The sequence below is a fragment of the Ceratosolen solmsi genome, unplaced genomic scaffold (assembly GCF_000503995.2).
Source record: "Ceratosolen solmsi marchali unplaced genomic scaffold, CerSol_1.0 scaffold93, whole genome shotgun sequence".
In the NCBI taxonomy this organism is placed as follows: Eukaryota; Metazoa; Arthropoda; class Insecta; order Hymenoptera; family Agaonidae; genus Ceratosolen; species Ceratosolen solmsi.
Window position 1 is genome coordinate 192167 of NW_011948453.1, and position 144179 is coordinate 336345.

The 144179-nt window shown below is 20.9% G+C and overlaps 9 protein-coding genes across 11 annotated transcripts in view; 7 read left to right on the plus strand and 2 right to left on the minus strand.

Moving 5' to 3' along the window:
- Positions 1 to 305, minus strand: part of Chd1 (chromodomain-helicase-DNA-binding protein 1) — a 14048-nt gene extending 13743 nt beyond the window's left edge. Inside the window, exon 1 of the mRNA XM_011505199.1 lies at positions 1 to 305. This exon is cut by the window's left edge and continues 185 nt beyond it. The gene's annotated coding sequence lies outside the window, so the exon portion shown is untranslated.
- Positions 306 to 5201: 4896 nt separating this feature from the next.
- Positions 5202 to 7861, minus strand: Cdc37 (cell division cycle protein 37). Its single transcript, XM_011505201.1, has 5 exons — positions 7680 to 7861; positions 7267 to 7400; positions 6729 to 7173; positions 6355 to 6660; positions 5202 to 5604 (listed from the first exon to the last, which is right to left on the minus strand). The coding sequence occupies exons 1-5, from the start codon at positions 7710 to 7712 to the stop codon at positions 5404 to 5406; spliced, it is 1119 nt and encodes a 372-aa protein (XP_011503503.1). The 5' UTR covers positions 7713 to 7861; the 3' UTR covers positions 5202 to 5403.
- A 3350-nt stretch (positions 7862 to 11211) lies between these two features.
- Positions 11212 to 13573, plus strand: Pgant35A (polypeptide N-acetylgalactosaminyltransferase 35A). 2 transcript variants are annotated; one of them, XM_011505203.1, is made up of 7 exons: positions 11212 to 11548; positions 11614 to 11754; positions 12067 to 12295; positions 12372 to 12489; positions 12580 to 13068; positions 13145 to 13276; positions 13361 to 13573. In XM_011505203.1, the coding sequence occupies exons 1-7, from the start codon at positions 11212 to 11214 to the stop codon at positions 13520 to 13522; spliced, it is 1608 nt and encodes a 535-aa protein (XP_011503505.1). In that variant the 3' UTR covers positions 13523 to 13573. The 2 variants fall into 2 exon arrangements, with proteins under 2 accessions (XP_011503505.1, XP_011503504.1); XM_011505202.1 differs by having other exon boundaries at positions 11614 to 12295.
- A 2349-nt stretch (positions 13574 to 15922) lies between these two features.
- On the plus strand, positions 15923 to 38064 carry LOC105366704 (spindle assembly checkpoint component MAD1-like). The gene is made up of 7 exons (XM_011505236.1): positions 15923 to 16315; positions 16398 to 16643; positions 16732 to 17109; positions 17181 to 17993; positions 18075 to 18236; positions 29023 to 29069; positions 37909 to 38064. The coding sequence occupies exons 1-5, from the start codon at positions 16016 to 16018 to the stop codon at positions 18216 to 18218; spliced, it is 1881 nt and encodes a 626-aa protein (XP_011503538.1). The 5' UTR covers positions 15923 to 16015; the 3' UTR covers positions 18219 to 18236; positions 29023 to 29069; positions 37909 to 38064.
- On the plus strand, positions 24692 to 25515 carry LOC105366683 (uncharacterized). Its single transcript, XM_011505204.1, has 2 exons — positions 24692 to 24709; positions 25088 to 25515. The coding sequence occupies exons 1-2, from the start codon at positions 24707 to 24709 to the stop codon at positions 25466 to 25468; spliced, it is 384 nt and encodes a 127-aa protein (XP_011503506.1). The 5' UTR covers positions 24692 to 24706; the 3' UTR covers positions 25469 to 25515.
- A 6744-nt stretch (positions 38065 to 44808) lies between the features above and the next one.
- LOC105366684 (glycine-rich RNA-binding protein 2-like) lies at positions 44809 to 45964 on the plus strand. 2 transcript variants are annotated; one of them, XM_011505205.1, is made up of 3 exons: positions 44809 to 44885; positions 45436 to 45559; positions 45614 to 45964. In XM_011505205.1, the coding sequence occupies exons 1-3, from the start codon at positions 44871 to 44873 to the stop codon at positions 45817 to 45819; spliced, it is 345 nt and encodes a 114-aa protein (XP_011503507.1). In that variant the 5' UTR covers positions 44809 to 44870; the 3' UTR covers positions 45820 to 45964. The 2 variants fall into 2 exon arrangements, with proteins under 2 accessions (XP_011503507.1, XP_011503508.1); XM_011505206.1 differs by having other exon boundaries at positions 45436 to 45538.
- Positions 45965 to 48047: 2083 nt separating this feature from the next.
- LOC105366685 (uncharacterized) lies at positions 48048 to 49769 on the plus strand. Its single transcript, XM_011505207.1, has 3 exons — positions 48048 to 48420; positions 49409 to 49583; positions 49664 to 49769. Exons 1-3 carry the CDS (start codon positions 48157 to 48159, stop codon positions 49747 to 49749), a joined length of 525 nt encoding a protein of 174 aa, XP_011503509.1. The 5' UTR covers positions 48048 to 48156; the 3' UTR covers positions 49750 to 49769.
- A 10891-nt stretch (positions 49770 to 60660) lies between these two features.
- Positions 60661 to 65767, plus strand: LOC105366705 (regulation of nuclear pre-mRNA domain-containing protein 2). Its single transcript, XM_011505237.1, has 10 exons — positions 60661 to 60855; positions 61163 to 61370; positions 61489 to 62081; positions 62233 to 62541; positions 62616 to 62678; positions 62826 to 63375; positions 63465 to 63735; positions 63812 to 63991; positions 64384 to 64618; positions 65507 to 65767. The coding sequence occupies exons 1-10, from the start codon at positions 60805 to 60807 to the stop codon at positions 65765 to 65767; spliced, it is 2721 nt and encodes a 906-aa protein (XP_011503539.1). The 5' UTR covers positions 60661 to 60804.
- Positions 65768 to 80186: 14419 nt separating this feature from the next.
- On the plus strand, positions 80187 to 115297 carry Mctp (multiple C2 domain and transmembrane region protein). The gene is made up of 13 exons (XM_011505208.1): positions 80187 to 80328; positions 88946 to 89356; positions 95214 to 95522; positions 99556 to 99698; positions 101701 to 101892; positions 107832 to 107980; positions 108756 to 109161; positions 109991 to 110133; positions 110575 to 110934; positions 113228 to 113357; positions 114150 to 114281; positions 114344 to 114669; positions 115134 to 115297. Exons 1-13 carry the CDS (start codon positions 80283 to 80285, stop codon positions 115279 to 115281), a joined length of 2895 nt encoding a protein of 964 aa, XP_011503510.1. The 5' UTR covers positions 80187 to 80282; the 3' UTR covers positions 115282 to 115297.
- The last annotated feature ends 28882 nt before the right edge of the window (positions 115298 to 144179 follow it).

Here is a 144179-nt window from a genome sequence, read left to right on the forward strand (position 1 = left end):
TATATGCTCACGAGCGCGAGCTTGGCCGCCATTTTGTGCCAGTCGACTTGTTCTCGTCTTCTCGTTCTTTCTCTCTTTCTCACTCACTCCTTCTCCTTCCTACAGCCGCGTTCGCCACGCACTCTACGAGAAGTTATCGTTATCCCATCATGCAATGCGCTAGGCCGTATGTTCCTATTCTCGCACTCATTTCCCTTGTCGAAGGAAAGCTGACGATCATTGACAGCCTCTTACATTCTCATAATTCATTCTTTTACAAGGCTAATCACACATTTTTTTCTTAACAAATGAATTGGTAAATAAACAATTTGAAACCTTTATCAATGTACATTTTAAGGATGCGATTTACATTTTTTTCTAATATTTTTTACGTTTTACTTTATAAGCAATAATCTATAAAAATAAACTTACAAAAACCTTTAAGCTTAATGATCGGCGATATTGGAAATTAAGAAAATATAGATTATGAACTAAGTTTAAATAACGCATAAATTATAACGTATTCCATGTCTGACGGTCAGAAACTAACCAATGACCTTACACCCGGGAAAGGTATATAATTTCGTGATGCTCCGATGCGGTCTTTTCTCGAATAACAACGCGCCTTCTCGACACCCATTGTTAATTCATGATATTCTTATTTTAAATTTATTTAAATCCCATTATTATTTATTTAAATGAGTGAATGAACTTTTTAATATTTAGAAAAATTATACCAGTAATGACATTAGTTTTGAAAAATTGAGTATTGAATATACAAAGGCAATGAATGTGTCAATTCTGATTCCGGTTAGCAATTACCCGGAAATAATTATTCGGGGACATTTCGTTTGGCAACGTTGTGTAGTACTTTCTCTATGTCCTCAAAGATTAGAAACCAGTGTTAATACGAATTCAACGATAATTTGAAGGTAAAATAAGTACGTTCAAATGCAAAATAATTTTATGAAAATAAATATGTTGACAATTAGCAAAATATTTTAAACGAAGTTATAGATATTAGGTAATTGATTTTTTCATTAATCCGATGCATATAATAGATCGTCATTCTACCAATATTAGCAATATGTTACAAAGGTGAGTTTACTTTAAAATTTAAAAATTGAACCTGAAATTATAAGTATTACTGACTATTCAAATACTAGTTGATTTTAAATATTTATCACAAAAAATGGTTGAATACAAAAAAGTTCGAATAATTATTTGTTTTACAGATATGAAAATAATATAAATATATCGGTTGTGATTCCACGTAAATAAAGAATTACACGACCACACTGATTATTAAAAATTATAATCCATCATAATTATGATATTATATTCTATTAAAAACAATAATTTGACACTAATAATATAGTAAATAAATAATGGAATTAATTTAAAATTAAAAAATGAAGCATATATTCTATTTAGATATTAACAGTATTACATGATGCTATATAAATAGTTACAGTAAAAATAATAAAATCCGATTTAACAAGAATTTTATGTGAAGCATAGCTCATTTAAAAATGTAATGGTATTTTACAAATTATTAAAAAATTATTAAAAATTATTGTACTTTATTGTTAATTATTTATAAAACTAATTAAGTAGGAAATGTATATTTTTAGAATATTTATTATTGATAAAAAAAGCGTCAGTTTATTATTAAAAATTGATTTTTAATATATCATAAATATTTTAAAGCAAAATATCAAACTTAAAACAATATGATTTAATCATCATTTCAACTAATGTTCATAGATAAGTTTTCCATACAATATATTTATAAGACAATAATACAACCTAAAGTGCAAAACAATTAATGATCATAAAATAATTAATTTAATTCCACCGAATGAAATGGGTGAGAATATATAAAAACAAAAAATTAAAAATTCCAATTTGGTATGACTTAATAAGAGAATACAAAGTTGACTGAATATGAAGCAAACATCCTCTCGAACGAATATTTCTAAAATAACTTGTTCCGTTGTAAATTAAACTTTTACAACGAATTTACATATTCTTCGAGATTAAATATGTGTAACTTAGTATGTTATTAATTTAATGTTATATGACAACTTCAAATGAGTTGCAAATACCAGTGAACATCATAACTACAATCAATTTTTGATATTTTCAAATAGCAAAAAGAAAATTTGCTATCATGGATGGTCTATCGAGAAATTAAACACGAGTATATAACATAATATTGCTGATATGGCACAAATAATTTCTAACAATTATATCAAAAGAGCAATCTTACAGCAGAATTAGCATTCGATTTAGACTAAATTTTAAAGGTAAATAGAATGGTGCGGTCGGAAAACGTCGTCGAAAGAATTTACCTCCCCGACAGGCTTGTTGAACTAGGATAGTGTGTGGGTGTGGCTTCTTTCTTCTTTGTGCTACGTTCGTCGCAGCAGCGTAAGACGAAACAGCGCAATGGAAAATCGTATGTACGATGATCCGAGCTGTCGGTCGGAGACTGGTCTTTCGAATAAGTGAGTCTCCAGGCCGGCGAGGTCGGCTGATTTTGTTGCTTTGTAGTGCAGAATGAATAGCCATTGCGTAGAAAGGCTTTCCGTACCCTCAGCACCGCTACGAACTAGCACAATCGGGACGTGAATGATAGATGAAAAATATTACCCTAAGAAGCCGTGGCAGATCCGTACCGGAAGAGGAAGAGTGGCGCTACGTTCAGCTCTACTATACGTTACTTCACTAACATCGATTATCGAAATTCGAGATTAACTAATTCGCAATCATATCCGGTACTTAGGCGCCCTCTTTACAATAATCATTTTTTATAATTCATGAATTTTAAATATTATCGTTTAGAATAAGTTAATACTTTCTTAATTCTTTTGAACTTAATTTAAGTAAATTTATTCATAATAAAGATTTGCTAAAAACAAAAAAGCAGAACTGTGAATTATATTTTTATTCAAATAGCAATTTGCAAATATTAACTTTTGAAAATAGTTATATTTTATGTATATAGTAAATAAGTAATAATTTGGGATTTATCAATTCTTAAAATATTTGAAATTCTTTATTTATATATAAATTCATAAATATATTATATATATTTATTTACTTACAAATTATATATTATTTTAAACACTTAAATAGTTTAAAATAAAATATATTTATTTACCAATAGTTTGTTCCTAGCATTAAAAAAAAGTATTAAAATATTTACATATATTTTGACAAATCCTAAAAAATAATTAATTTTAATGTAATACTAAAAATTTTATAACATGTTATATCATATTGAAGAAAGGCAATCTTAAAAACTTTATAACATTTTATATAAATTAAAACATAATTGAAGTGTTTGTTAATTTTTTCATGAGAAAAATATTTAAATATTTAATGTGAATTACATAGTATTAAAATGTTTTGAAAATTCTATTCATTTTATTTTTAATATTACATCAAATAATATTTTTATGTAAAATGCAATAAAGGTTAACTATTAGTACCACTGTAATCGAAAAGGAACATATAAAAATAATCATATTGTAATCTATGTATTTTTTAGAATGATTTGTATGAAAATTTGTTTATCAATATTATATTAAAATTTAGAATATAACAAAATTATCCAAAAATATATTATTATTATTAATTGTGTTATTGTACATTTTTATAAAATGTTAAATAATATTAATTTTTAGAGTATACTTTATAGAGACCCTTTGAATGATAAATTCTAAAGATATCTATTATTATTTATATTAGAATTGTTAGTTATTTTTATTATTACACTACTTACAATTTTGATAAAAAATATTCTATAAAACTGGTATTCAAAATTCTTAAAATATTAAGCTTTATTCTTATTTAATGAATGTTAAGCAATGTTAATACAGATATAACATACAAAATTATATATATATATATATATATATATATAATACTTTATATCATTTATTTATAAATTCAAATAAATATTTGAATATGGAATTGTATTATTTTGAAATTGTTAATGTATCAATAAAATATGTCTAATTTAAAATGTTAATCGATTTTAATAAAATCTAATATATTTATTTTGCTTAATTAGTAAATATAAATTAAATTCATTTTTAAACTTATAAATTTATACTGTTGTATTCATTTAAATATTGCAATTTCCTATTTCAATATTTTATTATTTATTTTTATAAAACTAAAAGTGTTTAATATATAAAGTTAACTGTTCTAATATAACAAAATTTATTAAATATAAAATTTTCTTAAAATTTATTCAGGCTTGGAATAAGTAAAAAACCTAACTACGCTTTATGTTTTTTATTTAATTTTATAAATTACAATTATTATTGAATTTAAAAATTATAGAAACTAAAAATATATGGATCTTAATTAAAACTATTCGATTTAAAGTATAACTTAAATTCGTATTACTTTTTATTTGAGTTTTATATGAAATAATTGCTGATATCAAGTCCAAATACAAAAATGAATTACACAATTTAAATCATTAAATTTGTTTAAAAATAATTTCTGTTTAATGATTTAAAGTTTCCTGCAACATTAATATTATTGTAATATTAAAATGAAATAATATTTTTATCACCAATTTTACAGTATTTTATTAAAATTAATTAGTAATTGTTGAATACACAAACAAAATAAAAAATTTTAATCTATTTTTCTTAAATAAATTATTAAAAAATAAGTGCTTTTATTTACTCAATTAAATTAAAACTGAACATGCAATTATTCTTCACGAAATAACCTTAACCATTATAAAATGTTTTTTGGGAATTATTATTTTGTAACTAGAGTAATTAATTAAATAATTAATGAATCAGAAAAGGTAAATATTAAAAAAATATATTTACATTCAAAATTATTTAGCATTAAACAGTGATGAAATTTTAGTATGTATGTACAATTTTAATATTAATATTAATATTAATTTTAAAAACATTGACACAAGTAGTATAAGCAAAATACTACAACTAGAGTTTAAAAAAGAAAGATATCTAGAATAATTTTTATATTTTTAAGACTTTTCAAAAATAACATTCTATAAAATAAATAGATCCAGCCTATTCAAATTTTATACGATTTATTATAGTAAAATAATTCAAATAGTAAATAACTTTAGATAGTATTTGCTTAATATCAACTATAAATTGGTGTCGTTTTTAATTTTAAGTATTTAAATGACAAATACTTGTTTATGAAGCATAAGCATGTGTGCTTTCAGTCTTGATATTTATTTACGCATAAACAACAGTTACGAACTGTAAAGTTTCATGTAACAAATAATAATGCAGAATTTAGAAAACGCAAGCACAGTTATTTCATTTTAATATAATTTGTTACAAGTTAACTGAAAAAATATTTTATAAATTACTTATGTCTGAGACTGAAGTCATTTAATATATTTAATCAAAACTATTCAGGATTAGGAGTGTCAGATAGTTTTTCTTCAGTTACATCTAACATTGTATCTTTTTCTTTGGTTTTAGCATCAGGTACCCAAAGGCCACTATCAATGCATCTCTTAATATGATATCGTGCTTCCTCTTCCGGCATTACTGCAATTGTTTCTTGCAATAAAGGTATATCCTGAGCTTCAAAACATTTTTGCAAAGGCTAAAAAATTAGAATATATAATGAAATATTTGTTCAGTAAATATAGTGTAGATATTGTATAATTTTAATATTAGTTTAAGTAAATTAAAGAATATAGAATTTAAATATCAACACTAGGTAATGCTAAATTAATTCTAGATCAATTATACACAATTGAACATAAAATCATAATACAATTTTTGTTATTTGTTATGAACTACATTAATATGTAATATAAATATTATTTGTAATATAATGCATTAAATATTAATATAATATACATTAAAAAAGGATAATTTTGAAAAATATTTTTAATAATATAAAAAATATAAATATTTAATAAATTTAATAAATATTTTTAATAATTGTGTGCCATAACATTTTAGGTATAATAAAGCAATAAAATCAATATTTTGTTAAATAGTAACAGTAATATGAATATTATCTTTCCTGTAAGAAATTATTTAATTAAATCACCAAAAAAGTAATTGATTTATTAATTATAATCTTATAGATTAATCTATCAGTAGATTAATTTTTAGAAAATTATCTACAAAATTATAAAACTAAGGAAATAATCTCAATTATATATTTGTACAAAAACATTCCAATTACTTCAACAAGAAATATAATTTTAGTTAGAAAATAGTTTTCAATTTGTTAAACGGAATCTATATCTTTTATATTTAATTTGTAAAGATTTATTTTTCAAATATTAGTGTGATTATATATAATAGGATGAAAACAACAAAATATGATTTATTAATGTACCTCTGGGAGACTATCAAACACCTCAACTGGATCTAGACCTCCTGGTCCTAAACGAGCTTTTTTTTCTTCTTCTTCCACCTCTTTAATAGCTTCTGCAATTTTTTCAGCTGCTCTTTTACGAATTCGTTCTTTAAATGATCTTAATTCATCATCAAATGAATTTTTATATTCAACATCAGCTATTTGAATGCGACTAAAGAATGAACCTACACATGCTCGTGGGTCAACATCAAATTGTTTTGAAAGTTCTAAAATATATTGCATACATATGCATTGATGAGCTACATGTTCCATGAAATTGTGTTTCTAAAAAAATTATTATTTAATAAAAAAGATAGATAAATATTAGCATATTATTAAATAAAATTAATTACTTCTTCCATTTCTAGATTTATACACCAAATAACTAAATAATTCGCTGTATTTTCGCAAACTAAATCTAAATTTTCTTGTAAATACACATTACTATCATCATATCTTCTTAACATTCCATATTTTTTTATTTTCTTCTCATTGTCCTTTACAAATTGTTTCATTCGTTTTTCCTTTTCATCATCTGGTAAAGAAGAATCATCTTCTCTCCTTGCTAGTTTTGTATTTATAATAGTTTTTGTAAAACCATCTTGAGCAATGGTATCAACATTCCAAGGTGTAAGCTTATCTTTTTTCTTGAGATCTTCTTCTTCCTTTTTTATGTTTTCCTCTTGTTTTTCTAGATCATACAATGCTTTCTGTAATGTTTCTAAATCCGGTGTACTTATATTTTTACTTTCTAATTCAGCAACTTTTTCCTTGGTCTCTTTCAATTTTCTTGCAGTTCTATAAATATAACAGAATAATTATAATTATATAAGTTTATATTATTATAGAACTATAAGTTATAATTTAAAATTATTATTTAAATTTTATTACTCTTGTTTTTTTCTAATATGTTCTTGTTTTTCCTTTTCTCTTTCTTCCATTCTTTCAAGCCTTGCTTGATGTCGCCATCGAAATAATGATGGTGTATCAATATTGGGATGAGTATCATCTTCATCATCTGAAATCTATTTAAAATTAAATAAGTGAATTATATTATGATGAAATGATTATGTGTATCAAGCTATATATATTTTTAGAAAACCATTTTCATAAATATTTTATATTATTCTTATTTTATATAATATGTACAGATTTTAAGTTTCCGAGAAAATAGATGTAGTTACAGATATTAATATTTTAAAAACTTTGGATGAATGAATATACGATAAAGGCATTGGCACATTTTGTTTTTTTTTCTAGAAGTTTCTATACATTGTTATAGCATTGTTGTAGAAAACACTTACTTCGATATCTTTCCATTTACTGTAATCAACCATCTTTATTCAGTTAAAAATATTGGCTCGTTTATGTAGAATAGAAATAAAAAAATACCGGCTATATTTTCCAAAAGTCTTTTATTCAGACTACTTTATATATAATCACCTATGTATGCACTCCGTAAAATTATTTTATTTGTTAGCTATAGAACTTTATGAGTTTATTTAATTTTATAAAATGAATCTTACTATTCTAACTTAGAAATTTAATTAATTTAAACTGGATGGACGAATGAGATTGAAAATTTCAATAATTGATAACCCTCTAGTCGGCAATCTGTATTTTAGAATATGTATTATACACTATATATTGTGTATTAAAAAAGTAAAAGCAAAGTACTCCGATTAAAGTCATGCGCATTAAAAGTTTAAGCTTATTGGTTGTCGATGATGAGTTCAATATGAATTTTAAATTTCACATATAGGTAATGGAAATACTTTGTTTTTATAAATTTTATATTTATAAAAAATTCAACTTGTATATATTCGAAAAAATCAATAAATAGGCTCTCACTTTATAGTTTATTGAATAAAACAGTACATTATTTTTTCACATACTATATCAATTTAAATTTAATAAATCAGCACATTCAAATACCATATTCATTTTGTTATAATCAAGTCTAATAAAAAATAAATAGATATTGAATGATATTTTATTTATAATTGTAACAAACAATCAATAATTACAAATACATAATGTTAAGATGCAGTTAGACAAATGTTTGATTGCTGATTATACGCATCAATTTTATTATTTCAATCATAATAATATTTATATTTCCTACTACAGTTTATTGTTCAAAATATTCAATATTTTTTATTTAATGTAAAATATTTTTATAAATGAAAATATATTATGAATTATTATAATTATGTTGATGTATCAGTATTTACTTTCAATGATATTTACTAGCTATACTAGTAAGTGTTTTCATATAAATATATCAACAACTGAAATATTGAACACAGTGACTAAGAACTTGTTTCTACTTGAATCTTATGATCAATTAGTACTCAAAATTTCATTTTATAATATTCGACCAAAATTTATTTTATTCAAAATGATTCGTTAAAATAATTTTTCAAATGTCTTTTGAAGCTAATTTTTAAGTGAATGTTTTCGTGACTATTGAAAATAAATAAAATATCATGCATGACGATTAATTAATTGGATTAACATATGTTTATATAAAAATGAAACCATTTTTCGAGAACATTATCTTTTATAAAATACATATATCATAAAATTTGTTTTTAATTAATTAATTAATAAATTAATTAATTAAAGAATGAACATTGAATAAATGATTTCAAATTTATTGTACTGAAAATTATTTTGATGTATATTTTTTATATGATACAAATAAAATGTTTTTATGCTTGATGATAAATTTTTAAAATATTGGTTTTTATATTAGTATAATAAATTGTAGAGTGAAACGTTCTATTACAAATTTAAGAATATGTAACGTAATACTAAGCATGATTTTGCATACAATCATCTCCTTCTATACATAACAAAAAGCATATTTAGGCCCATCTTCTTGCGTATAATAAAACTTATTTGGTGAAATAAAGTTTATTTTTTGTGATGTTTCAAAGATAATAGGACTTTTATTGTTCATCTATTTAATTTTTTTTTTTATAATTTTTTAATTCTCAGAAGTTTTGTTGCACTTCATAAAATGCTTAATTCGACATTTCTATAGAATTCTATGTCGATATTTATAATGTATAGAAGTTAAACTAAAATTTAGAATTGTATTTTCATTTAAGCAACATTACTTTTGAATATATGCAATTAACACAAATATTACATCAACATCAGTTGGTTAAATTAAAAAAAAATTATATGATTCTCTATATAATTTATTATTACAAAATTTATTTCGTAATTAAAAATACAGAATTTTCTCTTTCATATAATTTTTCTTATAAATCATAGTAATACAATACGATCATGTTGAAACAATAATAAAATAATAAAATCTGTTGTTTGAATGCATTATTCATTTAATTTTTAATACTTTTATTATTGTTACAAAAACATTATCTAAACATTAATGTCTTATCGTTTTTCAGTCCCTGATTTCTTTATTTTTTTATTGTGACTTCCCTCCTTTTTTACTTATGTCGTTCATTTACAATACTTATTTTCAAAAAATTAATTTCAAATATAGAATTCAGTAAATAATATGTGAATGTTTTGATTTAAAAAATAATTAATTTGTTGCGTCAAGTCGGTTTTAGTGCTATTTTTATACCTTTGTAGTTCATATCTATATATACATTGATGTGATATAATTTATTAAATCAATAATTTAATATATTGACGAATATAAACAATATAAATTAATAATCCCATAAAGTGGTATCAGTATTTAGATTTAGTCATGTTGATTGACCAAGTTCGATATATTTTCTGAGAAATGTTTGTGCTTATAACAGAATTACAAAAATATAATTGTCAGGATATGATCGAACAGTGAGAAAGTGGTGAATTAGATTTATTTATGCTATTAGAGTGCAGGTTGTTTAATTTTATAGTCGGGTAAGTTTTGTACATCAAGTTTAAAAATAAATAATTGCATAAAATATGTGCTTGAAAATTCTATAAAAATTTTCTTGATTTTCTGTTTTTTTTTCATTACAAACAATTGCAATAGGGTGAATTAAATTAAAATTGTTAAATTTAATAAATAACACATATTTAAAACCATATTTGTGTTCTAAATTCAATATTTAATGATTGAATAAAATGCACAAGTGTCAAAATATTCATTAATATTATACATTATATTAGATATCTGAATTAGTGTTTATTATTGATCGCACCTTATATGCAGGCCTATTATCAATATGTAAATTTATAGACTATCAAACTATTAACGGAAAAGCATTGATTACTGTATCCCATTCTTAATATTTTTTATTTTAGTTCCTCAATTTACAGTTCTTTAAAAATGTATTAATTATCATTATTAATTTTTTTTGCTCCTGTATGAGTCCTAGATTATTCGATACATATACATATCTATCGTACGCACATTATTCTTGAAATGCTAAACCAAATTCGTAAAGTATACGAAATTAGTTGAATCTTTTCAGCTTAATATGAATCTTGTATGAATGTATTAAGGCGCAAGCGTTAAATAGTGTTCAAATTTCGAAATCGCATTGTTGTCTAAATTAGTTAAAATTAGAGAAACAGCTGTCTTCAGTGTTATTACCTGATCCAAATTATTCATCCATGATAACAAAAAAATGTATTTTATTAAATCAGCAATTGTGTAATATAAATATATTAAACATTATATGTATTTATTTTCTAGTAAATATTTATAAAGTATATATATATATATATTATGTATAAACATTATTTTACAGCTATAATATTTTGGACAACAAAAATGCTATTAAACCATTAAAGTAAGTTTTATTATATATTGTATTTACATACATTCAAATTAAAAATATTTTATTTTTTCATATGTAGATGATATCAACAAAATATTTATCATTCTTTTATGGAATGGTTATAGCATCTATTACATGGATTTTTAGTTTGTACCTTTACTTAAGATTGTCTCAAAATGTTAATATTAATCCTACAAACCTTATATCTGATTTATCAAATCCTCTTAAAGATATAACCTTTGATCAAAATCTCAAACAGGAACATAAAAATAATAATTATATTTTTAAAATTAATAATGAATTAAGTAATAATAAAGAGCAATATAGTTTTGTATTAAAAAGATATAAAAACAGTAAAAAATTATTGCAACAGTTGAATCCATTTCCAATTAAGCCAGCAATTAACATAGGCCAAGGTATTTTTGAAAAATATACAATATTGTATTTAATGTTTTAATAATTGTTATAAAATATTGTTTAGGGCTTGATGAATTGGGAATGGTAAAAAATGTAGAAGAACAAAAGAAACGAGAAGAAGGATATAAAAATTTTGCATTTAATATACTTGTTTCTGATAATCTTGATTTGCAAAGAGAAATCCCTGATACAAGACATATATTATGTAAAAATCAAACATATAATATTCATCTTCCAAACGCTAGTATTGTAATATGTTTTTATAATGAACACTATAATACTTTATTGAGATCTTTGTATTCTATTCTTAGTAAAACTCCAAATAATTTATTACATGAAATTATTTTAATTAATGATTATAGTGATAGTGAAAGTTTGCATGAGAAAATAAAAATGTATGTCAAAGAAAACTTTAATAATAGTATTAAATACTACAAGACTGAGAAAAGAGAAGGGCTTATAAGAGCAAGAATATTTGGAGCAAAGAAAGCTACTGGAAATGTTTTGATTTTTTTAGACAGTCACATTGAAGTTAATAATATGTGGATAGAGCCTCTGTTAACAAGAATAGCTTATTCAAAAGTAATTGTTCCAGTACCTGTAATTGATATTATAAATGCTGATACCTTCCAATATATTTCAAGTCCATTAGTGAGAGGTGGCTTTAATTGGGGTTTACATTTTAAGTGGGACAGTTTACCAGTGCATACATTATCAAAAGAAGAGGATTTTATAAAACCTATTAAGTATGTTATATAAAGTCCTAAATATAAATTTATTATGTAAAGATAATATTTTAATAAAATTAAATTTATAAAATAGATCACCAACTATGGCTGGAGGATTATTTGCAATGGACCGTGAATATTTTTTTGAACTTGGAGAATATGATTCTGGCATGGATATATGGGGTGGAGAAAATTTAGAAATATCATTCAGAGTAATAGATTAATTATTAAATAATATTTCTGATATAATTTATCATATAATTAATAGTTGATTCAATTATAAATTAATTAAATATTTGTAGATTTGGATGTGTGGTGGAAATATAGAATTGATTCCATGTTCTAGAGTGGGTCATATTTTTAGAAGACGAAGACCTTATGGAGGAAATGATCAGCAGGATACTATGTTAAAAAATTCCTTAAGAGTAGCTCATGTTTGGATGGACAAATATAAAAATTACTTTCTTAAAAATGTTAAAAAAGTAGATTATGGTGACATTTCAGAAAGGCAAGCGCTTCGTAAAAAACTTAATTGTAAAGATTTTGATTGGTATCTCAAATTTGTTTATCCAGAATTAACGTTACCTGATGATAATGCACAACGTTTGAAAAATAAATGGAGTAAACTTGATAAAAAAATAATACAACCTTGGCATTCACGGAAAAGAAATTACACAAATGAATATCAAATAAGACTTAGCAACTCAACATTATGTATTCAAAGTGAAAAAGATGTAAAAACTAAAGGATCAAAGTTAATTTTGGCACCCTGTATGCGAATTAAAACTCAGGTAATAAATATTGAAATTAAAAAATCACTTAAATTTGGTTATATATTATTTTCTTGAAACAAATCTCTATTTTTAGATATGGTATGAAACAGACAAACATGAATTAGTACTTGGTCAAATGCTTTGTTTAGAGGGAAATGAAAAATTACCAAAACTTGGTAAATGTCATGAAATGGGTGGTGCACAAGAATGGAAACATACTGGATTAGTAAATATAAATCATTTAAAAATTTTCAATTATTAACACACTTTAATTAAATTAATTTATTAATATTTCATTATATAATTTTAGAGTCGTATACCAATTTATAATTTGGCAACAGGCACATGTTTAGGTGTTTCAAATCCAAAAAGAAATATGTACATAACAATGGATTTGTGCTATAAAAATGGTAAAGCTACTTTAATGTGGGATATCATAAAATCAAAGTTACCATTTAGAAACATAATATGATATAAATAGAAATATTATTTTAATTTAAGTAAATAAAAATGTTCACAGATATAAAAGAATTTGTTTAAAGATATTAATTTAAAATTTTTATATTAAATTATATACACTAAATTTATAATAAATAACGTATGATATATATTTACTTTTCATCTGTATATTTATAGTTATCCTCAACTTAATTGAAACTAAAAATTACTTTAAAATTTAAATATCAGTTTTTTAAAGTATTCTTTTATATCGTTTTAACCATTTCACAAATAAGTAACATACTTTGTCATGAAATACATTTTTGGAAAAATTAAATGGTGTTTTAAATTATAATAAATAAATTAATTAATTGGAACAATTAAATTAAAAGAACTATAGAGTAATACGCAGTTGCATATTCATATGTTATAATAATCATACTCTTGGATATTTTATGATTATTTTTTATGTTTATTATAAAGTGTTTAATTTAATTTATTATGTATGAACAAGTGAAAAACATTTGAACTACTTGGATAATAGTTACAAATTATTTTTAAAAATGAGCAAATATAAATTTAAAATAGCATTAAAAATTAGTTAATATTAATAGTTTTGCATAAATATATTTTATGTTAAATTTTTTTTATTTTTTATATATTTTATAGAATTCATATTATGTAAAATTGTTTTAACAAAATATATTTATATTCAGTTATGAAAAAATATTGACTGTATATATTACTAACAACTGTAGCAACTACTATTTTGAATGCTCTTCATCTTTTATGGATTATAATTCTGTATTTAAAATGGTATATAAATTTTAAAAAAATTATTTATTTTACATAGTCCAGACATTGATTAGATAATATATTATTAGTGTTAATGTGCAAGGTTTGCACAAAGATGTCTTCAAACTACATTAATCATTTAAATTATATTAAATTTCACTATTTTTATTCATTTACAGTTTCAAAGAATATAAACTATAGTAGAAATTGAATACAAATTATAATTAAAAACTATATTTAAAAAATGAACCCACGTATTAAAATTTTTTGCCCTAAAATATGAATAAGAATAAAATTATCAATTATTAATAAAAATATAATTTTATCTAAAAGGCATTGTTTGTTACTTATTAATTGAAAAAGCAGATAAGTAAATTGTTTAAAAATAGTAAATAAGAAAAATACATAGATACTTATTAATAATAATATATATTAATAATATAGATATTTAATATTTTTGATTAATAATTGTTAAAGATTGTTATCAATTTAAATATTTCTTTATATTTGATCGTTATTTTATAGGTTTATGTATAATTTTCTTTAAGTGTTTGCTAATACTGAGATTCGAGGTTATTAATTTTTAAAAATTAGTTCTTTAACTTATTAGATACAAATTTTTGTATAAATGTAATAGAAAATTAATTAACATATATTTAAATAATTTTTACTCAATGACTGAAATACAAATACACATACAATATAGATTTTATTAATATTATTGGTGGATATGATTATTTTAAAATACATGTACAGTGTACAAGTTTTATTTTTCTTTATATAATTTTTATGTATAATTTAAAAAATATTTGAAAGACAAAATAAAACATTTATATTTTGATTTTATATTACATTTTTCATTTGTATTTTATTTTTTGTGTTTGTTTTAAATCGATGCGGCATATAATTAAACAAAAATATAGTAACCGATATCTAATTATAGGATGCATGTTTTTATATTAATTTTTACCTTTTTAATTAGATTGAATTTAGTTTTAAATAAAATAATACTGTATTCTTTGTAATTGATTATTTTGGTTTTTCAATTTTCATAGACGTATATCTGACAACCAATCAAACTTGAGCTAGAATGTGCAAGTTCAAGAAAGGTGATATTGCACAGCTGTGGACACAGTTTGGCATTATTTATTGACAAATGATACGCTATAAAAGACGATTATTAAATACTAAAAGACGTCATAGTCACAGTTCTATAATATTGCGATTTGGTAATGTGGTTATTTAGTATTTTTACTCAAATATGTATTACTTAAGAAACAATAGGGTAATTAATCATAACTGTATTATATAAAGTTACGTATTTGATTTATATAAGAAATAATAAAAAACATGTATTCTTTTATTTCCAGAGTAGTATTTTAAACATTTATCATTAGTATATTTAATTAAAAACATAAAATTGTGGTTTAAAAAGAAATTTAAATAAAATATCTACTTATTTAATTATATTATACTTTATTAGATTATATTTAATTGTATTATATTTATTAGAATTAGTTATTAATGTAAAAAATGAATGTATTTCATTAAATAGATACATAGATTATTAATATTTTTTATTTTATAATAATATAATTGACGCAAAATTATTTTCTATTGATATTAGGTAAAAGATAATCTAAGCAATTGAAAACATAAAAAAGAAGAGAATCCATATAATTTATTGTATAAATCTATTTTATGAACTAAAAAAGTATAACACTAATTGACAATGTCAACTTCAATATTAACCGCTGAATGTCTTGATAAATTTGTAACTATTTCAAAGCCAAATATAGTTTCTGATGATCATATACAAAGCTTAGACCTAGATATAAATGATTGTTTGCCAAAATTTAAACTTAATGAACCTGGTCCTACTGCTCTTGCAAGTAGTGTATTTCAGCAAAATAATATAGTTCAAGATGAATCTGATCAATCATTTGTTGTTTTGGGTAAAACATCAATAGAATCTGTTAGAGAAGCTTCTTTAACAAAATTTATAGAAATACAAAAAACATGTACTAGCACAGTAAGTATTTATAATTAACTAAATTATTCATTAATAATAATAACTTTGTTATATTGCTTTTATTATTCAAACTGTTTTATAGGATAAAAATTTTTTAATATCATCTAAGAGTCCTTTAGATATAGAAGAAAATTTTAAAAAAGTATTAAAAGAAAATATAAAATTAAAAGAAATTGTAAAAGAAAATAACAATGCTATAAAACAACAATTTAATGCAATAACAATGTGGCAAAAAGAAGTTATGACAGTTTGTGATAATCACAAACAAAAATTTTTAGAAACTAAGGACTTAATAAGTCATTTGAAAAAAGAAAATGATGAGTTACGTGTAAGAAGAATTTTAATATATTATATTTTGTTTCCATTTTTCTTATAATATGTAATTATTTTTATAAAATGTGAACTAATTCTTGTAGGAACAAGTTGCCGACAAGATTTCTCTAAATAGTATTCCATCAGATTTGAGTTTAAATATTGCATATTTTGTTGAAAAAGATATACAAAAGGCTCAAACAAATTTATCAAAAGAAGATCAGCTTTTGAAAAAATCAACTATTTTATCACAAGAACTAAGTAAGGAATTTGAAGATTTTTATGCCATAAATATAGATTTATTTAATCAATCGCTCCAGAATGTTAATAAAAAAGCAATTTCTAAACAAAAATCTGGTTCATCTGATCCCCTAGAATTGCAGAAACATGTTGATGAATGTTGTGACAAAGATCTAGAATTAAAGTATCATAAAGAAATAATTACATCATTAGAACAACAGATTAAAAAAATGACTGAAAATGTAAGCAATAATATATGTATTTTTTTCTTTAATTTATAATTAATTACATGTTAATTAATTTTTCTACTTAGGTTTTCCCAGTATTTGATCTAGTAGTTGATACATCTATACCAAATTCCAAAGATAAATATATATTGCAGGAAAATATTGAATTTTACAATAAAAAATTAGCACAGCTTGGCAAATGTTTTGCTTCACAATGTTCTAGGTATCTTCAAATACAAAATATATTAAAAGAAAGTGATAGTATTATTAATATTTTTGAAAATTCTGAGATTTCAGTTAATAATGATAAAGCGAAAAATTATAAAGATAAATTATGTCTTTATCGTAAAAGATTAATTGATGAACAATTAGAAATCATTAATGACAGGCAAATAACTATACAAGTACAAAAACAATTTCAAAAAATATTATCAGATTATAATTCTATTATTTATAAATTAGAAATTTTAAAAGATGAAAATTCAAAACTATTAATAATGCAAAACAAATTAACAGAAGAAAATTCTCAAAAATTAGTAGAAATTGAAAAATATATTAATCAAGAAAAAAAAAAATTAGATAATGAAAAAACTAATTTATTAGAAGAACGATTAATTCTTCAAATTGACAAGAAATTGATTATTGAAGGAAAAGAAAAAAATTCAGCAGAATATAATATTATATTATTAGAAAAAGAAAAACTTATTGAAGAAAGAGAAAATTTATTACAAGAAAAAACTTCACTTGCTTCTCAAAGTAGAATATCTGATGTTGAAATAACATTACAAAACGAAAAGAAAATTTTAGAAAAAAAATGTAAAGACTTGTCTAACAAAGTTAATTATTTGAATGAAGAGTTGAATAAAAGTAATGAAATTGTGCATCGGTTAAAGGGAAGCGTAAGTTATAATTTTTTTCATTGAATTAATACAAATTAAATTATTTTTCGTATAATAATTTATAATATTATATTGATTTAGGAAGAGACAGTTGTGGCTTATAGTATACAAATGGAAATGTATGAAAAAGAATTTAAAGAAATGTGCATTACACATAAAAATTTACAAGATCAGTTTCAAGTACTTTCAATGACAAATCTACAATTACAATCAAATAATGTTTAAAAAATTCATTAAAAAGTTGTAAGTTTTATTATCTCATCTATTAATTAGTATGCTCTTTATTATTTTATTATTTACATAATTAATTGAATTTAAGTATATAGTTTTATCTGTATTTTGTGCAGAACTTATTTATTAATTTTTACTTAATTTAATTTTTTTTCCATTCTACTTTAAATCTATTAAATTTCTACATCAATATAGGACTAAATAATTCAATTACTATAATTAATTATTTTTAATATCGGTAGAGAAAAAAGAAGTTTTGTATATTTATAATAAAGTTATGAAATTTTTTTTTATTCCAAAAATAAGTTAATATTCTCATATTCTATGTAGATAGTAATAAGATTTTTATCTTATTTAATAAATTGGTTCAGCTTTATTAAAAATAATAGTCAACAATGCATCTTTATTATATTTTAAATATTAGTTATTGTTTTACATAATTTTCTAATTATGTCTAAAGTATCATTTAATATAATGTAATTTATAAGAAAGTTGCATGTAAAGTATAATAATTATTAAGTACTAGTAAAAGTTTAGTAAAAATTAAGTTAAAGTAAAATGAATTATAATTTTTGATGAAGAAAATAAAATTTTTTAGAAATTGTTGGATAATTTTTAGATTTAATGAATTAAAAATTATGCTTGTTTCTGAAATTAGAGTATATTTTTACAGTACTATATTTAATTGAGTTTTGCAATAATTGTGAAGTGAATTCAAGTTAAGTAAAATTCACTTCACTTGGTATAGATTATATTATCATTTGTTTACTTTTCTGTTTTATTATAGAAAATTTTAATTAGCTTCTTTTTTAATGGAAAGTTAGTACCCAATTTAATACATGCATAGATATTTTTTTTTGCTGCAAATACAAAGTCTATATGAAATAGTATGTTTTGAAGATGAAAAAAGGAACTTCATTGGATTAATGTAAAATACAAACTTGATTCAATAAATTTAGAAACTAATTCGAATGTACAATATTTGTAAAGTGAATAATATACTTGGAATTCATATGAAAATTCTTATTAAAATTATTCTTAGAATTCTTATTAAAGTTACATTTATAGAATTCATATCAAATCAAGTAATTAAGATGATCATTGCATTTTGTTGATAATTTAAAAATTTTTTCATAAATGGCAAATTTGTCACTTATGAAACTCATAAAAATTAATTATTATTTATAGTAAAATAAAATTTTAATTATATATTTTTTTTATAAAGACCAAAAACGATTAAATTAAATAGACCTTTAATTTATTTTTAAAATAATTTTTTAATTTTATAAAGGAATTCAATGTGTAAATACTTTTTTTAATTAAAATATTAACTGCAGATTAATTATTCAGATTCATTTACAATAGTATGTAAATTAATATTATAAATATATTTGCCATGATTATTGAAATAAAAGTAAATATAAAGAAAAGTTTGAATATTATTAACCAAATTAAGATCAATTTGCGTTATCAAGAGTTAAATTGTTCGTATGTAACCATAAAAAAGGCAGAAGTCAGTGTATTTATGGCTCCAGTATATCGCCCAGTGCCAAGGAAAATATAAAAATGAACAAATCTAATAGTAGACACATTTTTGCAAACTCAGGGTGAATTTTGTTTTTACACATGATACTTTCATGTCATTTACAGTTAAATAGATATAAGTAGGCTTATGGGTTACAATTCCTTAAATACATAAAACCATTATAGTATACTTTTTTATAGACACTTTCAACACCCTTATCCTCAGCATGTCACTTTTTGAGTCGATCTCCTAATTTCAATTAGATGCTTTAATATCTTATTATCATATGACGCTATATCCTTATCATGGTAATCATTTTACAGACAATGTTCTAAAGCACTCCAGTTTTAAATAATTATTTTTTTATCATTCTTCGACTGTAGTAAACGATAAATAGAAGATAATCATTATACAAGAATCTTGATTGGATTTATGTATGTCTCTGGACTTATGTAAATCATTAATTAAATACTTTAGCCGTCGGTATTGTATTTCTGCAAATAATATTCATAATCCACAAATTTATGATTCTAACAAAAACTAGAACCTTATCTATGTGTTTCTGATTTATATATATATATATATATAATTTGGTTCATTGTATTGCGTATAATAGAGTTCACCTAATTTGATTATTTTTAAACCACTTATAAAATATAAAATAAACAATAACTATTTTTAATTCCAATATTTAATCTACTTATTGTATTTTTAGAAATAAAAAAAACTATAAATAAATATCTTTATTATAATTCTTTTTATGAGTTATTATTTATTATTCAATTTATGGTTTTTATATATTGTTAAATTTGAGAAATTATTCATCTAATTGAAAATTTATCTTATAGATAACTATTTTATTAGAATACAAATAAAATTATTGCTTATTTTCACGATATTAATAGCTAATAATTAAGTTAATTCATCAAAACAATCAATTTTTCAGTAACTTGTATATTCAAAATTAAATAAGAAAGTAATATTTATATTTTTTATTTTATATTTAATACTATTCTTATTATACGTAATACTTACATTTTAATTTGTTTATACAATTTTTTCACATGTTTTATATTTCATGTACTGTACCTAATAAATTTGTAACGAATCATACTTGTTGTAACAAGTTTAGTATGTACTTTACTTGGATTTCATTATGGATGTATAGAACAAAAATTGATTTACTCTGAGAAGTGTTAGTAATTATGATAAATAACTGTTGTGTATAGTAATTAGCATAAAGTGAGTCAAATCACTCAAGGTGCAATCTTACGAAAATATAAAAATTATATGTATTCAATGAAGTTTAATCATCCACCCAAATCGTTTCACTGATATAATCTCTTTTCTTTACAGGAATTTTTAGATAATTGGACTATTTTGAAAAGTAATATTTTCTTCATTTTGAGAATTATTAAACTGTGGTATACCGTCAAAGTGAATTTGATTTAATAATCTTATGTATTAATAGTTCTTATATTCAATAAAATTAATTCTAAGTAGAGCTTAATTATTTTATTATTATTTGTGTACCGATTTAAATATATTGAATACTCTTTTTTGTATTATATTGTTTTTATTAAGTAAATTTAGTAATTGGAACCAAATCGTTAGTCTTGTTATACTAGTCATTTGAAATATGCACAATGGAGATCTAAGCCTATTCGCCATTACCAATACAAAGTTTAATTATGTAGACAAATCCTAATAATAAAGGTATATTATTTAACAAAAAATTATGAAATAATTTTTTATTTAAAAATAATAATTTATCTAAAATGATTTACTTATTCTTTCAAGTTTTATATTTAAAACAATATTCAAAAATATATGTTTTTTTAAATATTTGTTAGAGCTTTATTAATATATTTGTATATATTTTATTCAAATTCTTATATAATCCATATTTAAATTTAATCGTATTTTATATTTAATAAGTATAAAAAAATATTGTACGTTAAGTGCATTCTTTAAGTTATACGTACTAAATTTATGTTGTCATAATATACATATATATATACACACACACACACATATATATATGCATATATATATACTGAGAATACATGGAATACTGAAAATATAATTTAACATTGCTAGTTCTGTCAAGTTTGAAATTTAAAATAAAATATATTTTTCTTTATATGTTAGTTTAAATAAGGTATAATATATATTCATTATTTAAGCGTATTTTGTAACTTCGCATATATGCTTTTACGTTTTTTTTAAATATTTTTTCATAATTTATTAATTATTTATTTGAATGAAATATAAATATATCATTATTCCTTTATTTTTTAAATCAGTAACTTTTACTTACCTTATTTATGTTTAACACATGAAATATATAATTTCAAATACTTATATAATTTAATAAAAAAATTTCAAACTATAAATATCTTAATTAAGATTTTATATAGCCTTATTATTAGATAGAGTTAAGAAATAAAGGTGTTTTTATTAAGATTTTAAGAATTTTATAGTTCTTATATTTGTTTTAACTAGTTTAAGTAAAATGATTGCTTGGTTTGTAAAAGCATCACAATTTACATATTTAAAGAAGTGTCACTATTTTTCAATATAATTTTTTTAATTTAATTACTACGAAAAATAGTTTTTAACAGTTTATATAAGCAGTAACAGTTTACATAACAGTTTATATTATTTTAACAGTTTCAATAACCGACATCGAAATATTAATTTACAATTTTTTTTTTTAATTTATAATATTTATTACTGTATATTTTTATTATTAGTAATTTACAATATTATTAGTAATTTACAGTATTATTATTAATTTACAATGTTATTAATTTTTATTCAATAATAATGAAATGATAAATCAGTATTAATTTCAACCTAATATATTGATTAGTAAAAACAATGTTTTCTTGATACTTATTTTTTATATAGATATTGTAATAAGTAGCTCTATTAAGATAAGAAAGTTTTCATTTAGTACAATATCTTTAAGATTGTATTAGACAAACGCATTTATTAAGATTTTCAATTGCTTAAAACAGAGGTTGTGATGGATTTTATATTTTCTAATGAGAAAAATTTAGTCAACTGTATCGTATATTTTTGAATATGTAATTATTTTTAATTAATAATAAGATTCATTTTTTATACTACAATTACTCTCTATTCTACTATTATACTACTACTACTATTGTAATGATTAAATCTAGGATACATTTCCATCAAATCCAAACTAATGATTATAAATAGAAATAACATTCAATAACATTCAATCATCTTTTGGAGATGATCCATGATACATTTAGAAGAGTATTTTTCCATTTAGAGAAGTATTGTTGAATCATTTATATTTATCGCTAGTTTAGTTAAATTAAATATGTATTTCTGAAATTTGAATTTGAAAAATTCATTAATGTATCATAAATTAATGACTGGATAATAAATATGCAAAATCTGTAATTTTATAAATATAATAATTGTATAAATAATATTAGAAATAAAAGTGAAAATTTATAAATTAGGAATAATTTCAGCTATTATATGAAATGTATTAAATTATTCATGGTAAATAAAAAGTTACCTTTTTAATAAATTTTAAGAAATTTCTTATTATTATAATATAAAGTTTTTTATTGATTTCTAAAGTGTGAAGAATGCTATTGAATACATAATAATTTTTGTGCTTTTCTCTTGTTATTATATGTTTTCTGTCAATCCACTTCTGAACGAAGTTTAGAATTAACAAGTTATCAAACATTTTTCAAGTTCTTAAAAATAATCATGAATTCATATAATTATATTTCAAAGGAAATTAAAAAATTTTTAAATTTACTTCTATTTTTATATTTAAATGAATTAATCAACGGATATCTAAGGTGTTTTGAATGAACTATTTACAATATATTGAAATGATTTTAAAATTTTCTAGAAATGTAAAAAATGAAATAATGTTAAGTACTACAATATAAATATAATCGATTTAATAGTTTAATCTAACATTAATAAGGAAAGAGTTGTTATATTAAATGAATTAGCTATTTATGAACTAATTATCAAACATTTATTATTATATTATTTAAAAAATGATATTATTATTGGAGTCTAATTCAAAAGTCTTGAATAATTTACGATGACAATGTAACATATGTGTGTGTAAAATGTGGATTTAAAAAGTTCTAATAATGTATTAATGTATATTATTAAATATATTGTTTTGTTAAATATATAAATTAAATGTATTAAAAATAAAAATTGTAATTATTACATATAAAAATGAATAAATTTAATTAATATTTAATAGGTCAATTAAATAAGCTCATTTATATTCTTTTTTCGTACTGGAGTTTGGTAGTTTTAGTACTTTGGTTAATTAAAAATTTATGGAAGTTAATATGTTTCAGTTATAAAGCTATACTTAAGTATAATTGTTTAATTATATTTTATGAGATTTTAATTAGTGACAATACAACCATTATTTACTATGTAAATTTATTTAATATTTATTTATAATATTATTTTCAATACTACCCCCATTGATCTTAATATATATTTATATATTCCAATGCGAAATTGAGCAACATTCTTCGTATTCATTTATTTAATATTATGTATGTAATATCTACATGATGTTGAATATTAAAAAGTGTATTTTCCTATAATTGAAAGTAAATAAATTCAAAATTTATAACTTAAGCACTGTAATAATATAAAATTAATAATATTGATATAAATAATTACATTTTTCGACAAATTGTATAAAAGTTCATATAATTTAAGTTTACCAGGTCATTTATCGCTTCTATTGGAACGTCATTGAACATTTAGCATACTCTCATTTGACGTCAATCTTTTGTATAAATACTTGTAGCGATTATCTGGCAATACACTTATAAAAAACTAACCCTAAGGAGTGCGCTCTATTATTTTTCTAGTCTAAATATAAAAATAATATCATTATAAATTTCATCATAGTCAAATGGTAACATTAATAAATTATCAATTATATATACATATACAATCTACTGAATTGCGATTTTTTTTTATAAATTACTTTTCACTTATATATATATATATATATATATATTGTTTTTTTGTGTTGAATATTATATGTAAATTATTTTTTATTAATATACTGTAAAATTAATATACAAATATAGTAATCTGAAAAGATCTATTTAAATATAAATTTGCTAAACATATTTAAATTATAGGTAGTTTTAAGCAATATTAAAAATATTAATAATATATTATATATAAATTAAATCAGTAAATCAAATATTTGTAGATTTAACCTTAATCGCTTTATTTATGTAATTTTAATAAAAAATGTTTTAAAAAAAAAGTCTTTTTTGTTTAGGAAATTTTGAATAAAATCATCATAATAGCTTTTCTTTCGATGTCAACTGTTGACACTATGTCAACTACTTTGATCCCAAATTACGAATCATTGACCGCTATTAGAAGATTGCAAAATCAAGATTTGTACTTAGCTATCAACAAATTTAAAAATTATTATGAGAATGAGTTTCATAATAATGCAATGAATTCAATGATCCCATCTGTTGATGATACTGACAATGGTGTAAGAAAAAGTAGCGTTCAAGAAATCCACGATCTTGATACCGCAGCAGGAACTAACGTTCTTCGTCCTCTGTTTGTATATCGACAACAGTTGGCATATCGTGATCGCGTTAAGAAAGGAGTAGCTAGACGTTTTGGTATTAGACCCAGATTTTAATTTCTAAGAAACAATTTTAATTTTATGCATTTATAGAATTTTAGGATAAAACGTAATATGCAATATTACATCAAAGGTAACACCATGAAAAATAAATATAAAATCAGTTTTATTAAAAACAATGGATTATTTTAAATTTGTAGAATATAGTTAAAAATGGTAGGCTACAAATGTATATCTGAGGTTAAGGAGTATAAAGAGCTGATAATTTTAAATTCTTTTCAGTTTTGAATAAGAACATTTTCAGTTTATTAAAATTTTGTGAAGAATGAATTTCAAATCAAATTTACTAATTGTGTATAAATTAAATATACTATTTTTTATATTATACATTAACATCAATATTTTTCACATTTATTCAGATAATATTTTGTTAATAACATTAAGAAAATTTTAAATTATCTAATGTTTTTTAAAAATTTTATTATGCAGAAATTATGAAGTAAGATTTCAGTTAATTTAAGTATATTTCAAACAAAATCAATTTAAATATTAATTCTTATATTATTGGTTATATTTTTTTAAATGAGTAAAAATATTGTGTAGTAGTCTTACCAAAAAACGATTAAGACTGATATTCACGTAATTTTTCATATTTTTATTTAATGTAGGGTTGTAACACATCGGATATGCGAATAAAAAGGTATTTTAAAAAATTAATAAATTCAGTCAATAATTACAAAATGATAAGCAACTAAATAGACAATTAATTAAATAACATTCGAGATTTATTTTATATTTTGTTATATTTTTTATATCTTATACGGCGTTATGCTAATAATATTTTGTATCTGATCTCATTTTTCAACTTTATTTTAATGTCATTATAATCACTAATAGTTTTGTTATAGATATGCAAATGAGAAATAATTATTTACCAAAGTATTGTGACTATTGAAGGTATAGATCCTATATTACACGTTTTAATTATTACAAATCTTTTAAGTATAATATATAATTAGATGCAAAATTATATTTAATAAAAATTATGGAAAATTTTCTGTAAATAAACAGTATTATTATCTTAAAAATAAAACAGAGAAAGTAACATTAATGTTGATATTTTATAATAAATAATTTTTTAATTTGTTGTAATTTATTATTGACTATATTTTCGAATAAGAATAAATAATTATTGCAAGGAATTTAAATAATTACCAGAACAAGTGTTATAAAGAAATATATTAGTCAGTATTTTATAAGAAATTGAAGCTATTTTATAATTATTAGTATTTATTCAATTTCATAGCAGTTAAATTAATTTATATTAATATTTATTAATATATAATGTATAATTTATTATATATTTAATAATTAATTATATAGTTCTACGTTTTGTTAAGATTATAAAAATTTTATACATGTATATATAAATATAAAATATGAGTACATATATTATGTTACATGTAGCTATACATTTCGAAAAAATGCGAATAACTATATCTAAATTGCAAGCGTAGTTGCCAGTAACGTATATAGAGTTAGTATGTTAATATATATAATGAGAGAAAAAAAATTTTCGGGTATGAAACTGCATGGAACATATTATCACCGTTTAAGCACTGGAAGCAGAGAAAAAATCTGGGATTATGTACACGTCAAGACATTTTAATATGCAACCATAATTTGTTATATATTATGCAACATACCTCGCCTATTAAATCGATTTCAGAAGTAGTGCTTATGATTACCATATAAGCCGAAGGGAGTACCACAGTTTTTAATTCTAGTTATAAAAAATGGTATAATTATAATTTCAAAATGTTATAATTATAGTTTTTCAAAATATTATAGTTTTACCCTAAATTTCCTTAATAGGTTAGAGTATGAATTATTATATGTAATCTATAAAATATAATTAAATAGAATCCTAATTTTTAGAAAACAATATTTTAGGTTAATTCTACACTATTATAATAGTCTTTAGATATCAACATTGTAATAATTTTAAACATGAAAATTATAAGGAGCAAATTTTGTAATCATGATTTCTTACCTTATGCATGTCCACTTTTGATATGTATACATAAGTGTTCAATATTATTCTTATTTTTTTCATTATATCACCTGACCTACCTTTCTATAATACGCACAATATTTATTGTAAAAACCAGTAGATATTGTCACGTATACTCTAATTGTTTTTAACAAATATTGAAATTGAAATTGAAATTTTTTTATATTGATAAAAATTTTAGTAATTAAACTGTATATATTCTGAGTTAAAGATTTAATATAAAATCACTAAGCAGTTTCATCATTTAGAAGATATGAATTTTAAATATATAAAAAGGATATCATTGATATCATTGACAATTTGGCTACATAAATAATTAATAAAGTACGTATCTCCAATCATAATTAAATTATGAATAGTTGATACGTCAAATAATAATTAAAGTAATTATATTACAATGGTTTTTATAAATATCACAGAATATAATATAATCAGAATACAAATAAATAAATGCCGGCTATACTAATGTGAAGATCAATAAAATTACATAATACAATTATGTAATTGAAACATGAATTTAATTATATATTTAAAAATAAATAAATTATTGATTATTTGAAGAATTTGTATATTTGTTTAATAAGTCATTATGGTAATTGTTATAAATTAAAATATTAATCTTATATTAAAGTAGCTTTAATCTCTGAAAAATTAATTAGAAAATATTTTAACAAACTATTATAATATTCTATTTTAACTATAAAATATTAAATGAACTGTAAGATTTATATTCATTAATATATATTATATATATATATTATATATATACAATAAATAATATAATTCTTTAAGGGATTTAGTACATAACCGAACTTATTAACCGAAAATTATTAGTTAAAAATGTTTAAAATTAGTTCTGCATTGTAGTTTTATATATTTATTTATAAATTGTAATAAACTGTAATGCATATTATTATATTATTTTATATAATAATCAGAAATTAATATAATTTATACGAGAATAATACTATATTTTTTACGTTAATGGATTACAATAAGCAACCTTTTTATAAAGTAATACTTATTCATTAAGCTCAAAAAAGACAATTCTTTTTTTCTTTACTAGGTTTTGTCTCTGTCAAATTTATTGTACATTTTAAATAATTAAAATACCAAAATGTAGTACTAATTTAGTTCCTTAATAAAAGAACAAAATAATGAAATTATTTTTCTGATTCAGAAAGTCAGAATTTTTTAATCATATATTTATTTTAAATTTGATAAATACAATGTTTTTATTTCATATTAATTTTAATTTTTTATCTTAGGAATTGAATTATGAAATTATCATGAAAATTATGAAGCAAATATTACTTTTTTATGTTTTTTTTAAAGAATAATACATTCATGACAGGAAATAGCACATTCATGATAATAAAACTCTGGAATCTTAATTCTGTTTTAATTTAATGGATTTTTATTTTTAAGCAATAGTATATGAATTTATATTTTATTATAATATAATTTGTTTGAATAAGTTATAGGTAATACTAATATCTGTTAATAATAATAATATAATCTGTTTTATCTTTTGCAGCTATGATTGATGGAGTCGAAGAGATTATTACCATCGGTGGATCGAATGTATGTACAGAAATAGTAGCTTCAGTTTTTATGGTTGTAGTTAAGATCTTAAATGGTTTTATAATTCAATACAAAAAAACAAATTAGATATATTTTCATCAAGGAATTTATTGTAATTTTATAATTAGATTTTTTCTTTTCTTTTATATACTTATTTTAAAAACTTATTTAAAAATTTTCTCTAGTTGAATAAATGATAAGAATTAATGTTGATATTAATCAAATAATGAAATAAATTTTTTCAGAAATTGCAATCGAATCTTTGAAAACTAAAATATTATAAATTTGAACGTTGAAGTTAAAAGGTCGAATGATGTATATAACTTTTTGAGGTCTATTATTGAGGTCTATACTGAGGTTGTTAAATGATCATAATTACTGTTAAATCAAGTGTTAATCATTTAACAAGCAATACATTCACTAAAGTACTTATGTTTTTTTAATTTTTAGTGTTTCTATTTATGTTTGAAGTAAAATATTTTGTTATATGAACTTAAGAATAGAACTGATGCACTTTGTTCAGAACACATGAATTTATTTATATATGATAAATTTACAGCATCGAAAAGATATGCTAAATAATTTTTTTCTTAAAATATTGCTATGATTCTATAGTTTACTAAACAGTAAATGCTAAATTAAATTTCAACATGTTTTAAGTTTCATAAAGTATATATCATAAAAATAGTCTATTTTGTATTATAAATGTTGAATTTAACTGCATATTCTTAAGATATATTATATATTTAACATAGAAATTTACGTTATAAAAATATCCTATATACGATATTTGTATAAATTTTGGTAAGTGCATATAATTGCAAAAAACATTGTTTCTCTCTATTTATTATATTCAACGCACATACATATATAATCGTTTTAATATTCTTATCTCGTCCTTTAATATATATACAGTATACTGAGAGTAAGAGAATAAGTCAAATCAAAATAATTTTTCATAAAACATTAATTTCTCTAAATAAATCTAAGTTTATATTATGACAGAAATTGTTATAATATTATTATAATTAGTCATTATAATATATATATATATATATATATATATAAATTTAAAATATTATTATATAGTATACATGAATATATTTATAATTAATAACAATAAACCATAATTTATATTGTTATTTACATATGTCTAAATAAATAAATAAATGACCGTAAGACTTAATAAAAAATTGTAAAGGTTAATAAAAAATAAGAAATGTTATATATATAGTTCTAATATTTCTTATTTTTATTACGTAATTAATTTTTAAAAAGGTTTATAATGTAGTAAGAATATTTTCCGTTGTACAAAAGAATTGTACTCTGTTGAATAAATTCTATATATATTTGCAGAAAAATATAAAATATTTTTATTGATTAAAAAACAGTATTTCTTTTTATATATAAAAAATACAATATTTTAAAAATGTAAAAGCTATAGTAATTACATCTATATGGAATGTAAATTTATAATTATAAATTTAAAATGCCATAAATTGAACATATTAATTGTAGTCGTGGGCAAAATTATTTAAACATTTTTAAATTTCAATAAAATTATAAATATATAAACAAAGTTAAATGTTCATTTAAAATTTAAAAATATGTTTTTTATTTAAAAAAATATAAGTCTTAATAATTGTTTCGTTATTTAATCTTCAAAGAACTTCAGATATATTATTCAGTGGTTATTGCATATTTAAACTATATTTATTTACATTCAGATTATTTAATTTAACTTAAGTTATAATATTTTATTAATAATAAAAATAAAAGTTTTTAATTTATGAGAATATTTACATATATTTAGTAAATTAAGTAATTATGATAATGGTTTTATTTCTATTAATATTGAATCATGTTCAACGACAACTAATTAATTGTTAAATTTTTTAAAAAATTAGTTAGTAATTATTTTTAATTGAATTTTAATTCGAATATAAAATGTAAAAAAATATTGGGTGCTCATCGTGTATTAATTTGTACTTATAATCTAAAAATGAGTGCTGATATATTTAATAAAAAATTTTCATTTAAAATTCTTAAATATAATTAACCAAATAATAAAATATAAATATAAAAAATAAAAATATTATATGACTTATTTATTTTATTAATATAGTATGGCATATAATATCCTAAAATAATTAAATAAATACCTTAGGTAAAAAATGTAAAAGGAAATTTGATGATGTTATAAATTCTATTAAAGACGGTATTTGGATATAATAACGTAATGTGATTAAAAAATCAATATTTCCGTCCAAGCAATCGCATTCATGGAAATAATAAGGTAAAATTTATAATTTATACTAATTTATAAGTTATACTTCAAAAGAGTTAAGTAGTATATTTTATAATACTTTATTGTTTAACTTGTACTGCACTTAATTAGTAAATGATATTAGATATTATTGATATTGTTACTCCTTTTCTTAATCACATATAAACACACGCGTGCACGCACGCATATACACATGTTATAAATTATATTGGTATGTACAGAAAAGTTTAATGAATTAAGTTTTTAATAAATTAATTTGATACTTTATGTAGTAATACATCAAATAATATATTTTCAGTTTTTGTAATTTAAAACATTTTAAATAGATTTGTATATTGTAGTTTATAAAATTATTCTTATTATTTATAAAATTATTGAAAATTAAAAGAATATTCGTATGGTTTTATATGAATATTTCTTATAATAAAAAAATGTAAATAATGTAAATATTTTTTGTTAGTACAAAAATGCACTTATGATAGTTAATTGGGAATTCGCTTAGAGTATTTTAAATTTAAATGCTTTAAAATTATTGCCTAATATTAAACATGAAAATAATATTCAAAAATATTATATATGTACACTATAAATAATACGCAGAATAAATTAGATAAATATAAAATAAATAATTTTTTGTATCATAAGATTTAAATTTAATCATTTATTTTGAATGCTATCTATTCAATCTTAACATTAAATATTTTCGTACATATCTTATAAATTTTTGTTTAAATATAAGTATTTTGTTATATACAGTACATAAATATTAAGATTAAACTGAACAATTTAACTTCAAAAAGTATAAATAATAAGTATAAAAATTCAGAAATATATATTACCTTAATTGAAATTAAATAATTGAAAAACTAGATACATTTTTGTAAAATAATAAATTTAGTAATAAAGGAAATATTTAGAATTTTATCAAAAAAAAAAAAAAAATTAAAAAAACCGATATGACATTTTGTTTATTTATTTATTGTTAAATTATTAAACAATCGATACATGGATGTTTACATTAAGGATGTGGTAATAATTAAAACTACGATTTTAAATAAAAAATAATTTTATATGAAAAGTTTTTTAAATTAATGTATATTAAATTGTAATGTAAAAATCCTTGATTTATTTTTGATTCGTTTACATAGAATTTTCCAAAATTTTATTAGTTTTGATAAAAGGTCTTCTCATTATATATATACTGCAATAAGATTCCAAACAAATTTCTAATTGATTTATAAAATTATTATATATTAAGTTACGTAAACTTTTTCAAATTAGATTAGAGAGAATCAATTTATCTTTAATTTGAGTATAATATTTATAACTATTAAAACATCATTAATAGAATTATTAAATTATATTTACTCACCTTGATTAAATAAAAAATATATATTAATTTAAAATCAAGAGACACATATATAATAATATTAAATATACATTTTTAATGTAAGAAATTCAGTTAAATATTAGAAATCAATAAAAAACAATTAATACCAAATTGTTTATTTAATAATTTGTAAAGTAAAATATTAAATATTATTTATTGTTTTAAAAGCTGAATATTTTTGTTATAAATCTACACCAAATATATATTATTACTCTTAAAAGACAACAATTTTTTTCATATTTTAGTTTTTTTAATCATTATTAAAGTTAATTATTGCATTTAACAAATGATTCAGATGATTAATATCGAATTGCTGAAAGGTACAATTAAGTTCATCCATTTCTGACATTGCTTTCTTTCCATATGTTCTGTATGAATGGATAAATCTCTAATTTATTGTATTTTCACTGCTTAACTTATTTTTTCAAGTTTGAACATTATTATAGTCCATAATAATATAATATATATAATTTGTGAAATTCTATATATAATATTAATGTTCTATAACATCATTTTTATTTATAAATTTTCAAGTATATGTGATTAATACAATTATAATACACAATTAAATAGACTAAAATAGATGATTATATATTATTATATATTATATATAAAAATTATTTATACTGGATTATACTAATAATATTGGAATATAACTTATAAAATTAAATTTTGATGAATTTCAAATTTAAAGAAATGAAATAACGCAGAAATTATTTGTTTATAAAATTATTTTTATGAAAATTATTCTATTTGTATTTTATGCCAATATATGAAGGATACCAAATTAAAAAATCATCTTTTGCTCTGTTCTATAAATATTTTAAACTGATATTTATTTTATTTATGATGTTCATGTTAAAAGTATTGTATATTTTTTTAAATTAAAATTATAAGTTTTATGTGACAAGATAACTAGTATTTTGTATTTTTCAATATTTTATAAGTAATAATGTTTATTGGTAAATCAAATATCTCATTCATGTATTTTATATTAGTTTTTAATACTCAATGGGAATTTATGCCTATTATATAACATTTATATAAATATCCGATATATATATATATCGTATTATGATTTCAAATCATTACTTTTATTGACATTTGAAGTTTGTAAATTATATATTTGATATATTTAATAATAGATGATATTCTTTAAATAAGTATAAACTGGTAAGTAATGTAATGAATTTAAAAGCACTATGAATGATTTTCATATTTATAATATTATTGATCTTAATGTTTATAATATTAATTTGTCAAAAAATTGATATTTAAAATTAAAATGTAAAAAATTAAATATTAATAACAGTTTTATAATTTTTATTTTATATTTAAAAACATTCATATTTTTCTTTATGGAATTTATCTGAATCATTATACACTATCTTTATTTTCTTCATTTTTGTATGAACGGAATGATTGGGAAGATACATTATAATCTTTTTCGATAAATTATGTGAAAAATAGGATTATTAATAAAAAATCAATTAGAGCTATAAATGCAAGCACGTTTATATTATTTATGTAAATTAATTTTTTTTTATTTTAATAATATAATTTATTATTTAATATTGTCATTATTATATCCATTATGTATTTATTTATTTCACTATATTTAATTTTAATAACAAAATATTTCTATTTACAATTCTAATATTGTAATACATATACTAGAGTTAAGTATTCTCTTGAAGATTAAGATCATGTATAAAAAGATTAAATTGTATAATTTATAAATATTTTTTTAAATGTATACGATAGAAAATATTTCTAATTATTGGAAAAAATAAATAATATGAAATATTCAATTCACAAGAAATAAAAGCAATTAAGATTTAATTAATAGGAAAATATGTATTTTAAATTCATATTCACTTGCGATGACAAATACGCTTTTATACATTTTTTATAAATAAAAATTACATTCTAGGTTATATAAAATTAATGTTGATCGTAAGTGTATGTTTACTCTATTATATAAGTTTCTGAATATATAATTTTGTTGTCATTTAATTTTCTATTTAACTATATTTTAATTTCTTTATAATTTGATTTACGATAAATGTTTTAATATTATCTTTACCAAAAAAAATTTAATATGTTACATTTCCAGTATTTGTAAATAATAAAATAATGGAAAGGTAATCGTTTATCAAAAAAATAACACCATATCATCACCAAAGATCATCTATCAAAGTGATATGCTGATCATTTATTCATTTTTAAATTTAGTATATTATTTACTTGTTTTTAATAACACGATAATGGTTGACAAATGTTAGAAATTGTATAATGTCTAAAATAAACACATTCATTATTGTTTGCTAATTTTCGTGTATATTGTTTATATGTATATTAATAATAATATTTTTAAATATATGAAAGAGCATTTCCAAGAATATGTTACCAATTTATAAATATAATGAGGAAAGAAAAACAATTGTGTGTCGAAATATATATGTCAGAATAAATATATAGTTTTTTTGATAAAATTTTTTAATAAATTTTAAGGAAATGAACTTATTGAATTAAATGTTTAATTATGTCATGATGAAAAAATTTCCAATTATTAAGTCTTATTCAAGAGGAAACGATGACGATTGTTCATATACAGAAATTGAATTTCGACAACCACTAACTAGGTTATTCTACAAAATTATAAAGTTCAATTTTTAATAAGAAAGTTGATTTAATTTTTATAAATCAAGTTAATTATTATTAATTGTTTATTAATTATTTTATTAATTGTATAAACTGGTGTCAGTTGAGTTTGAAACAAATTATAAATAATTATTTTAAATAAGAAAATATACAATTATAAAATAAGTCTTACTATTAAAAATTTATTACAAATATATTTTTTATTTTATTAATTGATTTTTTATTATATATTTAAAAAGGTTAATTATATAATTACAATTTTTTTAATAATATGCAGAAAACATGAAAATAGCATTATCTCGAAATTGGTATTAAATGCTGTCATTCATGCATTGGACGCATCATTAACGGCTTTATTATCACCTGTTATAATGTGGCAATGGCTGTCAAAACACGATCAATTTATGATTATGTTGAAAGTTATTTTTGAGGTATACATTTAAGTAAATTTAAATTTTTATATTTTGTCAATGATAAAATTACATAGTTTATTGCATAGCGCACTTTTGGAATTAAAATTACTTTTATTAAAACTATTAAAATTTTTATAGATAATATAGGAATATTTAAAACAAAGCTATCATTATATAAGTTAACATTATATTATATCTATTCAGTTTTTCTAATATATGGTGTGAAGTTAAAATACATTTTTTTTGTATTAAATTTTAAGAAAGTGTCCAAAATCCAGATATTAAATTGCACATAAAAAGTCATTTTATCACTTACTTAATATTGTCAAAATAAACATTTTAAATGTTTTCATAGTACTACATTTAATTGATAACATTTTTTGCAATTAAATATAAATGACGGGGTGATAACCTATCGTAAAAGTTACTGAATAATTTTCTTATCGATGCATCCTTCTATATAGACTTAAACTACTACTTTTATAAATGTGAATCTTTTCTATTTTTTATTTCGTTGTTTGGTAATAATACTTAAGTTTGTGCTTAAGAATATTAATATTGTACAATATTATGAATATTGTATGTTACATTAATAACTTAAAGCACGGAGTTATTTTTCAGTCCTAGATAAATTCATTGAAATATTTGTTTTATTATGTAATAGAAATTTATCTAGTTTCTTCCAAATTGTACAATATATATTTATTGAATTTAGTACTTTTTACCGTAGTATTTGTATTGACGACGCAAGCATATTATTTACAGTGTATATTTTATAGTACTTTTAATAATAAAATGGAATTATTATTCTTAAACTTTTATAAGTTTTAAGTGAATTGACTTCAGTTTTATTAATACATTTTCTATTCTACTGTCTTTATGTATATCCTCGTATTTTTATATCTTAGTTTCTATGATAGATAAATATTGAAGTAGTTTGTCATCTTCCGAAATAATATTTTATTTTAATATTCTTGTCCATTTGGTTACTTTTATTCGTGCTATTATATATTAGAAACGATTCAATTTTTTAATTAGAAACAAAAATATTTAGTAAATATATTGAAGTGTTATTGGAACAGTTATGAATTTGTCACTAATTCTATTTAAATCAGAGAATAATGTATGCTGAAATTACGTACAAATTACGTACATTTTTGCAAGGCACCTCTGCTCCCTAATTCCTCCTTAAGTTTTATTTAAGACAATATTTTTTTAATTTTTTTGTATTTAATAAATATCAGTAGTTTGGTACAAAGAAGTTAGAGTATTTTAATATAAATTGGATTATTTATTTATTTAATGAAAATTATAAAGACATTTTTTAGTGAATATTGTATTTATTATTAAATTAAAATATTTTTTTTTTAATTTGTACTAATTTCGAATAATACTAAGTTAAGTTAATATTAATTTGCATTCAGTCGTACAAAGCAATGGTTGAAAATATTTCAACATTCATACTTTAAGTTATGTTACTATATTTGGATGGATCTATAACTATTTAATTGCATTAAAAGATATAATTGATATTAAACTAATTTATTATTAAGTTTAACTATTAAATTTATTGTTTGTGTTTTGTTATATTTACAATCCAGTGAGAGGTAATTAATACATAATTTTTTTTAAATTGATTAAATTTTCTATTTATGCTGAATAGCTGTTTCAATACAGTTTATAATAATTAATAAGTTATCAAGTCGAATTAATTAACAAACATTTGTAAATTAAAAAGATATATTCTATTATAATATACAGAACAAATTTTCGTTTAAATAATAATCAGTTTAAATATTTAAATATTTTATTATTAAGGTATAATATTACTCATAAGCAATATATAATATGAATTTAATAAAACAATTTTTTGTTTTATTTTTTTATTTATTATTTTATTTTTTTAATAATCTCATTTTTTTCTTGTTCAGTTATCGAAAATATGTTTTCAAGTTGTAATATATACATTAATTAGTAATGGACCCAATTGCTCAACATCTAGTAAATGACGATGATTAATTTGATCGTTAATAAGATAGTTTTATAAAGATAGTATAATATTTCATGTATTTGACTTTTGCTTAGGTTGCCATAGAATTGATAATGTTGATCGTCTTTGCTGGAGTTTCTATTTTGACTACAGCAGCATTAATACTGGATGATTTCTACGATACAGAGAATTATAATAATGATTCAACAAAACCAAAAAGTGCTGATGAAAATTCCACAAAAATAACTAAAACGAGTTCATGAGATAAATTTATGTACATTTAATAATCATTATACTCCATTTCATATTACTCATTATAAATATTATGGATTTATACATAGTATATTAATTGTACAATAAAATCGATGCATTTTTAAATAAAATGTATAACTCATTACCCAAAAACTATAAAATCATTGAATTGTATTATTAAAGTTTTGAATACATTTAATTATCATTTTCAAATAAATCCTTTATTAATTAAGTTTTAATAATTATCAAAATATTTTTTCTTTTCAATGATATTCCAGAAGAAGAAAAGTAATTATATCTTAAAAAATTTGAATTATTATAAATTATTTTTTTATTTAAATTTTTGAATTAATTAAAGACTACTTTATTTTTAAGTTACATTATAACAAATATTTATTTTTCATAAATTCTAAATTTTGTTTAAATTAGTTATTAATTTAGATATAGATTGGAATATATATTAAAAATGTCTTATGTAACGGATTTGGATTTTGTAGTCGAAAGTTAAGGTAATATAATATAAGCATAATTAAAAATAATAAATTAAATGATAAAAGTTATTGTTATAATTGTAATTATTATATTATAATTATATAGAATAAATTATATTGAAAATTGTTTATTTCACTATTTACAACAGCTTTTGTATATACTATATTTATAAAAATAATTAATATTTGGATTTGTCCTAATTCCTACAATATATAAATATAAAATGAACAATTACTTGCCATTATAACATGATAAATTTATAGTTAGAATTTATATTTTTTCGCAAGATATAACTAATTTGTATTTATCAGTTTCATTATTAAAAATATAGCAAATTGAATGACATTAATACAATTAAGTCGAAGATAATGTATACTTCTCTTTGTAACAAGTTTTTTAATTTCTAATTAGAAATAAATATAAATAAAAAAATTATATTGTTTCGTAATACAGAAATATAAAATATATATAGTATTTAAAATTCTTTCACTAATGCATTTGTAAAACTGTGTAGTTTATTATTAGAAATGATTGTAACTAAATACTACATAAAACCATTAAATTCAAAAGATAGAACAAATAATCATGTTGTTTCTGTAAGAAATACTGAAGAACAAAATTGATAAATTTGTTTTATTAATTTTTATATTTTCATAAACTATAATATAATAGAAAAAATTAAGAAATAAAAGAGTTAAATATATCATGATTGTCTAGCCAACTAGAGGCAATCATTGACGTTATTTATGCAAGAATAATTATTTAAATTATGTGAATATTAAGTATGTACTTTATTACATGATTATTAAAAGATAAATTCGACAAATTATACGAGTTATATTTATATTTATTATTATTAAAATATTTGATTAGCTATTATCATATTTTATGAATACAGTAAACAATTAATAATAATTATCGATTTATTTATATTAAATCGATAATTTCAATTGTATTATTCGATATGCTAACATTTTTTCATATTTTTCATAGAAAATAAAATTAATTTAAAAATTTTATGTAATAAATTATGGTTACTTTAATTACATAGTAAAAAAATTATATTTATCTATATTTATCCATAGAATTCTAAGAAAGATTTTTTCTTATCATATGAAAATTATGTGAAAGCAACAAAGGAATGTCAAACTTTGATAGATATCTCAACTCAGAATGAGTTTGGTTATTGCAACCATTCAAATAGCTCAAGGATAGAAAATGTGGGAAAGTAATTTCTTTTAACAGTTCAACTACTGCAAGTATAAAAGCTAGTTCAATACAATTTTGAGCCCAACTCGTATAATTCTCCGCATTGAACGTTAATATAAAGTCCTTTCAATATGAAGCATTTTATAGTGTTTATTTATTTGGTAAGTAATATGGAATGATTTTATGACAACTTTTTTATTATTACTATAAAAAATATTGAATTAAAAATACATTATAAAGTTTTAAATAATAATTATTTGTTATTTATTCATCGCTATTAAATTAAAAATAGATCTTTAATAAAGTAATGAATATAATTTTTATAATTTTAATGTTTGTGAGTTTATTTATAACAAAAAGATTATGAAAATTTATGAATCTATTTCGTAATATAAAAATTCAATTAAATTTAATATATAATATAATTTTTAAAATAATGAAAGGATGGTGACATTTAACGTTCTTGAATTACGTAATTATTTTTAATTTCTTTTCATCCACATATAAAATTTTATTTTTCTATAAAATTTAGTTTTATAAATAATCCAATCACAGATTATGAAATTACATGAATTTCAGACTTTATGTTTGGTAAGCAGCTACAGCATTAATGTAAAAGATTCTATCGATCCTGTAACAAAAATTATAAATAAAAAGGCGGGAGTTATAAAAGGCACTGACATTATTTTCAGTACCAGAAAAAGTGCTATGAAAGATTTAAAGCAGTCTATAGGATTGAAAAATAAAGCATTTTTTGATAACATAAAAACAGCTGCTAAAGCCAAAATTGATTTTGTTAGTAACATAAAAACTTCCAAGTTGTCAATACTCAAAGATGTGGCTGCTGCAAAATATGCGAAGCTAGCAACAATCCAAGCCGCAAAGTCTGCTCTGGTCAATACTTATTTTAGTACAAAAAAAGCTCAATTGAATAAAATAATTGGAAAGATCTCAACAAAATCCAAGGATTTTTTAAAATATACACTGCCTATTAAGGGTGAATAGAATGTTAACATATTTTTTTGGTAAGAACTCATAATATGTACGGAAATTCATCAAATAATTCACTTCAATTAATAAATAAGAGTTTTTATATATAATAAGTATACAATGTTAGAACAAATTCTATATTTAAAAATGTTTTAAAAGTTTTATTTGTTTTTTGGCATTTGAATAAGCTTTATTTTATGCTTTTATTTAAATTTTATCGTAGATCCAATTTAAACAATTTTAAAACATTATAAAAATTCTAAATAATTTAAATATTCACTATTATTTACATCTAATTTAATAAAGTAATTGAACAATTATGTGAATTCTTTTTAAAATTTAAATATAATATTATATATTTTAAACCATTCTAAAATATTTCATAAATAAATATTTTTATATTGAATCAGATTATATTTGCATATTTATTAAATAATATTAATTCGATAAATCAATTTTTGTAAGGTATAAATAATTATATATATGTCTAATAAGTTACTGTTACGTGATTATTGTATATTTTATTATTTTATTAATTTAAATTTTAATTGTAAAATATCTATTATGTATTAAAATCACATATTAAAAAATAAATATCTAAAAAAGTTCTAATCTGATATCAAGAAATAGGTGTTAATAATGTATATGTATGTACTTCTGAGAAGGTATTATATTTCTAAATTTTACTTATATTTTGAAACATTATAGAATATTTATTTGTTCTTAATAGGTACGGTGACAAGCTTATTTAATGATGTATACAAAACACAAAACGAGTTATTAAAGAAGAGGGTAAACCTCTCATTGTTTCAAGATTTAGTGATCGCGAATAACGCTATTAATAAAATACGTTTTCCTAATTCTACCAATCAATTAAACAAATTTCATAGATACCTAAGTACTGAAAGCTCCATTGTTGACAAGATTTTTGTTCAGAAATTGCCTATATATATTAGCGAGAAAACCACAGATGAAACCGGGCAAAGGTGAGTTAAATAGCTCCTACAGGCGGCCTGCTGAGACTTATGAGCCTCTACTCTCTGACGTATACCTAAATTAAATATTGATTGTAAATTAAAGATTGATAAAATTACTTTTGAATTGTAAAATACTTTTTAAATCAATTTAGTTATTTGTTTTGTGCTTTGAGCTTTGAGTTACATTTTAAGAACATACATTTGGAGAGTGTAATACTTAACAATGTATAAATTTATATTTTGCATCTTATTAACTATAAATGATTCAAATTTTTTCTTCAGCACTAATTGTATTTCATAAAAAAATTTTTATTCGAAGAAATTTTTTTAACAAATAATTTATGTAAATTTGTAATTCAGTATCGTAACCTTTCTCAATTATAAATAATTAAAAAAAATATATGTATATATATGCCATTAGTTATGTATTTATAAACATTTAAATAAATTTAAATCAATGAGCAATTCAATTAAATTAATAATTTCAATTAGACTATTTTAAATTATTATAATATTTTCTCATTTATATAAGCAACGTGTTTTACATTTGCGTTTTTTTGTTTATATTATTCATGAAATCAATTTTTATTATAATCAAATATACCCGTAGGTATTATATCCTCTAACAATTAATTTACATTTAATACGGTAATCACCATAGGTAATTAAACTATTTAAGCATTAATATACGTTAATTTTCGTATAGTTTAATACCCGAACTAATTTTTTATTATAATTTTAATAAAATTATTTCATAATAATTTAATAAAAATATACTTTATCAAAGAGAACAAAGAAAACAAACATAATTTATAAACTCAGACTAAGCTCATTAATTATATTAATGACTAAAACATTTATTATATTTCTTGCAAGTGATGAGGAACAAAGGTTCACTTTCTCGTACGTGATTATGTCACATTTAGGGTAATATCTGTTAATTACTATTCCCTTCTTATTAACTGTAATGTCTGCATCAATCCATATTATTTTAATATTATTATTATTGTTGGTAAGGTACGGTTATATAAAAGAACATTTTTTTTTATACTTATAAGCATATTTTATACAAAATATTAAATAAATAAAAGGTGTACGTATTTATAATATAATATTGTTGAATATTATATATATTAAATATCATAAATATATAGTATATTTTACTATTATTAATATGTTAATACTGATAAACTATTAAACTTATATTAATATTAATAGTATATAAATAATTATGTTATAATTAATAGTATTTTACTTCATTATATATCTTTATTAGATTAATACTTAAAATATTATTCATTTTACTTTTTTTTACGATATATATCGAAATATTTATAACTTTAGATAATATTTATATATTAAATAAATAAAATAAATAACTATTAAATTAAATACAAAAATTACCTTTTTCTATCAATATTTATTAATGCATATTTATTTAAAAACAAGGGTAATTTGTTTCCTTAATAATGTGTACTATCAAAACAATATTTGACTTTATTTTATCATTTTCGGATTTAAATTCATGTAATTTAAATTATTAATTTATTCTAATAAATACTTGTCTATTATTTTACTTGTCTATTACTTGTCTATTATTTTCAGGAATATATGTTAAATTTGCTTCTAATGAATAGACTAAGTAATGTTCAAATATATATAAAAATAAGATCTAATAATTTATTATAATTGTGGTATGTGTTAATATATTGTTTTATAAGTAAAGTAATATATATTAATTAAACCTGCAGTTCCTTATTTCTCGTAAATGTTGTAATCTTCTAACATATTATTTAATGAAATTACAATTAAAAAAAATTAGATTACAAAGTTTATAAGAGCATTCAATCAAATGTCTTTGATGTTAAAATATTATTCAATAAAAATTCATTATCACTAAAACTAAGCACAAAATAAATTATCTTCAATTCTCCTAAAACATTAAATCTACTTTATCAAAATTAATATAATACTAACAAAATGATTTAATACTTAATGAATATCTTGTGATCGATAAGTTATCAAATTAACTGTTTTTCCAAATGATTATAATTTTAATGATATAATTTATTTTCTTTATATATATTGAAATTTTTTGTTTATAAATTAAATAAAAATTATGGTATAAATATTATACGTGTTTCTATTTATCATTAGTTCAATTCATAATATATATCATAGATTGAGTTATTTGAATTTTAAATTATTGTTTATTTATATTTATAATATTTGCGTGAATTATATAATTATTTATCACAATTATATACAACTGAACACGTGGGTAAAACTGTATGCTTTTTATTCATTTCTTGTAAGGCTTAAGTAGAATTCATCTGTGACGCATATTTTTTATATATTTAATTTTATAGAAGTCAAGAAATTTTTATTGTATTTTCAATTAATATTTAAAATTAATAAAAATATATATATATTATAAATTAAAATGATAAATGTTATAAGATAATTAACCATAATAAAATATATTTTATGGTAAAGAACTTAAAAATTGATTAGAATTTTTTTTTTTTAATTATAAACATTTAAAAACGAATCACAAGAAAAAAAAACAATATAGTAATTTAAGGTATATTTTTAACTTTTTATAAAAAATTTTTTCAAGATAGAGAATTTAATAATTACCAAATTCTTTAAAAAATACATGGAAGATTTTTGTGGAAAACATCAATTTTTAAACAAATGAATATATTTTACTGAAATATAATATTCAACTATGAAAAATACATTTCTAAATTTATAAGATGTGTATTATTATTAAAATATAATATATTTATACAATAAGCAATTTTAATTTAATTTTTTGAAAGTTAAAAATGAAAAATGGTGGAAATAGCTATCGCATACTTATTTTCTATAGCATTAGCTAATTCTTCGGGAAAAACCTTGACCCAAGGAGATGAATTTTTTTCCTCATTTGACAAAAGTATATACAAGTCGAAAAAAATGTATATATGCATTTTTGTATGAAGCCTGTTTCTATTAATATTATTTTAAAAATAACATCAATGTAGATAATATAGGCTATCTCAATAACCTTTAAGTCAATGTATAGTTATTTTGTGAGTATATAAGATGAATATTTTCGACATGCAATTACAGACGATTCAGCGATTACCAACATGTTAAACAAATTGGTAAGCTCAAATAGCCATTGACACCTAATTTTATTATTACTATTATTATAATTGCAACAATATCATAGTTGTCGACGTAATATATAATCAAATAAATAATATAATATATTTCATTCTATGGTATACAATTATATAATGATTATGTACTACGTGATGCATTTCTCATTATTATTAATAAATAAATTAAATTATCTATATTTTTAAATTTTATTTATAATAATATAAATGTTATAATAAATATTTTAGCCCATTATGTTTCATTTACCTCACTAGCTTATTAGATTTGACTAAGTGACTACATTGTCAAGTATAAACCAATCAAATAAATGAATAATTTTTATATTTTACTATTTTAGAATATTATACATATTTTAATATGCCTTAGGATTATATATATATATAATATGAAATTTATGGCATTAGAGAATAAAACTGTAATCCTATTATTGTAAATATTTCTAATTTAATTATTTTTAACTTATAGTTCTTAATCATATAATACATTTTATTTTTATACAATCAATTTATTATGTGACTAATAATTTTCCAGATACTTTTAATTCTGGCAATCATTGCCATTGTAATGGCAGAACATAGTGAATATAAGCGTGACCTATATGGTGATAGTCAAGGAGGCTATGGTGGTGGTCAAGGAGGATATGGTGGTGGTCAAGGAGGATATGGTGGTGGTCAAGGAGGATATGGTGGTGGGTGGTCAAGGAGGATAGGAGGATATGGTGGTGGTCAAGGAGGATATGGTAGTCACAATGGACAAAATGTCTTTGCTAACGGCGAAGGGCGAAGGGAATATGGTGGTGGACAAGGAGGATATACTGGTGGGCAGGGAGGATTTGGTAGTAGGCAAAGTAGTCGACATAGTGGACAAGGCGGATTTGGAGGTGGTCAAGGTGGATATGGTCATAGAGGTTATTAGATAATATATTTACAGGGAAATGAATATGTAAGAATCATCTTTGTTTGGAGAATTTATTATCTGTAACACTTTGATGTAGTATTCAAAAGGTAGATATTTAAGCTAATACTATCACACTTTCAATTTATTAAACTGTATTTATAACGTCTCCTTAAAATAATAAATACGATTTCTATTTAAAACGATCAGTTTTCTTCTTATTTAATCTTATTTCAATATTATATATATATATATATATATATATATAAATTTTCGAAGTATATGAGAATATAATAATAATTCAAAAAATTATTTTTTATTTTTATTTATTATCTTTATCATTATCAATTTGTTATGTTCAATATCTCGTTAAATATATTTAATATTAATATTTAGATTTTCATTTTCATTTACCATTTAGGTAAAATAAACGGAGAGACAATTGTTAATAATGATAGGTAAATATGGAAAATAAATTTTTATAATATCTAATTATAGAATCAATATTTTCTTTTAATAATAGCTTGCATAAATCGGTGAGTTTTTTATAACATTATACATCAATATAGATTTAGAAATATTTTAAGTCACTCTGTTTCTGAGTATAACATATATTATAAATAAATATATACAGCCTTAATAATCAAAATGTTAATAACTTATTGTGCAATTGTTTGTAAGTGAAGGTTACATGTATAAAACGTAAGTGTATATTTTAAGTTATTATTTCTGCTTTAAAAAATGTTATACCATATTCATTCACATAGTTTTTCCCGATTTTTATATCAAGTATTATTGAAATGCTTAAATTATTTCATATTTTTTTATTACCTTCATTTTAATGTTATTAGAAATATTTATTTTATCCTTTGAGCTAAAAGTGGAAATTTTACTGGCATTATTTTGTATTTTTTAAATATTTTTCTTATTAGAAATATTATTATTTTTTAATATAACTAATTGTTATCATAAACAATCTATAATAGTAATTAAAATTTTTATTAATTATTTTATACAATAATAACGTTCTTTTATTTTTAGATTCATTTATTAAACTATAATATATAAATATCTTTTTTATTATACATATTAAAACTTCTTGTTAAGTATCATTATTAAATAATGATACTTTATTATGAATTCAATGTACATTTATTAAAATAATAACTTTACTGTTAAGTATACTTCATTACAAATATAACCTCTTATTCTTAGAGAAATTCTCTATTTTTTCCAAATTCAATAGTTTTCCGAATTTCATAATAATGTTAGAATTTATTTTACAAGTATAATTTTAATAATTATTCTATGAGATCTATAATTTCAAATTTATTACTGTTTATTAAATGTCATAATCATAAAGAAATTATAAAAGAATAATTCTAATATTATTTATAATTTCAAAATATATTATATTTTATATGATTTATATAATTATATAAATTATAATTTTTTCTTCACATTAAGTGTTTTATAAGTAAAATATATTGTTATATAGTTGGGTAAGTTATAATGTTTTTGTAATGTAGTAAAAATTATAAGATTAAGTTTGACGTCAAATGTTTATAACGTCATTTTTAAGAATATCTTATTTATTTATGACTAGGATTTTCAAAAAATTAAACGTTAAAAAACTGTACCGATAATTTTTTAAATCAATTTTATATATATTTCAATTGTCGAATGTTCATAAATTTTTGTAATTCAAGGTAATCTTGTAATAATGTAATTTATATAAAAAATAGTTATTATAATAGTCAATAAATCAAATATATTAAAAAGTACATGAACATAAAATTGTTTTTCTTTATTTATTTGCAAATAATTGTATAAAATCGACAGTGCTATTATCTAATACGAAAAGAAAAATTTCATGGTCACTTGCTTTACACACATGCAGATGCATAACGCATGAAACACAAATAACTAAGATCAATATAAGAATGATTTTTTATTATTATCTTTCATTCGAAAAACAACGCGCCATTTATCGAGTTATTTATTCTACGAATTACATTTTTTATCAGCATTGAATTTTTGTATCATAATCAGAACAGTGAATAAAATTAACAATTAATCCTTAAATCTTTTGTTTATTTTAAGAAAATATTTTTTTAACTGTGAATTTAACAAAATAAGAAATATAAGATTAAACTATGATAGAATTTCTTATTTTCCTATGTTATCAAGTATTGTTTTGTTTATCTACGTGAAAAAATTAAGTGCATTTCATACTTCACGACATCATTAATTATTATATGACGCTACACATAACTTACATTGGAATATATAAAGTGTGTTCAATAGCTTACTTAGTGCAGAATTTTTGCACATGCTTAATAAGTCGCATACTTAACAATGTTAATGATCGGGAGACTGCATGCACTTAGTTTTGTCATCCTTATGTTTAATATTGCCAATGAAAGTTCATCTCAATTTTGGAGACAATTTAATGGATATCCGTATCCACAACGTCAAGGCCAGAATTTTAATCCAAATTATGAGTCAAATCATCGTGGGTTTCAACAGCAGAATGGATTTGAAAGTAATTTTCAGTTACCTCCTGGTGTTTCGATGTCGCAAGCAGAATGGGTTTGCAAAAATCCGAAGACTGGTGATATGGTGAGTCGAACGATATATTTGAATAATGGATCATTGTTTACCTTATTTATATAATATTAGAATGCTAGATATAAAAAACTTTATTGTTTAGAAATGCTATAATTCAAATATGTCAGTAGATTATTAAAAGATGTAGAGGTAAAATATCATGAAGAAAATCTCAATTGAATACGTGATTTTTTTATATTTATATTTAGAATAATTAATAATGTGAAATGTTAAAAAAAAGCGAACAAAGTTTTGATTAAAAATTATTTTTATTTTATTGGAATATTTATTTACATTAGGATGATATTTTATAACTGTTATAAAATTATATATACGAAAATTATAATAGCTAACAATATCCACAGAAAATAAACATTATAAAAAAATTCTTCGAATTACTTGAAGTCCTTAAATAATTTTTCCAATTAAATGAATATAGTATTAATAGGTTAATAACTATTATGTAATTAATTAATTTATTAATGATATTTAAAGGGAATGCTTAATGTTTAACTATTTTCTCTATTAATAAAAATATTGATTAGTATGTCAATTATTATTAGTTTTGAAGATTTGAACATGATAAAATCAATATTAGTATAATATTAATATTATAAAAAAATTTATAAACAGCAGCGCGCGCACGCACACATACACACACAAACAAACAAATACATATGCGTGCGTGTGCACGCACACATATGTTACATAGATTATCACTTAAATTGTAGATAATTTAATGATCTTCATTTTCAAAACTTTAAAAATATTAAAAAATATTGTCAAATTATATTTTTAAATTTTGTAAATTTCTATATTTTGTTCATATTTATAAATTTAAATAATGCATTAATACTTATAAAAATGTATACATGTACTGTAATGAAAATATATTTTATAAATTTTTAAAATAATTATAATTGTCAACAACTTATTAATAGTACTTATTCAATTGTATTTAAATTTTGGTATGTCAACTTTATTTATAAATATTTTCCAGATGATTGTTGCTTCGGAAGAAAGTTCAACACCGAACATCGGAAATAATGCTCAAAATCAGTGGTACTTGACTAATTTTTCTACAGTACAGCCTTCAACAAGTAGTCAAGTATCTTTGAACCCTCAAAATAAGACGAATTTTCTGCAGACTGAAGAATCCATTCCTAATCCAGATGGTAATTTTAAAATTTATACACTTTTTTCTAATTTTATAAAAATCTTATTAATGTGCAACAATATTTTATTATTATTTTAGAATCATACGATACCAACGGCGAAGGAATTATCGATATCAGATTGGGTGATAAGAAAGCATTAAATAATGAAACTAAACAAAATTAGTAACATTAAAAGTTACATATTAAAACATAATATTTATTAATATTAATTAATACATTAACAATTAATAATAATAGTTTAAAAAATATTATTTTTATAAAACTTAAATTTATGTATATTCAATATTAATAATTATATAATTTTTTTAATTTACAACAATTGAATTTAATATTTAAAATATGCATTTTATAAAAAAAATTATAACAATGTAATTTTAAATTATTGTCTAATCTAAATGTTTATCAGATGTATCAATTTATCTTATATATTTCTTTGAATTTTGAATTTGAGTTTTGAATTATGTAAAGTGTATTCCTGTAATGTATTGTGAACAGTGTTTAAGTGTACTAGTGCTGTCTATTGGTTTTTTGTGGTTATCTAAGTACGATAATAACAAATAATATAGATAATACTGGCTATAGTCTATTGTTTTGTAAAGAAGAGGTAATTCAGAGTTACATACGATGTTTTGTCATTAGGATTTTTGATCTACGAGATGAATTAAGTTTTTTTCATATTATTTAAGTATTAAGTAGCTAAAAGAGAATTCTGATGATGAATGGTTCATTTATTGTGGTCGCTTAATACTTACATAAATTTGAAATGTATTTATATAAAGAATACAGATCAAATATTATAAATATGAAGTAAAATTGGAAAATATTAAATAATGAATATAAAAAAGGTTTTCTTAATATAATTTCAAACCTGTAATTAATATAATCTGTATAATGTATATCAATATTAATTCAAAATAGATAGCATTTGACCGTCACTTTCAAATTATGAATATCGTATAAAATTACTATAAATTAATCTCAATTCCGAAAGTTTCGAATGAAAGAAATAAGTCGAACAAGTTGATACGCATTTTATAATTTTATTTTTATACATATATAACTTGCCTTTATATAACATATTATATATATTAAAATAATTATAATTGAAATGTTACTTAAATAAAAAATGTATAGATTACCTCATTTTGCATTATATGTTTAAATATTATTAATTATAAGAATTTTATAATTACAATTAAATTTAGTATATTTATAATAAAATATTTAGTAATTTTATAACTGAACTATTATCATTTTATTTGAATTGAATAAAATAAAAATCAATAAATATAACTTAATTCTGTATTGCTTTAAAAATTTTAGTACAAAAACATTAATTCTAAATTTATAAATTAAATTTTTGACAATTTAATCAGATAATGTAATAATTTAATAATTTAACTTTCATATATATATTTATTATTAAATATCAAGCAATATAATGACATATGAGGAACATCAGTATGATATATTCAAATTAATAAAAATAAAATATAATTTAATACTATAAATTATGAAAAACATTTAAATTAAAAAGAAAACGTATTTTATATGAAATATAAAAATTTAAAATATAAAAATTTATAGGTTTTTTACAATAGAAAAACATATATTAAAGTTCCGTAAAAAAATCGACATTAAACAATTACATTAAATTATATGTAAAAATTCGTGTTAAAATAATTGTTTGAAAATTTTCAGATTCTTTGAAGCCATTAATATTTTTTAGATATGTATGATTTTATGAAGACATGATTTTATAATGCGAATCACTACCGACCGTCCTACCTATATATTTATTTTTCTTGTTTTGTTATGAATTAAGTTTAATTAAAATTTTAGTTTTCTTAAATATTATTAATAAAGCTTTGATCAATTAGTTTACAAAGACAAATTCATAAATTTAATCAAAAATAACATTTTGCAATTAAAATTCTTTACAAGTAAAATAGATTATTTTTTATGGCTAAGAATTTAGTAACTTTATGAAAGTAATCAATTTGATACAAATTTATTTATAAATAATTAAATAATAATCAAGTAAAAATTCAATTTAATGAATACAATAATTTTCAAAATACTCATAATTTACAAAACTGATTTAAAATCAGTATTAATCTTGCTATAAACTGCTGTATGTTACTTAATTTTTTTCTAACATTTCAATAAATAATAAAATATAAATAATGATGCATTAACACGAAGCTAATTAAATATGAATGAAGAAATATACATTATTTACTATTTTATGTTATAAATAATTGTTTTTTTTTATAATGCAAATCATCGGTAACAGCATCTAAGTATGATAGAATTTCTAAATTTTTCTATATATTCTATAAGTAATTGAGGATTATAAACAATAAATATTATAGCAATAATAAGATATATTTTGTTCATAAAAAGTACTGTTTCCTAAAGAGGTAAACAATTAAAAATTATCTATTAGATTAAAGGGTATTATAAAATTAAGAAAATTTTTAAATATGCGAATAGAAAAGTTTGAATCGTGTCTTTACAAATATAGAAACATTATTTTATTACATTACGTAACTAGTCGAATACAATTAGTTGCAGGCATTATTTAATGCAAATGTAATACAATTTTTTCAATGTCAATAATAATAAGTGTTTACGAAAAAGCAAGTAGTGCGGTAAACAGTACTGTAAAAAAGTACATTGAATAACTTTCAAACGTGATTCAAAAGATGATATATGATTAGCTAGAATGCTATATTTGTACATATTTTTACAAAATTTGCTGTAGATTTAAGAATGTGACACATTTATGCATATACAATCAATTTAATCTTTGGCATAATTTTTATATAATAATATATATTATAATGTAATAAGATTTTCAGCTATTATTTATTGGATTAAATAATAAAATTGCAGACTAATGTTGCTCAAACGTATATACAGTTATATATATTTCTACGATTTTTATATATTAATACGCTGTGCATTCAAAAAGAATAAATATATAGATGTCTGTAATGGACAGTACACACATTTATGTTGAGTGAAAATATTAAAACCTGAGTTGGACCTATGAACGAGATCAATCAATTTTAACCTTTTATCATATATATAACAATATTTTCTTGTATTTCAAAGTTTTACTACCATCAAAAAATATGTAAATCCTAGTTATCAAGATAATATTTGGATGAAATCATCAATGTGGTAATGTCATTCATCAATTCACATCAATATTTTTTTTATCATAGAATATTATTGGAACGCAATATTTTTCAGTAAACCATAATGTTAAGGTAATAAACTGGAATCATTGTTATTCAATGGGATAAATAACTCACTGAAATATGCATACAGGAATGTCATTCAACACGCCTTACATCGTACCATCTATATATTTTTCTTCGTATTTATTCTTAATCACATTATTTTTTGTATTAAAAATTTTTTAAAAGATAATATCATATTTTATTCTTTCAAACTAGGAATAAGATGTTTTAAAAAAATTTTGTTCACTATAAGAAGAAGAAGATTTTGTTTTTAATAAAAAGAATATAATATTTGATTATTGATAAGTAATATTTAATATTTATTTCTTTTTATACCATATCCGCCTATAATAAAATTTATAAAACTAGTGAGCATAACTTTTTATTTTTCAAGTATATATTTTTAAATATATCTAAGTTTTTGCCTTTACCAATATATTTTGAATATTTTCGATTCTATCAGAAAAATGTTGAGTCCAATATCTACGTTAATATCAAACTTTTAATAAAAACAAAGTAATAAAATTAAAATTAATCTTTAAAAGTATATTTCATTCATTTTACATTTACAATTAATTATATTTCCGTTTAAATCTTTTACAGATCATGCAAAAAGTGTAATAATGTATTTATAATGATATATAAAGTTTACTAACCAAACAAGAGAATTGTTTTCAAATATTAAGAAACTAAAAGCAGTTTTTATAATTATTGATTTCATCTGTGGAATAGATTATACATTATTTTATTACGATAGAAATAAAAATATTCGTTTTATTTTACTTGAATTTTTACTAAAAAAATATTTTATTCATTTAATTATTTAAATGTATAATTATTGAGAGATTAATCAGATATCTAGTTAGAATGAATGCATTACTAAATGATTTACACATTATATATTGTCATATTAATATAAAATTTGAACTGTAAATTAATCGTCTTTATATTCATATCTTTGAATTTTTTCTATGAAGTTATATAAATGTGAATATATTATCACGATACATAAAACTCATATTTATGATGATTCAAAGTTATTTTTTTAATGTTACCAATGATTTAGATGTTTAATAATTTTGAGTTATATATACAGTTTTGAAGATAGATTCATTCCGTTCTGATACCTAGCAAGATGTAACGGAAGATTCATTGAACAAAGCATTCAATTGTAAATGTGGACTTAATTCAAAGGATTCATCAATGCTATCATTTTTTTACTTTTACACACTATTTTAAAGATTGTATATATATTGCTCTTCTGTTTTGGTTTATTAATTGTAGAAGCTGTATAATTTATTCCTTTAATAATCAAATTCAATTAATCCTCTACTAATTAAAGACGTTCAACCCTAGAACCCTACAACATCCAATGTTTGAATTTCAAGATTTTTCAACTGATATAATTTCTATAACTATATATATTATTTGATCAGATTCATAGTGATGAAAAGATGTTTTAATAATTAAAAAACTAAAGATTCATCAAATATAATTTTACTATTATTATAGTATCTTTGATCAATATTAAAGTTATTAAATATTCTGTTCATTATTTTACTACTCATAATTAAAAAAAATAACTATATATAAATAAAATTATGAATATTGTTTCATAAATGATCAAATATATTAATTAGTATTTTTACTGAAAAACAGTTGAATTAATACCTTTAAATTTTAGTTTAATAATTGTTAAAATAAATTATATTAATAATCTGCTTTGAATATAATTTATATAAATTAATTTCTTCAAATGATGAATTATACAATATTTTTAATGATTCATTTAAAATTTTTGTTTACTCTTGTACATTTTAAAGATTCTAACCTCTAAGTTGTTTTTAACATTTTGGTATAAATTGTTTTAGCTTTATATTGGATAAAATTTTCAAAATAATAACAAAATAAATAATTATTCATTTTAAAATTTTTTTTATCTTCCAATGTAAACATAAATTCAATAATTATATGTTAGATTACTATAAGAAAACTAACTGATTTTAACACAATTTTATTAAAAAAAAAACGAAAGGTAGGAAGGTATTACATAAATTTTTAAGATAATAATTATCATATGAAAAAAAAAAAATATATATATATAAATTTACAAAAATAAATAAAAACATTCAAAATATACCCAATCAATGGTTTTAGTGCTATTATGATTTATTACTTAGTAAATTTATACATAAAGACATTTATATAATATTGATTCGTGATATATATTTGGATAATATTATGATTAATGATATCTAATAAAATACTGTCAATTACACCTTACGCTGATTACAGATTAATACTATGATTTTAAAAATTGACTAAACAGGTCTTGTCTTTGTATAATTTAGTAGTGGGAAATAGTAAATACATAAGCTATATTTCATCTTATTGTTTTTTTTTGTATTAACACATGTATTACTTAGTTTACTAAATTGGAAACTGTAATACATATATATCATATTGAATATGCACATTTAGAGTGAATATTATTGTTCTGACAATTATGAAAAGCAACATGCAATTCGAAGTTGAATTTCTTTTATTTTGCTTATGTATTTATCTTTTTTATTGATATTATTATAATTGTTGTATGAAAAAAAAGATCGTTGACCATAATTTATATAAAAAAATTGGTTTTTAAAACAAATTTGAATGGAAATTTAAATTGATAGTAATCATAAAAATTCTTTTCACTTATGAAATTTAGAAAAATTAATCAATATAAAATTCTTATACAAATCAGATATTATTGTATTAAATTTAAGGAAGAATGTATAAAATATAAAATAATGTGTTATGTATATTAAGTACAAGAAAATGTTATTGTTTTGTATTTCCATAGCATAGATCATTGTATTTGCGTTTACTAATCATTAATACATAATATAAAACATGCTTTAAATCAATTTTGATAATATAACAATAAATTTATTGTCATTGAATGTTTTTTATAGAACGTAAATTAATAATTGATAATATACATATTTAAGTATGAAATCAAATTAAAAATATTATTAAATTTTTATTAGTGTATTTTAATAATTAATAAAACTCATTCGATTGTTTCAACTAAAACCGATAATATATTTTACTTATTAATTATACCATAAATATAGATATTTGAATATTAAATATATAATAATATATAATAATTGTAAAATGACGGTGTAAAAGCTGGAAATTTAAGCGAAGACTGGGTACACATAATATAGTTTGTACGATTATGAATTTACAATTTTTATGGAGATTTAAATGATCGACAAACTTTCTCTATTAAAACGGAACTAAACGAAATACAAGTTAAACAAACAATATAAATTCAATTAACAATTCAGATAATTTCATTTTACAATAAAGCTCTTGCATAGAAAGCTTATAAGCTTATAGCTTCATTTACAGCAATTGTAAATTAAATAATATATTAATAGTATAATGTCACATAAATAAAAGAAATGTATTTATTTTATTATAAAAAAATGTTGTATTGTATAATTTTTTTAATCTACTCTACTTTAATCTACTAACTTAAAGTTATGCAATATGATAATGGAAAGACATTTAAATATTGTAACGTACTTTTTGTGATTTTTATCATGGTATTCATCAAGTCTAATTTGTGAACTGATTTTTGTTACACGTTTCATTATTACAACCATAATTCATACTATTAAGCGTTTTAATTTTTAATCTATGTTGTTTTTTTTTATTATAGAAAAACTATATAAACACCAACACATATATAATCAGCGATATATATAGTCTTTAGAATCTTTCTATTCGTTCAAGATTACATATAATTCAAAAATAATATTGTGGATTTATTAAATCATTGTATATAAAAAATTGATTAGTTATATTGTTTTTAATTATAATTAATAGTATTTCATATTTTCAATTTTTTCATTTTTTCAATATTTTCAATTTTTTCATTTTTTCAATATTTTCAATTTTCAGTATCAGAGATTTTTCTTATACTGTTATTAGTTTCTGTAGAATACATATAGCCGTAATATGTTTCTTCCCTCGGGTAATGGTTACAAGCCTTTATAAAAGAAAATCAGTTAGACAAATTATCTGTGTAATTATTGTATTACTAAAAAAAAATATTACACAAATTCTAATTATTATAGTGCAATTTAGTTTTGGCTAATTAATATAGAATACAACTTAATTGTAAACTTACTAAAAAGCATTTTTAAATCGTTAAAACATATTATTATTTATTGCATATAATTTTTTAATTTTAGATAAAATCTGATGTTAGCTTATCGAATGATGAATCTATAACATTTAAAATAAACTTAAACATTTCTAGATAACATTTTCAAAATAGGTAAAATGTATTTAGAGAATATGAGTTTATGCATCAATTGACAATTTATAAAACCAATTGACAAAATTCTTTTTTCATATAATGGTGTTATGATATATTGTTAGTATATCGCATAAACTATCGATAAATATAACTCTTAATAAATATCGTAATATCTATAATAGTCATTGAAATCTATATATGTACATACATGTACATACATGTACCTACATGTACATACATATATATGTATATATATCTAGATTCAATTTATTAAACTAATACATTATCAATAATTAATAAACAATACAATGGTTTAAAAACAGAAACAATGCAAATTTTTTTAATTTAACTAGTTAAGAAAAATGACATATAATATATTCTATTACATTGAAAACAATATGTATTTTAAATATTACATTTGTTCATTTAACAATAGGAAAAATTCCAAGTGTAATAAAATATATGACATTTATAATTTTACTTTTGAATTATTTTTAAATTTTAATAGAAAAATGTTTATTTTGTATGAAATGGAATGCAATTGCTAAATTTTATTTATTTTATAAATTATTATACGATGAAGTAAAAATAAAAGTGATTTAATATTTTATTTGAATTTATACAATTATAGCTACTCAAACTTAAAATCTAAATTAAATACCTTTTTAAATAATATATTAAAAATTCAATGTAAGACGTTATAATGTGTCTTATTTGATGCACAGAACAAATAAAAAGAACAATAAAAGAATTAGGCAATAGATAAACCCCTTTCTTTCTTTGATCTTATATGTTTGAAGGAAATATATATTATAATACAAATGGGTGTTAACTTATAATTCCCTTATCCTTGTTTTATTGTACATTTATATAAAGAAATGAACATGGAATTAAAAAAAATTTTTTTAAATATGATTGAAATTAAAAATATATTTTTAATATTTTAATGTAAATTTACAATTTATAAAATTTGCAATTAAAGTGTTGTAAATTTGTAAAAATATTTTGTAATTCAAGTTAATATTAATATTAATAACTTTATTATAAGCACAATATTGTTTTAAAATGTTATTAAAATTTGAAATAGATACAGTAATAGAATTTAGAACTAAATATTAGATTAAAATTTTGTATGTACATTTATCTATATTAATTTCAACATTATTCTATTATAATTATTAATCTCTTTTAATATTTTTATATGATGTAAAGAAAGTACTTTCTTTAAGATTTCGTCAGTGACCTCAAGGTTCATTATTCCATAATCATTTTAGGACAATCAATAGCATAGGTTCCAATAATGATATTTCTTTGCAGAGTTCTATAATATTTATCGTGTTGTCTAAGTCGATATTAAAAAGAAAAAATACGAGTAGGTATGGCGGCTTTCGTTTCGTCACTTAATAAAATTTAAATTTTAAAATTATAAATGAAGCCTCTAAAAATTTCTTTACAATTTTTTGTTAAAATAAAAATCCCATTATTAATTTCACTACAAATTACTACAATAATGGTATTAATATAATCGATGTATTAATTATTATAATTCTCTTATAATATTTTGTCATTGATTTTGTCATTGTATTATAAGTGTAACTTACATTTTAGTACGTTAACTTAAAATAAACTATTAGAGCTTTTAATTTAATGATATGATACATATTAATGATACATTTTAATGGTGATATTGTTGAAGATCATGTTATTCACATTTAGTACAAACATAAATTATATTAAATAATATATTAAAATTATAATCGAATGTATTGGGAAATTCAATATTCTATATAATTTTTATTTATTTGCGAATCGTTGTAAACTTTATAATTTCGATTCTATTTAAAAGTTTTCTTATTTTGATATTATGTTATTACAGATTATAATTATTTATAGAATTAAGTTACAAAATACTAAAAATCATTATATTATTTAAAAAGTAACATAAATATACGAAATCAAACTGATTGATTACATATAGATATAGTATTATTCTTTTTAAAAATTAGCATTCAAATTAATTTTGAAATTTTTTATATAGTTTATTATTTAAAGGTAAAGTATTTAAAGAATTCAATTTAATTAATTCAATATCAGAGTTTTGGTTTACGTGGCGAACAGACTAAAACTATTAAAATTATTAAAAAAAATTTTTACTTGAAAATGAATTGATATAATTTATAATACAAAAAAATTTTATTTTGATGAATACATAATTGTATATCAAATTTGATCTGGTGATACTGAAAATGTTTTTGTTTATATTGTACGTGGTTCTGATATATTTAAATTACATTGATAATAAATGTGTTTTAATTGAAATTTGATGTTATTTCATCTTACTTTAAATTAATACAATAAAGATTTGCGTATCAAAGATAAATAAATAAAACTGGAGAATTAAAAAAATGGATAATAAATTTTTTATTTGAATTGTTTATATATATAGTTTATTTATAATACTATTATATATAGGTATATATAATTTGTGTACAAACACATTAATATTACTAGTTTAGATGAAAACAAATGTTGCTAGTAATATAATTTAAATTATTTAAATAGTCCATTCTTATAGCACATAAGATACGTGCAATGATTTGTGCATCCATTTAGCCGGCCATATTGTTTGCATATTTGCTTTTGCACCTCTCGGTGCAAATATGGCGGAACTGTATTTTTGCAACGATACCGCATCTTCGGTATATAAAGAGTAGTGTTAACAAATAATGCTTTGATAATTAAATTTCGCAAGCAAAAATAAAAAAAAGTGTCAAAAGAAATGCTTATTACTTGAGAAGCTCTTAGCTTTTGTTTGCATTTTTTGTAATTGAATGGGTGTGAACATTAAGGAGAAATACATATTTATTTTTTATGTCTAGCGTGCGCACAAGTTAGTCCTATACTTTCATCGTCGTTGTCGTCATTGCGGTTCGTGCATGAATTTTTTTATTTCGATTTGTCGAAGTTTACTTAAACTGTATTACAATATTGAAAGATTGAGTGCTTTTTTATTCAATGGTGCCCTAATGCTGAAATTTCGGCGAAATATGAACCGAACAAAGTATGTTCTTATTCTAACCTATAAAAAGATTCTTGTAATTCATGCGCGCCGACACCTTTGTCGACGCAGGTAACCTATAAAATACTTAAGCAAGTATTTTGGAGTGATCTAAAGTATTTCAAGATGTTGTAAACAATTTTAGGTGTATATAAGAATATCGCGATTGAATAAATTTAACAATAACATGTGTTTGATAATTATTTTGTTTTGCAGTGTTTAGGTTTTGTTTTGTTTCCTGAATATCTTTAATGAGTTCTAGGATCATTATTTAGTTTCATACCTTCATGTTTAAAATAATCAATTTATTAAAATTTCAAAAAATTAAATCATTAAATACTAATTTGTTCCATTAAATTGGGGAGTGTTTAGATTTATCAATCATTAGTTTATTTTTGTATATAATTATTAATTAATTATTTTAGGTAGTTTCATTATCAGTTTTCAAAATTATAACTTAAGCCGTACATTTAAGTAAGTGTAATAAAATTGCAAATAATGTACAATACATGAGGGCGGCGCTGAACTGGAGTAAACAAAAAAATGGCCGTCAGATATACAAGAACAGGTCATTTCGTTACGATCGATTAAATGTTTCTAAACAATTTTCTCGTATCTATAGATTACTGTGAAATTAATAAGGTTAGATTTGATATATAATACTTTGTTTTCAAAGAAGATTTCCATATACTTTGCTCTTTATTACAATATTCTGAAATTTATTCGTGCCTTTCATCTTCGCGCTATTATCTGCTAAATTATTTACGGTCTTTTGATGCATTTGATTATTTACAGGCGGTTATAATTGTGTATCAAATATGAATTTGAAATTTTTTTAAAAGTTACGTTTAAATCGTTAAATACGATCATAAACATTAATAATTAAATTTAAATGTTAGTATATTAAATTTAATTAATTATATGATTTACTAATGTGTTTTTCTTTTAGGTTTTTGAGTCTATAAGATTTAAGATCTACAATAAATTTATATATTTAACCATGGTTTCGAACGATTTTGATACAGAGCAATTTGAAAGAAGATTACAATCATTAAAAGATTCTCAAGAATCTATTCAAAGTCTTTCAGCATGGTGCTTGGAAAGAAGGCAACATCACAAAAAAATAGTTGCTACTTGGCTACAAGTTCTAAAAAAAGGTTTAAAAATTAATTAATGCAATGTTATTTATCAATAAATTAAATAGATTTATTTTTGTATTTTTGTAAATATTAATAATGTAGGTGTTAGCTTAAAGAATACATTTTTATTTTTTAGTAAAAGTGGAGCATCGTCTTACACTTTTCTATTTAGCAAATGATGTTATTCAGTACTCAAAACGAAAAAATTTTGAATTTGTGGAATCATGGGGCACTACATTACAACGGGCTACAACAATGGTTAGAGATGAAAAAGTGAAGCATCGTATTTTAAGAATTTTTAAAATTTGGGATCAAAGACAAGTTTATGATGAGGAGTTTCTTGCTGATTTGTCAGGGCTTATTTCTGCAGCTCCTAAGAAAAAAGTAGAACCACAGTCTGTTCAACAGCCTGATGAATTTCAAGCTGCTCTTTTAATTTCTACAATGAGATCTTGTGCTACACTTGAACAAGCAACAGATGCCAGATTAAGAGACCTAAGAGATAGTAATGTAGATATTGACAATGCTGAGGAATTGTGCTCATCTTTGAAAGATCGGAGGAGAGTCGAAGATGCAGAAAAAGAAGTTGATCACGCTGCAAGAAATATTGAAAATTATGTACGAGCACTTGAGGCAGAAATAAGAGAAAGAAAACAAGTACTTGAGCTTCTTGAACAAGCTGATCAATTTTATGAAACACAAAGAGGAGAAGTAAAAATTGTAGTTAATGTAAGTATTAGGCATTTTGATAATTGAAATACAAATAATATGTAAATATAAATTAAAATTATATTCGTTATATAATTCATTATTAGAAAAATTTTAAATAAATTAAAATAAAAAAGCGTAGTTATATTTAATTTATATTTGTGAATTACAGGCATATCGAAATTTCGGTAGTAGAGTGAAAAATTTGAAAAAGAAATTGGATGAACTTTTACCAATGTTGGCATCACCAATTCCATCACCAGATATAAATGCTCCATCACCAAGTCCTGATAGTGATATTGACCTTCCAGGAGATGAAAGTCAAATTAACCAATCTTCTTTAATAAATATTGCTCCTCCATCAATGTATGGATCATATGGACAAGATTATAGTCCAATATCTGCACCATTGAATAATACAACTACAGATTTTAGCAATAATTTTCCATCTTTTATTGGAGGAAATTTAGAGTTTGATCCTGTAAGATTAATAAATTTTGAATATTAATGTGAATTTTGGAACATTTGTTAAATATAAAATTTGCTTTATTATAGAGAAATATATTTAACGATGGTTCTGTAACATCTGGTAATAGTCAGCAATATGATTCTTTAGAGGTAACTGATTAATTCAATATTTTTTAAAATACATAAATTTTTATTGTAATATAGAAACTGATGAAATATTGATTAATGAAATGTTTAATAAATTCAATTAAATTATTAATTTTTTTAATATGTAAATCTATCATTATTTTATTGTAGAATAAATCAAGTGAAGTTATTGATATACATCCTTCGATAGTGGAAACAAGCAATGATGAGCCAGTTTCGAGTTTTTTAAAAACAGTGCTTCCATCTTCAGATACAACTTCTGATTTATGTGGTATTCCTGGGCTTGGTTTAGATGTTGCAGATAGTATGTCTGATACTATACAGTGCAATGATTATAGACCTATTATAGGACAAATGCCAACTCCATTAATGGGAAGAACAATAAATGTTTCTACAACTCCAATAGGAAATATAAATCATGTTCAAATTAGTCATAGTACACCTTTGCAAACTAGAAACTTGAATGGAGAATCTCATACTCCATCACCATATTCCAGTGAAAATAGTCAAACTAATGCTGCTGTGCCTGTAAATTCTTTTGATGGATCCACATCATCAGTTAATCCTCTCCAACCTCCTCCTATGCCACCAATAGAGTTTTTAGATGATAATAATTGTTATAATAAATTACCATCTAAATTTCCAACATGGACATTTGCAAATGAGATACCAAAGGAACCTGTAAAATGGGAGGATAAAGGTGGATATAAATTGTTTATTATAATAGTTAACTTATAAATAAAGATATAACATACGATATGACGATACGATATAACGGTATGATTTTAGTTGTTTTTCCAGTAATCAATGATACAAATCCAATTTGGCCAATAAGTGACAACAAAATAAAAAATCAGTGGAATGAATCAAGCAATGAACAATGGGAAATAGGTAATGATTCAACTTGGACAGAAAATATCAGAATAAAAGATGAAATTTTATCAGAAACCCCAGAATCTCCACCTATGTATGAAAAAGCAGGTTTTAATGAGCCAGTTGAATATAATGATTCCCAATCACAAGAACCAATTTTAAGTAGTATTGGTGATATTGATCATAGGTTTATACTCGTTATATATTTTCAATTTCATAATGAATATTACATAGGAATAATTTAAAATAAATATATTTCTCAGGGTTCTACCGATACCAATGTCTACAGACAAGCAATTATCCCATCGTCTTATAAAAGGAGCGGATGTTGATCATCGTAATCTTATTAGTTTAACAGGAAGTCCAGCTAATAACAGTAACGATGCGCCGTCAACTCCACTACTGAATAATAGTTTATGGACAAACATAGATCAAGATTATAGGTAATGAATATTTAAATATAATGAATTTACTGCCTTGAATAAATTAAATAATTTGAAAAAGTTCTTATTTTATTGTTCACAGCAGCAATTATTTTAATAGCAATTATTAATAAAATCATTAATAGTAAAATAATGAAAGTTAATTAACTAAAATTTCAATTATTTTTATATAACATTATCTATATTATGGTATTCTTTAAGATGAAGTAAATTAATAATGTTTATAAAAAAAATGAAACAATATTCTAAAGTGGGGAATGCACAATTAATATTATTAAATATATATATATATATATATATATATATATATATACTTTATCCAAAAACGAGGCTAATAATTAATACTAGGTGATTATTTATAGTAAAAATTATGAAAATTACTTGTTATATAGGAGGTCAAATGTTCAAGCTGGAGATATTGTTGAAAGTGTTGACATGGAAATGTCTGATGAAGAGAATGAAAATAAACAAAAAGGAAGCAGAGTATTAGTGGATGTACGATCACAGGATAGAGATATGCGAGTACCTAATATGGCTCCTACTCAATCTCCTGGTTCACAACACCATCATGCTACTGACATGGATATGCGGTTGTTATCAACTGGAGGGAGTACTATAAACGCAATGGTACAAATTTATTGTTTATTTAATAATTTAGCTATTACATAAACTCTTTTAATTTTAATTCTATAATATTTTAAAATGTAGTGAATTTAACGTGGAATATTATAAATTTATATTTGAATATAAGAAACATAATAAGTATAAGTTATGTTCATATTGTTATAGAATAGATATCAATATTAAATTACAATTTATTTCTTAATATGCTTTTTTTAAATTGTGAAATTTTAATTTGCTTGAAAAATCATTTTATTTAAGTTTTCATAAAATATAACGGTAGATTTTTAATTAATTGGATATTCCAGTTTATTAATAAAAATTTGAATTGAAACTGAATAAGAAATGCTGTAAAACTTAAACTGTATTAAAATTGTATACTGAAAATAAATGGATTTCTGTTTTACTTACATATTTATTTTTATATTAAAATAGCTCAATAATTTAGAGATAGCTATGATTTAAAATAGATATGTGAAATGTATATATATATATATACACAAATTAAAACTATTTAGCTCTATAAATTAATTTTTTATATATATTCTTTATAATTAATTTATCTTTGAATCAACTACTAAAGATATTTTAATACATTAGAGGCAACATGAGAATATAAAACAACTATTGAAATTTCATTAGAATGTAATTTTCATTAATTAATTTTTGTACACAATTAAGATACTGATAAAAGATATAATTACATAATTTTGAATTTAAAAAAAATTATAAATGATGTTTTTGAAAATGACTTAAATTTAAATAAAGCTTATTATTACATTATATTTATTTATCGAGTCAAAAATTATTTGAATTATGAAGTTAAAAATAAAAAATAATCAAACTTTATTTAATAAAAAGATGTATTGGTTTCAATACTAATATTTTTAAAAGGGTTCACAAAGAGGTGGAAGTCTTGGATCAGAATTACGCGGAGTAGATACAAGGCCACCACCTCCTCCTCCTCCATTGCCTCAGTATCATCAGTCTGATTTTCGGCATAATAAATCTGTAGACTTTCGAGGTAATCAATCCTTTCATCATAATCAGCAAGACTTCAGATCTAATCAGAATTACTTATCAAGTCAGCCTATGCAGGATTTTCATCAAGGTCCACAAGATTTCGAGTTTTACGAAAGTCAACATGGAAGGTAACTACAAATTTATTATAGTAATTTGAATTCGACTTTTGTTAAAGAAAAACATATATAATTAAGAACATTACAATTAATTATTTTATATTATAAAAATGAAAGTCTAAAGTATGGTGATTACTATAAAATATAAAAATTAGACAATTTTGAATAAATTTAATGAACAAAATTTTCAAATATTTAGAATATATACTCGTAAGTTAAAAATCAAATAATTATAAAAATTTATAGATATAAGTAAATGAATAATGTAATAATTTTATATAATATATATCTGTTATTAATTTGGAAAATCAATATTGTATAAATATTTTGTAAATAATTTAATATTAAGACAATATAAACTTAGTAATTTTTATATTTACATAATTTATAGTTTATTAAATAAAGATTTATTTCATTAAATCAAATATTTCAATGATGAATTTTTATTTGACTTATATTTAAATAAAATTTCTTATTGAAAACAGTAACAAAATAAAAATACAAAGTATATTTCTAATGAAGTTTTTAGCTATGTAAAGATTATCAAAACTCATATATAGTTTAATAAATTTTGCAGCTAGTAAATCAATTAAATCAATGATTTTTATAATGTATGTAAATGTTTTTAAATACTGGTATCTTATATTATTTCTTTATTTTAAAACCTAAAATCGACTAAAATTTAATTTCTCATATTTAAGAATACGAATACATTTTTCTCATATGCTGAAAGTTACAATAACTTCAGTAATTAATCAATAAAAAAATTTGATAATATATAATATTTTTCAGAATTTTTATGTTTTAAATATTGATAGCTATTTGCATTTAAAAAATAGAAATAAATTAATATTTTTTGAAAGTAAGAGCTGTGTATTGTAAGTTGTGTTTTTTATTTTTTTAAAATGTTTTACAAATAATGCATTTATCAATTTTTAAAACATGTTATTTTTTAAATTATTTTTTAATTAGTAAAATATAAAATTAATGAAACTTGCTAATTTTAATAAATAGAAAATTTTTAAATTTTATTACATAGTTCCAGAGTTTCATCAATGCAGAGAGGAGGAAATCGAGGAGGTGGTGGAGGAGCCAGTGGTATAGTGTTTCGTGCTGGTAGTGGACCACGGCCACCTTGGATAGATCGCGGTGGTCCGGGAGGACGAGTAATGGTGATGGGTGGATTTCCACCGTCAGGATTACCATCACGCGGCATGAAACCTCGTGGTTGTATTTTCCGTGGGACAGCAGTTTTTCGCGGTAGAGGTCGAGGAGGCAATAGCTGGTAGTGGACTTTTTGCTTTTGCGGAGTTAAGCTGCAAGGACTGAGCTTAAAAATCACTAACTGCGTATTTATGAGGATGAAATAATGTAGTCCTTTGAACATTCTCTTGTACATACTTTTATTTTTTGGTATTTATGCTGTGTATACATTTACTCTATTATACATACATACATACATACATACATACATACATACACACACGCACACACACACACACACACACACACACATATATATATATATACATACATCATGCGTACATAGATCTTATGCCTTACATCATAAATACGTGAATACATACATACCTATGTACACACATATATACACATCCATGTTTGATTATGCATATGTATTACATATGCACATACACGGGTGCATGCACTTTATACTCTCATGCACACGTTTCCGCATTCAATCTTATTGCCAGTCGCGTGCGCAAGAGAGTATGTATGTACACATATGTATACGTACATACAGGTGCTCATCGCGTCCATATGTATATATCGAAAAAAAAGATAATGAATATCAGATGATGATTTGAGCAAAGTAAAATAAGAAGTCAAGTATAACTTGACTTTTGTGAAAACTGTTATATAAATTGAAAAATTCGTTTTGATAAGAAAGTTTTGTTTACCGATGTTTGATAGTTTTGTTTCACGTTGTTGGAACTGTTAAAGAAAATCAAATTGTTTTCTGTTTGATAAAATGTTTCAATTAATCATTACGTAAATAATATAAAATATATGACAATTTTAATTTATAGGTTATCACATAATTGTAAATTTTTAACTTAATTTCTTTATGTTAAATTAAAATATCTCATTTAAAATTATGAAGTTCAAAATATTATTTCAAAATAATTTTGTTCCATTTACCATAATAAATTGTAATTTTTTTTTAAACAGAAATCAATCTCTTATGTGGAAAACATTTTTATTATCCAGAACCACAAATATAAAAAAAATGTAAATAGATATTTCATTTTTTGGTATATTGTAAATTTAATTTATAATTTCATTTATTAAAATCTTTGTAAGAATGTATATTTATAAACCAACCATTTAATTCGTTCAAGTAATACGAAACAGAAATATAGGTATGCATGCAAAATATATAAATTTCATTTTAAAGAATGCAGAATGAGAGATAATAAATACATTTATTTGATGCTTTGTAGCGTTCTTAAGAAAGAAAAAAGAAGTCATTTTTTGTAAATAAATAGTATCGACAAAAAATATGTAGCACTTTGAATAGATCTTTTTTGTGCTCCAGATGGTGTTTAAATGTTATTTATACATTTGAAGCATTTATAAACGTAAGATTATTCAAAATGCTTGCACCCTAAGTGATGATGTCAACATTATAGTCATTAGTTCTAACATTACACTTCTTAGCAAGTGAATGTTTATAACAGTATACAAAAATGTCTTAACTTTTTTTTTTTAATTGAACAATGTATTAATAAAATACAGTGTTTAACGTTTTGATTTATGTTTATGCATTTCTTCCTTATTGATTTGAAATGCATTAGACGAGATATGTATCGAATGAATTTAATTTTTGAAATGCAATAAAAATATAATAATTCCTCTAATTGTCTGATTTTTTAATCGACAGGGAGTAATATTGAATTGGTTATATATAAATTATTATTCATTTTGAAATGTAATTTTTTTAATATTCAATTATTTTACTAATTTGAAATGAAAAAGTTATTTGTATAATCACTTGAATGTAAAAAAATCTGGTAAAAATATTTTTTTATATTTTTATTGCATTTTAAATAGCTTATTGAAAAATCAGTAAAATAGAAAATAGAAAAATGACGTAAGTAAAATTCAATTGTTTAAAGTACTTTAAATTTTTTAATAACCTTTATATTTCGTACATCACAAATGAAGTAATCTTTTCTGTATTTTATGAAAAGGTATCTTGTTTTACGGAATTACTTCAATAAAATATTAATTCTTATTAAGGTTCTTATTAGCATTCAATAATAACAATCATTTAGTACAATCAAATATATGATTTTTAAAATATTATCATTTTTTTGCTTATTTCTCAAAAAAATTGCATGTTTGTAACTTATGAAGTGAAGTGCGAAGTATATTTAGATTTGATAAATTTACTCTGTGTATTTTTTATTTTATAAACTTCATATATTTTATAACTTATAATTGGATAATAAAGTGCTGCGATTTCAGTACAGACTGTGATATACGTGATTCATTTCGTACGTGAAGGTACAAAATGAAATTTAGTACAAATTGAAATCATATTTTTGAGTCCGAGGAAAAGATCTTAAAAGTATATTATTTATTTGAATTTTTTAAATTGAATCTCTTTTTGGCTTAATTATTTAATTGATATAATTGAATTTCAGTAATCTACTTTTATACATAAAAATATTGATTAATACTAATTTTCTCATATTGCAAAAAATAAATTTTTATTTGTAAATCAATTGGAACAAATTTATTATTTATTAAATAGACTTTAATGATGTTTTCAATATGTATAGTAATTGTTGTTTTGAGGTATTTTTAAAACATTTAAGCAATTAGTATTTTAAAGTTTTAGGTTGTTTTCAAAAAACGAAAGATAATGAACGTATGTTATATAAATGAACATTTATAACAATTTTCAAAAATTGATGTTGCTAATACTTGTTTATTAGAAATATTAAAGTTTATTCAATTATTTAACTTAAATATAAATATATATTTTATATTTAGATCATATAAAAAACATTAAATTTATTGTAAAATTTATATAAATTTAAATGATTAAGCATTTCTGAATTATTATATAATGGGCTATATCTAGTCTTAATTGTATATTTTTATTGTCAGTTTAAATACAATGAAGTTGATTTTCTAAATATTAATAATTATTACTTAGATAAAAAATAGGTTTTTGAAGATTAATAGCTAATTAAATTTTTAAGTATTACTATTACATTATCATTAAAATTATGCCTCCTTTTACCAACTAGTATCATACTTTACTATATCAATATTTTAGTTATTAAAATTCAAAACATTTAATACTAACTTTTATCGACTAAGGTTGCATATTTAATAAATGAAAAAAAAAGTTTTGATGTTACTTTTAAAGGAAATTTACATAAATAAATATTTTAAATAAAAATTTTAATTACACAAGATATTTATTTAAAAATATGTCCATATAAATAGAATTATTATATTTAAAAATTGAAATAAAATTTAAGTTTTATAGACATTCAGAATTAACACAATTTTAATTTGAAGATTAAATTTACGTTAATGATTCTTATTAAATTTTAAAATTTTTATAAAAAATTAATACTTGTAAATTATAATTTGTATTTAAACATGATTTAAGTGTAAAATTTTCAATTCATTTAATTATGTGATGATAAAATTAAGAATGATATTAAAATTTTCAATAAAAGATATTAATTTATAAAAAAAAATAAAATAAATTTAAATTATAATAAAGTAAAATAGAAAAAAAATTTTTATTTATTATCTATGATTTTTACTTAAATAATGCTTCTAGTATTTTAAAAGCAATAACTTAAAAAGTTATAATTAATTCAAAAATTCAAAAATTATAATAAAAATATATGTTTTTTTATATAAGATCTTTCTATATTTCATTTAATATCTTCGGTTCTTATTAAAGAAAAAGAAATTCTTTTAATTTATTTTTTAATTGATAGCTATTTTAAATGAAAATTAATACAGGTTAAATTAATCTTTTCAGTATAATATGTAATAATTTGATAAACATACATTTCAGGGAATATTTAATTATAAAAGTTGAAATATAAATTAAAGATAAAAGGATTTAATTAATTTAGATAATTTATTGTAGGGGATTATACGTACATCGAGTTCAAAAATAGGATGCTTGCAGATTTTTTAACGATACATTTATATATTTAAAATTTTAAATTTTATACATATATATATATATATATATATATATATATATATATATATTCATTTCATAATATATATCAATTTAAAAATATTTTTTAAATTAAAATTATGAGCCATTATCGGAATACTTTTAAAAAATAATATTAGTGGTGAGTAGTGCTTTAAAATTAGTAATTAATTTTAAAACTAAAATTATTTTTATTATATCGCGTATATTTATTTCGTCAATAATTGAGTCGATTTGCAAAGTATACATTTAAACAAAATTATTACAAAGCAACAGTTTTTTTGTTAATTACAAACGAATAATGCATAAAATAAAAAATTTGTATGAAAATGAAAGCTGAAAAATTCATATTTTAAATGAATGTATAAAATTTAAGAAATATCTATGTATTTGTATCCAGATAGATCGAAAGCTATATTTGCAAAAAATATTACATCTAAGTTTATATGTTAACCAGATTTAATCTAATTTATTTTTACTGTAAAATAAATATTTTGAAATTATATTTTTTAACAATTATGCTGTTCAATTTCTAAAGACATAACATTTTAAAATAAATCTATTTTAGTTTAATTAATTACACTTATTCTACCCTTCGGTTTTCATGTTAAGATTGAAAAAATCGAAAAATAATTAATAAATCTAAATTTAAAGTTTTTTAAAATCAAATATTTTATTTAATATAATTTATTAATTGGATTATATATAATATTTTTTAATCTTATGAACAAAATTTTAATGTGCAAATTATTTCATATCATAAGTGTAACAAATAGTATAAAGTACAAACTTTAATTCTCTTTTAATTATCAAATAGATAGTTTTTAATTTAAATATAATAAAAAAATAGAACAAGTAGTCTACATAATTACATCTCTTTTTCCCTCTTTCTTTCAAACACACATCTATGCATATATACATATATATATATATATGTATTATGTAGTTGAACATTGTGTTGTAATTTGCATTTTCCATTAATATTTTTTTAAATTAATTTTTATGTATAAACTGTTTTATTGATAATTAAAATTATATTGAATATAATTTTATGACGTAAATCACACACACACACACACACACACACATATATATATATATATATATATATATAATATAACTATTTTTATACTTGCATTGTGTTGATAAAATATTACGTTAGAAAGAGAAGCATAAGTAGCTTTAATATTAAATAAATATTAAGTGAATAGTTTTATATTTTATTAAATTGTTTTTAATAATTTTGAGTTAGTTATTAGACTATATATATTTTATTTTCTTATTAAATAATTATATTAAATACAAAAGTGATATGGTTAATAACATTTTTTTATTAAAAATATGTTCGTCATTTAAAGATTTATACGATTAAAGCCTAAATGATCAACTATATACAATCGTGGTTTTCTACATATTTCATAGCAGTAGCTCACATTCAATCATGTATATAGTCAATTCAAATGAATAATTTTGTATTCAATATTATTAAAAATTTAAATAATCTGTACTTTTATTTATCTATTTTATGAATTTATTTTAATATTTCTTTTCCTTTTACATTTAAAAATATCTGCGTAAGAGTTGTTTGTAAATTATAAGTTATTTTAATTTAACTTTAAGAAATATACTATTTCAACCTTTAACATTTAATATATTTCAATTTATATATTCTAGTTTTTAAGATTGATTTCTAGTATTTCTATTGTACAGATAATTTATATTAAAAAATGTATACATTATTTGTTTAAAATAAATACATTCAAAGTATTATTATTTCAAATTATAATATTTAAATAATAATTACTTAAATTATCTTAGAATTTGTTTAAAAATAATTATTAGTTTTATGAATTACATAAAATTTTATTTGAAATGTCGATAAATTCTATTGTTATTAAGGTTACAAAATTTTATTTAAAATAATTTGTATTTTTAATTCTGTGTAATCTTAAGTAATATAAATATTATAGAAATATTTTTCGATAAAAAATCGAAAAAATTGAATCTTAGATTATTTAAATTAATATTAGAACTTATTAAGGACAAAATTTTATAAACATTACATAATTATTTATTATATCAATATAAGTGTGAAAAATATTTGAAACTTTCTTTTTTAAAAAGTACTTGAAATTTAGTTTGTAATATAAAATTATTAGAATACATTTATAGTTTAGTACTTTTTATAAAAAGATGTTTCTCGGGCTCATTTTTATGTATATGCAATTCGTGTCGATTTGAATTTGCATTTGGTAGTTTTTAAGATGGAAGCCACTGTATATGTTTAAAGTATGTATATATTTAGTGATTATAGTTGCTCATGTTTTTGTGTATCAATTTATTATTTATATATCTTTAGTGAAAACAATATAAAATATTTATAATTTTAACAAATAATGTATAAATATAAATATGTACGTAAATGTAAAAATAACTTATCGATACATACTGTGTATGTTGAAAGTTTTTTTATAATTCATAATAAAAAAATTATTGTGATAAATACTTTAATTATTTCATTTAATTTGAAATTAATTATTTAAAATTAAAAAATAAAGTTAATTTACAATATTAATTTAGTTTAATTGTCACTAGTTTGAACACAACCTATCTCTAGAAAATAAAAAACTTGATATATTCCAATTATATGAACTTAGAAAATTAAATAATATAAAACAACAATGTTTTAAAATTTTTCGATAAGTTTTCTTAATATGCAAATACTTATTAAAGTTTTGATGGATATTATTTTGGAAATTTGTAGTAAAATATTTGTTACAATTTACTTTCTTATTATATAACAATAACATTTTTAATATTCGTATATTTAATTTGACACTCAGTTACATTAAATAGTGCATAAATACAAATATTGATGTTATATATTTAATATATAATCTTATATTGCAGTCTGAATTCAATTATTATTTACGTACAAACAGTTCGTTTTATTATTATTTTATTATATATTTTTTTTAATTAAGTTCATTTTTTTTATTTCATTAATTCATTTAATTTAATTTGTTAATTTTAACTTCAGTAGTTCATAAGTTCTGCTGTATAAATCGAGAATATTATCCAAATTCTTGATATAAATTATTTTTTCAGTTTGTATATTAGAAATACAATGAAAAATTTATAGAATAAATTTGTAGAAATTTTATTAATGAATTATTATTTATTAAAAAAAATAACCTCCATGAATACGTTTGATAATATTTTTGCAATATATTAAAATATAAGCAATAAATTCAAATTTTAAAAATATCTAATATATTTTGAATGACTTAAATTTTTTGTCTTAATTATAATTATGAGTTTATCATATATTGGAAGTAATCCGTTGTACTTAACTGAATAGGGATTTTATTAATATTAATATTATTTATTAGTATTAATATAATAAATATAATAAATTAATATTAATATAATAAATTGTTAATTTATAAATAAGTCGCTTATATTCTTATATGGTATTTCTTTTAAATTCCGTATCTTGAACAAAGATGATATTTAATATTGTCTCGGTTTTTTATTTACTATCTCTGCCTACAGTTTGAATTTGGACCAAGATTTCATGCGAAATTAGGGATTAAACAATAAAAATACCATATTCTTAACGAAAAAAATAATCTTGTAATTAAAAATTAGGATATTTACAATAGTTATAACTTGGTCATAAATATAATTATAAAATAAATGTTGCCATTACAAAAATATAAAATTACTATAATTTATGTATTTTATTACAATCTGTAATGCATAATTTATCAATTAGATTTGCTTGCTTATCTTTATTATCTGCAATGATTTTTTCATGATCAGTGATTTATAAAGATATAAATGTGTATCTAATCGAGGTTTTCAGAAAAAATGGAATAGTGCACTGAATGATATACCCTTGAGACCGTGAGGAAATACTATGATGAACGTGAATACGAAAGTATAGAAGGGTGCGCTGAATGTTGCATTTGTGGAAGAACTATTCAAAATATGTGCTTCCACAGAGGGAGAGAGAGAGAGAGAGAGAGAGAGAGAGAGAGATGTAATAATAGAAAAAAGTAGAAAAGTACTAAGTTCTAAGTAGCGTATTAAATATTATTTTAAGAGAGTTGATGAGTTCTGGATTGCGGTAGATTAAAAATTTTACTTAATCTTTGTACTTGCTGTGTCTTATAATATAAAGACCACAAAAGACCTCTCTTCGATGCAAACAACACGCGCATGCTCTTTATGGATTGAATCGCAAATAGCTTATGGTCAATATTTGTGCATACTCATCTATATATATAATAATGAAAGGGAATTCGTGTATGTACGTAGTTACATATATATATATATATATATATATATATATATACGTACATACACGAATTCCCTTTCATTATTATATATATAGATGAGTATGCACAAATATTCTCCCTTTCGAACGCATTCATATTTATCCTTACATCAAAGCAAAAATGTTGCGTGAATGCCAACACAAGACAAAAGCAAGACTTGTATTATTAATATAGTGTTTACGATGAAATGATTGTACTTGTATTGATATAAGGCAGGATTACTGTGGTCAATAGGCAAATTCAAATGAAATAAATATGGAAAATCCCTATCTTGACAAACCACCTTTTTTTGCAATAACAATACATTATTTATATTTGGTTCTATTTTGAATTTATATTTTTATTTTTTGAACTTTGATAACCATTGAATTTTTATATTATTTAAAATTTGTGAGAATTTGGAATATAAATAATATGCAAAAAACATACGTTATTATATGCATATATAAATAGAAAAATTAATTAATATATTACATTTCATTTGTTACATGTATATTAATATATTTTCATCCCTGATAATCGTATTGTCACTAGTACATATGTTTGCATATTAACAAAAATATATATCGTACTTTTTGTGAAATCTATAAGATATAATAAATCAGTTTAATCGCATTAGTAATCATATTTATAAAATTGAATATTTATAAGTGGTATTTTTAGTCAAATTAATAATATTATTCAAAACTCAATAATATTATTAAGTTTATTATTTAATCATAAATATACATATTTTATAGCTTCTAATTAAATTAATTTATATTAATTCATTTAAATGAAAGATTACACGATTTACTTTATAGATATTTTTTCTGTAATATTCTTGAGTTTATTTAAAAGTATTGTCTTACTCAATAAAATATGAATAAATAAATGTTTACAGTATTATTGGAATATTTTATTTTTATTTAATCAAAATTAAAAATAGTTAAAATTAAAATAAAATTCAAATCATCGAGTATTATTTTAGAAATGTTTAAATTTTAAAATTATAATTTATCGAGAAGAAATTGAAGCTTCTGAGATCATACTGAATTCTGAATATATTGATATTTATGATAGAGTCTGAAGAATTTAATTAGTTATTATGTATATAAAGAAAAAGCATACGAAATAGTGAAAATAATAAATAATGTTTTGCATAAAATTTATATACTTCTAATTATCATAAGTTGATTTTATAGTTGTATAAAGGAATAAAATAATTTACATAAAGAAAAAATTTTATGTTTAATATTTCATGGTTATGTAAAAAAACTGATGATTTTATGAGGGCACTAAATACTGTCAATATAGTAAACTTCGAATATAATATATTATTCCAGTTAAGTTGATATTTACAGAGAAATATGAAAATATTGCAATGATTATGATAAGGCCAGTATGATTTGTTTAATTTTTTGAAATGATACGAAAAATAGTAGAGCCTTAGGAAAAATTGACTTATATATAATGCAAAACAATGTTTTGAAACCTTCTTACCCTTATTAAAATTTATTTAATGTATCTCACATAGTTTTTAGTATAATTACTAATACTGTATGTTATAATTAATATATATTTTGAAATTTAATTCAAATGTATAAAATTTAAATTATAAGTTAATAAAATTTATAGATTTCTAAGATAAAAAATATAATTTATGCAAATTATTACAATATGCTCCAATGAAATTTTCATTAATATTTGCATAGTACTTTGCATTTGTAGTTCTGATGTTTTCTATTGAAAAAATTGTATTCATAAATAAAAAACTAAGCATTTATTTTTAATTAACTTGCTTATAAAAAATAGAAAATTAAAATAAAAATCATTAAAAATATTTATTTATTTAACATTTTGTTTAAAAATTAAACTATTGTAGTTGATCTTATAAGCAAAATAATATAAATTTATTATAATATTACTAATGAAATAATGAAAATTCTGTGTAAAATATCACAAAATATAAGTAGAAAATTAATACTTTAATAAATACTAGAGATAAATATTACATATTGCTATAATTTATGTTTCATATAAAAGTAATGAAATATGAACTAACAACATAATATCGTATGCTACATAATTTTACAACATGATTTTGTTGATTTTGTCCTTCTTCTTTTGTTTTGTTATTAATAAAAATTGAATACATCTTTATAAATTATAAATAATTAAGGCACTTTATTATTGATAAATACACATTCTTATTTTAAAAATATAATTAATTTCTAGAGCAATTATAAAGCACGTAAATGAATTCTCGTTTATTTAATAAAAGTATTTATAAAGTAATTATTCATATTTTTATTGTTTAGTTTTAAGGATTTATAATATTAGTATAAAATTAAAATTATTATTTCTTATATTATATAATTAATATTATATAAGTTATAAGTTTTAAAATTAACAATATAAACGTATTAATTTTCCAAAGCATTTGAAATGAAAAAGTTGAAATTGAAGATTATATTTGCTATCAATAAATTTTGAATTATTTATATAAATTAGTTGCTAAATCCATGATAGATTTACATAAAATACAAATGTAAATTGTAAAATAACGATGTAAAAGTTGAAGTTTAAACGATGAAAGTTTGTCATTACAACAAATTATTATTATTTATGTTGTATCATAACGGAATAATAAAATCAAAATATATGATTTTAAATATGTTTGTTTTGAAAATAAACATATACAAATTTTATTTTCATCTACAAAAAAAAGTAAAAGTAATAATACATAGAGAATGTGCCGGCACTTTAGCAATTTGGCGTTTTTTTAACATCTGACTCTTGACTTCCAATGAATATTCGCATATCTGCATATCCTCTTCATTAAAAATATTTGTATTTCTTCTATTCATTTAATTTTCCCTACTTTCTTTTAATTGTTATGTCTTATCTTCATTTATAATTAGACATTATATTTAATACTAATCAACAGCGATCTTTCGTTGTGCACTTATTTATGAAACACCACACTGTATAAAAAAGATGAAAAGTATAATAATTTGAATATTATTTAAAATATACAAAATATTAAAAATTTATTGATTATTAAATTTAAAAGAAGAAAACAATAAATATGAAAATATTTCTTATAATTATTATAAGAAACGAAGTTTTTAATCTTATTCATAATTTTATTATGTTTCAATTATAATAAATTTAGATTATAACATACTTCAATTAAATCAGAAAGATTTATCTATGTTCTATATATCATTATTTAGCCTCATACTATTTACTAAACCTATAAAAATATGATTCAATTATAATAAAATAAATAAATATGCTTTTAATTATAAATTCATCACTTGTTATCTAAGCAGAGATCTATAAAAGCCTAAAATAATAAACACTTTATAATGAATAGGTAGTCATTTTTTATCGATATAATAAAATTAGTTGTATTAATGTTGATTATATCATTTGAGAGACATTTCCTAAGATAAAATCGTATTTAATTTAGTTTTTGTTTATAAATAATAATATTGATAATAATAATGTTCATATGAATAACGATATATATTCTTTTAAAAAAGATAATTGTTCAAAAAATATTTCATTGTTCAATACACAAGAAATATAAAATATAACAAAAAGTTAAGATATCTTTCTAATAAATATAACAATTATTTTAATATAATATATATATATATATATATATATATATATATATATATAATCTATATAATGTATAGAAGTGTACATGAAATAAATTTGTTGATTAAGGAATATGAAATATGTTCAACTATTTGATAAATGAAATATTATTATATAATTGAAATTGTATTATATTAAAAATAAAATATTAAGATATTTATACAATATTTTAATAGGAAGATTTTTATATTTTTTTCTTATATTATTTTTCTTCTGTATATTCTTCTTCATTATAGTGTATTTTGATATGATTTATGAAATGTTATGTCAATGTATATAGATAAATTTAAATTAACATCTTTCAGTACATTAAAGAATGTATATTTTTTAGGAATTCCTAGTTTAGCTCATATATAAAATAATGTTTTATATAAATATATATATATATATACATAATTTACGCTTGTGTATATATTCATTTCAACGCATGCGCGTGTTGAATTAATTTAAAATAATTAATTTCATTTAGGAGCTTATATTTGTAATATTTTTTTTGTCAAAAATATTTAATAAATTGAATATTTGATCATTGTATTCATTATGTGAAGAATTGATTTCTTATCTTTGTTTAAAGTATTGCAGTTTTTGAGGGTGTTGAGTGGTACATCATCATTTCTCCTACTAAATCAGCTACGGTCGATATAGCTTTCACCTTTTACCTAATACTATACTACTCTTTATTTTTGTCTTGAATTTCATCAAAATTATTTTTAATTTCCTAATAATATTTTATTTTTTGCCTTACTTATTTCAGTGACCAAAATGTTTAGATTCTTTTGTACATTTTTTTCATTTAACATATTTTGGTACTGTATATTTTAAATTGATATTTATTAGTTTGCTTTTTTTACTGTATTATTTTTGATTTTAAGTTAATTTTTCTTCATTTTAGCGTTTACTTTAAAATTTTTTTAATTTACTTGGTTATGGTGTTATTGATTTATATAGAATTGCGTATAAATATTTATAAAAGTCTAAGCGAAGATTGTTAGTTTTACATTAATTACTATTACTTTACATTGTATTAAATACATAAATAAAAGTATATTTTACAATTATTTTTTCAACTCTTTCTAGTATTTCGTTATTTTTTAATTGTATATATTCATTCTCATCTCTCTCTTTATTTTAAGCACGTAAGTATTTTATTTTTTCAAAATTTTATTAAATTTTTCTATTTATTCGATGATTCATGATTCCCCTCCAGTTAATATTTGCATCCTCTCTTCTATTCGCTTTATAACTCCCCTCCAGTGAACATTTTCACCCTTTCCCTCTGTTTCCTTTCTTTCCTATCCATAGTATCCATAGAGCAAATGCTTGAAAGCGTTGCCAGTGGTCTTTCAAGTGCACAAATAGCAGGTTTACTTAAATCTAAGAAAATTCTAGTACTATTATTGTGTAGTGCAATGTCTTAATATGCATGCTTCTTGGGTATATAATATTTAATATATTGTTTTTACAAAAAGTTATACGTGTTAGTTATTATGATAAAGTAAATGGAAAATATAATTTTTAAGGGTATAAAAAAATGGATGGAATTAAAGAAGAAATGAAGGAAGGTATACACGTATTTAGTGGTAATTAGTATAAAATTAGAAAAAAGTGTTAAACTATTAACAATTTAGTTATTATGATTGCTTATAATTGCCAGTTAAAATTATATATGTTTCAAAGGTGATTCACTCGCTATATATATATATATATATATATATATTTCGATATTATAAATAAAAGCAATAATATAAATGTTCAGAATAAATTTTATATAATTATAATTTTATTATTTATATGATACTTTGCATATTGAGTATAAGAAAATGCTATTTAAAGAAATTGAAATTTTACAAAGATTATTGAAAAAATATAGATTATTGGAAAAATAAAAATCAATTTAAAAAATAAATAAAATAGTTCCAAGTTTTAGAAATAATTTTCTTTACGCTATTTTAAATATGAGTCACTTAAATTATTAGAAAAAAAATATTTTTATAATATATTTACATTAGAAAAAGAACTATCAGTTGTATTTTACATAATATAATTACTATTTTTTGATACTATTAAATATAATATAAATGAAAACTTTATTTTTTATACTATTTTATATGCAACTGTAATTTTAATGTTTCATTTTAAGGTAATATGAATATAATATAGTTCATTTTTCTATTTACATCTATATTATTACTAATATTTCCCATCTAGTAATACTTATAGTATTTTTTGTAGATTTTTGAAAATATTCTATACAACATTTTTAATTAATTAAATAAATGTTGTATTTAAATATTCAATAATGATATATTTATTAATAAAAGATTATAAATCCATATTTTACATATTTTAGAAAGCAGCAATAATAATATTTTATTTTCAAAAGTAAGTGAGTTTAATAGTATGAAATAATTAAAGATTTACCTGAACTATTCATAATTTTTTTCAAGTATTCGGTTTTGTAGTAAATTAACTTACTAAATTAAATTGATAGTTTTTAACTATATATTAAGTGCATAAGTGATAGTGATTTTATCAATTTATATATATTTTTTAATATACAGTAAATTAATTAAGAAATGTTGGTATGCACAATAGAAATATGGATGTTGTATTATTAAACGGTTCTTCGTTTTTTCTATGAATTTTAAAATTTGTAAGCCTTTATAAAGTATCATAAATTTCAGTAAGTAGATAGAATAAGTAAGTATATTAATACTATTATTCACCAATTTTTTGTAAGTTATTAATATAATTTTGTTTGAAAATGTAATCAAATGAAGGTGAAGAAAGTTTGAATATATAATTTTTATATAAAGTGAGAAATTTTATATAAAATTTGAATTCACACTTTAGAATTATAATAAAAAACATTAAGGTAATATTTAGTTTCTTATTTGACATTGTATTTGTAGCTTTTCGGTAAATCAGTACAAAATTTTTCATTCACAAAGAAAGTTTGTGTTTTATTTTTTTATTTTGATAAGCATTATATGCATTGTAGTATGTTTATTAATAAAATAATGACTGTAAGTTTTCTATTTAAAGAGGATATTTTTTGTATTATTTATATTTTTTCTTTTATATATGAAATAACTTATATATATGAAAGTTTTTATTTATAAATGTAATGAAATAATAATCATATATAAATAATATTCATAGTGTTTAATTTAATTCACAAAATATTAGGATTTTTTGCATACATTTAAGTGTCAATACCATACTAATTGCTTTAAAATAAGCGGAGAGATTGTGATATGTTACTTTAATATTATGTTTATAAATCACACGTATGTAAAATCTCAAGACAGTTTAAATTAGATTATAAAATGATGAAAATTTTTTAAAATTATTTTAACAAAAGTATGAAAAACGGGTAGGCTCGTATAAAATAAATTTAATTTTAATGTTGAAATTCGAATCTCGAATATGCTGAGGCGTTATTTGTATGGCGTTGCTTATGTGATGACCGAAAGTTAATTTTCTAAATAATTTCCACTTTTTGTCGTTCTTTGTCCTGACAAAAAATATAATTGAAATGTAATATCGATAATCAAAGTTCTAATACTGATGCACACCAGGTTCAATCTGTAAATCTGTAAACTTTCTCAATTCATCTGTATCGATTACTTACAAAAATAAAGTTCTAATTCTTTTTGAAAATTCTTTTTGAATGAATTGGTAGTGCTTTGATTATTTAATAACGTGCCTTAAGCTTTTATTTTGATTTTCTTTTCTATTTTGTTGTATTTTAATTTTTGTACATCTTTTCCATTCTTACTGCGTACGCAGTACTTATTATGATTTCATAAGTCTATCAATACGAGATCTAGTTACATTCCTTTAGTATATATTTATTACACTTTCTAATCAGTTATTAATTAAAATCTTAAAGTTTTTTTGCTAAACGTTTGCAGTACAAGAAGCAAACCTTAATAAAAAGAAAATGTTGATTATTGCAATCACATCGGTAGCTTATCTAGAGATATCTCTTTATATAAATCTATATAGATATAGTAAATGATTTTATAACCTAGTAATATACGATGGCTAATTTTTCAATTGTTACACAAGATATGATATAATACATATTTGTTTCAAATAATTTAACAATAAATTTGAAATTCATGTTGTTATTTTATTTGATGCAGATGAAACAAAGATAAAAGAAAATTATTTTACTTTCATATTAATTCACAAGTGTAATAATTGTAGTTCTAGAACTGGTCTAATTTTATTGGTCAATTTGTTATTACTTATCTTATTATTATCCCTTCAGAATTAATTTTTATATAGTATTGGTGTTGTTTTTATTATGTAGAAGATCTATTTTATAGTTTAAAAATACCATTTAAACTTATATATGCATGATCATAGTATATAAAATGAAAAAAGGGTCTAACAAATATTCATCTATGCGTACTTTTTATTGAATTCATGCAAGTTAACAGATGTTCTTTCTTTAAACTATATTAAGCAATACATAAAAAATTTTTATTAATTTTTGTTAATCAATAAATCATAATAGGTCTTCATCTTTTCATAGTATTTCAGAATAGTAATATCATTACAATAGTCAATAGTATGAATTGTGAGCTCATTAATATTTTTATGGTAATGTAATTTGATCTGGTGTTCGCTTGCATTTATTTAGACGTACTATATTTTGTTTGATGTTACGTTAGATGAATCAACTCTGTTTTTTGCATTTTATATAATTTTTTTTATTTTTCATAAATATTTGTTGTACATAAACATATGTTATTACATATAGAATAACCGTAGGTTATTATTTGATACAAGGTAGATGGAATGGATATTGAAATTTATAATGCACATTATTTGCTTTCTATTTAAGAACTTGATTCTGTTAATTCATCCACTACTGGTTCTCTGTAATTTTATTTCAATCCAAAATATTTGAAAATAGTCTTTCTTATTTTTTTTATTGAAAGTACTAATTACTGCCATAGTGTTGTTACGTAACGGAAGTAACGTTGATTGATTGATGAATCGATAATTTTTAAACGAGATTATCAAATATCCTATATGCCTGATTTTGATATCATATGGTTCTAGTACTTCCACTGAGTAAATATACTTTTCAGATATTTGTGTTAAAATTGATTTATATTATTAGGCATTTCGTTAAACATGCAAATAGTAAAATATATTAATATTTAAACAGTTTTATTTGTAAATTCATATATTGTTTTATAAAACTGGCAACTTTGTTATATTTATTTTTCATTTTTATTTTCAATAAATTATTATTATCAACGTCTTATGAATTGCTTTATTAATTGAAAGAATTATTAGAGCAAGTGCTACATATTATGTTTCTATTATATTCGCTAATCGGCAACTTGTAATTAATTTATTTCTCTCTCTCTCTCTCTCTCTCTCTCTGTCTGTCTGTCTCTGGCATTATATTGCTGATAAATATTAATATTGCTCTACTAGTTTAAGAAGTTAAATATAGCTGCAAATAATAAATGTAATATACATTCACATTCTATATACATACATATAAACTAAATACACATAATGTTTATATTTGTACTTTTCGCACAAATATCTGTATACATACATAAAAACGGGCAAATAATTATTTTGTAACGATTATTTATATTTCCAATTAGTATTATAGGCTTGTAAAAATAATTCTAAAAAAAGGAAATTATAGTATTTATCAATTTGCAAGCGACCAAAGAATTGCTATATATTTGAGGGTACAAAAGAGCATATTCGTCACGCAGATTGTATGTAAGCACCCTTGCATAAATATATTTGTAAATATTATAAATTTGTAAATATACTATATTTATAAATACTGAATATTTATAAAGTATGTTATCTATTGGTATTTATATTTTTTTTATAATACAAATAAATATGAAAAATTTACAAATTAAACATAATTTCAATATATACTATTGCAGTAAATTTACAGGAAATATTGAAATTAATAATAGTATTGATTAATTTTATATGTGATATATTCATTGAAAGGCACTATTAATTTTTTTATTGAATTTAATATTGCTGAATGGAATAATTTTATTAGTAGAAATACGATTCAGTTGAAGTAAAAAATATGCAAATTATTATAGTCTATCATGTGTACAATTAGATTAGCATATACTATACATTAATTTATTGAGCAGTATCAGAATTAAAGATATACTTATGGGATGAGTGATTAGTTTTTAAGTTAAAAAGTCTAGCGGTACCAGCAGATTTGTTGAGGAAAATGCAGTATATTGGTAAAATATAAGTGGCTTCAAATGCACTGTTTCAAAAAGACGTGTTTTACAGATATCTTGATAGGTTTGTAAATTATTTAATACAGTATTACAATATAATATATTAAAAAAAAACACATTGGGATACACGATTACGAAAAAAATTGTTAAATAATGTTGGCGTCTAAATAAAGCGCTTTGTTCAATCACAGTATATAGCATCTAATGAAGAAGTTTATTATAAATTGATCATGTCGATTCTTTGGTAAAAATGATATTCCAATGCCATGATATAGTTGATGAGTTCAAAGAGAGAGAGAGAGAGAGAGAGAGAGAGAGAGAGAGAGAGTATAAGTTACTTAATTAAATAGATATGTCAGTACAGAATATTTATTATGATCAGCACGATATAAGAAGAGAATTAATTCGAAATATGAGAATAAATGATTTAGCAGAAATAATTTATTTAATATTATGTATCAATTTATTTTTAAATAAACATAATAGAAATATAACATTTTTTTATAAACAATATTCATTTTTTAAGAAATACAAAGTGAAAGTAATTTTTAACTGGTATTTAAAGTTTAAATATCGTATTTTTGCTTCATTATAACTAAACTCCTTAATGTATTACTTGCTCAAATTTACTTAAAAAATATTATGACATATATTAAACACTACATCACTATAAACTGTTAATAATATAACTATAATTAATAATTATAACTAAACATTTTTCAATACTATTTGAAACTTATTCGTATTTTGCAGATTTAAATGGAAACTATAATTAATAATGATATTGATATATTATAATAAAATATTTAAACTTGATGTTATCTATATTTTGTTAGTATCTAACAATACTAAGCAATAACGAGTATGTTACAAAACATTCAATAATCAGATATGATAGCATTTTAAATCCAGTTATATGTGTCTATGCAGTTAAATCAATATAGAGAATATGATAAACTCTAGTAATAAATTTTTTACTTCAAGAAAACTTTCTTTAATTCTTTTATTGTTTGTAAAGGGATAAATAATGAGTAAGACCATCAAATTTCTCACAAGCTCTGAAGATATTAAAATTGTAGAAGGTGAATATAAACTCATAAATATCAATAATATTATTAAGGTAAATATCTTAGAATAATTTAAAATACAATTTTTTAATTTCATTTATAAAAAATGTCTTTAGAAAAATATAGATAGTGGTAACATTCAATGTATAATGCTTACATTTATTTATACAATTATACAAAGAAGACATTTAAAAAATTTTATTTAAAAATATACTTCGCATTAATTGTAACATTTTATTTTTATATCATGTTTTCATAAAATAGATATGTAATACGAATTACGTTTACTGTATACCATAATTAAATAGAAAAACGAATTATTTTTTATAAAATTTAAAAATAGATATTAAAATATAATTTTATATGACTAATCTATTAAAATCAGTTTAGAGATATTATATTATTAATTTAGTAATGTAAACATTTGAAAAGCATTTTTTAATAGTAATTTAATATAAATATATATCATATATTAAACAAAAATAATTTAGGTCTATACCGAATTTTAAATTTAAATATTTGTATTACCTAAATAATAAATATTTCATTAATTATTTGAAATAAAAATTAAGAAATGTTGATTTAAATATAATGAACACATACTATACCAATACCAATATAAAAATATGCAAAATAACCGATATTAAAAAATGGAATAAACAAGTATTTTCATCTACTTATTTGTTCAAATATTACTATAACAAATGTTACTATATAAATGTACCCAAAATATATTTATAATCAATTAACAAAAATTTTTTTATAATGTTCAATTTTATGAAAATATCTTTGGAAGCATGTAGTTAAGGTTAAATAGTTACTTTTTATTTCTTATATACTTATATATCGTTAAATAAGTAAAATAAACCTAAATAAATTATTTTGAAGTTAATAAATTTATTTCATTTTTTCAAATTAATATTATTTCTTTACTGAAATTCTGGCAGCTATTAAATGATAATTCAAAATTTTTAACATACTTTTATCATGATAATTATTTTCTCAATATACACAACAAAAATATTTGTTTATATGTATGGTCAGTTTCTAATTAATAAAATTCAAAATATTTTGTATTTATTTATATATAAATTTTTATATATACATGTGCATTAATACTATTATTTTTTTGTATAATTAAAATTCAGGTGCAAGAGTGACGCAAAATGCTAATAATTTTTAGCTGAAAAATATTTTTTTTTACTAAAATTTAATTAATTTTGTAACATAATTTCTCTTATTGTGCATTATTTCAAAGTATTTAACTATTTAATCCTATCTCATTGTATACTTCAACATTTTTTCGGCTTATTAAGAAATTGCTCGATTGATTTAAATTCGCTTCCATATATATAATTTTTTATATTTGAAAAAACGAAAATTCCAATAGGTTAATTTAGAGAATAGAATGTATGAGAAAGTATTTACAAATAATACATAAACAGTTACATATTTGAATGTATATTCATTTAAAATAAGATGTATATTTTGATTTACTAAAAGAAATATTGCATATTACAAATGGTTATTTAGTAATGTGTAATGGATTTTTTGGATGATTTATTTAGTGGCTTTAGTATGAAATAAAATAATTATTTATGTTAATAATTAAATTTCAATAATGCAACATCATAAACAATACAGTTTATTCAACGTTGGTAATAATAAATATTAATAATTATTATTGTGCACTAATATTGCTTATTGGCATTCAGAAGTTCATGCATTGGTCTAATTCTTTTTGTAACTATTATACATCTGTTATATTTAAGATTGAATACGATTTAGACAATCTTCCACTAAAGAATGTATCGCAAAATTTTTTAGGGGTATTTAAGTTGATTTAATTGATATTATTATCAAGTTTTATAAGGAACTGCTACAAATTTTAATATATTACTTTCTCCATCAATCATTTTTAAAAATAAATTTTTAATTAAAAAAATTCTTGTTTCACTATAAATACTTTTAGCTGGGCATTAATATCATATTTGTATTTTTTAAAATAATCTGTTATTGAAGGTAATTATTAAATCAATTACAAGTATATGCGAGTTATTATAAATAATTTTGATTATGTATTCGATTATTATTTAAAAGAGTAATAACAATTCATTAATAAATAAAAACTATGATCAATTTACTTATCTTAACTACTCAATTAAATTAAATATTAATACTTCAATAAGCAAGTAATTATTTAATATTTTCTGTTTTATAATGATTATGTACCATCTAGTTTCATCAAGCTTTGGAAATAACTTTTTGATTAATTATATTATTTTCTAATTTTAATGCACTCATAAACCATCAATCACATGTAACTATTAACACGAATAGCTTGATTAAATTATGAATTTCAATAAATGTATCAATGTGTATCAATAAAATATAATAAATAAAAAATGTCTTTTATAAAGAATTAATAAAAAAAATATATAAAAAATTGTTAGATATTATATTGTAAAAAATAAAAATACATCATACTCATTTTTGCATAATTATTTATTTCATTCGTAATTAAGCAAAAAATGTTTTTTTAAATTAATATTACAAGAAAGATAGTTTTATTTTTATTGTGATTTTTTATTTAAATTATATTTAATTGTCTGTTTAAATGCGAGAATGTATATTTTCCAATTTCAGAAGAAAGTTTTTTAAAAGATTGCTCCCGGCTAAATGTGAACAGTAGCCGTAAGTTATCACGTAGTGCTACGGAACTCCGTGATAATATAAATAATGAGAATAGTTCATCTATTGGTCCTTCACCGGAACATCGACTAGTTTGTACAGCTACTAGCGAAATTGTTCAACAACAGCATCGTCATATTTCGGTAGCTCAACGTACACATACATTTTTTACTACGTTGAAATCACGCTGGCATGGGAACCGTAGTAAGGACCGTAAGAAGACCAAGGATGCGGATATACTGTTAGACTTGCAAGGGAACTGCAGTATCAACCAAGAATCGGATTATACAGCAGATTATTCTTCGGAACAAAGCAGAAGTTCATCCACAACTCATAGTCCTGCCAGGCATTACTTTAGTCATTTTGGTATGAATTTCTTTTTTCACTATTTCAATTATGTTTCTGTATTGGATTAATCAATATTATATACTTTGATAAATTTGGAAATTAGATACATTCAATTACAATCTGTTGTTATCATAAATAATTTTTAGTTAGTTTTAGGTGATTAGGTCAGAAAGAATAATTGCTTTCGCCCATTGAAAATAATGAATTCTTATTATTTTTTTGTTATTATGTTGAAAGAGTAATCCTCTCTCTCTCTCTCTCTCTCTACCTCTCCCCTCTCTCTCTGTTTTCAGTATAATATTGATTATCCGTGTAATATTGAAATCATAGTATGAAATCATCATGAAATACTTACGTACTGAATACCCTCATACATGCTCAGAATTGAAACAAATATAAAAATTTTACGTGAATTATGTTTCATTTTGAAAAAATTAAGATCTTAAAAGTAAATTATCAATTATCAATCAATTATCATTTTCTAAAACAGAATTAATTCATTTTTATATATATGTTTATATTTATATTATATTTTTTTTTAATCAAAAACTATTTGTAATTCTAAATATAATTTCCAATTTATTTATTAATTTTAGTTCGTTCCAAAAATTGCATTTTATAACTATTTTAATGTATTTTATTTTAAATATATTCACTCTCTCTCTCTCTCTCTCTCTCTCTCTATATATATATATATATATATATATATATATATATATATGTGTGTGCAGTATATTATAATTTGGAGTAGTATATTGCATGATTTTTTAATATTTTTATCATTGTAGTTATTTGCTTTTAATATAGGAGCATACTTATGTATATGAACTACAATGTATTTTTTATAATTTATGTTATTGAAAATATAAACTAACAGAGTTTTCCAGTAAAAAATAATTGATTTATGAATTTTTTTCTGAAAATTAAGAATATATGTTATATATAATGCTTATACTAAATATATTTACAATATAAACTGTATACTATAATATTAATATTGAATTTTTTAAATAAATTATTCATTCAATTTGACATCCTTATTGCATTTTTTATATACGTTTATAATATTATACGATATGTGGTTATTATTGAAAGATATTTTTAAATAATATTAATATCGTATGATATATTTAGATCCACCATTTAACATTGAAAATGAAGAAATTATAATGCGAGAGAATAGCAGTGTGAAATATCAGCATGTTTTTTTCAGGACTTGTGTAAATAAAAATTTATCATTATCGGAATATAGTCAGTGTTATTTATTAAAATGTGTATGATCGTACAAAACAATGTTAACAAATTTAATATTTAGATAGATAATATTGTATACTTCTTGAAAGATAAATATACATCATTAATATACATAATAATTATAGAAAATGAATTGGACTGTTACAAATACAAAATAAAAATCTGTTGAAGAATGAGCACCTTGAAATACTAAATATTTTGATCACTATATTTCTTGGAAACAATAGTTTTGATATAGCATTATTAGAAAGTTTATTCTCAATAAATACACATGTAACATAAAAATAAAGATAAATATTTCTCAATTATAATGTTAAAAATTGACACATTGTTTTAAAAATAAAAATGATTAAATATATTACATTATATATTAAAAGTATAGAAATAAAATAATCATTGAAAACATTATAGATAAGTTTTTATTATTACAAAGAGTATATAATAATACATAGCAATTAACTAAGAGTGCAATTTCGATAGAAATAAAACATTTACAAAACAGCTGCATAAAAAATTTCAAAAATTAATTTGCTTGAAAATTTAACAAGTAAATACTAGGAATTGCTATTTAAAGTTTTGAATATAATTGACTATTTGGTAGAATTGACAAATGTAATCAAATATATATATGTAACAGTATGTATTAATATTATAAAATTAATTACTGAAATTGTTAAATATATAATACTAATTAAATTTTTCTAGTTTCAGATGGATTCACCTATTTTCATTAAAATAGTTTATATACACTTTTTATCAATAAATTAAATATTTGGGATTGTAAAAAATAATAAATGTAAACAATTACTTTAATAATGCTTAAAATAATTGGTACAGCTGTTTTTAAGTGTAACATAGACTTCATTGTATAAATAACTATTTTATTACAGAAGATGTTTTCTTTTTTGACAATTATTTTATATATTTAAAAGATGATTTCAATTGCTTTTGTGATACAGAATTAATGTACATTTATATTTTTTACGTAGAATACAAGAAAAACAATAAATAATTTTAAATAATTAATCAAGTTTATATTGATATTGACAAATTTTATGAACCCAATAATTTAATGTTATTTAATTATTAATTTAATTTACAATATTATTTATTAATTTTAAAATTTTTAGATTTAATAATCTATGATTATGAATAATTATTATTAATCAATTATATTTAATCAATTGTTTCATTAATTACAATTTCTTTTTCATAATGTAAACTTATAATTTATAATTAATATTGTACATTTTAATGAAGCTTTTAAAACCTATTTTATAAGTTAGAATGTTTAATCTTCATAAATTTATATAACTGCTATAAGTTACAAATATTGTAATTGAGAACAAAGCCGTTTATTTTTACTGTTATATTTTTTAAATACACTCTACATTTGTCAAGTATGGGTAACTTTATAAATCAATGTATTTTATATAAAACAAATAATATTTTTGAATCCTTTATTTATCTTCATATTATATCATTAATTTTATTTAACTCGATATATTATTGTAATCAAATTTATGTACCAAATTTGATCCAAATAAATTCTAAGTATCGCTCATAAATTTTATTTTTAACTATTTCGGCAATTATATGTAATAATATCAATATTTTTTAAATTCATTTCTATATCATAAAAGTATACAAAGTTACTTCCTATTATATCGTATTATTTAATATATCTTTTAAGAGATTAATATATATTGTATATTTCAAGTAATCTATAAATGCACACGTGAATTAGTTTGTCTTAATTTGTAAAATTTTCACTTACTTTTTATTGGTATCTCAAAATCTATAATTGGATTATAAATACATGTAATGAATGTTAATCAGTATTTATTTCTATTTCGGAACTAAAGTTTTTTTAATTTTATATATTTTCTTGTATCAGTGAAGGATTATTTAAATTTATATTATTTCTGCATTACTTATTTGTTTACAACTGTTATATTTCATATATTATTATAATAATGGAGCAAACATTTTATTTTATTAATATTAAAAATATAATAAAACAAATATTTTATTTAATATCTTTAATTTTTTGTTAATTAATTTATTATTTATAGATAAAATTTAAATAAAATTAAACTTAGAGATATTATTTTATATAAGAAGTATATATATATTATTAAATATATTTTTTTTTTATAATTATACTTTTTAAAATATTTATTTTAAATACGTTAAAATAAATGACACCTTTTCTTCTTATCAAATGTTATCGTATAGAAAGTATAATTTTTACTTTTATTTAATGGGTATAATAATGAATTTAGTTTCAATAGTTTGAAGAAATGATCTATACAAGTTTTAAAATAAGTTTAAATTTTAAAATAATGAAATATATAAAAATAATATAGTACTTTGAACTGTTATTAAAAAAATTGTTTTTAATGTAATTTTAATGTAAATTTTCTAGAATTTTTAAACAATTGAAATAGTTTATCATTGTATATAATTTATTATAAAATTAATGTATCAATTTATTTGCAGTTTAAGAAAATTTTATGTAAAATAAAATTTTTAATAATGAAGTTTGGTTTGTATAAAGTATCCAAATTAAATTAATTAAAATCTTCTACTTACCTTGAAGTAAGCTGATTTACTTTACATAATAGATAGTAGTTATTTAAACATGAAATAATTTAAATGTATTTTAAAAATTATAATTTTCATGCATATATTAATGTATAATGGTATTTTGCTCATCTTTATTCTGTTCTACGATTTTTTGTTATGTTCTATAATTTTTTTTAGGTTTATGTAAACCAAAATATAGTAATTTTTATATGTTCCATTTATTAATTAATGATAACAAGTTCTTGGATTCTGTTTTTGATTTTTTAAGGAATTTTTGTTGCTACATTCAACAAAAAATTTATAATAATTATTTTGTATATATTATTATGATTGAAGTCAATCTTATTATCATGTATATAGTCATATGGAAATTATAAAATAACAATTAGTTATTTATAGTTGAAATCAACAACAGTATTCATATTAAGAGCGTTATTGATTTTTACTAAAAATTTACTGTTTGATTTAAAGATGTACTGTTTGATTATTAAAATTGTAGCTTAAGACTAATTTGCATATTTCCTTTCTTTCTTGCCCTTTATAATGTTTAAATTATATCCCATAATACTTTACATAAATAAAAATTATAAAAAGAATGTATGATAATTTATGTCTTGTATTTTTTTAATCGATTGTTTTGTACAACGATACAGAAGATAATATTTACTTTGTATTATTATAAGAAATTATGATTTAATTAAGGTTATGATCTGGGTGTATTTTTATTGTATTTATCAACAAGAATAATGTATCTATTTAGATTAATAAAGAATACTTAGAATTTTTTTGACCAATTAAGTTAATTATTGTATAATACCTTGCCTATATCATAGTAGTGAGTCATAAATTTAACATTGTTAAAAATACTTTCATTAACTATTTAATGAATATTCTAGTAAATTATTAATGTAATTGAAATAAAGCATCTAAATGTGTCTCTTTAATACTGTAGGAACTATCTCAACAAATAAAAATATAATTACATCAATGCTATAATAGCCAATTCAGTAAGTATCGATGATAATATGAGACCTTGCTCTTCTTTTTGTATACTGTACTTCTAGTGTTTGATAATAGGTTAATTATGCCAGCTTTAAATATTACGAATGATAGAATCATATATAGATTTTTTTAGTGCAGTCTGGTTAACTAATCATTTTAATGCATGAATTATCATCTAATATAACTATATATATTTCAAAGTTAAATTAATATTTTCATTTTAAAAACTCTTATTTTATGCTTTTTCACTTAGCTGATTTTTTATATACAATGAATTCACAAATAAACATTAAAATGAAGTTATAAGTGTTGCTGTATTGTGCAATGGACTTGGTGAATAGTATCGTTGGATTGTAGAATGAAATCGATACATAGTGTCATCAGCCTGTGATTTATAGCTTTTGCAAAATGGAATATGAAAAAATAGCGAGTTATTAAAATAACAATTCTGCTTTTATTATCATTATATATTGGGGTGTAATTGAAATATTATTGTAGCATTATATGATGTGTTATGTCTTATGATAAAATATTCCATATACGATTTCATACTTTGCATGATTATTACAATTCATTTTTTTACATCATTCTTATAAATTAATTTTTCTATATTTGAAAACAATGATTTTGTTGTTTGTTTCATATTAAGTTTTAATTTATTATTTTTTAGTTTAGTAATAAAATAAAATAAAAATATCTATATCCTTGCATGTAAAATCAAATGAACAATTTGTAATACATTTTCATATATTCTGTACTTAATTATTTATCTTCATTTCTAATACTATTAGTTACATAATTTAATAATTTTAAAGGTTTTAATAATAAAATAATAAAAAATATTTTCACAGGCTTATTATGAATATATCTATTAGATGTAAAACAAATCATTAGGACTAAATAAAATTCTTAAGTAACTGAAACGGTTGTGAAAAATTAATTTTAACATGGCTAATAAAAAGTTTACATAATTAATTTAATATTAATGTATTTATTACAAAAATTCAACTTTCATTTACATTTTTCTTAGGATCTTCATTGATACGTTCTAAAATTGATGATACATCTGTAAATTCACATGATGTCAGTTCCGGCCGATGCAGTGACAACACCTCTAAATACCAAAAGCTTTGTGCTTCGTCGGATTCTGCAGCTATTTCGACTAATGATTTTGTTGAACCAATTCAACAAATAAACGACAAGCTATTTAATGTCTCAAATAGTATTTCACAGGATGAAAGTGTGAGATATCGAGAGCTTGCACTCCGTCAACATGCTTTTTTTCAACTACGATTACACTTACGAAGAGGTGCAAATCTTATAGCAATGGATCGATGTGGTATGTTTACTATATATCATACATAATTATAATTTCTTATTTAGGTGATAGACTTAATAAGTAATATCAAGTCTGCTGTATGAACAGATAGATATTTTATATTTTAATTGAAAAGTAATTACTATTTATGAAAGCAATCAATGAACATTTCCAACTGTATATTTCTTTAATCACAATATTTTATTTGTAAACGATAAAAGTATTCAATTTATTCAATTATGCAGATATTATAAAGTATCCATAAATACCTGTGATTTTTGAAAAATAGATAGATATGTGAAAATATTAGATAAATAAAAATAGTATTAACACTAGTATATACAAAATAAAAAATTTGATTTGAATATATCTATAATATATTATGGATTACTGATATAGTAAAACATTTTTAGCGTAAAAGGTCGATTATTTTAAATGACTCACAGTTGCCTATGTATAAAATAACATGAGTTGAAAAATCTATTACTAAAAAGTAAGTTGCGCTAGATAATCGAATATTATATTTGTAAATACGATAAGAAATTTACTATTTATGGTTCCACCTAGTAATGAATGTTTATATTTTAAGTTGGATATCTATTTACAGATTTCTTAAGTATATTAGTCGGTTTAATCTTGGATTATTAAATAATAATTATGCAAATTATTAATAAATACTTTTTGTGATATTGGACAACTATCAAAATTTATTTGCATAATCTTCCAATAAATTCAAGAATAATGAGAATTTACTAGGAAGATTTTCATAGCGTTTAAAGTATCTTTACAAGAGGTAAGATAATAATTTTCTTAGATTTAATAAATATATTATACGGATCGTCTATAGTATTAATTCATATAAGTTATAAAGAATTTTAATAATTTAATATACAATATTTGATTATCAACAAATTAAAAAAATGATTCAAGACTTTGTATATTGAGTAATTTAATCAAACACTGATATCTTCCTTAAAAAATAAGCCATCAACACAAGGCTATAATATAAAATTAGTGGAATAATTTTCAATATAATCATATTTTATGTAACAGAATTTATAGTTTATAATTTATTTATAGTTTCTTAGGATTATGGAGAGTAAGTATATAATGGATTTTAATGTTTGAGTTCATTTTTTAAATTATTAAAACGTTTAAAAATTAATTAAAAATGTAAGTAATTACAAAAAGTGTCCAAAAGATTTTTGAAAATTATTTATAATTGATAAAAATAAAAACATAACATAATGCTTCTATGTCATTAATCGTAATGCAACTAGGATATTTTAACTATTATGAACAGATGACTAGCATCAGAGCCTATTATTTTTATACATTGAACACACGATCTATTTTGAATTTTTGCTTTTTTTAATTCTCAATAAAGATTGTAATAGTTTGTTGAATATTACTTTTTACAAATAAAACATTATTCAAATTAGAATATTCCGAAGGAGCATGTCACTGAAATAACTGAATTTTATATCAGCTTCAAGATCTTACTATTATTATTAATTAAATCTATTTAAAAAAAAGTTACTTAATATTTATTATTTTTAATTATAATTAATTTAAAATTTAACTATTTAATTAGACCTACTATTAATATTAGCTGATATGCCAATATTTGCAGCTATAAGGATATATATATATTTTTTTGTAATTAAATGTTCACATTATCTACAACAAGTAGTTAATTGAAAGCAAAGCTTATGAAATTTTCAAAACATTTTATATTAATTTTAAATTATTTTGCTGGTGTTTCTGATAAAATCTATATTATCTATATTATGTAGATGTTGATTTGATGTAATTTAACTTTTTATAATTCAAGCATATCACTGAGAATTCTGCGTTGTTATATTTTTGTTTTCTTTTAAATTACTAAATAACTACTGTATAATAATTTTCATATGCATAAAAATGAAAAATGTAAATATATGAAATTATTATTAAACTATATTTTTAAGTTCTTTTTCTTATTTATCTTGGTTACTTAATAATATTTATGTTTAAAAAATTTCTATTCTAACAAAACTTCTAGTGAAAATATTTTAATAAAAATTATTTCATAATTTCTTTACAAAAAATATTTAATGAAACACAAAAATTACACACTAAAGTATTACTAATAAAACATAAAAAGTTCATTTTTATTTTGTATATATACTTTTCTGCATTCCTTTATAATACAAATGGTAATTCATAATCATTTTCGAAAAAAATTTTTGAAATTGAGAGAACATTTATTAAAAATATTACATAAGGACATTTGCAGGAGTAGGTTGAAAGGTAAACGAGTCACTAATATTATTTTAAGTGATATAATTACATCTATTTATCAGAATCTTATTACGATATTATTTAAATAAAGTAATCTAGTTTACGAGTACAGAAAAAAGGGTAAACCATCAATACAATTCTGATTCTAATTAATTATATAAAATTATTTGAAATGAAATATAAATTAATCAACAAAATCTTATATTTTAATAGGATAGAGTAAAATAGGTGACAATATTTTATCGACCAGGTATTTCTATTAATGAAATACATTAATAGTAATTTATGAATTACCGATTAAAAATTAGTAATGTCGAATAATAACATATATATTATGTAATAAAGGAGAGAAAATACGTGGAGCCTGATAGCATAATGGAACATTATGTTGTTTTGTAATCTTTTATGTAATATTTTATTTTTAATATAATATGTATATACACATTTTTTATACTAGGATACATTAATGACTTTTTATGAATGTATTAAATTATTAAATTTTATCAATTTATATATGTTTTTGATATAATAATAAAATTTTCATACTTATATTTTTTATTAATTTTTGTATGTAATTTCTACACCTCAGGTTAGTTAAGAGTCTGTAAAATTTTAGAATAAATACATTATTATATTTGAATAATCTGCAGCAGGTGATAAGTACAATATACGAAAATAATTTAATAATTTTAAATTTCTTGTACTTGCCTGTAAAATATCTTTTAAATATTTTATTATTACTGTTGTAACAATTTTTTATTTGAATGTTTTTATTTCAATTTAACAAAAACAAGTTAAATATCTATACATATGCAGCATATCTGAATATTGTAAAAATTAAAATTTTCTTATTATAAACAAATGATATTAAAATACTTCTATTATTTTCATTAGTCTATAAATTATTAGATAAAAATTTTAAGAATATATTTATTTTATTAAAGAATATAATTGTAATATAATAAAGAAATAAATTATTTATTCAATGATTTTTTCGATCCGTTGGTGTTGTGATAAATGAAATTGTCTTTATTAACTTTAAGCTAGTATGATGGTTTACTTTTTAAGCAAGTGATTTCATTAGATATGCTGTAATTTTATAAGAAAGAGACTGAGAGAGAGACAGACAGAGAGACAGAGAGAGCATTTAAACTTGAAAATATTATTAGAATGTAGTGTATAAAAATACATCACTGCCATAATTAATATTTGGTTTAAATTGGATAGTTCAAAATCTTTGTTAAATCAAATCTGAAATTATTTATTACTTCATTTTTACTACATACTTACCGTGTTGGCATTATTTATTAGATAGATATATATATGTGAGATGTAGGAAAAATGATGGTAATTCTTTATTTAATCATACTCACTTTTTAATCTTTAGGAAATTAATTTTGGTTATCATTCATAATTTTATTTCAAATATATCTTATTCAGCTATTTATAAATCTGTCATACAATCAAATTGTAATGCTTATGATCCGGCGAAAAGAATTGCAAAAAGTTGATATTGGTTACATCTTTGGTTGGCCATAAGAAGATTATTCATTTTTAAAAAATATTTATAAATTCAATGATAAATTATAATTATTATTAAAATAAAAATATTATCATTAATTCATATTTATGAGTATTTTTATTTACAACTAAAACCTTATTTAGAAGTATGATACGATTCGACTAGTATTTGAAATACATTAAAAAATTTTAAATGACTTTGCATTTATTATTATAAAAAATTATTTTATTATATATTTTTTATTTATAGGAGCTAGTGATCCTTATGTCAAAATTAAATCCTGCGGTCGTTTATTACATAAGTCACGAATAGTTCATAGAGAATTAAATCCAGTGTGGGATGAAAGCGTGACATTACCAATTGAAGATCCATTGCAACCAATAAATTTCAAGGTAAATTATTAAAATTGAATAATAGAAAAAGCTTGTTTTTCTAATTATATATTTACAAACATATGTTAATTTATTAGAATTATGTGTTAAAATAAAATTGTCAACTTATTGTAATAATAAATATAATTATTTTTAAATATTAAATGAGTTTTTAAATTACATCATAAAATTATATAAATTATTAAATTAAACAGTTTTCAGTATTATGTATTTGTATTATGTATTATGTATTATGTATTTGTATTCAGTATTATGTATTTGAAGAAAATACAACTAAGACAGTCTAATTTCATTTAGTAAAACGATAAATTTATACTATAATTAAAATCATTTATTTTATTCATGTACTTTTGTTATTTAAATAAGTTTGTAAAATTTGTAATAACGATTGTAATAATGAAATCATTTGAAATCAGTCTATTTTATTAAGTTACTGAGCTTATACAAGTATGATGTTATTTAATTTTATTAATATTAATTTTTAAATTAATCTCTTCAACAATTGTACACACTTTGAAATATATCCTCATAACATTTATCATGTTCAATACTTAGTAGTTTATTCAAAATAGCTGTTGAAATTATATTATTTATCAATTTACCGAAATTTTTTATCTTCAATATCCTATCTAAAATATGTTAAATTAGATAACTATGGGAAGTGGATTTCAAAACATCGAATGAAAATACGATTTTAAGTTTTATTTTAATACAACAAATGTTGTTGCAAATGGAAAGTTTTCTTAAAGTCTTATAAACAATCTTTGTAGTTTTTGCTACTTTGAACTTCCCTTTCTAATAAATTTGTTGTGACTATTTATAAATTTATACCATCATTTTACTATGCTAACAAAAGATGAAATAGAATTTATATAAATATTATTTAACTAGTCATTTATTTACACATATGCCTGAATTTTTAGATTAGAAAATCTAATTGAAATTTAATCTAAATTTTTGTTATGATTAATCTGCATTATTCATTCGGAATTTTATACGACTTTCGGTTTTATTGATCCGTATTTGAGACTTATTGATATCTTGTAGTGATATAGAAGTAATATATGTCGATAAAAAATTTGAAAAGTTCTTTACAAACGGTATAATTCAATTTAATAAAAGAATATTTTTTATGATTGATATTTCTTTTCCTGTAGTATGTAGATGTAGATGTACCTTAAAGCGATTGCAAAATTTGTGAGAACTATCTGAATATTAATACAATTTCTTATATGTTTTTGGAAAAATTAATTTTTAGGGCTGAATATATTAAAATATTATATTTTATGTAAAAGCTTTAAATAAAAAAAATGTATTGAAGATTTTTAAATTATGACTATATTAATTAATACACGATGATTATTGTAATTATTTTACAGTTAGTTTTTATTGTAATAAATCATGATACTTATATGTATATGCAAATTTTAATATTACTTAAAATAAGTATTGTCGTGTATTATAAAGATATAAATACTAATATAATGTAACCCTGGATATTTTTACATTCGTTTATATTATTTTATTGTTAAATTATACTGAATTATTACAATGCTAAATAATTATAGAAATTAAATTTCAAAAAATTTGTTTTAAATATTACAACATACTGTTTTCAATATAATGATATTTTAATTATATTTCTCGAATAGAATATGTAAAATTCATACCATAGTAGATATGCATACGTTATTACGATTAATGCAAGAATTAAAAAAAGTTTTTTTTTAAAGAATTATATTTCTTATATTATCTGAGTTTAAAAGTTTATATAAATATTGAAATATAAAATATTCAACAACACCTTTAAGACATTAATGAAAGTATGTAATATTATATATACCTGAAATTTATAAAAAAATTTAATGTCAATCTTATAAAGAATATTTGAATTACGAATTAATAAGATGGCGTTAGCTATTTATGAACCGAATTTTAATATAATTTTTTACATATCATTATAATGTTATTATATATTTGAATAAATCTCTTATTTAATTAGGTTTTTGATTTTGATTGGGGATTTCAAGATGATTTCATGGGTGCAGCATTGCTTGATTTAAGACAATTGAATATAGGACAGTGTCAAGATATTACATTAGAGCTTAAAAATCTTGCTCGACCACGACAGTATCTTGGAGAAATTTATATATCTGCTACGTTATGGCCCAGAAATCAACATGAAAAAGAACAGGTAGGAGCTTACGCAATATTACTTCAATAGTAAATAATAAAAATAAATTGATGTTGCACAGAGGATATTTATTGTTTTATTTATTATATTATTTGTCAGTATTTAAACATTAGCTTTTTAAAATGAACTAAGTATTTCACTTATAATTTTTTTAAATTGCATTTCTTTAAATTAACAATTATAATTAATTGCTGTTTATTTATAAAAAACTAATATTTTACATATTATTAGAATTTATAAAACGTATATTAAAAGAATATAAAATCATGAAATAATTAAAAAATAATATTCTTGAAAATATTTTTAAAAAATTCTGTCAATTCACTATTATAAGTTCATGTAGTGATGTTAAACAGTTGTTTCTTTATATTGAATGCAGTAATAATATCGTAATTGTATTATCACTTATGTTATTGAACAATAAGTGTATATCATTGATAAAAGAATAAAAATAATGGCATAACGAATGTATGGATGTATAATCAAGGCTTGAGTTAGCGGAAGTAGTTGACTTATCGTTTATAATTTGTATGTGTACAATAAAGTTATATGCAACTTTTGATATTTAGAACAAGAAAGGAAAGATATCTTTATTACATATAAAATTGTATTATGTACTTATAATGAGTATAAAATTTTATAAGGTGTTTATTTCGTCAATATGAAATTAAATTATGTAAGTTAAAATTATATAGGTAATGGTTTTTAAATAAATAAAAACAAATGAATAAAACAATAAAACTTTTACAATATAATCGTATTATTAAAATATTTAAAAATGAGATTTGTTTAACTTTGTTTAAGATATCAAACATTAAAACAAACTCAAATAACCTTAAAATTTAAAAATTAAGTTTTAAAAAATATTTTTAGTAATATTAAATTAAATGCGAAATATTTACACACTAATAATAGCTTTTATTTTGAATTTGGGTCTTCTTTTTTCTTCCCTTAGAGATAGCACTATCTAAGTTTAATTTTAAATTGGACAGATAATATACATTGATAATATTATGGATGGTATTTAACAGAAAAATTGATTTGAATATTTTTGGAAATGTTTATGTACATGTTCTTACAATGTTGGGTATGATGTTTAATGTACAAACCCATTTTCTTGATCGTCCTTCAAACTTAACTTAATGCATCTTATCACGACTACGAATAACTTTATAGCTATGTTTTTGTGTGGATGTATATGATTAAATAATATATTTAATGAATACGATTACATAAAATACTTTATCAATGTCATAAGAGAATCTTAAAATCATTCGTTTTTCTTAGATTAAATTTAAATTATTGAATTTAATTTAATTTAATTAATTTATTTTAAAAATTTTTTATTGTAATTTATACCATCGCCGTTTGAATATAACTTTTCTAATTATTATTTGCATTACACTATTTTATTAATTAACAACTTTGATACTAAAAGTGATTTCTTTTGATAAGTAAATTAAAATTATATAGAAAATCATAAATCATTTCTTCCAGTACATAATCTTATATAAAGCTAGATGTTACAATTTTTGAATATACGTTGAGTGACCATGAACAACTAACGCATGCATATGCGATTTTCATAAAATCTAATTGAAAAATTTGAACACATATCAACTTTGAACATCAACCTTGTATTAAATACGCATCGTATACGTGAACGTATTTAATTATTATGAGGTGTTAATATTACAAAGGATTAAATACAATAATTATTATGTAGTGAATTCAATTAATAATAAAATATTGTATTTTAATACAATGTGTAATTAATAATTAATAAAAAATAACTAAAACACAATTTCTAAATAAGTCACATATTTAATGACATAAAATTGATAATTTATGTTGTCTTATTAACAAATTTATTGAAACTATTTATATTCTAAATATAAAACTAATATTTTTTAAATTCTTAAAATTATTAGCAATTTAAAATTAATAGAAATACTTTTGAATCAACAATTTAAATGAACAGAATACTAAAAAATGATTATTAATTACTTCATAAGTTTTTAATTTTTTATTTATTTATCAAATTCTTTTTATTACTTATTTTGTTGGTTTTTATTTTACATAATGTATTTAAAATTTGTATAAATTATAAATTATTGTATTTAGAAACAAAGCTTAACAACAAATAAGTTATTAATATTATATTTTTACTTGTAATAATGATATAAAAAATTAGTATTTTCGAAATAATTTTTTGAAATTATTGTTATAATTATATTTTCTACATCTGAATATATATGTTGGGATTACTTATCACAAATCTGAAAGTAAATTATTATATAAATATATCTTTGTAACTATCTTTAATGTTGCATAATAAAGTTAATTTATTTAGTGTTTGTAAATAAAACATTTACTAAATGCGTTTACTTTTAAAGGTGATTAGTTATATTTTATACTCATCTGATTTGTGTACTTTAGGCAGCTTTGGAAATGGTATTGTAAAAATTAAAATAATATGATGTTAGTAATATTATATGTTAGTAATATTCATGTTAATGATTTTGGAATAAAATTTTTTAGTTTATTATTTTTAATAAAATAATTAAGTAAATAATAAATTAAATAAATAAAATTTGTATGGAAAATTCTAATTTTTTAAAATTAATTCAATCTTTGTCTAATAATAATATATTTTAAAAAATTTTCAAATAGCTTCAAATTCATCTAAGTAGATATCAACTGACTTTTATTTAACAGAAAAGCTTTGGTTTTTCTGAATATTCTTATAATAAGTTAAGTAAAAATTAATTTAGTATTTGCATTTCAGTATTCAGTAATGTAGGAGGGGAGCACATATGTATAAAGCTTAGAAAAAACGATAGCACCAACTAGAATCAAACGATAACGTCAGTATTGAGTCGGAGAAACTCTAGAACACCTATGTGTTTATCGTGTCTTAGATTTTACTGTTTTAAAATTATAAGTAAATCCCAATATGTTTTGTTTCTTTTAAAGTTTTTTACAGTATATTTAAATAGTGATATTAGTAGCTTCATATTTATTGTTATTATACAATGAGTAAAATTTTTTAACTATTTTTTTATTATTTTCCCATTTAAATTTATCTACTTAAAGTAACTTGTTATAATTCATTGTGAATATAATTCCAATATAAACAAAGAGAAAAAATGAACTAAGATTATGAAATTACAATATTTTGTGAATTTTTACAATAATTAAAAGAAAGCTTTTCTTCTAATAAAAGTAATATATAAATAATAAAAATAAAACTTACAATCATTAATAAATAATATAAAAAAAAAATTATTTATAAATAATTTTGTATTGACTATATTTCTTATTATGATTATAATACAAAATTCTATATTATTTACAATTATTATTATATAATGCAATATGCATTTATATAATATTTAACAATTATAGTAATAAAATATTTCAGATTCTTATTTTCTCTATAAATAGAAATACTAAAAATTTAAATTACCGACAAAAACTTAAAAAAATTAATTGTAAATACTTTTAAGTTTTAGTTTATTATCTAACGGTGATTATATATCAAATACACAGTATAGCAAAATCGATCATTTTAATAAATAAAAAATAATTAATTTGAATTTGGCACATTTAATGAAGTGCCATAAAATTATCAAATACTTATTAATTTATTCAACGTTTATCGTATTTCAACTTTTATAATTTAAGCACAATGAAAACATTCTATATATATAATGAAATTTTTATATATTATTATTATACTATATATATTATAGTGAGTTGGCATATTTAATTTTTTAAAAAAAATTTTCATTTTCATATTGCATACAAATTGAAGTATCTATTTTTACTGAAACCACGAATAGATTTCAAAGTATTGTTTATGTGTATTAAAAAGTATATAAAGATTTTTAGTTAAATAATCGATAAAACCTTGCACATGTAAATGTATTAATATAATATAGCTTTTGTTAATATATATTACATTGTATTGTGTACAGAATTTAACAAGTAATTTTATATATTATTTGTTAAATTAAAGTTTAAAAATATGTTTTGAAATTAAGTTGATATTAAAGTTTTTTTAAATAACAATTAGTTTTATTTTTTACTTTCTAACATGTTATCAAATTGGATATCTTTTTTCTAAATATTGCTTATTAAAATTATATTATTTTTTTTAAATATTATATATGAAAAATAAGAATATTGGCGGATTTATTTTATCTTTTTTATTAAGAATGAAGTTCAATAGACAAATGGTTTTACATCGTAAAAAGTATTACACTTAATATTCACATATATTTTCAATTTTTCTTCGAATAAATATGAACAAAATCTGTTACAGTAAAATGTATGAACTAATTTAAAATCATTGTGAAGAAGTTTTCAGAGATTCTATATCAACATTCTGAACTTCTGAAGCAGTAAATGATGTTTTTTCATTAATTGCTATTAGTAATAATGTTAGTGACAAAGAAATTATTAGAAACGCATAACTTTTCAATCATAATTGTAAATTAAACAATCGATAAATCACTAGTTAAGTGATCTATGAAATTACCAATGAAAAGCACATCGAAGATATTACTTGGATAGAAATTGCACCTAATGGAAATTTTACGGAGAACATTTGAAAAAAGCTCTGTATATAATTTTTAAAGAATTTCAATTTGCATAAATATGAAATAAGTCAGAAACATATTTATATATAAATGGAAGGTTGTAGATACGATACAAGATAGGTAATTCCATAAAAAGAGAGCTGTGTGTAAAGTGAGATTCAAAATTCTTTTTTTTTATACTAATAAAATTTGTTCAATTTCTTATTTATTTAATTAAAAATATATTCTTTATATTAGTGACTTAGTTTTAATAATATGGAAATATATAGAGAATATATATAGAATATATAGAATAAATAATAAATTTTATTAGACAAAAAATATGGAAAATAGTAATAAAACTTCATTACTTAAATAGCTCTACACATCTTTATATTAATTTATTGATTTCAGTGAAAGTTATAACCATAAATTCGTAAATAAAATTTTATTTTATTATTTTCAAATAAAATACATAAGTGATTAAAAATAAAGGTTAAAAGTCAATACGACATTAGTATAACATCCGAAAGTGATAAATATATTACAAAATATTACAAATATATACCTTCATGACAAAGGCGTACACAACTTTCTAAGGAATACTGGATACAAAAAAGCGACATAAGTATAAATCAAATACTGAATCAACACTTCCGAATAAAATAATAAAAACTACTGAAAGCGCGACGAATTCACTAATCTCAAAGGCATTTGATATCTTATTATCATCAATATCTGCATTTACTTATATGAAGATATCTATAATTGAAAATGAAACTTCTATTCTTACATTTGAGTTTCCAGATTGTTTCAATAAAATAAAGGATAATTTGAAAAATAAAATGGAAGATATTCACAGGGTATATGAAAATTGAAAAAGTATAAATCGAAAAAAATTTTGTAAAATAAAATTGTTGAACTTTACTAAATGATTCTTTTAATAATAATTTGATAATATTCAAGTATTAAATCATAAAAATTTTAAAATTTCTTTATCAGTATATATGATATAAGAAATTTTAAATAAATAATTAATTCTTGTTTAATTTAATTTAATTTAATTTATTTTTTTAATTTAAGAAGTGTAAATAAAATATAAATATATTAATTTTCAGTTGAATAGTGTTAATGTATAAATTTTATAATTAGTCAAATTAATTAATTATATAATCATAATTTTGTAAATAATTGATTAATTGATTAAATATATAGATATAAATTTTTATTTATGATTAATGTTATAAAATCAGTTAAAAATATATTTATATAGAATCGATTAATTAATTGATTCATTTTATAATGTATAATTAAATATATTTATATATATTTATGTATTATATATATATTTTTTAGTATTTTCAAAGAAGTAGTCGTTTGGCAGAAGTAAATCGGAAATTAAAATCTCAAATATGGAGTTCTGTTGTTACAATTGTTCTCGTTGAAGCAAAAAATTTATTACCAATGCATATAGATGGTCTTTCAGATCCATATGTTAAATTTCGGTAAGTTAAATAATTAGTAAGATTAATAAATGTGAAATTATTTATTCTAGTTTACATTATTTAATTATTATAATAAATTTAAAAGTATATATTTTTGTATTATTAATAAAAATAAATTTCAAAACTATAATTAAATTTCATATTTTATAATAAATCGAGATTTATAAAAATTTATTTAAAAATTATCATAAAATTATTACAATATAAGCTATGATTTACAATTTTATTATTTTTATTGTTATTTTCTAAATTTAATTTGGCTTATAATTGTTAATTGTAAAAAAATAATTCTTTATAAATTATTAGTAATTAATTATGAAATTGTATTAGATATTCATCAGCTTATCATAACGATTGTAAGTAATGAAATAATTATTGAATAGAATCAAACGTGCGATTATTAAAATTTCACAATTATAAATTTTCAATTTATTATTATTTTCTTTATATTTTAATATCATTTCATTGTTTATTATTTTTTATTTATAAAAAATTTAAATATTTTTATTGTATAATTCATAATATTATGATGAACGTCGAAAATTATATTTAATAAAAAAAACCTTTTTTTTGTTATCTAATGGATAAATATTTAAATAAAATTATATTATTTGTGTGAAAGTACAATAGTTGATATAATAGTACAATGGTTGATATAATACATTAAGTATTAAGTATACATTAATAATATAGATTTATTATAATACTCTAAAATATACATAATAAATTAAAAACAGTCTGATTTTACAAAAGTATTGGTTGAATTTCTAAATAGCTTGGGATCAGAAAAATATAAATCGAAAGTTGCAAATAAGACGTTAAACCCCATATGGCTTGAGCAATTTGATCTCCACCTTTATGAAGATCCATATGTAGGTCAAGAGCTTGAGGTGACTCTCTGGGATAGGGATCGTAGTCATCAAGATGATCTCATGGGGCGTGTCGTTATCGATCTTACAACTTTAGGGCGTGAAACAACGCATCGCTTGTGGCGGAGTCTTGAAGATGGTGCGGGAAATATTTTTTTGTTGCTTACGATAAGTGGCACCACAGCGAGTGAAACCATTAGTGATCTGTCAGTACATGAAGAGTCACACCAAGAAAAAGTGCAAATTATTCAGAAATATTCTTTATCGAACACCCTTCAAAGGATCAAAGATGTTGGGCATTTAACAGTCAAGGTAGTTCTTGTTATAATTTTGTTCTATTTTTCTCAAAATAAATAATGAAAATAGTTTTTTAATACAAAATGAATACATTCATAATTATATATTTTAATACTTATTTATATGATAATGATGTAAATGAACTTGATTTTTCTTATAAAAAGAAAATATAAGTGAACATATAAATTTAGAATTTATTGTTTTATAGAAATATTGTAATTAAAAACAATGAATTCAAACTAAAATTCATTATAACATTTGTATTTTTAATAATTCAAATATATATGCATTATACAAATATATACATTTATATATACAAATATGCATCAAGAAGTAATCGATGTTTTTACTGTATTCTCAATTGAATTTATATTTATTTTACTAAATTCTTTTCAATTAATATAAACATTTTTTAAAATTTTTTATTATTTAAAAAAAATTATTTTAAATTATCTATTTTGATTTTTATAATTACCAAATGTATTAATACCAAATATAAACTTCAAAATGCTTATTGGACTATAAATTTCATATTTTATAAATTAATATATAACTGTTGGTACTGAATAATGATTATATTGTTTGTTTATTGATTATATTGATTATATTGTACCCTATTATTTTTTTTATTACTACGTTTACTTAAAAATTTCAAATAATTTTATATCTCTTCTATTTATTAAGTTTAGTCAAACGCGTATCTACTTTAGCTAATGTATTGTTTTTATAAAGAATTTTAATTTGATTGAAATTGTCTAATCATCATATAATAGGAATAAATTATTGTAATCTAAAATTAAATTTGAAATGATTAATAACGTACAATTTTATCAATTCCTTTTAGGTCTATCGAGCTCAAGGTCTTGCTGCAGCTGATTTGGGAGGTAAAAGTGATCCGTTTTGTGTTCTTGAACTTGTAAATTCAAGATTGCAAACTCAAACTGAATATAAAACATTAGCTCCTATTTGGCAAAAAATATTCACATTGTAAGTAATTTTTAACATATACATATCCAATAGATTTTAACTTACATATATATATATATATATATATATATATATATTATAGAATATATTTTATTTTTATTATTTAATAAATATTGGTTATTTTACAAGACTTATTAAAAGATATAGCACAGATTTTTTTATTAAAAGCTTAAATAAAAATGTTTACATTATCTATAATTTGATTACGAATTCTTATATATATGAAATGTGTAATAAATGTCTTCTTTTTAAAGATTAAGTAATTAAAAATATTGTAAGTCTTTACAGAAAAATTAGTTTTGAGAAGCAATTCCTTTAACTTTACTTAATGCTGAAATATAGTGCATATATTTTAAAATATAATGAAAAGGTTGAGCAATAAGTAATTAATTTAAATTTCATTACAAAATGTTTGAATCTAGCAAGGAAATATTTTTATAGCAATGTGAAAGATATAAATTCAGTGCTGGAAGTGACGGTATATGATGAAGATAGAGATCATAAGGTGGAATTTCTTGGTAAAGTGGTAATACCACTATTGAAAATACAGAATGGTGAAAAGCGTTGGTACGCCTTAAAAGACAAGAAGTTACGATGTCGCGCAAAGGGCAATGGTCCACAAATTCTAATCGAACTTACGATCATTTGGAACGTTTTGCGTGCTTGTATAAGGACCCTCAATCCAAAAGAAAAGAAGTATATGGAACCGGAGATAAAATTCAAGAGACAAGTCTTTCTCAGAAATGTTCTGAGACTCAAATCAATTATTGTTACATTCATCGATTTGGGCAAATATATTCAGTAAGATTAAGCATTCCTTTATTTTTTCATATTAGCAATAAAAATTTATTATATTTTAATATTTATCACGATTATAGGTTTGTTTTACAGTAATATAATTTAATAGTATATAATTACTTAATTTTTGTTATATTTCTTGTTTCTCATTTCGATACATAAAATACTAAGAGAATATAAATTAGCAAAAAAAATTTTTATATTCATTGTTTTATAATTTGCTGATATATAATTAGTACATACTAATTTATATATATATATATATATATATATATATATATATATATATATATATATATTTATTTAGTAGACTCACAATTTAAAATAAGATTATAATTTTTCTTATCAAAAATATTGGATTTTTTGAGTTTAATAAATTTTTAATTTATAGTGAACTATAAGAATTGTCAAATTCTATTTTTAGCAATGCTTGTTTATTTACTTTTAAAATTATAAAATATTTGATAATTATAAACTTTAAATAAGTGTTAATAAAGCTAAAAAATTATTACACAAAATTAATGAAATGATTCGATATATTATGTATTAAAGAAGTTACTAAGAGTAAATTAAGAACATTTACTTTTAAGCCTTCAATTTCTCAACAAAATACTAAAGGTTTATTAAAATACTTTTTCGAGTGTTTCACTACATGAGTATTTATATATGACTGATAGTTACATTTTGATTTAATACTATGTTTTTACAATTTTTCTTTCAATGTTAATAATTAGTTCTATATTTTTTAACTTAATGAGTTTAATGAGTTTACTGAATTTGATCAACGATTTGATTAACGAGTATAATTTTTATTAATAATTCAATTTCAATTTTTTAAAAGAGAATTTATTTTGTCTTATATTCAAGTTTTATTGAATGGTTATACAAAAATTTATATAAATCCGTACAATGCAAATGCTTTTATGTGTAAAAGATTGAGATTTCATGATATATTAATATTTGATTATTTTTATTAGCTCTAATGGTAATAATGAATATTAATAAAGAAAATAAATATTATGAAATAAAAAAATTTTTAATTATATTCCGCGTGTAGTCTATTTTTTGTTACTTAAAGATAGTGTAAGTATCATGATTGTAAAAGCTTTAAAACATCTATATAGTATATATTTATATACCCTAATTAATGCAGATTATTGTATTTTTCGGAAATAATATTGGATTTATTCAAATTTTGTAATAATAGCAGTTATGAAATAATACTTATCCAATCATTTTTATGTTTAAGTATATTTATAAGAATCTCTTATTCTTATTTTCTAGGAGCGTAAATGGTCAATTTTGTAATTTTCATAAATATATGTACAATTAATTATTTATAAATATTAATAAACAATTAATGTTAAAAATTGAATTTGAAAAATTGTATAACAGAATTTTTAATTATGTTATACAAGAAAAGTAATATTCATCTCAATTTACATCTAAGTAATAAACTAATAATTATTAATTATTTAGTTTTTATATACATTCATACAGTAAATAATGAATTTGAAGTCTTTTAGGTTCCAGAATTAAGAAATTTAAAATAATTTTTTCTATGCATAAAAATATAAGAATATAATTTTTTAGTTATTATTTCTATAGATATTTTTATATAAATAAACTTCATTTTCATTAAAATGTTCGTTTCAATTCAGAATGGTTAACTTAATTGGCTGAAAATAAAATTATTTTATAAATATACAACTACTTATTAATATTTTTTAGTAGAAACTACGATCAGGGCTATTACTTATTACTTTGCGCTTTTTCTTACAAAGTAAAATGTATTTGTAATTATAAATTATTTTCTACAAGATTGTTACTTATTTTGATATATAGTGAAATTATTTATTATTCTGCTCTCATATAATTAATATTAAATAATATACAATATTATGAAACACAATGTAGAAAATTCAATATTATCGTAATAAATAATACAAAATCATTTTTTAAATTCGATCGATTTTGTATGGTTTTACAAATAAAAATCAGTAAATCAATCAATTTTTTAACGTACATATATTGATTTTTATTTAGATATTTTAAATTTTAAATTATTTTTTATACTATTTATTGCTATAATTGGATATGTATGTTAATTTTTTTTTTTCTAAAAATTGAAAGAAATTACAAAGTTGTTTTAATAAGAGTTAAATTAAAATAAATTAATTTATTGTTTTTTTTTATATTAATTCAAATGTATCATTTTATACTTAGTTATATATAGTTATGTTGAATAATCTTTATATATAAATATAGCGTTTTAATGCCCATTCTTTTTAATTAGAAGTTGCTGGGAATGGGAAAGTAAAATGCGAAGCATAATAGCGCTTATATTTTTTATGATTGTGGTTTATTACTTTGAGCCTTACATGATACCAACTGCTGCATTCTTTGTCTTATTCAAGTATTACGTGGTAAGATATAATTTTATTTTATAAAACATGCCTTAATTCTTGTGTAATTAAATCTGCTCCCACATGTTTCTATGTACCCACATGTATTGCATTCCATATTTTTAGGATGTTAGTTCAAAATTCATTTTATTCGTAAATAATTTAAATACATAAAAATTCAGGATTTTTATGAATTTTTAAATTTGTATTTAAACAATTTTTATTTGTATTTAAACGATTTTTATTGTACTATAATTGTGTGAAATTATAATTTTAATTATATCATAATTATGTAATTGTTTTAATTTTAATTATCGAAATTGACATTTTTATAATTCAATTAATATTTTATTGTATAAAAATAAGATTTATTAACCAATTAGTTATAATAAACTAAGCAAATACAATTTTCTTTTAAAAAAACTTTATTTTACATAATATAATAATTACTTATTATATTCAATAGATAACAAAGTATTTAGGAATGCTATAAAAGTAATATGTACAATTGAGAATCATTTATGTTGATTTAATAAATTTTTTATAAATAAAAATAGCTAAATATTTTATATTGATTTTCAAAAAAGTAATAAAATTTAACATATCTATATCAGATGATAAATTTATATATGCGAACAAATATGAAATAGTAAATGTTGTTAGATTAACCTTGTAATTAATTCATCTACAGTTAAAAGGCTTACATAATTATATTATGAGAGAAAATATAGAATAAAAATTAAATATAAGTTCAAAAAATGTAATAAACAAAAGTAATTCACATATTAGTTTTAATTTTTTATTTATAACCAGGTATCAATTTTGACTGGAGCTTCTCTTCCTCACCAAATAACTGTTCAAATTCAAGATTCTTTAGATTTAAATGCAGATGATGGACCATTAACACTCGGTGATGACGACGACGATGATGATGATAAAGATAAGGTAAATTTCACGTTTTTGTATTCATTATCTAATTCTTATTATCATTTATTTTATTTTAATAGGAAGAAAAAAAGAGTTTAAAAGAAAGATTACAAGCCATTCAAGAAGTAACGCAAACGGTACAAAATTCAATTGGCTACATAGCGAGTCTTTGTGAAAGAGTAAAAAACTTGTTCAATTTCACTGTTCCCTATCTTAGCTATCTTGCAATGTTATTGGCGATCCTTGGATTTATGGTGCTATATTTTATTCCCATACGCTATTTGATATTAGTCTGGGGCGTTAATAAATTTGCTAGGAAAATCATCAGGCCACACACTATACCCAATAATGAAATACTAGACTTAATATCCAGAGTACCAGATGATGAGGAATTACTTAATTATAGGTGATTTTACAAACATTTTATCATATTAACATAATTAAAAGATTAATCATTCATTAATGAAAAATTATTTTTTTTTTACATATTTACTTGAAATAATTAGTTATGGTTTAAACATATTAACATTTATTTATCAAATAAATATTATAAGAACAAATATTATTTATAAATAACAAATATGTATAAACTATACAACATTTTAAATAAATCATTGTAAATACAAATTATATGTAAAATTTGAAATCAATATTCAAAATTTAATTTTTTAATTTCAATATTTTTATTATAGTTAAACAGTTCCTTTATAAAAATAATTATATAGTTCTGTAGAATATTAAAAAATTTATTGTCTATCACTTCGGTAAATAATAACGCAAAAACTACTATCAAATTTAATTAATTTCTACTTATGGTAGAATTAAATAAAAAATTATATTCGAAGTACTTATTTAATAATAATTTAATAGGGAGTTGAAATCTGTACCGACATCTGACTGCGAAGGTCGGTCTTTGGGAAATTCTATGGGTCTAACTGCTTCTCTAGCAGGAGGTGCTGGCACTATGACGCGTCGAGAGTTACGGAAACGTCACAAGGCTACTACTACTACTGCGTAACATGTCCGCAGCTTGAAATCACGGGTCTCAAGCATATGCCATATATAAAAGGTCTTTATTGCGTTAAAAGCTTGAGATTCTGAAACAGCAAATGGGCTACTACACTGTAAAGGAAGATGTGCCTCATATAGAGTAATGATTGAGAAAAATTAAAGTTTTACATAGAACAAGTGATGTCCATCAACATAATAAATTATTAAGATTTAGATAGTGAATAAGATTTTTATGATGCAGTATAATAAAAAATATTTTTATTTATTCGATGTAGGCATGGATTAATGTTTTCTTTTCAAATATTCAATACACTTATAGGAAGATTTTTTCATGAATAATTATTAAGATGTTTTTAGATGCAAATTATGCTATCAAAGTTGTAATAACGCAGAATTCAATTTTATTTAATTTTCTTCAGAGTCTGATATTTTTCGTAAAAATATTTTAATGAGTAATTTGTATAGATACATGGAATTTGATTGAATTAAATTAAAAATGATATCAAGCGTATAATAAATAAGCTTGTCAATATTGCTTACAAATCATTAAATTGATTATAGTATTCATTTATAAAATATATAATTTTACCATTTTCACAAAAATTCATTAATCTTCTATTTTATGTAGTATAGCAATTTTCAGGATAAAGTATTTTTCATTAAATATAATTAATTGATATAAATTGATGAATATTTGAAAACTCTTATTCTTTTTAAATTTTTAACAAATATTATAAATAAAACTAATATTTAATAATATTTTTTATATTTCTGACGTTTAAATAATTTTTATTAAATAATGACAACCATTAAAAAAAATTACAAAACTTGAATTTTATACAAATATTTTAAAATAATAATTAAAAATGTCATGATAATAATATATTGTTGCAGAAATATATGTACAATTTCATGGAAAATGATAAATATAATGTAGTTTTGAATTAAAGTATATAAACGATACCAAACAGTAATTCCATTAATAGTTGCACATATTTTTAATTAATAAATGAGAAAATAAATAAATATAAATATATATAATAAATTTAATAATTAAATTATATATTTTTTCATTAAAAATAAAAACCAAAATTATTTTAAATATATAAAAATAGTTAATTTAATTTTAAATATAAATCCTTAACTATAATAATGTATTGAATATAAAAAGAAATATTTAATTGAAGCTCTTCATACAATATTTTACATATGCTATTTTTATAGTCATACATTATATAAATAGTAAAAAATTTAAATGTTTCTTTCATTAATTTATCATAATATTAATGTTATTATGAATTATAATAACATGTAGAAAATTAATTTTTTATATATACTTTCATATACATTCCAAATAAGAAATTACACAATATCTTACTTTGTGAGATATGTTTTGAAGAAATTCGTGTCTACATCGAAACAATTAAATGTTGGAGTAGAAATCGATCGTGCGAAAATATTACGATTTGCCTTATTAAAAAGAAAAATTAAGACTTCAAATAATATATGAAATTTCTAACGTAGAATAGCCACATTTTAACAATATTATTTATTATTTTTACTTCATATTTGAATATTTGTTTTTTTTTATTTCATTTAACAAACATTAAAAAATATTTTGTTTTACTAGTATCAATGAGAACTTTCTTTTAAATTAAAATAATAAGTTTTATTTTGTAAATAAATAAAGAATTATTCTTTAAAATTTGAAATGTAGAATAAATTAAATAATATTGAAATATTGATATTATAGAGCGGTATTGTGTTAACGATTAACAATTGGTTTCATTTCAATATATTTATTTGATATATGTTGGATTATAAGATTATTATAAGTTTCAAACATCTAATAGGATAGTTATTATATTATAATTATAACATATATTAAAAAATGGATGGTTTTCAAATTAAAAATGAAAAGTTTAAAATTTTACCAATTTAAGTGTTATATAATATTAAGGTTTAAAAAATGAAAAATTCAGTGACATTTATTTTGAAATATCTGTGAATATTCTTTAATATTAATATTCTTTATTTGAAATTAAAAAAAATTCGTGCGATCGAAAATTCATAGTTGTTGGTAGAAAAATATAATCTATAAAGTTATTTATTCATTAAGGGAATATATAAGTATAGCATATAAAAATTAATACATGCCTCTTCTTACACGTTATCGTTAATAAGCTATTAAATAAACGTTTCTTATTTAAAAATTGTGTCAAAAGAGGATGAAATGCAATATTTAAAAATTAACTACGTATAATAAATTGTGATCATTCAAAAAATTTTAACCAATAAATATTCAGGTTTTAATTAAAATGAAAAATGAAAAATTTACGTGAAATATAAAGTTAAAAGCTTCACAAATTTTTCTTTTAAATATAAATCACATTGATTATTGTATAATATTACTTTAAGATACTTATTTCTAATAAAGTGCATCAACTTTTTTTAGAAGTTGCACCTAGTCATTTTAAATATGTATTCGAGAAAAATGTAATTAAAGTTTTTATTATTATTTAAAAAAAATTTTTATTCTAAAATATATTTAATTTAAATAAAGCGAAATTTTCTTTAATGTTGTTTTATAATATTTTGTTTTCTTCGACAATGTCCTGCAACATCTATAAAAATCATCAAATGATATTTTCCAAGATATATTATCTAAATATACTATATTCTTTACTATTTTTAATTCAACATTCATTAAAAAATATACAATGAATGAATAAATTGCATAACAAAAAGCAAAATAATCAATGTATTTTTACTTATTTTTTAATTTTTAATTATTTATTTGTTCACACAATGGAATTTTACATTTAAAGAATTTAAGTAAAGTTAACGTATACGTAATTCAGAATAATGATAACTTTTCAATGAATCATAAATATAATGTTTAACTAAAATTAATATACAGGTTTAACTCCAATGTTTTCAATATAATATTAGTATTATTAGTCGCACAATATAGAATACGATTATAGAAACTATTTAAAAAATAAATGTATAAACTATAAAATACGATGCTAATGTAATTACCATAAATGCTAATATTAATATTATCATTCAATCAACTACTTTATGTAGTTTTATTAAGTACGTATAGTTCCATCAAATTTATAAGTATAAATAATGCAAATAAATATTGGTATGTTAGATTTTTAGATAAACCTTTATATAAGTTTGTCTTCCATTTTATCTATCGATGTTGCAACTGATCTAACACAATGAAAGCAGTTTTAAAAAGTAAACAGAAATATCATGATAATATTCAATTGTGTAATTTTAAATGTGATTGAATTTTAGAATTTTCAAATCTTATTAAAATATGTAAATGTTTTCAAATTTATTTTATATTTTCATAACTTAAATTTTAAAGAAACCAATTTTAGTCGTAACAGAAAATTAATTAAATATATATATATATATAATTAATAAATTAAGTTAATTAAAATACTTTACATATTTTTAGCATTTCTACTAATATTTAATTTTAGAATTTAATTTATAATCATTAAAATTTCTCATTCAAACATTGATTTTTTCAGGTTTATAATCATTATTGGTTATCTTAATGGTATATTTGTAATTAATTGTAACTCTGATGAATGTTAAGATAATATTTTCATTTTTAATATTTTCTAATGTCAAATTTTTATTTATTTGTTACACATTTAAGTTGTAAATATTAAATCAAATAAACTCATTGGTTCTGATATTAAAAATAAGGTACACGTGTGATTAATGAAAAAATTATAATTATATATTGATTAATTCGCAGTTAAATGTGTTGTGATATTTAAATCCTATTAAAAAGAAGTAATGAATTTATTAATTTTGATTTGCAATCGAATTTCAATAATCATTTCCTTAAATTCAAAATTAAGGACATACAGAAAGATTGCGATCTATTTTTAATATTAAAAATAAATTAGAAACTATAATCATTTTAATATATCAAACAAAATTTAATATTGAAATTATCGTAATATTAAAATTGAAATTATGAAATTTGTATTAGTATGTTTAAATTTTTATTCAATACGATTCATTACTACGTTTTAAATATTAATGTTAATATTACATTTTATAAAAATATTGTTGATCACAAATTACTTTTTGTTTGAATTATATAAGATTAATACATATTAAAGTTAATACTTTTATTATATTAAATTATAAAATTATTAATGAATATTTTATAATTTGTATTTTTTAATAAATATTTAAAAACTGTGCGCGAAATAAAATAATGAAGTTGATTGAACTGTAGGTAATAATACTTCTGTCCTTTTTGTTAATAATGTATGTAATTATATTCCATTAATTACAACGAAATATTATATATATATAATGAAATCTATTTAGAAATAAATAATTAACAGCACAATAGAATGGTCGAGGATTATATAATTTTGATATAGTTAAATGTAATTTAAAATAATATAGTATAATTGACTAAATAATGATATTTATATTTTACTCAAATATATTTGTTATTCATTAACTTTAATAGCCAATTTGATATATTTTAATACAGTATAATTTTTATATCAAATATATCGTTCACTCACCTATAAATAAAAAACTAATTATAAATTAATTCCTAATTTAAGAATTTATATTTAGTTGTATGTACAGCCCCTGAAAGTGAATTACTTTAAAGTATAAACTTTCTATATATGATGAGATTATAAGGAAATTATTATTTCTAATAAGAAATTCAGACAAAAAGATTCTCAGTCAAATGAAGAAAATAAAATAATTATATTTACAAATTATAAGACTTATTATATACGTCATAAATTAATTATCTTGTTCACGTATTAACCATGTAAGAGAATATAAAGAAAATACAGCTGGAATATAGCGAGAAAATAAATAAAACTATGTTGATACATTGAAACTTTGAAAGGAAATTTTTCTGAAAAGAAAAATTGAAATATATTGAAATTAAAAAGTAAAAGGTAGTAGAAGAGTAGCAGAATTCAGCAGAAGCAGAATTCAGCATTTGGCCAAATAATTTGTTAACATAATTTTTCGACTAAATATTATAAAATTAATTTGTAATATCAAATTTCCGGAATCTCATAATTATTCTATCCATATTTAAATGACAATGTTAAAAACTATTTTATAGTATCGCTTTATTTTATCATTATTAATAATATTTATAATTATTCAAATTTAAATAATTGCTTTAAAGACAATACTATATTAATATTGTTAAAAATATTGGCTAATACTTGATATTTAAATTTTAAGTAAGCAAAATGAATATGAATTATGAGAAAATGATTTCAAAGTTTTTTTAAAATACGTTTTTAATTATTTACAATCAAATACACATAATAAATAACACATGAAAAAAAATTTTAATTATACTATGATTTTAATAGATAAAATTTTTTAAGCATTATTTATTATTTTTATAAACATTCTAGTATTTTTCTTTATAGGCTAAATGATATTAAATAATTAAAAATTGTATTTAATTATATAACTTAACTGTTTTTTTACTGTTTCCGTTTTTACAAATATTTTTTAGTGTATTCACCTTACCATTATTTTTTTATTCCATTCTTTTTCAATATTTTCCTTTCATTATTTCTACATGCATATTTTGTCTTGTTGGTCCAATATTATCTTGAAATGTAATATTCTCCTCTATAATCTGTTTCATTCTGTGTCTAAATTATTTTGTGGAGAAATTTAATGATGATACATATCTTTATATTATATTAAAAAAGTACGTTTCAGGTATTTAATGATCATACAATTTACTTTGTAAATATGAATGCAGTTCATACATTTATTAACTGCGAAAACATTAATATGACACTAGTCTCATAATATTGTAACTATAATTGCCAAGGATAATCGTTTGTTCATCATTCATAGCGTAGATCATAGAGTATTGAACAAGAGTAGACCGATAGTAAATAAATATTCGAACATGATTTTCTATATTGCAATAATTTAGTGGGTTAAAGTATTGCTGAATAATGTGTACTTTACATTTTGTATGCTATTAATAATTTATTTCAAGACTTCAAATTCTCAAGTTATTACAGCATCACACTTAAAAATTGGAAATTTGTATTATTTGCATGTATCTAAACAGTAAATTGATGTTTAAAAAACTAAAATATAACTACTTGTGTTAAAAATATCTTAAAATAATCGAATATCACTTGCTTATTGAATTTTATATATCGTTAATTTATCTTTATAGCCTTAGTCGTTCGATTATTTATCATAGTAATTTTCGTTAAGAATTCAATGAATGGTTTATTTAACCTTATACTAAAAGATAAATATATACTATATTATATTATATATTATATTATATTATACGGAGCAAACATGTACTTTATTTAATTCTTCTGCATACTTTAAAAAAATTCTTTATCTATATAAGTATATATATACCTCATTATATGTTCGGTAGCTTTATAATAATTTGCCACCCGCCCCAGCGGATGCTTGGGAAGAACTTAAGTGGAAGGGCTGTAGAGATCTACAGTGTGTGCATACTTCGTTATATATGGTTTATTATAGTTTATTTACAATTATATTATTGATGTATTGGGGTTATTTGATGGAAGAGCAATGATTATGACTTAGACTTTATTTACTTACAGTGATACAGTAGCCTTGACATGATACTATAATGAATGGTGCACCATCACGAATGCTCTATGTTGATGGTGACGATTTGTTGTTGCTGATCTTGTAAGGATCAGCAATGGATTATGTATACTCCTTGGTAAGGAGTATGACTTGTTATGTTTTTTATAGCCTAGCGTTTTCTTGCTATGAAGGAGATAGTGTCCAAAACTTTTATGTTGCAGCACATGAGAAATTGAAGCGCCTTCCTCCACTAGAGGTTGTTCACTATGGTGTCCCCAGTTTCTTCCTTGGTGTCTCCGCTTTTCTTGAAGCGTGCTTGCCTTAAATATCTACGCGACAGCCTAGTTAATGCTGATAATAATGGTTACGATTGTGTACTTTTTTCAGATGTCTAACAATAGTTGGGTTTTTTCTAGAAATGATATCGGTTAGGGTTTTTCCAAAATCGAAACATTCGAGAAATTCTCGGAATCTCGAAAAACAATATTTAAAATATTCTTTTTAAATTATCATAATAAAGCTGAATCATAAGTTCAACAATTGTGCTTTAATGCCGGTTTCAGGCATTTCCTAAATTTAGTGTATCACTTTAGATTTTGAAGATATTCAATAGTATTCATTTTCACATTCTAAAATATTGTTACATTTATTCATTTTCCCTATAAATGGTTGTAACTTAAATCACATTTAAATTTCCAAGTTACAAAATTTTAATTATATTAACTATTTATTTTCGCTATATAAAATTGTATGGAAAAGCTAGTTATTTTCATACTTACAAATTATAAATAAAGCAGCTTTTATCCCTTTATCTTTTTAATAAAACACATCTTTTTCATTTATAAATTAATTATATATGTTACTTGATCTTACCCCTTTGCTAGCTCTTATAAAACATATTTTTGAATTAGTGAATCGAATGAAAGAAAAGATATGGAAATTTGTTCAAGATTGCGAGAACCTTTTTCAATGCCATAAAACATCTGGCAAAACAACATCATTAAATTAGTTGTTAGATTTCTGCAAACTCCTGCCTATAAAATATCTGGCAGTAGTGCATTAAATATCTGGCAAAACAAGTCGTTCGACTAAAGAAAACCTAACTTATTAGGCAGCTGGAAAAAATCGCTCTACCCAAAAATCTGAAATTTAACGGTATATACTGCCCCGTGAGATCGAGAGCTCTTCTTGACGCAAAGACTAAGAGAAGAGTGAGCTTCGTAATTGAAGGCGCTGCCCTCGCTCTATCAGTCGCAAGCTCTCTGATTGAACACAAAAAAGGGGAAGGGATCCCAAATGGACACCATGATCAGTGAACTTTATTTAAGAGGGACAACCATAAGATTTAATCACTCTTGTTGAAGTTCTCAAAGAAAAAAGAAGTGGAAAAGTTCCCTAATCGGAATCTGATGACAAGCACCAGTTGAAGTCCTCATAGAAGAAGGAAGTGTCACAGTTCCCTGAATTGAGTCCAAGATTAGTCTTCGTTTGTAGTCTTATCTACTTCAGTCATCATAGTTATCATCTCAAAATCAAGGTCCTTCAGGAGTCGGGTCATCGAGCATACTTAAAGGATTGAGGCCATCCCAAAGATACAGGCAAACTTATCTTAATTAATTCTACTCTCTGTACTCAAGGAGAAGCTCGCTAGTGCTCACACGCTCGAAGACACGTCTACAAGCGAAACGCGCCATTTGCGTCCACCTTGTCGACCTTAACCTCCAACCAAGCACGTGCCCCATACGTACGTAGCACGCATCGACAAGTCAATCTTCGCCCCATTTAGCGCTCATTGCAAAAACATCACACGGCTCTACTCGAAGAAGTGGTAAAAGCTTTACAATCACTCACTTCTCAGGACATAGCACCAGTACACTACGCCTAGAAAAGCAAAAATTACAACTCCTACCTCTGGTTAAAGCGCATGCTAAAGCGAAATGTGATCTGCCCAGAACCAAGAGTTCATCGATTGATATCAGTAACAAGAATCATTCCTGTATTTGGAAATTAAAGGAATAAACAGCATAACTAACAGATGTGTTAATATTGAATTTAATATACTATCCCTTTCACTTGCCTGCACATCTCTAACATAAACATCTCGTCGTCTCTGAGTTATCTATATAAACGATTTGGTACTTCCAGCCGGATTTGGTAAAACAACCCGGATCATCGGACACACTTTGTACAAAATTAAATTATATTTAGGATTGTAAAATTTCGTATCACCTGTCTCAACTGTAGCTGCGTGTCACTGTTAAATTACTAACTTGTTATTACAGATTCTGTTAATAATGCACGCACATGTTGTAGGTCGCTTACCAGGCTGGCGCCTAAGTTTCATAATCGTAAGTGATAACTGATACCAAATAGATAAAAATACACTAATTAATCATAACAGATGAGTGAGCAAATGGTAGAATTACAGTAAGCTATAATTAATAACTGAGTAGATAGTAAACTACACCGTTAGCCAGGTGCGTGGCGACTGAGTAGATGTTAAAGGTGCAGTGCCCGGTGCGTCGCGAGCTGCTCTTAAATATTCACGTAGCAGCTTGTGACGCCGGCAGCAGCGCCGATGCCTGTTACTATGCCGACAATCTTAGTGACGTCTGGAAGCTCTGGAATATTCTAGAAGCATCGAAGAACACAGCGTTTGAAGATTCTAGAAGTTTCTTTGGCGTTGCTATGCGGAAATATTGTCGGATATTCGAAGTTAAGGCGTAGGAAAATTCCCGAATTCGCTGAATTGTGTTTAGAAACATGAATGTCCGGGAGCTTGTACTTTTCCCAATTTAAATTTTTGAAAACTGCTCCAATTCCAAAACAGGTATAGTTATATATTAAAAGCACAAAATATACTTGTTACATTAATAATATGGTATCCATTAAATTATATGATATTTGAGATTTTTAATTTGTTTCTTTGGTTTCATAATAAATTTGGAGAATGAAGAATTTATATTAGCATCTATTTTATTGTAAAAATTTATTAGTGGTTAAATTTTACAAGAAAATTATCAATGATCTCATCATTCCCCCAGTACAATTTTAGTCACATTATATAATTATTCTAAGACTTTTCATCCTGATACTAAGAGGTTTATTTATTAAGAATTTATACAGCTGGACGTTTTCATTTTGTCATACTTCTAATGACCAATAGTTGGATATAATGTGCTTACTCAAGCTTTAGGCAGTACGTTTCATTATTTGCCACTTGCTTTCAGCAAATTTCGATAAATTTTGTATGAGTTTTAAGTGATTAAAATAATTCTAAAAATCATCACTGACAACAATGATAGTTCAAGTTGATTAAATTAGCGTTCTTAGTTGTACGGACATGAAGTTAACGATTTGTTTCAGTTTTAGTATCCGCTTTATTTATAATATATATGTATATATATTTGCATGAGCTTGATATACATATTTAAAATATTTATTTATATATATTTATAAATATTTAAAATTGTCACATATTCTTAACATTTAATATTTTATACGTAAAAACATTATTACTTATTCTATAAATTGCCTTATTTTTTCATAATTTAATTGAATTTCTAGTTAATATATTTAATATTTAAATATACATATGTACATATGTTTTCAATCATTGACTTTACTTTTCATCATGATCATTCAATCTTGATAATTTTAAAGAAATTTTGCCAAGTATTTCGCGGATTTGATAGTTTACAAATAATACTATAACTACTTTAAAAATACGAATTCGTACATTTTTAATATCATTTTTATTATAATAACAAATACATTAAATATAAAAAATCTTATGTATTATAATTTTATTCTTATTCTATATTGTATACTGATTAATGAAGAATTTCATCGTAAAATTATCTTAATGTTTCTATCAATACATAAATTTTTTATTACATGTTTTTTTTTAGTGGATAAATATTACATTCGGATAAAAAAAATAGGGTCTAAATTTTTCAATTTGAATTTTAAAACAGTGTAATGGTAATGACTATTATATTTTTAAATCAGAATTTTTTTCGTAAATATATGTATATTTACTAATATATTAATAAAATGAACTTGATTAAAAATTTTCTAAATAATGATTTAATAAATCAATAAACTAGAAATAAAAAAATTTGTATTTTTATTATACAAACAAAATATTTGTATTATTATTATTTTATAATAATTTTATATTTATAATTACAAAATTTTAATTTTATAATTATAAAAACCAAATAAATAAATATTAATGATATAGTTTTCAATATTAACATTTCTTAAATCTGAAAAATTTGTGATTTTATAATTTATTATGCAAAAGTTGAATTTGGCTTTATAAAATTTTAAACGAATTTATCTAAGCGCTAATTCAAATATTCTTTTTAATCACAATTGTCTTTGAAATCATAAATAATTTTATAGACTTCTTTTTAGAATATAATTGCATAATCTACTTTGAAGAACTCTAATTTACAAATTTTTTAATAATACATTCAGATAATTCAATTTATGTATTTTAGTTTTATTTATTTCTCGCTTTTTCTGATTATATATTTATTTAATATTTTATAATTTATCGACCTATATATATATATATTTCTTTTATTTATACTTCATCTGTTTCTTTCTCTCTCCTTTTCTTTTGGTAAGATATAGTGCGGCCGTAACCAACTTCCACTCAAGTTCAGTGCTTATCCAACAGAGCCTTAACACTGCGCAATTCGTCTTATATATAATATTTGCATTCCTTTGTACAACGATCGTTGATTAGTTATTTTTTTATTTTTAATGTTTCAATAAATGTTTTAATTGTTGTTTCTATTTGTATACTTAATTTTATACATTAATACAATTTATCAACTACTGTAGTATTATCTTGTATTATTTTACTGCAAAGTAGTTATATATTTAATTTTTTAGTTGTACTATTATTGCATTTTACCATAATTTATCGAATATAAATAAATTAAAATTATGTTAAATTTGCAAAAAGAACAAAATTTATAAAAAAATGTTAAAAGAATAAAATTTGTTATAATTTGTTCAAAGAATAAAACTTATTGAAATTTGTTAAATAATAAAATTTATTAAAATTTGTAAAAAATGTAAGAAAATTTTTTTAAATTTGTTAAACAAAAAAAATATTTGTTAAAATTTATTGAAAGAATACAATTTTTCATGTTCATCATATTCATTGTTTAATTAAGTAGCGAATTAAATATGTTAATATTTTCATAAATTTTGGAATACAAAAAAAAATTAATTGAATATTAATACATTTCATTCGTTAATGATTAAATTAACTATAGATATACAAAAATTAATTCTTATTAATCATTATTTTTAGCGTTTATATCGAATTGGAGCGTAATAGATGAGTTTTTGCTAATGCATGAAAAGGCTGAATAGAAATTCTGTAGTTGGTTTTGATTATCAATTATTAATTTTGCTTAAGTATAAATAAATTTAGTTCTATAATTAAAATTTTGTTTGTGTTTTTATTGAGATTACATTACATTTAAGAACAAAAAATAAACCATGTGTTTTTTCCGTTTAACACCTATTAAGATCATACAAATAATTAATTTAATATTAACTTATTATTAATCTGCATCGCCGGCATCGCCGGCCTTTTAGATTTCAGATTTCTTTGAACACTTTGGACGAGAATTTTCGTATATTTGTTATGTTTTGGTTTCAAATGGCCCGCAATGTTTATATGGTCTTTTGGTAATAACATCGCCCGGAATTCTCTAAAGTTATTAAAATTATTTTCTTTTTGCGCCTCATGTAATATTCCAGTGCAGCAACGACGATGTCTTGTTGCCAGCTAAGTAAGCCGCCGCATGAATATATAAGGCAAACACCTCGCCTCGCTCTCTTGCTGAAGCTCCCTCTTACTGAACTGCGCTTGCTGCAAACCTCTTGCCGTGACCCGACAGCAGTGAACCGATCTAACCCTCTACGAGTAGAAGCCATGGCACGGGTCTCTGTCTGCCCTCAGCAGGACCGCAATGGAACGTTCGGTATTTTCAGCAGAGCCACCACGGAACGATCAAGCCTTCGATTTTCGTGCGCGTATTCAAAAGGTTTATACGCTCATTGTAATTCTACCTTGCGTTCACTCTTCTGTTATTATTACTCAGTGTGCCTTAGTATATACTGAGACTATTACACGTGGTCACATGTTCGACAGCCAACCTAAAAACCACATGTGCATTATTAAAAAGAGTCATCAAGAACAGGTAGTGATTTAACAGTGAAGCCATTGGAATCGTAATGAAATAGGGGCACGCCAGCCACGCAGCAAGTCAACATACCTTGTTGGTAGTTTACAAGGTACATCTCTTTATATTATTTAAACAAACTAGTCACCAACGCGCAAATCAAGTTTCATAAATCTTCCCTCAACCAGCCGATGGGTGATAGAGTACGCTCTCTCAAACTAACACTTCGAAGATCGTGCAATCCCTAAAACAGTCGACACAAGTGACGCAATACGTCAATTACATTGTCAAGGCCAGACAACAGTTCATCGAATAATCAACTATAAATACAATTTCATCAAGTCCTTCAGAGTTCGAAGGCTTATCATTTATAATTCTTGCGTGTGATTAGTTTTTAACTACTCCCGTCCTAACTAGAGACATAATTGATTACGTACCAATTTCCATCAAGACTTTTTTACACTCCACTAAGAATTATCATTCTTTCTACCAAGTATACTTGATTCCAACCACTATCTTCTCATGCTCATGAATGAGCATGATCGACTACACAGGCTGATCCTTACAACATCAGCATAGAACCAACATTCAAGATCCATTGTAATCTCCATAGCCTTAACGACATCACCCTGAAAAAGTAACCTCACCACAGCAACAGAATATTTTCCCTTCTCTCACCTGAAGCAATAAAAACTGCAATATTATAATAATTGATAACAAGAATAAACAATATCTTAGCACAATAATAATATACTGTACTTAATTTCAGCCCTTCCACCTGTTATTTCCTCGTCAGTCATCATAACGAGAGACTAATCCACTGAACTATTGAATTGGCAGTTCGATCCATAAAACAAACCCTTAATAATCAAACGGATACAAACAAATGAAAATTATACTTATTTCTATTTTTAATGTATGATTTAATATTTATTAAATCTTCTGAAGATTAAACAAAAACCGTCGTAATACAGAGCAACTCATAACTATTATTTTAATTTAATTATTAAATAAAATGGATTATATATATTATTAAAAGATAACATTTAAATAATTTATACATTTTCACAGAGTATTTTAATTTTTCTCTGACTAATTTAATATTTATTATTATGAGTATACAAAAATTTACATAATGATTTTTATAAACATTTTTAATAGTCCAGTTAACTAGGAATCAAAATATGTTATTGATAGTTTTCTCAATATAATTGTAATTAAATATTCTTTAATAACTTTATTTCTCAGTATACATCTATATATTATATATAAATTTGTATTATATGTATATATAATAATGAAGTAAAATTAATTTTTTTTTAAAGACTTCCTATCTAAATTTAAATTTGTATATATATTATATAATAATATTATAAATATATTTATTTAATATAAATCTTTTTTTTATTGCATTTTACAATCTACAGTATAACTTACTATATATTTAAAATAATTAAAAAATAAAATCTAATAAAAATAATTTTGGTATTTTGTTTGAATGATTAATAAAGATTTTAATATTTGAATTTTAAGTATTTAGATTTATCCTATTAATTCTAAACTATTTTTTTTAAGTAGTAAAAGTACAATTTGAATAAACTGTGAGAGTACTTACCACATTTGAATTTGGGTCATCATTTTGCTTTTTCCATTCTTCTTTCCTAGTATCAATATATTTTGTAAAACTCTTTTTTGTTACACAGTAATGCAGTACTTAGAGTGCCTCGTTGCATCATCCCCTTAATTCATGTAATTTCTAAACTAATAAAGAAACGAAAAGTAAGAGATGTTCGACACGTTTACCTGCTGATACAAATACACTAACCTGACTCGGTTTGTAAATAGAAGATACGTACACACCCTTTGAATTGTGTTGTACACGTGCTATAACGCGCTATAGTTAAGTTATTATGAATTATATTCAGCACTTAAAAATATTAACAATATTGAAGAAATTTTTTTTATTTACATTAACAGACTGTCTACATTAACAGAAAAGATATTATTTGATATCTATTATCAACCGATAAGAATTGAAGTATAACAGTTATTAAGTTTTAAATGAATCAATTTTAGACTTTGTATATATTATACAAAGTATTAAAAAATTATGTAAGAAATATAAAAGTTTTAGTATTTAAAGTATTAACAGAAATGCAAAAAAATTGTGGGCGATTAATTTTAAATAAATTTGTCTATATTTTTGATAATTCACTATTACATATTAGGAATAATATACAACAGTTATAAGAGATATAAATAAAGATAGATAGTAAAACAGAAGAATATTTTTTAATTTTAATTAAAGATTATTTGGATTCAATTTTAATATTCAAACAATTTGACAACTAAAAAGCATTTGTACAATATTACTGCATGTATAAAAAAATTCCACAATCCATGATTATTACATAGATATGTAATCATTAATTAACAAGTTCTATATTTTGCATCAAAATAGATTCGTAGTATCAATAGAATCAGTAATTTGTAAAGAAGTAATCATATAGCATCTAACAGTTAAGAAATTATATTCAGTAATAATTCATCAACAAAAATTATATATAAAACACACTTTGTAGTTAACAAGGAAAACCTCATTGCACTTATAAATATTTTAAAATAATTATAAAAAATTTACAAAAATCTTAATAATTGAAAAAATATATTTTACAATTAAATTTCGACATTCTATATCTAAAATATTTAGTTAAAAATAATACAAGTATTCAAAATCAGCTCAATATTAATTCTATTTTTATTATTAAGATATATCCGAAATGTATAATAATGATAGAAATTTAGTTTAAAGCAATACTGCATAGAATATTAATGGTTAACTTGTCAATTAATTGTCAACAACTGAATGTATGCCATGATAAAAGACGTATAAATCACACACAAAAACAAAATTTTATTTGTGAAATCCGTGCTAAAATGAATAAAATCATTAACAAATTGTTTATGAATTTTTGTCTTGATGATTAACTTTCATATGAGTAACAAACAATTAATTCTCTGCAATTCAACAACATAAACAATCAAATATAGAATTTAGTAACGAAAATATATATGTTTATGATAAAATCTGATCCTATATACTATTAGCTAAACTGATTGGTAAATGAAAAACTCTGAATAAAGATACATGAGAATCGTAATTAGGAGAACTAAATAAAGTAGAAATAATGCTAAAATATAATTTCTTATATTTTCTCTTCTTTTATGTCGAACTAATGAATTGTGATAAACAATGAAAAAATAAAACAATTAAAATTAAGTTATTTAACTAATTCTTTAAGATAATTAACAGTATTCGTATTAATATACGTTAAATAAATATAAATAATTTTAACCAAATAAAATATTTATATATTCATCTTAAGTTGAATTTTGTTTTTAGATAACATTCCGTTCTTCATAATTTGATAAAAATTTATAATATTAATAGAAATATTATTGATAACTATTTCCTATTAAAATGAAAATGTGTTGTAAAATATGTTGAAAAATTTTTAATATTCATGAATATTCAACTGGGATGCGACGCAAATAGAGATAAATGATACAATATTTTGGCTTTTTACATTACGTATATATAAATAGTATAGAAAAATATAATAATATTGATGGATCCTTTTATGTATATTATAAGTCTGAATATATTATATGAATGTCCAATTATTAAAATTAATAAATAGAACAAATTTATTAAGAAGTTAATAACATTGTACGACTGTTTCATTAATTTGAATCTTAATTATGTGACCTTATAATATTTATAATTTAAAAAGATTACGATATTAGGCTTTAATATAATAACATTCAAAAACTAATTTTTAAAAAATAAATTTTAATTTATTCTTTAAATTTTAATATTTATTTAAAAGTTTTTCAACAGGTTTTTTACAATTATCTATTTTTAGATGAAGTATAAGTTAGTGCCAAAGAGACATTTATCAGAAATCAACGCCATGTACTGATTTTTTGGTGTTTTGTATATATGATAAGACGGAATTAAAGATATATTAAAAAATCTTAAATTTCATCAATCTTTTCAATTAATTTTAATATATTCCATTGTAAAAATATTTAAAATAAATTACGGATGTTTTAAAGATTTCTATAAAAATTTGTATTCAATTTATAAAAATTATGCTTTACTAATTATATTATATCATTACATGCCTATTTTTATTTATCACTACTATTCATTATGTATATGTCTGTTTATTATTCTTATTATAATTATATTTAAACCTATACAATTATCAAATATGTATAAATTTACTGAATTATTAATTGAACTATTATCGTTTTTAAATCTAAAAATATAAAAATAATTATTATATATTTTTATATAATATAAATAAATTATTATGCTTAACAGTTTAAAAAAATATAAATTTTCGAATCACTTTATCAATTATTCACAATATTCATATTAGACGGTCAAATTTTTTAGTAAAGTAATGAAAATAATAAAGCATATTGAAAGTAAATAATATATTTTGTACTATTTTCATAAGTTATGTCAATTAACAATTAATCATTTCACTTAGCACAATTCCTTAATGATATAATATTATTTCAATATATATTTAGACTGTGATAACATATACTATTTTAACCTCATATAATATATATATATATATATTATATAAGATTAAGAAATACAAAATGTTTCTCGTTTTTATTTTTATATTGAGAACAGTAGATTTATGGTTTCATATTAAATTTTTACATTTAATTTAAAATTTTTCACTAGAAGCTATTTTTTTTTATATATAACATGTTTAGTAGTTGATTATTTATAAGACAATTTAGAATTAATTATTATTAATTATAATTATGTAAAAAGAACGTTATTTTCACTTTTTGTATTTTAATATGAAACAAAAATTATAACGAAAAATAATAATTAATTTTAAAATATTTTTATTTTAATATTAATTTTAAAATATCATAATTTAAATAAAACACATTTTAAATTATATTAAAGTTAATTATAATAGTTAATTTTTCATATGAGACTTATTACGCCATTTTACACATTTTAATATTACATATTTAAATTTTAATTTGATGGATAAAACGTATTTTGATATATATATCAGAACAAAAACTTCAACAATAAATATAATTTATGAATGAAAATATTTTTTATGCAAATAAACTTAGTATTTATAAAAAATGAAGATTTTTAATATATACAGATTAATAATTAAAATATTATGGACCATAATTTATATAATTGAAATTATTATTAAAATTTAATAATACAAATCTAAATAATTAATTCTTTTGATCACGATTGTGCTATTATACTTCTGAATTTGAAAAATACTCGACCAAAAAATAATATTTTTCCAAAGTTCAAGAATATTAATCAGCTTAAACGAAGATTTAATATTAAAATTAATTATAAAATATTTAAAATCAAAATTCTATACAATTACACAAGTAAAAGATATGCCACATATAAAAATATACATTCATACAAATAAATAGGCGACTGCCAGTGAAAGGGAAGTATTGCAACTGCATAGCAGCCTTCGAGGATTTGTAGTGTTCACGCCCATACTACTTTTCTTTTCGCATGTTTTCTCCGTGGTATGTTGAGAGAGATCTTACACGGCCCCTAAATACGTACACTATACCTCGGCCTGAAAACGCTACATTTACTTTGTTGTTATATTGCTCTAAATTTGATCTCCAACTACGGATTGGTTCTTATTAAAAATACGTTAGTATCTTTTTTGTAGATATATCAAAATATAAAAAAACAAATTAGTCAATATAAATTGATAAATATATAAAATTTTTGAAAATTTTTAAAGTCTGAAATTAGGGAAATTTCAAATTACAAATATAGAAATTCAAGTAAACCATTATATTAAGATAAAATAATTCTATATTAATAATGATATGATTAATAATAAAGTTATGATATTTTGTTATAATATAAAAATAGTAACTTGCATATAGTTATTATTATATAATTTGAAACCATAATTGTACACTAACTATTTCAATTTTATGTTAATAATATGTAGAAAATATTTAATCATTAGATCTAATTTATAATAATATTTCATTTTATATTTGTAAAATTTTTGCAGTTTATACTCTCTTTAGTTTTTTAGAAATTTAGTTTTTTTAAAATTTTTTAAATCAAAAAATTATCGTTTATATATATAATATTATATTCATTATTTAATAAATTAATAAATAAATTATTAATATATTTTTTATCTGTAATTATTACTGAACTAAGTAAAAGTAATTTAGGTTCTTTGTGCATAATAGATTTATATATATATATGTTTCCTCCTTATTTAAGTAAAATTTTTAATTATACTAATCCTTGAATTCCAAACCGGAAAAAATGACTTATGTTTACATTTCATAAAATTGTAAATTTGGTAAAATAGACAATTCATAAGATAAAAGTGAGTAAGGTCAGTAATTAATACTGTCAATTACTGTAAATTATATAAAACTTTTATATTAGATTTTTCGTTAATATACAATAAATAGATTTTAGATAATTACATAATGTTATGCTGCATTTATAAGATGTAATTCTTTTGGTATTTAGAAACATGATTGTAGTCTTATATTTGTTTATTCCATTTCTTGTAGGTAATCTTATATCGATTAAAACAAAGAATTGGCATGTAGTTACTAACGTACACAATATTTAATATTACGTAAACATCGTTCAAAGGATAGCTTTACAGATGGAACTGACGTAGGGTTTGTTACATGTTGGTTAAAAAGTATTATACTTATATAATTGTTTATAAAAGGAATTCTATAATAACATTTGTGTTTATTAATTGAAAATTATTATTATTGGTCAATTATGTATTAAAAGCGTATCTCTTAAATATGATTTGAAAACTATTTTTTCTAACTAATTTTTAAAACATATCTACATTTTTACAAAATTATACTAAATAGATGTTTATTGTTTATTGTTAATATTACAATACATCTTACAATTTAACAAAATAAAATAAGAAATATAATAAATATTTAATGTAGAAGTAATAATATTATTAATAATTTACTTAATTACTTAAAAAGATTAAAAAATATTTTATTTCAAAATAGTTCATTCGATAAAAATATATATTTTAGATATATTCTTCCTTATTGCCATAATACCATCTTCTACCTATTTATTGTCATCTTCATAAAATTTTTTCAGTTATTTAATTTTATACTTACAGATGGTGTACTTAGTCAATTGTTAAATTTTGTTTCAAATGATATTTGAATAATGTATGGAATAACACAATAATTAGTAGTGCATTCCATTACAGAAATATTATTTTAATATTAGCTGTTTTACATTATTTACATATATGTGTTTATTTAAAAATAATTTGTACAATACTATAAAATGTAGTTTGCGAACACTTTCTATAACTTTAGCATATGAAGATCTTAATGTTTATAAATATAAATGCTTCTAATCTGCTTTTCATATCTTATAATGAACAAAATAAATATTTAATAAATTGTTTTAAAAAATGCAAATTTATCAAAATGAGATATTCTTAAAAAGTCATACTTTTTCTTTAATAATATATTCTCAATTATTCAAATAAATATTAATTAAAAAAGTATTAATTGAAAATAATTACTAAATGAAAAAAAAATTATAAATAAACGAGATTTTAAAAAATAATCACAAATATAATATAAAATATAATATATCAATTTTGGAAATTAAACAAATAAATTGTTTTAATTATACTGTTTTAATTATAAAAACAATAAGTTTATATAAAATTTTTATGAAGTTTAAAATTATAAAATAATAATTAATGTTATTAAAATTATAATATTATTAATATATTTAAAAAAAATGTAATAATTAATATTATAAAATCATTTGAAAGAATAGTGTATGAAATATGATAATATTTTAGATTAATTTATATATAAATAAGCATATATGCACATACTTAAGCTATGAAAATATTGTTTAATGTAAATTTTAATATTTTAAATAGATTTTATAATATTTGTCTATTTATAAGTAATATCTTGTATCACGCTAAGTATCAAAGATTAAGTGATTTTCAATTTCTGGATGACTATAAAAAATACAGCAGTTATTAAGTAAAGCGTATCAACGTACATTCACGTGTAGTTTAATTAAGAGGCTAGAACGAGACGGATACGAAATTACAGTTGTGTATTATTATGTACGCAAAAAGAAATGGAGAAAAGTCAAAGGGAGAGGCTTTCTCTTTATATATACCAGCGAAGTACGTTTCTGAAATAATAGTTGTTGGAATGAGAGAAGAGGGGGAGGGGGTGCGAGAAAAAGAGAGAGGTTAAGAATCCTGGAGGGGGTCCTATAAAGAGACTTCCTTACTACCAGACTCGACTCCAACAGTCGGATACCGGATCTTGCAACTTCCATTGAGAATTACAAGTTAAAGAATAGCACCTACTTTTAATTGTTTTAATAAAGCAAAATGAGATATTGATTTCGAATCAATAAAGTTTTCAAATTTCTTTTTGTATTTTTTCATCATTATTACATTAAAAAAGTGTAAACATATTTTAAATAATATTTATTTTAAATTAATTTTTTATTCAATCATATTATAAACAATATGATTTTCTCATAAATGGAAAAGTGATGGAAAGTGCTTTAGTGAAGAAAGAGAGGCTAAAATTCAAATTAGAACAAAATAATAAAAGAGTAATAAAAATTAGAATCATATGAGAGTGAAAAAACAAGTAGATTATCGTGAGTTTATTAAATTAGCGCAAGTGACCGTGTTTTGATTTCATACATTTGAATCTATTTTTCTATTAACACTATGGTGAGTTTATTTTTGACATCTAATATATAAAAAGTTCATTCTATTTTTTGTTATCGTATATATCAAGGAATTTTAATACTGAAGAATTAAAGTGTCATAATTTAATTGTCAATAGAATATAGAAAATTTTGAGCAACGTATACTTTTAGACTCATTATAATAATTGAAATTTAATTCTTTGCAACAATATATAAAATAAATTAATTTCATTCGATTTTTTTATTTTCTTTTTAATAATTTTTTGTAATAATAAGATTTTATTTTGAAATATAGTTTAAGATTATTTTACAATTTTTTCAATATAGAATTTCATTAGTATGGTAATTAAATTGTAATTAATTAATTTATTATATTATTATATTTGTTATAATATAGAAAATCATAATATAGAAGGTATAATAAATTTAATAAATTCACTTTATTTTCGGGTTTTCATACTTGAATAATTATTCATTTATGATTTCACATAAGCATGTATCGCGCACACAATTTTGCACGCAGAATTCATACATACACGTACGTGTCCACACAAGCGCTCACATATGCAGACGTATACACATCCAGCACACGTATACAATAATTATAATTTAATTGAAAAATAATATATTAAGTAGTATCAAATTATTTTTATTTTAATATCATTTGACTTATTAAATTAAATTGTATATGCAAAATGTTCTATTTTGAAAAGCAATCTTACATAAAAAATTTAAGTTTATTTATATATATATAAGATTTTTCTTAATATTTAATAAAGATTAATATAAATTTATGGTGTCCGTGTCGTTAATTCTCATTAAATTAAAATTTTTTTATTATACAGTATAAAATAATTTTTTATAAATATCAATATAACTAAATAAATTATTTTTTGATACTTTTAGAAAACACTGTTAAAAATATTCAATATTAACTAATCTTAGATTTGATTTTAAAACGAAAAATTTTGAAAATTTTTAAAAACTTCATATGTCAGAGTTTTAAACAATTTTGTCTATTCTAGTTATGTTATTACAAACAGTATATAGAAAATATAGAAAATAAATTTATGATGTACTAGTATTACTAATGATGGTAATACATTAGTAGAAAACACAATAATAGAACATTATAAATGCTACTCAAGTTTTATAAAAGTAAAAAGGGCTGTTTTAACTAACTATAAAATAAATATAATTAATATTATTTCCTTTAATTTTATTTAATGCTTATTCCACCAAAGAAAATCTATATCATTTATAGATATTCTAATGAAAGAATTTTAGTCACATTTCTCATTATAATTTATCTTATTAAAGTTTGTTTCACTTTGCATTGAATACTACATTTGCTTTATACATAATATAACTATTAATTGTATTACGATGTTTTAGATGAAAACATATTTTAATTGAATTATAGAAAAACGTTTATTTATAATATTTTATTATATAATTACTAGTATATGAAAAAGGTATTTAGATTAGTTAAATGTTTTTATTACTAATGAAATTCGTGTATATTAATTATTTTTTATTTATCTATTTTTTAAAAATATTTATTATAATAATGTTTGAATAAATCAATATTTAACATATAAATTTTATTTATTAGAAAATAACTAATGCAGTAAATTTAAAGATCGAGATCTTATAAATGATGTAAAATAATTTATCATTTAGTTTATTTAGTTATTTAGTTTCTTAAGATTATAATCAAATTATGTTAATAAATAAATAAGATAATTGCTTTATTTCTTATAATCGCAGTTTCAGCAAATGTAGCATTATCATAACAATTAATGTTATAATATTATTAGTAATTACTATAAATATTTAAAAAAAAAATTTTTTTTTCATATGCATTTCTATATTATATAATAATATATTTATTTATTACTGAATAAATTAATCAAATTAAATAATTAAAAAATATTTTTGTTTATAAATTTCATTTATAAATTTCTTAACTAACTTCGTAACTAGGTATAGTTTTATTTTATTTCGCTCATAATATTTAAATAATGTATAATTCATAAATTATATTACCTTGTTAGGGTACTATTTAATGAATATATATTATTATATATATATATATTATATAGAATTAATATTATATAGAATATATTATATAGAAATTAATATAGTATTATAGCATAAATAAATTATTTTTATGATTGCTAAAAATTCTCACCTTTGAAAAATTTATAGCATATTTAAAAAACTTTTATTTAACATTTTTTAGAAACATTGTTCTTAACTAAAAATATTACCTAATTATTGGTAAGATCAGAAGAATATTACATCATATCTGTTTTATTTAAAGTAACCGTTTATAGAAAATATCAAAAACTATATCATGCGGTTATAAATAATCGTAATCAGAAAAAAAGGTGCTCACATTATAAAAACTTTAACATAAATGATCAAGTTTTGTATCAATCAGTCTAATCATTCATAATTCAATAAAAACATTCAAACAAAAAACATTGAATTGGAAGTTTAAAGCGTATTATAAAATTTGTATCTAGAATTTCAAATACGGATTAGCATCCAATCTAAATAAGGATTAAAATATCTGAATTTAATAATTAGTTTACATTGTACCTAGAATTAGGTATAATTCATTAAATTTAGACAAATACGTAATAATAAAAATCCGGAATTTTTACCATAATATATTATATTATTTTAATTCCATCATAAATTATTATACTATTCTTAAATTATAAAATTTGTTAAAAATATTTTTAAATAGATATATTTATTAAATAATGCAATTTATAGTAAACATGTATACGTTTGTAATTGATTTCATTGAATGATTCAATTTAAATGAATTATAATTGGTTTTATAAATTTAGTATTGTAAATTAATTTATGAATTTTTTTATTAGTATTTTGCAATAAGCATTACGATGATCAATTTATAATCAAAATTATAACAAAATCAATATTTAACATATCGAAATCCTTCAGAAAATTAATTCAGAAGATATTTGTATAATTGGAAATACAATTAATTTCTTAGTTATTAAGAAAGTCATTTTGTATTTTTAATAATTATTTGAATTAAATTAAATATATACTTATGCAGTCTTAATAAAGAAAGTATGCAAGTTCCACATAATATATCTATTTAGTGCAGAAAATGAGGGTCAGTATGTTAACAATTTAATTTTGAACATATCTATAATAGAGTATAGAATGAAAATATTTTTTATATTTAAAATAAATATTTCTTAAGATTGAAAATTGCTTGTAATCGAAATCAGTTTAATAATATTATTTTAATTAAATTACATATTCCTATTTCTAAATCAAATATTTTTCATTTATAATGCAATATATATTTTTGCAATAATACTTTTAAATACTTACTTGTTAAAATATTTATTATATTTGTGGAATATTTAAAAAATTAGTTATCATGTTTTATATTGATTTTTTTATTTTAAGTAACTGCAATTTTTATTTAAAATTACAATATTCTACTACAAACTACTAAAAATATGTAAACTGTTATTTTTTGGTTTGTTAAGATTTAAATATTTAATATCTTCAATTAAAATCGATAGATGGAAACGTATTAGAAGTATTGAATATTAATTTTTAAAATTACAAAATTTCATTTGAATCTTCATATTGAAGTTGTTGTTTATGTAGTCTTGTTAAATTCTTATCTCATTTTCTAATGGTAAATTATTCACTAAAATTTTCTCAGTTGAATATTTACAATAAATTATTGTTATAAAATCCTATTATAAAATATGTTTATACAAATAAAATATTCGCATATGCTAAAAAGGAGTTTTTTCTTTTATTTTATAGTATAATTTATTATTTATAAAAGAATTTTTAATTAAACATACTATACAGTATACAAAAAAAATACAAAAAATAGTTTTGTTACAGAAATAATAAAATAGCCATAGAATTAAAAGAAACAATATGTCATTGTTAATTATTTTACGCATCAAGTATAAAATAAAAATTGTATTACATATTTCTCAGATACATTCTAAAGTTAATATTATATTCATAAACTTATAATAGTATATAAATTAGAAAAAATAAATTAAATTATATAACAAGAAACTTAAAGAATTCTGCTGTATATATAAAAAAAAAAAATTATGAAATATAAAATATAGCACACATGATTCTAATAAAAGGATTCTTTGGTATGTCATATTTATTATGAATTTAGTAAACGATATATTTTTAAATATATCGTTTTAGTATTGACAACAACTGTGAACTTTTATAATTTTTAGTATATAATAAATTTCAGATAGAATATGAAAATATTTAATTATTTCATTGTTTGTGTTGTTGTATTTCGATTTCTATACATTTTTATAATTTTGTATCTTATAATAAAATCATATCTTAAACCTTAAGTTTAAGGTTATTAACTAAATTTAGCTAAATCCGTAGTTATTAGGTGAACTAAATAATTCAATTTGATGATAAATAATAAGTTTATGTCCATAGGTATAATAAATTAAAGATTAATCTGTTCATTTTTATTTTGAATCATTTATATTTTAGTATTACTCAAATTATATATATATGCATATTTATAATTTATATAATTAATTACAAGTAATTTATGAATACAATTTTTTAATTTATTTTGAAAACGAAAAGATTTAAACGCAATGTATAAAATTTATAGATATGAATTATTTATTTTTATTCTAATTTTTTTAATTTCAGAATAAATATTAGTATTTCCATATCATTTATATTATTTCGTTGATGAATTAGGATTGTATATATGATGTTACTATTGTTTGTGTATTGTATTTATTAGTAACTAATTAAAATCATAATCGAATCAACGATTCGAAATATATAGTCAAGATTTTTCATTTTCATTTTTCTATTAAAAATATTGATAAATAATAATGCAAAATTTTCAATTATAAATGGAATAATAATTACGTGACATTCCTTTAAATTAAATCAAAACTCAGTTAGTATTTTATATAAGATTCTATTATGCTATGAATTTATTTTTTATTAATACATGTTATATTTTAACCGTTTCAAAAATAACTAGAAATAACATAAATTCTTATACTTGGATTTTGACTTTTATGGATACATAGGTATATAAAATTTACTTATAATTAATTACCTTTTTCTTATGAATTTTACATTTTCTACTTTTGTGCTTGTTTTTGAAGTATCAACGTTAAAAATATAAAATTACATTTTTATAATTATAATACATAAAATGTATAAACATGTAATAGAAAATATTTTTACAATCTTTAACAAAAAACAGTATAACTAAGTAAATTAATAAATAAATATAAATATTTACTTTTAGCAATTATTTTTTAAGCACTATTATGTGATAATTTTTAATTGAATAATTTATTGTGAAATATAAATAATTGTAAGTTTAAGAAAATTTCTAATTCAAAATTGATTAATAAGATAATTTAAATAAACAATTGTCGTAAACATTATTTCAAGTTATTAAAAGAAGTAAGGATAAAAACTTACTCTGATACAGTAATATTTTTAATCATGAAAATCTATATTTAACACAAAAACGTATATCGGAGTGATGCCATTGAATTTAGAATACTAAAAATTTACATTTTCACTATATATATATATATATTTAATGAAATAATAAATATCTAATACTTTCACAAAAGTTAATATAAATCCTGTCATTCTTTTATATTAAAAAAATTAGCATCAAATATATTAAGCCTTGCCAGAAATTTTATGACTTAATAATTAATATTGCTATTTCATTAATTTATCTATTTCGTTTATTACCCAACTTAAACTTTTACTGTCTTTATAATTTCTTTCTGTATTCTAATGGAGCACTTAACTGTAATTAAATTAATCTTTGTTACATCGCAGTTAGCGATAAAATAAATTCTGCCATAAAAGATTTTTAAGGAATAAGAATTTAGGCCTGCAATAATATAATAAGCAATTTGTAGGTAACAAAAACGTGCTCTTAAGAAGATATAGCTTTACATCTTAGTTAAGTATATTATTTAATAATATGATTTTTTAGATTATTGTAGTTATTTTCAATTTATTATCTTCTAGTAGATTTTTAAGGGACTTAACTGGTAATACTCAATAAGCACAATATTTAAATTTACAATTAAATATACAAAAATTGTCTCATTTTATATTCTTGTATCCTTAACAACGAGACAACATCCTATAGTTAACAATTAAACATCTATCTTTAAAAGGAAGACCTAATGATGGAACAAAACCTTATAATTAACAGTTACATAAATATTTAGTTTAAAGAGAAAATTATATAAGGCATTTCTACTGAAACTTCAATCCCAATTTTTATAAATTCCATAGATATAATATAAGCCATGATTTAATATAAGTACATAAGGTTTAATTACCTAAATTATGATTAAATCACTATTTAATAATATGTTTGTTCATTTATTCGATATATAATTCTTAGTTTTATTATACTTTATGTTATAGAATTTGGATAATATAGATCATTGATAAACGTAACTCGGCTTGCAGTTATGGTAGTTTATTTATACAGTTTTTCAGATTTTCAATTAGCTGTACAGTTACTATTACCATCTATTCTATTATTATTATTATGCAATTATAGAAAATAACCTTGTCTTAAATTCTGATTTCACACGTATTTTCCTATTATAATTAAATAAATCTCAAAAGAATAAAAACAAAATATTACCTACGATTGTTAAGTGAGCTAATTTAATTGTACATTATAATATAATCTGCTACAAAAATTGAAATAATAAATGATTACTATCAAGTAATTTAAAGATAGCTTCTCAAAAATTTAAAGTTTAATGACATTCGAAAACATAAAATTACATGACAAAAGTATATTTGAAGCATTTTGGTTTAAAATGTGGTAGCACTCTTAAGTGAATTCGGAAAGCATTTTCTCTTGGTTCAAAATTTTACATTAAGTAAAAATTCAGGCGATTATATGTATTGTCATCATAAATAGAAAATAATTTATCTTGTTTAATATATTTTAATGTTTAATACATTTGAGCTTTTAATGCATCTCCAGATAGAAAGCAAGTGAGTAATTAATATTTTCATTAATATTTGTCATGCAATATAGTTTGTATATCTACGTAGTATTGCATTTTTATTTACTAAAACTGCATAACATATTGTAATAAAGATGACATTCAGTACCATTATTTTTTATCTTTG

Coding starts and splice junctions, on each gene's coding strand:
- Pgant35A (XM_011505202.1), top strand. CDS start 11,212: ATGATATCAACAAAATATTTATCATTCTTTTATGGAATGGTTATAGCA. Junction 12,296..12,371: donor GATTTTATAAAACCTATTAA/GTATGTTATATA, acceptor TTTATAAAATAG/ATCACCAACTATGGCTGGAG. Junction 13,277..13,360: donor AATGGAAACATACTGGATTA/GTAAATATAAAT, acceptor ATATAATTTTAG/AGTCGTATACCAATTTATAA.
- LOC105366684 (XM_011505205.1), top strand. Junction 45,560..45,613: donor AGGATATGGTGGTGGTCAAG/GAGGATATGGTG, acceptor CAAGGAGGATAG/GAGGATATGGTGGTGGTCAA.
- Mctp (XM_011505208.1), top strand. CDS start 80,283: ATGCTTGAAAGCGTTGCCAGTGGTCTTTCAAGTGCACAAATAGCAG. Junction 110,134..110,574: donor TGGCAAAAAATATTCACATT/GTAAGTAATTTT, acceptor ATATTTTTATAG/CAATGTGAAAGATATAAATT. Junction 114,670..115,133: donor GAGGAATTACTTAATTATAG/GTGATTTTACAA, acceptor ATAATTTAATAG/GGAGTTGAAATCTGTACCGA.
- Cdc37 (XM_011505201.1), bottom strand. CDS start 7,712: ATGGTTGATTACAGTAAATGGAAAGATATCGAA. Junction 7,174..7,266: donor CATATTAGAAAAAAACAAGA/GTAATAAAATTT, acceptor TTATATTTATAG/AACTGCAAGAAAATTGAAAG. Junction 5,605..6,354: donor TGTTTGATAGTCTCCCAGAG/GTACATTAATAA, acceptor CTAATTTTTTAG/CCTTTGCAAAAATGTTTTGA.
- LOC105366705 (XM_011505237.1), top strand. CDS start 60,805: ATGTTTCTAAACAATTTTCTCGTATCTATAGATTACTGTGAAATTAAT. Junction 62,542..62,615: donor GAAATTTAGAGTTTGATCCT/GTAAGATTAATA, acceptor GCTTTATTATAG/AGAAATATATTTAACGATGG. Junction 63,736..63,811: donor ATTGGTGATATTGATCATAG/GTTTATACTCGT, acceptor TATATTTCTCAG/GGTTCTACCGATACCAATGT.
- LOC105366685 (XM_011505207.1), top strand. CDS start 48,157: ATGTTAATGATCGGGAGACTGCATGCACTTAGTTTTGTCATCCTTATG. Junction 48,421..49,408: donor ATCCGAAGACTGGTGATATG/GTGAGTCGAACG, acceptor AATATTTTCCAG/ATGATTGTTGCTTCGGAAGA. Junction 49,584..49,663: donor ATCCATTCCTAATCCAGATG/GTAATTTTAAAA, acceptor TTATTATTTTAG/AATCATACGATACCAACGGC.
- LOC105366704 (XM_011505236.1), top strand. CDS start 16,016: ATGTCAACTTCAATATTAACCGCTGAATGTCTTGATAAATTTGTAACT. Junction 16,316..16,397: donor AAAAAACATGTACTAGCACA/GTAAGTATTTAT, acceptor ACTGTTTTATAG/GATAAAAATTTTTTAATATC. Junction 16,644..16,731: donor AAGAAAATGATGAGTTACGT/GTAAGAAGAATT, acceptor TAATTCTTGTAG/GAACAAGTTGCCGACAAGAT.